The sequence below is a fragment of the Verticillium nonalfalfae genome (genome assembly GCF_003724135.2).
Source record: "Verticillium nonalfalfae strain VnAa140/NRRL 66861 chromosome Unknown scaffold_7, whole genome shotgun sequence".
Lineage (NCBI taxonomy): Eukaryota > Fungi > Ascomycota > Sordariomycetes > Glomerellales > Plectosphaerellaceae > Verticillium > Verticillium nonalfalfae.
Genome location: NW_021167232.1, coordinates 1 through 131,743, shown reverse-complemented (window position 1 = coordinate 131,743; position 131,743 = coordinate 1). Strand labels below are relative to the sequence as shown.

Genomic DNA, 131,743 nt, shown 5'->3' with positions numbered 1-131,743 from the left:
CGAGCAGCAGACGCTCATCCCCCACGGTCGCGCACGGCATGACAGCGTACGACCCGCACGACGAATCCATCTTCGGCCCAGAGACGGTCCTGCCGATCCGCAAGCATCGCGGAGATAACGAGCGCGCAACCGACTGGCGCGGCCGCCGTGCTGTTGACGAGACGTACGCACCGCCGTCGGACTATGAGTCTGAGAGAACGACGACAACGTCTCAGGATCCCGAGGTGTGGACGCCCGAGCCGTCACGCGACTTGTCGACCACGCCCGCGACGTCCGTGGAGGAAGATCCTCGTGTGGATTCAGCTGCGTCGGCGCGGACGAGGCCGGCCAATCCGGTCATCTTCAAGTTATTCGCGAGCAAACGGAAGACGGCGGGAGAGGAGAAGCGACAAGCAAAGAGGACATGTCTGCCCTAGACGTCAGTGTGTGGAAGAAAGGCTATATTCAGTCCCTGGGGCTTTGGCATAGGAAACAATATTTTTGGAAGACGGAGCATAACCCAGGAGTAAATGATTCATCGCGTTGCATAGTACGTGAATGCCAACGGTTGCGCCGAGCCAAACATGAGAGAACAGCGAGATGGGTGATATATCATGTTTTTTCATACTTGGTTTCGCACTCTTTGTTTTAGATGTAAATGCATCACTCCGTGATAGCCTACCACCTCCATTACGTTTTCCATGTTCTCCCATATCATGGTACTTTCTTTGCAAACATCTGTCGTGGCCCAGGACCCATTATGCGTCACACTTGTCTTCCCTAGGCTGAACCTCCGACCGTCGCCGTGACGGTGATTGTCTCCCTCTCAATGATCCTCTCGCGCTCAGTAACAGTGAGCACGAGCGTCTCCGTCACCGTGACAGGCGGCGGCGCCTCGTCCGCGACGGTAGCCACAGCCTCGAGAGTCGCACTCGGCGTCGGGCTCGGGTTGATAACGACACCGCTGGCCATGATCGTTGTGGTGAGAAAAGTGGTGGGCACGAAGATGATGTCGAGGGTCGTAAAAATCGACGAGGACGAGGACAAGGACGGCGTTGGTTCTGGCGAGGGGCTTCCTTCAGGCACAGAAGAAGGCACTGGCTGCTCGGGCGCGGGGACCTCGGCGGATGGCGTGGGAGCAGGACTTGGCTCCTGAGGCGGCGTGAAGAGGATGGTGGTCGTCAGCGTTGTCTTCTCAGTCGTCTCGGGTTCCGGCGGGGGCGGCGGCGAACGGGACGCCGTGACTGTGACGGTAACGAGCTGAGTTGTCTCGGGAGTGGGCTCCGCTGGAGGATCAACAGTAACAAAGACCGTCGACACCACGGTGCCTCTGATGGTAGTCGTCGTTTCTTCGGGGGCTGCGGAGACGGGTGGGGTCTCGGCCTGTCCGGGGTTGGGGACCGTCTCCGTGGCAATGATCTTGGTGACGGTGGGTGTCACGATCTCGGTAACGACGATTCCGTCGCTAACTGCGGGGGGCGAGGCAGAGGGCTGCGGAGGGGCGGCAGAGGGCCCTTGAGAAGGAGCAGACGCAACAGGTGCAGGAGTTTCCTCAGGTGCATCAGATAGTCCGAGAATCTCCCTCGCCTTGGTGGTCTCATAACAGTCCACCATGACACCGGGAGCGTTCTCCAACGGCAGCGGGAAACAGCTCGTCAGGGGGGCTGTACAGGGGCGAATATCAAAGGATCCCTGGGTGTTGCAGAAGCCGATACCGCCCTCGACGCAGGCAGCCTGACCCACTGTGCAGGAGGACTGTCGGGTTAGGGATTCGAACATGCGGTGGAATTTCTTGGCTTCCTCCAGGTTGCTCTTTGCGACATCGGGCGCGACAGTGGAGGTCGAGTCGGGGGGTGGACCATTGTTCGTGGGAACAGAAGCGTCCGGGGTGCCGGTAGGCGAGATGACGGCCGTCGTCGAGGGCTTGACTGGTGTAGTCGAAGGGGAGGACTGGTCAGCAGGCGGCTGAGCCAGTCCCGACGTAGGCAGTGAAGATGACTCGGTCGCGGGCTCGCTCGTAGTCAAGACTGACCCGGTCGTTGTGGAAGGACTGGGGTTGATAATGGGCTCACGGGAGGATTCAACACCTGGAGCCTCCGAGGCTGAAGCTGATGGCGTGAGGGGAGCCGAGGAAGGCTCTGGGGCGGGGATGACCGACAGAGACGTCCCAGGCTCGGCTGCAACGGTCGATGACTGCTGAGGCAGTGCCTCTGTTGAGGTCGATCCGAGTGCGACAGAGGACGCAGTAGGTGTTTCTGAAACCACAATCGCAGAGGATCGCTTCACGGAAGAAGGCCCAATCTCAACCGGAAGCGACTCGGAGGCGGAACCAACGGCAGACGACTTGGATGGGACGGGGGCGGCGTCGGTGATCGTGGACAAGATGGGCGAAGGCGTGGACACGCCATTGTCCGGGGATGAGGATGGCGCAGCAGAAGACGCAGAGGGCGCCGAGGGCGCAGAGGGCGCAGAGGGCGCAGAAGGCACAGAAGGCACAGAAGACACAGACACAGCTGACGACGCGAACGAGACTGTCGATGTGATAGAGTTGACAGGCGGCGGAGCTGAGGTTGGACTGGGCTTCGGATCGAGCAGAGACGCCGGCACCGAGATGCTGCTGAACATGGAGGGTAGGTGGACCTCCTCCGAGTTGGATGGGACAACCGACGAGGCTGCGTCAGGGATGGCCTCGATGGGTGGTGAAGCTGAGCTCGGGCTCGGTGGTGCTTCAAGAGTGCTTGTGATGATGGGCGATGTCGTCTGGAGACTGGGAGTGGGACTTGGCTCGGCCGATGGTGTCGTCTCTTCCGCAGGGAACGACGATGCCGGAGGCTCTCCCAGCGAGGCCGATGAAGGCTTTTTGGGAGAGATGCTTGGGATCGAGGATGAGGATGCTAAGGGTGGGTCGTCTTCTATGGTTGAGAATACCGGGGTCGGCGTGACGCCAGCATCGTCCCTTCGTTCCTTGCCACCACGACTGACGGGACCAGCCTGCGTGGAGGCAGAGAGGAGAGCAAGAAGCAAAAGCTGGATGTTAAGTCGCATCGTGGAGGGTTTTTTCTCGCGACGCGAGGATCGTCGCGGGTGAATGTTGTAGAGATCGACAGTTGCTCCGTGTACTGAGCGCGTTTTCGAGAAGAGAAGGTCGGATTAATAGGGCGTTAATTCAAAGGCGCGTGTTCTTTTTTGCTTTGGCAGCGAGACGAAGCTGGTGAAAGAGAAAGAATTCGCCCAACAGCAGGTGAAGCCAAACCGAACAGCAACGAGACAGGTGGACAGTCAAAGGAAAAGCGAAGGAAGTGTGAGGTTTTTGCTGGCTGATCCAAACAATAATTCGAAAGACAAGGAAAGTGACAGATGGAGAACGAGGAAACACAAGCAGAGAAAGAAAGAGAGCGAGACAGAGAGAGAGAGAAAGGCAGCGAGCGTCGAGGTATGATGTTCGAGAGCCAAAGAGTCCAGACCGTCCAAAGGTATGAGTGAGCATGACCCCCCCTGGGGAAGGGGTCGAGCTATGTATGACTCCATACGCGAGAAGGCCGCGTGAATGGCCCGGAGAGCTCGACGCATTGCTGGGACCCAAGCGGATACGGCGAGGCGAAGCAGGACAGACGACGGCGAGCATTGTCTCTGCGTCGGGAGATTTAAGATGAGACCTGGCGAGGCGACCCTAGCTCCGGTAGCTGATGCCCAATACATGGCAGATGCAGACGGCGATGCCCCATGGCGGGTGGCCCTGCAAGCAGCCGTACCTGCGACAAGTTAAGCGCTGGGTGGGTGTGGTGTTTTGGTGGTTTGGCAGATGATGCCACAGGTAGAGGCGCCTGCCACAGGTAGAGGCGCCTGCCACCACAGGGACAGGCACCTGCCGCCACAGGTAGAGAGGCAAGGTGCCCGGGAAGGCAAGACAGTGGGGCGCCGGGGCCTGTTTCCAGTCTGGGTCGAAGCAAACGCGCGCCAGGGCCGTCATTGGCTATATCTGGCAGTGGCTCGTGCCGGCGAACACCTGACAGCCAATCACTGAGGCGGCGCCAACGGCACCTGTCACAGGCCCCGGCCGACTGAGGCCAGTGGTGTCTTTTGCAGTGCAAGTCGGTATTCAGCGAGCGGCCTACTTGGTAATGATAACAGCGCGCTCCTCACAAGTATCTTGATCGATTCCGTCAAACTCCATCGCTCTTAGACCCGACCCTCCGCCGAGAGCCTCAGGTTTGGAAAGTTGTGAAAGACTGTGGCTAGGATCACCTGAGCTTGCACAAGATTGCCGAACGCCCAATTCAGTGTAAGCAGCCGTCGCAGACATGGTCATGTGAGACGCACAAACCCGTTGAACCCTCCAGAAGAAGATGAAAACTATATCCTCCCCTTCTGCTCGATGCAGAGGTACTTCCCACGACAGCACTTGCCTTCTGCCTTCTGCCACTCCGCTGCCACTCACTCCCTCACCCAACGGCAGGGCAGGCACGCTCAACGTAGCAGGCACGCCCAACCCTCATCGCCCTTCCGAATTCTCCGACCTGCTTTCCCACTTCCCAACATGCCGACATCCAGGCATCCAAGAGACACACCTTCTCATCTCCATCGTCAACCTACCCTCGCTGTCCATTGAATACTTCGTCTGCAACCCAGACCCTCGGGTCATCCACTGCAAGGCACCGGAACTCCCACGTGTCTCGAGCCATTCATCCCAGGCAGTTCGCTCTCGCAATGGTATCTACCTTCCGATATAGACCACATCTCGAAGCCAAGAATGGAGCATATCGAGCATCTTCTGCCTGTCCTTGCCACACTCTCCGGAGGCTTCCAATCTCCGCCTCCGAACCACGTTGCGCAACCACCGGCGCCGATTGGGGCTCCAGGGGGCGTACCAGCATATGCAATGCACGTGCCTGGATCTATAAGGCTTGGCATACAGGACCACCACGCCTCATCCTGCCTCGATACTGCCCACGACGTGACCAAACTATTCGACCTCAGCCTTCCACCATCTCCTCCGCGGTGCTTTTGACTCCCATGCTCGCCGTCTTTCATCCGTCTGCTCACCTGCTGGCCGCCTCTGTCAAGCGGGGTTTTCTCTCCAAGTTCCCCTCCCAGGTCCCAGTATTGACCGACATGAGGCCATAAACGCCAGTCGAGTGCTGCCCGTGCTAACCGGCGAGGCTCGGCGACCTCAAAAACAAGCACCAAGGGCAATAATATGACGCCGAAAAAACACCATTGATGTGGTTGAAATGAGGTCCAAGACGCTGCCCGTTCGCAATGGTGACCAGGGGGTTGGGCAGTCAAGAGGTGGCAACACAGAAATGACCGAGGCAGTCAACTTCCCTTCGCATCGATACCCCTCGGTCTTCGGAGGGGAAGCCAGGTTAAATAGTTCGTCTGTCGCATGCCACCTTGATGGCCTGCCTCTTCACCACTGCTCTCCAGCCTTCAGCCTCTTGCCTGTTCCCCCCTCTGAGCGAAGACCGCCCGTCTCACCATGCGCAGCGCTGCCGTCATTGCTGGGGCCCTGGCCCCGGCTGTCCTCGCCGCCACCACGGCCAAGAACGTCATCTATATTGTGCCCGATGGCTACGGCCAGGCCTCGCAGACCATGGCACGAGACTATGTCTCCCTCATCGAGACTGGCACGACGCCGCGTGCCCCCAGTATCTTTGAGCTGCAGGCCGACCAGATGGTCCGCGGTCTGGTCCGTACCCACGCCAGTAATAACCTCATCACCGACTCTGCTGCTTCCGGTACCGCTTTTGCCTGTGGCTTCAAGTCTTACAACAATGCTGTCGGCATCACTCCTGATTTTCAGCCCGTTGGCTCCATCCTCGAGGCTGCCAAGCTTGCTGGCCTCAAGACTGGTCTCGTCGTGACGAGCACCATCAACCACGCCACCCCTGCCGGTACTTTTCGTCCCATCTCTCGCTCAGGAACCCCTGCTCACCTCCTTTAGTCTACGCCTCGCACGTGCGCGACCGCAACAGCTATGCCGAGATCGCCGCCCAACAGATCGGCCTGACCCACCCCCTCGGCCCCCAGGTCGACATCCTGCTCGGCGGTGGCCGCTGCTACTTCAAGCCCAACACGGCTTCCGGGTCGTGCCGTCGCGATACCAAGGATCTCTTTGGCTACGCCGAGGACCACGGCTACCATGTCATGCAGAGCCGTGACGAGTTCGATGCGCTTGAGAAGGGTCTCGGCGACATCCGGATCCCCTTTGTCGGCCTCTTCAACGACGGTAAGGATTCATTCAAGTTCAGGCGGTCTACACAACGCTGACATACGATAGACCAGCTTAAGTATGAGATGGACCGCAAAATTGACCAGGACGAGCCTTCGCTCCTCGAGATGGTCGAGACGTCTCTCAACGCCCTTCACCGTGCCACCCACTGCAAGGAGAAGGGATACTTCATCATGATCGAGGCCTCGCGTATCGATCACGCCGGCCACGCCAACGATCCCGCGGCCCACGTCCACGAGACCATCATGTACAACGATGTCATGGGCTTTGTCCGTGAGTGGATTGACGAGCACGACGACACGGTTCTCATGTCCGCCGCCGACCACGAGTGCGGCGGGCTGACGCTCAACGGTTTCAACCCTCTGCCCCTGCAGAACGCTAGGCGCTCGCGCGAGGGTGTTGAGCGCCTCTGGAGTGCTCGTCCCTCGGGCGCCGACCGTCGCGAGTACCTTGTGTCCGAGATCCTTCCTGAGTACGGCCTCGCCGACGCTAGCAGCGCCGAGATCACGAGCCTGCTCGCAGCGTCGAACCTAGGCAGCGCACTCGTCTCTCTGCTCAGCTCCCGCGCCGGTGTCAACTGGTCGACGGGCGGCCACACGGCGTCAGATGTGACACTATTTGGATATGCCGCGGGTGACAAGGCTGAGGCGTTCAAAGGCGAGCTGGCCGGCCACTGGGACAACACGGAGCTGCCGCGTATCGCTGAGAGGGTGCTTGGCGTGGACATGGACGAGGTGACCAAGCTCCTGCGCGCCAACGGCACGAGCTGGGTGACGAAGCGCGAGTTTGAGACTAGCTCGAGCGGTCACCACACGCACTAGGTTTTGCACTCTCGGCAGTCAGTTCTGATGTGGACGGCAGGTAATGACTAGGGTCTTGAAGACGACTCAACATCTTAATTCAAGTACATAATTTATCACGTTTCTGAACCCTTCTGTCATGAGCTAACTGCGCTTTACCTGTCTTGACCGCTCATTGGACGCATTAGTGAAAAGGGGCAATTCGAGTGATCAGTCCGACTAATCCTCTTGGCTTTGATACATGCCCTCAAAAGAGGATATGGCAGGGCATACTGGTTTAGTAGAGTGATATTGTCTCCAATCATTTGGCCCAACAAGCGCGTCTTAGCATTGTGAAAATTAGTAGTGTCTTCTGCTGGCCCAGGACTGGAGAGTCCCCACGCTCTGAGGTGCATGGAAGATGCACACGCTCTGAACCATACAGAAGCCGACCATGTCAACTCACAGTGTTTATCAGCGACAACTCTAGCCAAAGTAGACAGTTGAATGTCCAGGTAGTAGCCTCCGCAGAGCAAGCGTTCACGAGTGGTTTCCGATCGAAATCGATACTCTAGATTTCTAAGGCCATCTATCCATATTTGTTAAGCCCCAACCGAAAGAAGTAACCCGCCTGACTCTCAAGTTCAAGGAACATAGATGTACGGCTCCGAGCCGTCCTTCGTCTTGTGCTTCCCCGAGCGCACGCGGCGGTTATGCACAACGTAGACGACGTCCTGGATGATGGCAAAGACCATGCCCACCGACACCATGACGATCATGGTCCGCAGACCGGTGCTGTAGCTGTCGAGACGTCAGGACCAGTTGGCGCGACAGCGCTTCACGCAGGGCGGGACACTTACAATGGCTTGTCGTTGCCCTTGAAATACTGCGTGCCGACCATCAACCCGCTAATGGCAGCCATGACCCACATGCTGCTTCGGTCAGTCATCGTGGCCCTTGTTTCTTGTCTTTCCGAGAAGGGGGAGGGAAAACGTACGCAATGGCAATGCTCCTCTCGCCCGGCTCTCGGCAGTTGAGCTGCACCCACGAGTTGTGGACGGGATGGTAGCCGACGGCGAAGCTGTTGACAGCCGTCCAGAGCCCCCACCTCGACCACTTGCCGACATGGGGGTGCACCGTCCGCGCGACGACGAGGGCGACAAGGTAGCACACGTGAGCCGTGATGACGGACAGGCCGCGCTGGCCGGTGCGGTCGCTGAGGTAGGCGAAAGCAAAGACGACGACGAGGGCGAGCGAGGCGCCGACGGCGGCGAGGGCGTTGGCCTCGATGCGGCCAAAGCCGAGGGCCATGATGATGGAGGGCGTGTAGGTCGTCAGGGGCGACCAGGTCGAGAAGACGGCAAAGGTCGAGACGTAGTGCGGCCAGCGGCGCCAGTGCGAGACGGTGCGCAAGACGAGGCGCCAGGGGATGGCGAGCCCTTGGGCGCCCCCTTTGCGGTGCGCGTCGTCGTGCTCGATGCGCGCGCGCAGGATGCGCTGCTCGTGCGGCGTGAAGCGGATCAGGCCGGGCGACAGCAGCGGGCGCGGCTCGTCGGGGGAGCCTGGCAGCGTGAGGAAGAGGAGGCCGGAGACGCAGATTGTGAAGAGACCTTCGACTGGGTGTCTTGTTAGTGGGAAGCACTGATGTTGAGAAGCGAGCGAGAGGAAAACGTCAAGAGGAAAGGGGCACAGAAAGGAGACTCACGAATAAAGAGCCACTGCCAGCCTTTGAGACCAGCCCTGCCGCCGAGCTGAAGGATGCCCGAGGCGAGCACAGGGCTCAGGGCGTTGCCGCCGAACATGCCAAAGAAGAAGATGGCGACGCGCTTGGCGAGCTCGCGCTTCGGATACCACATGGAGAGGGTGTAGACGGCGCCGGGAATGTAGCCGGCTTCAGAGAATCCGAGGATGAGGCGGGCGACGAGGAAGCCGGTGCGGTTGACGAGGAGGAACTGCATCGTGGCGACGAGGCCAAAGATGAAGACCTGGGCGGAAATCCAGCGGCGAGGGCCCAGCTTCTGGAGGAGCATGTTGGAGGGGATCTCGAGGACGACGATACCCATGAACATGAGTTGGTTTCCGAGGTTGATGGTCTCTTGTGTGACGGCAATATCGACGGCGAAGCCATCGGTCAGAGCACTGGCAAGGTTCATGCGGTCGAGCTGGAAGACGAGGAGGCCCAGGAAGAGCAGGGGCAGGACGGTTGAGTCGACCCTATGCTGTTAGTCGAGTTGGCTGAGGGGCTGGATCGAGAAGTGAGTAGGGCGGCTTACTTTCTCCTGGCCTTGAGCTCCTCCTTGTGGCTCCATTCCTGCACATCAGCCGATTCGATGGAGTTTTGGTCCGTTTGAGGCTCGCTGTCAACCCCCTTCTCTCCGTCCCCCCCAGCAAGTTGTTTGGAAGTTTCCATGATTCCTGTCTGCCTTATCCCTCTTCGTCAGCAGCGAGAGTACTCTTTGGCAGTGCCCAGACTTTCGGTATTCTAGATAGGCGAATCGGGATCTCAAGACTCAAGACTGTGGGCAGACAATAGCACGGTCGTGGACATCAGCCAGCTTCACGATCAGCAGGCATCGGCATCTCAAACAAGATATAAACCTTTGAAAATGTCTCCCCCAAGACTTCAGCTCGATATTCAAAGGCCGAAATGGTCGACGACCTTCAGCATCAAGACTCCCAGCGAATCACCATAGGTGTCAGTTCGTTATCCCAACATCAGAGGCCGTGGCCCAGACGACTGGGATTTGAAAAGCGATGGCGCAATGGCTCTAGTGACGTTCGCCGGCATGTGGTGCGCCATCTGCCGTCTCGCAGTGCCCAATGTCTGGTGCCTTTTGTGCCTTTGGCAACTCTTGGGAGTGTGTTCGTTGTGGTTTCGTGGCCATGTCGCCATTGACGCTAAGATGGCATCCACCGAGGAGAAGCGCGCCAGGAGTCCCAATCCCGCAAGTGAGAGGGCATTGATATCGAACGACCCTTGTTATCGTCAGGGTTCATCGTCTCCACATCAGACCTTTAAATCGCACTGCGCAAGCGGCTGTGCCACGCGGAGAGCGGCACAAAACCGCGACCCCCCTGCCACTCTTTGCCTTGATGCTTCATTGCCCCCATGTGTTCCCCCATACCGTCTCCCTCGACCCCCAAACTTGACAGCCCCTTTCCCCCGGCTCTGGCGCCGAAGACAGCATACACCGAGTCCATTCACGTCGTACGCCCATCTCTTTCGGTGTTTGAGTGACGGGATTTGAACGACAGGACGCACATCCCCCCCCGAGGCTCGCAAGCCGTGACATCGCGGGCGTTATATCTCAATAATACCAGGCAGCTGGCCCATTTTCTCAGGAACCCCCCGCTCAACCAAACGGTCCCCTCCCGAGTTCACTTCGATTCCATCATTTTCTTAGATCAAGACGCCATGGTTGCTATCAAGAGGGTTGCTGTCATTGGGGCTGGGCCCGGCGGTGCCATTGCCGTTGATGCCCTAGCCAAGGAGAAGGCGTTCGACCTGATCCGCGTGTTTGAGCGCCGAGAGGCGGCCGGTGGCTGTTGGTGAGTGGTCTTGCTCTTATCTCTCTCTCTCTTTCTCTCTCTCTCTTGTTTTTTTTCTACTTCTTTTCCTTTTTTTCGGTTCTCATCATGAGATGTCTGAGATGAGACCTCAACACAGTGAGTGAGGCTAACAGGCCAGGCTCGGCGATACAACGCCACCGCCGCTGCTCACGGACCTCGAGGCCCTCGCCAACCGCACGGCTGACCCTCCGGTGGACATCCCGGACCGGCTGCCGGCCCAAACGCCGAAGCTCACTCAGCCCCGCTTCGCCGACTCATCTGTCTACCCTTACCTCGAGACAAATGTCGACGCGATTCCCATGTCCTTCAGCCAGGAGCCCATCCCCTCCGACCGCTCACCACACTCAGTGGCCCTCCATGGCGAGGACACGCCGTTCCGGCACTGGACCGTGATCCGCCGCTACCTGCAGTCGCTCCTCGAGCGTGACGGCTACGAGGACCTCGTCTCCTACAGCACGACGGTCGAGCGCGTCGAAAAGGTCGGCCACGAGTGGAAGCTGACGCTGCGGCGGGACGGCGAGCGCTCCGACTACTGGTGGACCGAGTGGTTCGACGCCGTCGTCGTCGCCAGCGGCCACTACTCGGTGCCGTACGTGCCGGCCATCCCGGGCCTCGATACGTTTGAGAAGCTGCGTCCGGGCTCGGTGCTGCACAGCAAAAACTTCCGCGGCCGGGATCACTACCGCGGCAAGCGCGTCGTCGTCGTCGGCGCCTCCGTGTCGGCGGCCGATATCGCCTACGACGTCGCCTCGGTGGCGCAGACGCCGGTGCACGCCGTCGTCGACGGCCACCGCGCCAACCTCTACTTTGGCGACGAGGCCTTCAACCACCCGCGCATCGCGCGGCGGTCCGACATAGCACGCGTCGACGGCCGCACCGTTCACTTTGCCGACGGCCGCGAGCCCGCGCGCGACGTCGACGCCATCATCTTCGGCACCGGCTACACCTGGACGCTGCCTTTCCTGCCCGGCGTCGAGGTGCGCAACAACCGCGTGCCAGGCCTATACCAGCACGTCGTCTACCAGCAGGACCCGACGCTGCTTTTTGTCGGCGCCGTCGCCGCCGGCCTAACTTTTAAAATCTTCGAGTGGCAGGCTGTTCTCGCGGCGCGCCTGCTCGCCGGCCGCGCCACGCTGCCGCCGCTGGCTGACCAGCAAAAGTGGGAGGCCGACCGTATCGCGGCCTTTGGCGATGGCCCGCGCTTCGCCCTCGTGCACCCGCACTTTGAAGACTATTTCAACGAGCTGCGCCGCCTCGCGGGGCCCGGCGAGAACGGCCTCGGCCGGCAGCTGCCCGTCTTTGACCGAGCGTGGTTCAAGTCCTTCCTCGACGGGCACGAGAGGCGGAAGAACATGTGGCAGCGGCTCAACGCAAAAGCCTGGGATGAGGCTGGTGTTGACGAGCTCAACTTGGGCACGGTGCCGGGAGCCGGTCGTAAGACGATCGAAGCACCGCCGGCGTATGACTGGGACACGATCAGGAAGCTGCCGTTATTGCTGCAGGCGTTGCAGGGACTCAACACAAAGGCCTTCTAGGCGATGATCGTGGGTGTGTTCGATAGAGAATAAAGCGTTCCTTCACCTTTCAGGTATCGACCGTCGCGACGTGTTATCAGCACAATGCAGTGTGCATTCAAGTCTTTTCGTACAAGCTTTTGTTCGAGTCTGCTCAAGACAGAGCGACCTTGGTTAGCCACAGCGCGGAAGAGGAGTTTGGAACCAAAAAGTTGCAACATGTAATTATCCCAAGCCTTCCCAGGCATGCAATGCTGTCATGACTCGTCCCGTCCAGTGTGCCCGTCCCGTTCCTGTGCTAAGGTAGCAACACGTCGAAGGGGGGAAAACGCCCAATAGCACCCAACATACCGATACCTTCAAGTCAACCACCAAATGCATTGTCCTATCCTCATCGCCTGCGCCGGAATTTGCTGTTGAAACCAGCGCCGCCCTTGGAGCCCGTGTTTCTGAGCTTCAGGCGCCGGAAATTGGTGTGCGCAAACTCGTTAACTTTCCTGGCCGTCTTCTTGACAGCTCCTTCCTTCACGTTCGTCTTCTTGACGGTCTTCTTCGAGCTCTTCGCCTTGGCAGCCTCTGCGTCAGACCCCTCGACGTCTGACGGCACAAAATCTGCCTCGTCGCCTGATGCGTATTCGTTTTCCTTGTTGGGGTTCATCTGCGTCTCAGAAACCACGTCGTCGTCCTCCGCGGGCGCGCCATCGACTGGTGCCGTTGGCCTCTTGTGATGCACCGGCTTCATGTTCGACCTTCTTGTCGTCCTCTTCTGTCCCTTCTTCTTGTATACCTTCAATGGCTGCCCGTCACGTCCCAGCTGTTCCTCGGGCTCGCTGTCATACATGCCCTCGTCGTCGAAGCCGCCCAGCGGCAGGTTCATGACCTGACTGTCGGCCACCAGGACGTCGTCTTGTGGCTTTGGCGGAGGCTTCATCTGCATCGGCGCCGGCGCCGCCACCAGCCCCGTCTCGCCTTGCTCCATCTCACGCAGCGCGTCCATATCGTCGTCGTGTGCCTCTTCCTCGACCTTGCGCAGGCTGGCCACGATGGCGCTGAGGCCGCGGCCCAGTGGTTTGCGGGGCAGCCGCAGGGGTGCAGCGGCGGGAAACTCGCCGTTCTCGTCGACAGGTGCGAGGCTGTGCCTCTTGAGGAAGGCAGGAGTGCTGAACTGGAGCTTGGAGACCGACGTTGACGAGGACGGTGTCTTGTCGCCGTTGGCGTTCATATTCTTGAGTTTCAAGGGCGTGACGAAGCCATCCGTTTTTCGCTTTTTTCCGGAAGAATTTGGAGTGGTGGCGGCCTCCAAGTTGGCTGCGCTGCGCTTTCTCGGAGTGGCGAAGAACGACAGAGGAGCATTGACTGTCTGCGATGCCCCATTCGCTCTTGAGGGCGTTCCCAGCTCCCGCTCCGACATCAGATCAAACAGCCCCATGACGCGGCCATCTCGCTGCGGCGTGGGCCCAATCGACCGTGGTGCTACGGGACTGAACAAGTGGCGGGCAATCGAGGGGGTGGTTGTGTTGGCGTCGTTGTAGAGAGGTGGCAGTGATTTTGAGGGCGTGGCATCGAGCGAGGCGTTTCGTGATTTGGAGGGGGTTGCAAGGTGTTTTTGACGTTTTGAAGGCGTCTGTACCGGCACGTCATTTGATTGTCGCTTCTCTGACTTTGGGCGTTCTGAGGGTGGTGGAATCTTCCCAGACAGTATGTCACGGGTCTTGTTGTACTGCTTGTATTTCAGGGCTGCCTCGTTAGCAGGGTCGTTCGGAGATCCACAAATGAGAGAGGATGTATGTACCAATCTCGGCATTCTGTTTTATGTCGTCCCGTCCGGGTTTCTTGCCATCGTGGGTCTTTGCCCAAGTGGTCTCCCAGGTCTTGAGGTCGGCGCGCAACTCTCGCGACTGGGCCTCGTACTTAGCCCTGTCGTGCTCCTCCATCGAAGTTTGATTCGAGTGGGCAGACGTGACGACGGTTGTGGGAAGTTCGAGGGTACGCCAGGTTGTCGGTAGAAGAAGTGGTATGCTCAAACGTCAGGATCAAGGTAAGTTGAGGTCGCAGCAGGTGGTGATATCATGTGCCTTCCCTTTCCCTGTCTGAGTGTATCCCTCGTCTGAGTGGGAAAGTACCAGGGACATGCACTAAACGCGTCGCCATTGGGTTCGCGTTCCCGTCATTCTCGCGTTGGTCCGGGCCCCGCCGCACGTACCACGCTGTTGAGTCGGAATCTCCGCTTTTTGGGCGACACACCACCAGAGGGCAGCCTCCACTCGATAAGGTACCGTTATTTGGGATGTGAGTCTTCCCGACGACATAACCCCGAGGCGTATGAGGATAGATTGCTTCTGACAGCTGAACAAACGCAAGCCCGGTCGCACTACACATAGAAAGAGCTCGACAGGTCGCCTCATAGCTGTAGGGCGAACACGGAGCGACTGGAGAGAAAGCTTCATCCAAACCTTAGCCGCAGTGCAATACATCGCATGAACTTTCAAGCTTTAAAGTAACCACCCAGTAGCAGCACTGAGGTCGAGGAAACAAGCAGTGAAGAGAGAGCAGGAATCCTGAGATAGTTTGTATGATCCTGACATTGTGTACACACCTAGATCCAAGGATCCAAGCCAGGCGCCCCCGTATCCTCGAGAGTCGTCGATGCTCCCATCGTGCTCGAACACCCGAGATCCCCTGGGGAAGCACGTTGCAGTGTTCATCACGGGTTCTTGTACCTGACCCTGAGGCTGAGGGTTGGTTTGGATGCTGGACATGTGGTGGTGGCAAATCATGGCACATTACCCCCTAGAAACCATCACTCCACTAAGCCTAGGCTACCTAGGTACCTTACCTAAGGTACCTAGGTAGGTAGTTAGGTAGGTGACTTAGGGGACCTAGGGGAGCCGCACCGCAGCCTACCGATCCTATATCTCCTCCTCTCCCAACTACCTCTCGCCACACCCATGATATTGGCAAACACATCGACCCAAAAACACTGCAGGCAGCGGCATGTCAGCAATACCGCCTGACACCGATACCAGGCCCTCCCTCCAAGACATTCACTCCGCCGTCCTGCAAACAACGCTCAAGACGTTCGCCTCGACCGAGGACTGTTGCGTCATCTGTCTCTCTGAGCTCTCTGAAGGGTGCGAAGCACTCCCTTGCCACCACGCCGACTTTGATTTCCTGTGCCTCACCACCTGGCTCGAACAGCAGCCGGCATGCTCGACATGTCCCCTCTGCAAGGCCGAGATCACCGAGATTCGCTACGACTTTTCGTCAGACCGAGCGCAATGGAAGACCTACCACGTCCCGTCAAAACAAGCACCACCACCACCATCGCAGCAGCAGCAGCAGCAGCAGCAGCAGTATCACAGATCCCATGATAGGACCCGCAGCGGTCCTGGTCCCCATACATCGCCAGGCCACTTTGCCGAACGCCGCCGCTTCGATCCCCTCGGCCTCCGCCGCCCGCGCCCTTCGCTCTACCGCACTCGTCGCGCGAGGGGCTCGGCCCAGGACGACGACCCCCTGCGGCACCGCCGCTTCGTCTACCGCAACCAGCCCTACTCGCTGCGTGTCGGCTCGAACCGCGTGTCGCGCTACCGCGAACTGACGCCTCACATGTTCGCCACGGACGCGGAGCTCGTGTCGCGCGCGCGCATGTTTCTGCGCCGCGAGCTGCAGGTCTTTCAGTTTCTGGCGCCCACGAGCGACACCTCGACGGCGGCGGCTGCTGCGGATCCCGCCGCCGCCGAGAGCGACCCTGTGCGGCGGCGCAGGGCCAACAACGCCGAGTTCCTGCTCGAGTACATCGTCGCCATTCTCAAGACGGTCGACATACAGGGCAGCATGGGCCAGGCCGAGGAGCTCGTTCAGGAGTTTCTCGGGCGGGAGAACACAAGGCTGCTGTTGCACGAGCTGCGCGCGTGGCTGCGCAGCCCGTACATGGCGCTCGAGAACTGGGACAATGCCGTGCAGTATCCCGAGCTGCGAGCCAAGCGGGGGCGGTCGCGGAGTCGCAGCCCTTCTGTCGAGGGCACATGGCGACCGGGGTCTGAGCAGGTCACGTATCCCTCGACGTGGCGGAGGGGCGACAGTTTTGGAGACAGGCCAGGCACGTCGCGGTCGAGGTTTGCGCAAGAGTAGACATCTGCCCGCTTTTCTGTTGAGATACCCATGAATATGTATAATGATTTACGATGAAATTTGTCACCGAGACCCAGTTCTCATTTCTTCCTGTCGATTTCAGCTTGCAGGCATCCCAAAAAAAAAAGACCAGAAAAAAATTGATACAGCACGCCATCTTGCAAGACGTGGTCCTGTATTGACAAACCAAGTATCCCATCGGCGTCATTTTACTTCCGACCAAGTCGCTACTCCGACACCAGTCGACGACCCCACCCCCAGTTCGATTTGGTGCCGCCTGCTGACGGACAACGGTTCGGCCTCCCCGACCGAGGCACCGGCCGCGTTGTTCCACCGCACTACAGCGAACTCCACCGGGCAAGGCCGAACAAAAGACGCCGACGTGCTGACAAATGTCCGCCACGGCCGCCGACGTTAAAGAATGGCCGGCCCAGCGCAGGAACATCTCCTGTTGCCAGCCTCCATCCACATTCGTCTCGTCCTGTGCTTCACTCGAGAGTCCTATTGAAGATCAACCGAATTGATACGCTACGGCATTCGCAGAGACAACCCCCTACATCATCGACCATGACCAATTTTAACATTAAGATCATCTCGGACAACGTCTGCCCCTGGGTAAGCACCTCGCCACGCCAGCCTTGCCTCCAGCCTTCCCTCCAGCCTTCCCTTCAGCCTTCCCTTCAGCCTTCCCTTCAGCCTTCCCCCAACCTGGCCTCCAGTCACCCTGCAGCCCCAGCTAACAGGCCCTTCAGTGCTACGTCGGCAAGCGCCGCCTCGACAAGGCCATCGCCCTCTACCAGAAGACGGTCCCCGCCGGCAAGGACGACACCTTCACCGTCACCTGGTCCCCCTTCTACCTGGACCCGACGTCGCCCAAGCAGGGCGTGCCGCTGCGCGAGCGCATGGCCCAGCGCTTCGGCCCCGGCCGCTTCGACGCCATGTCGGCGCGCCTCGCCCAGATCGGCGCCGGCGAGGGCATCCACTTTTCCTTCGACAGCCGCGTCGGCAACACGCGCGACTCGCACCGCGTCGTCGCGCTGGCCCAGGCCAAGGGCCCCGAGACGCAGAACCGCGTCGTCGCCGAGATCATGCGCAGCTACTTCGAGGAGGACGGCGACATTACGAGCAAGGACATGCTCGTGCAGGCGGCCGTCAAGGGCGGGCTCGAGGCCGGCGAGGTCAGGGCCTGGCTCGAGAGCGACCAGGGCGGCGCCCAGGTCGACCGCGAGGTCCAGGAGGCGTATGCCCTCGGCGTCAGCGGCGTGCCGCACTTTGTCGTCGACGGGCAGCAGCTCGGCGGCGCGCAGGACGTCGAGGCGTTCGTCGAGGCGTTTGCCAACATGAAGGAGAAGAGGGCGTAGCGCGTCACAGGCCTCGCTTGGCCTTTTTCTCTTCGGTCGTCCCTTTCTCGTGGAGTGTCTTTCGGTCGGTAAACGGGGTATCATTGTAGTTTCATTACATACTAAAATCTCGCGAGCGTTTTGCTTCTCATCAACCACAGCAAGTCGGTGACTTCTTGTTCGTACGTGCCTCACATGTGAAGCAGCCCTCCGAGATCCTTGTCCATGGCCCTCAGCCGCGCCTGGAGCTCCCTCTTCTTCCGCTCGAGCTCCCGCACCTCCTCCTCCTCCGCCCGCAGATCCTCCTCCGTCATGACATGCCCGTCATGCGCGCCGCCATCCTCCTCCTCGTCCTGCTCCTCGTCCTCCTCGTCCTCGTAACCCCACTGGCCCTTGGTGCGCTCCATACTCGCCGTCTGCTCGGCGACCCGGGCCTCGTAGTACGCAGCCGTGTTGGCGTTCCGACCCCACCGCCCCCGCAGCGCCGCGATCCGCGCCTCCGCCCCGGGCAGCGCGTACACGCCGCACAGCTTCTCGGCGCCCCGCAGCAGGACCTCGACGTCGACGTCGTCGCCCGCCCGGCGCCGCGCCAGCTGCGCGTGGAGGTCTCCGCCCAGCACGGCCGCAACGGCCGTGTTGCGCCGCGCCGGGCGACCCGTCGGTCCGCCGCCCGTCGTGACCTCGCCCGACGAGACGGCGAAGACGGTCTTGCGGCGGTCTTGGGGGTGGGATGTTGACGCGGCGGCGGCGGCGGGGTCGGGCTGGGCTGTCGCTAAGGGCGGCGGCGGGGGCACGGAGAAGAGGGCGCGTTCGTGAGGTTCCGTGTCGCGAATGAGGGAGGTGATGTCGGTGTTGTGGAGGAGGGCGTTGGTGAAGATTTTGGGCGGTGGAAAGCTGGTTCGGGCGGTCAGCGTCTGTTTTGGACCTCTGTCATTCAGAGAGAGGGCCTGCGCAGACTTACGGGAGCGATTCGATGCCCTGGCAAGAGAGGGCTATCTGCTCGAGGTGGATGCTGAGAAGGTGTGACATGGTGATGGCATGGGAATCGTGGGAGTGTTTGTCGTCAAGTCGTAAAGAGCAGGAGATAGAATGACCAGCTCAGACAGATGTTCTTGTTGCTCTCCTGGCGAACTGCCCCTGTCGTGCCACAACGAAGCTGCTGCTGTTGCAAGATGATGCGCCTGGGTTGGTCTTGTTGACATGCGAACGAACGACTTGGGACCCCACCAACAGCAGTTGTACAGTTGCGGTGGGAGGGGCAGCTTCTGTATTATGTAATCGGTAGCTTCCCTTTCACTATCAGATACAAAGGGGGATCACCAACACTAGGTACCTCGACCTGGTCTTGGACTCTTCGCTGACTTTCCCTGGAGCCTTCGCCTGCAGATCTGGAGCAGATCCACGGCTTCATGTCACGGTAGAGACTCCGCGTGTTACACCAGGCAACAGGTCAACCAAATCCACAATATCATTAGAGCACTGAAGCCCTTCTACTGCAGCACATCTATCGCCCCCAAAATACTCGCAGAAAGATCATCCAAAAGATGGGAACGGGGAAGATGTGAGAAATAAAAAGAAACCGTGCTCCGATATCCAAACCATCGCTTATGCCCCTCAATGCTGTAATCCGCCAGAAGTCTATCGATGAGGTATCAAAATGGGGGATCGAGAAGATGTCATACTAGAAGTGAAAATCGGGGGAGAAAAAAAAAGACAAAAACACCAGTCTATCCGGCTCCCAATCATCATCAACATTGAAATCGTTCCTTCAGCCGTAGCCCCCCTTTTTTGTGCGTGTGCAATCATGGAAGAAAAAACCCCGTGCACTACTCATCCTCGTCCATCTCCATAATCTCCATCGCATAATATGGCAGCTCGCGCGCCAGCGTCTCTCCGTCCCCAAACAGCATGCCGAAGCCCCTCATCAGACGGCCTCGTCCCTCCTCGCAGCTGTCGGGCTCCTCGAGCTCCTCGATCCTCTCGGGCGGCGGGTCCTGAAACTGCAGGCTTCGCCGGTCGCCCACGCGGCGCCTCAGCCTGCGCGCACTCGCGCCGACAGCATCCCACGGCGTGTCGGGCAAGTCTTCTTTTCCATCGCTATCGCTGCGCTCCGAGTGCGTGCGCTTGCCGATGGAGCTGCCGTGGGAGCGGCGCTTGCGCATCTTGAGAGCACGCTGCGCGAGGACAAATTCTTTGTGTGCCGCATCGTCAGAGGCGTCGAAGAGATCATCCTCTTCCTCACCGTCGTCCGAGCCGCTGCAGTTGAGGTTTTGGAGGTGCTGCATCATGTTGATGTCTAGGTCTGGGTATGGGCGGGGTCGGTGCGGGAGATGGGTGTGGTTCTTGGGGGCTGAGACATCGCTTGTCGAGCTGCCAGCGCCGCGAGAGCGGGACCGCGAGCGGTCTGATTCGGGGTACTCGAAGCTTGTTGGAGGAATGACGCCGACACGATTGTCATCCATGGGGTCAAAATCGGAGAGCTCCTCAACGGTAAAGTTGGCAACAACCGGCGTTGTGCGGTCTGTTGGCGGCTCTGGGGCGAGCGTAATATGAGGGACGGACTGGGGCTCGTGCATGTCTTCGTCCGAGTCAGAGTCGTCCTCATCTTCCTCGTCCTCTTCACTGTCATCATCGTCGTCGTCATCATCATCGTCATCGTCCACCTTGTTTGGGACGTTTAGCACTTTGCGTGCGGCAGGTAGTGGAGCATTGATGTTGTGGTCATCATCAACATCATCTTCTTCCTCCTCCTCGACGTCGTCATCATCGACTTCGTCTTCGTCATCCTCCTCCTCCTCACTCGACGATCGAGGCAGGTCGGTTTCGGTAGACTCCATGTCGGAATCATTATCTTCTTCGTCATCGTCCTCTTCCTCGTCATTCTCTTCCTCAGAGCTGCTCTGAGGAGACAGCTGTGCGAAGCGGTTGGCGGTCCGCACATAGCTGAATTGGTGGCTGTTACCTATAGGGTGGATGTTGGGCGGCAGCCGAGAGGCGACCTTGTGGTGGTTGAGGTGGTGATGGAAGAGGACTGGCGAGACAGAGGTTGGGGTCTGAGGCGGTGAGGCGGGATCCATGCCCCCACTGCCCGCTGCCCCGTTGGCGATCTTGAGGTTTGGCGTCGTGGGCCGCATGTTTCTAGCGCTAGACAAGGTGGGGGAAGATGCCTGCTTGAGAAGAGCCTTGTTGCGCCAGGGGCTCGGCAATTGGTTTTTGTTCTGTGGAGGGGGAAAATGTGCCCAGTGAAAAACGTATGTGCAAGTCGGTGTCGGGGTGGTATCTGACAAGTCGTCCCCGACGGGAATCGTGATCTTCGGACGCCGGCGATCTTATCGGTGGCGCCTCGATAATTTTTGGGCGGGGGAGGCGACCCAGGCGGAAAAGGCGGGCGCGGGTGGTTATTCTCGGTGATGTGGGGTAATGATTTTGTTGGCGGGGGGGTTGTTAAAGGTTACGGGTGGTAGACCAGTTCAGTCCACTGTCCTCGCAACCTGGCAGTCCCGGGTCCCACCAGCGCGATAAACGTCCGGGAAGGATTTGGTGCGCTGCTGATGCGCAATGCTGTGCTGTTTCTGTGTCTTGCGTGTTCGTAGCGTCGGCTGGCTGAGCTGAGACGAAGCTGAGCTAATGCGGAGGGGTAACGCCCGTTCAAGGCGTCAGCACCCAGAGTAGAAACCTCCGGCAGGGAGAAGAGAATATTCGGTAGCGGCTGTTGGTTGTCATGATAAGCTCTGAGGTGAAGGCAGGGAATGTTCGTCCTGGGCGCGGGGTCAGGAGAAGATGTTCGTCTTTCTTTCTTACTGAGGTGTGCGCAAGAGAGAAAGAGAACCTCGACCTCGTCGTCGAAGGTGTCGTTGTTCGACGAGAGAAAAAGGCGAAGAAGGGGAGAGGTGGTCGATCCCTCTTGTATCTTCTCTGAGTTCGGGAACAAGGGAGTGGGAGCCGGCCGCAGAAATAACACTTGTGCAGATGACGACCTTACTGGTGGTTTGGTCCCTAGGAATTGGGGAGGGGGCGCGAGCAAGCAATGCTGCCAACAAGGAACGGCCTGGTCCGGATGTGCAGCAGGCAAGACTCCACCGCGGGTAAGAGTGGTGGTGTTTAAAAAAGGGTAGGGATGAAATGAGTTGCTGCAAGCGACCCAAAGGTGGTGAATGGCGGAGAGGAGAGCAAACGAGGCAGGAAAATGATGAGGGGGAAGTTTGACCGTCTCGTCAAGCCCAATGGAAAATCAGAAGGAGGAAAAGCGAGATGCAGTTAATTTTGAAGCCACGAGTGGAATTTTCTGAGGCTGTGGAACAATCAAGCTATTGCTTGTCGCTTGCTGCGAGTTGCTGCGTGTTGCTGCAAGGTTTCGTGGGTTCGGCGTGGGTAGGTGGTTCCAGACAGAAATGGGGGCCGTACTTCTGTGCTGGCGTTTCAAGCCTGAAGACGGAGATGGCCTAAAGGACCACGATGGTGATGATGTTTCACCACAACTTGTATGTGCCCAGGTCACTTATGAACTGCTCGCTGACGTAGCGTCGGCTTTGACCAGGGATGGGTTGAAAGAGGCACAGGATCCGGGGTCGCCGTCCTGATGAGTTGGGGCCAGGCGAATATATCCTGCCGGGAGGTTCTCCTTTATGCCGGAATTAAAGGGGGGTTGAGTAGGGACTGCGCGTTGTGAATATGACCTTTAATGCGGGAGGGGGGGGTACGAGACAGAGCTCAACGACAAAGAAAAAGAAGGAGAAAAGGAAGAGAAAAAAAAGTCGAGCGGACAACGACAAGAAAAAGAGTCATCGCCAGCACAGCGCCAGCGACTGCGACTGCGACAACGGGCAGCGGCAACAGCAGCGCTCAGCAAGAGCCAACAGAGCAGCGGCATAGGGTAACGATGGCAAGCGAATCGAGTGGCCGTCACAGGCGTGAATGGATGCGATGTGGGCGTCTACGGTCAGTCTCCGAGTCCTGTTTCGCTGGACGTCAGCCCATCAGCAACAAGCCTTTTGCCTTTGGGCAGCAATGCTCCTTTCCCTTGCCTTGACTTGCGCACACCACCACCACTACCCTGGAAGGTAGAATGCCCTGGTAAATTCCATCTTCGTGGTCAAAATCCCGGCCAGACCAGATCGGCCTGTGGTCATTTCAACGCAAATGCGCAACTACTCAGTTGCTCAGAAGATGCGAGCGAGCGGGCTGGTGCCGCCTCTCCCACCTGCATCTGTGCGAATGCGGATGCGCAGCCTCCTTTGGACGTTGCATGTAAAGCGTTCGTGGGTGGGCTGCCCACCTCCCCTCGAGGTATCAATTACTCACGGCGAGCGGTAGATAGCCAAGCAAATTCCCGCGCGACTTCGCACCGCGCAAATGCGTGTATTTCAGTCATCGTCATCCTTATCGTCATTGGGATTCCGTGGAGGACGTGTCGTGGGTAAATGGCCATCATCTTGGATTGGGCGTCGTCTCTTGAGCAAGCGGCGAGCTGCGTGCTTGGAATTGCCTCGGAGGGATGAAATGTGCTGTCAATTGACCTCACACACCCTCATAGTCCGCCTACTCGAAGCCGTACACCGCTGACAGAGAGTACTGGCCGACGATCGTCCTCACGGCCTCTCCTGCTACTGCGCCTGTATGAACAACACGGCAGGACTGGTAAGGCAGAATGCCACGCGACGGCAACGTGAAGGCCCGAGTCTCGACGAACCACAAGCACAGGGCCGTGTGTGTATGCTGCGCGAAAAGAGGACATTGGGGGCCAGCCCAAGTCTCAGGATAAAGACGCAAAAATAGGCGCGGTGCGTTGCAAGGCCGCAGCATGTATGCCCAATGAACGAGGATGGAGATGACCTCCCATCCAGCGATCTGCAAGAGGGAGGAGGCTGGAAGGTGGATTCTGGAGTGCTCGAACGTTCTCTCTCACGGACGCCCGTCTGCGAGCCTCGTTTTGACGTAGCACCTGCCCGGCTACCTACCTATCATGCGTACCTACCTACCTAGGTAGGTACTTGAGGGGTATGCATCAGGTTGCCAAGGCTGTTCCTCATGATATACACACCTTCCACACATGCTGCTCTTCTTGAGGCTCCAGATCTCCTGATATCTTCCAAGCAAACCAGAATCATGGGAAACGCACAAAAACTGCCACTGAATTCGCTGCCATTGCTTGACTCATCTGTCGACTTCCAGGACGCGGCGTAGCGGATCGCCCCCCCTGTTCTTCCTGCACCTCCAGCGCACATTGCGCCATTGCGCATACCCCTAGGCCCCTACCCTACCTTGCCTACCCCCTCCCTCGGCGCCAACGCGGACAGGCAACGGGCGCGATCCATCCGTCTGCAGGTCCCGTTCCCGTTCTTCCCCTCCCTCGCCATATCATCGTCAACCCCTCACATGGACGCTACTTTCTATCGTGGCACGTTCGCACCACTGTCGTAACCGAATTTCACGTGATAATCCCTCAATGTACCATCCCCGTCACATTGTGACGGCAGGAAAGCATGTGTGTTCCATGCGGAAACTCAACACTGCATTACAGCTATTTGCGAGGGTACCAAAAGCCCAGGCTCTGAGAGCTCATGTCTGACCCCTCCCTACGAAATCATGCCCGAGTTCCCATGTCTCCTCCGCTCAACGCCATACCTTTCCCGAACGCCTTGGCCATACTGTACCTCGTAGCGATGAGGAGGTTGACCAGAAATAAAAGAAAACGCAGCAAGTGGTTCAGCTCCTTCCGTTCACACACACCAATCGGCCATGTGATCCCTTTGTCGTGAGCGGTCCAAGTACCGTCCTAGAATGTGAGGCGGCTTCCCTGCGAGCTGTCAAGTGCCGCCCTAGAATGTGAAGCGGCTTCCCTGCGAGCCGGGAACAGGGTTCGTGAAGCGCCGCTACGTCGCTGTCGTCTTCGGCATGGGCTTCGTCGCCTTCGAATTGCGCCTCTGCTGCTTGCGTGGTGGGAGCGGCTCCTACTCGCCCTTGCCCGAAGTAACCTTGGCAGCCTGGATCGCACTCATCTTGGTAATCCAGGCGGGCGCCGGCTGCACCTTGCGAACAGTGCGCAGGTCGTCGGAAGAGTAGCCAGGAACCCGAATGTTGTACTTGCGCTCAAGGACAAGTTGGATGTCGCGGATCTCGAGCACCTTGGAGCCGCGTTCCTTGGCATTGCGGCAGGCGGCGTGCAAGACGTTATCCACAAAGCTGTCTGCTAGGGTCAAGACGTTCTGGGTTTTAGTGTTAGCCACGCTCTTTCCTCGACGCCACGGCGCATCCATGTACTCACCTCCTCCACCTCGGGACTGAGAAGATTGCCCTCCTGGCCCTCGGCTGTCCCGCCACAGACCTGGCGGACGAGCTCGTCAAGTTTCTTCTTGCTGAGGACGCGGTCTCCCTCGGCCTCGTGCGAGAAGGCCGGAATCTTGCCCAGGGCAGGGTGTCCCATGACACCACCGGCGATGCCAGTGCCGCCGGTGTAAGTGGGACGACCGGCGCCAGCGTTGTTGACCATGTTGACCGGCTGCGGCACTTGGGTCGCTTTTTCGGGCAGTTGCTTGGGTATGGGGAGCTTTGATTGCAGCGTTTGCGTCTGCTGCGTAGGTTGACCAGGGTGAGGCTGAGGGTGTCCTTGCTGAGAGTTGCCAATGGCGCCAGAGCCCATAACACCTTGACTAATGGGTCCTGCCGATGACGGTGTGCCTGCGCTAGGTTGGACAGGCGTGGCTGCGACAGGTTGGGAGTTGACTCTCTGGTTCGCGCGAGAAACGGCAGCAGAGTGACTGAGCGCCTGAGTGCTCACTCCGGTCGTTCCCGTCTGAGGTGTCTGGATGCGCGCCGCGGCTTGCGTGGGCGTGCTTGCAGACTGTGGTTGGCCAACAGTGCCAGCTACGGAAGCAACAGCAGTGTTGACAGGAGGCGGTTGAATGTGTTGGTTCTGCTGCGGCGGCGGGGCAGTCGTGGCGGGCTGGGCTTGAGGTGCAGGTTGTGAGTTTGCGGCAAGTGCCTGCTGACCCTGAGGCTGCTGGGGCAGTTGAGATTGTTGTTGTTGTGTCGTCACCCCGTTGGCGACAGGTGAAGCACGGCCTGCGACATTCATCTGCTGCATCTTCGCTGCCTCGACAGCTGCTGAGGCCGCCGCTGGCTGTGCAATCTGCTGTGTGCCTGATACAGGCTGAGGGGCGCTTGCTTGAGGGGCAGCCTGTGCAACATTTGCAGCCCCAGGTGCATTGGGATTGTTCTGCTGCGCAGGACGAGCCGCTGCAGCAGCGTTTTGTGCATTGGGGTTGGCTTTGCTGATCTCCTGCGTCTTCCTGAAGTTTTGAACAAACATCTGGGCCTCTTGGAAGACTTTCTGGCTGTGGTCTTTGCGAATTTGAATCTGCTTCTGTTCCTCTGGACCCAAAGGGTTCCCCTTGTCCTGCCTATCCTTGACAGCAGCATTCAGCTTTCGCAGAGTGTTGCCCATATGCTCCATCTGCATTAGCGAACGCACGTAGCGCTGCTTTATGTCTGCGCTCCACTTCGCGGCCATCTCCGGACCCTTTTCAACAATCTGTGGCGGAGGGTTGAAGGTCATTGACCGAATATGGTTCAAGATGTGCTCTGGAACATTGGGTGGCTGCGACTGCTGTTGCTGCTGCTGCTGCTGAGGCTGCTGCTGCTGAGGAGCCTGCTGTGGAGGTTGCTGCTGCTTAGGAGCCTGCTGTGGAGGTTGCTGCTGCTGAACTTGCTGCTGCTGAACTTGCTGCTGAGGTTGCTGAGCCTGCTGAGGTTGCTGGGGAGGAGCCTGGGGAGGAGCCGAAGCGGCCGCGTTTGCAGCCGGCGCCGGACTGACATTCGTCGGAAGAGAGGCTGCCGGGTTCGCCTTTGGCGCATCGGGGGCATCTGGAGCTACTGCTGCCGTATTTTGCGTGGCTGGCGTCTCTGCGGGAGCAGGTGGTGCGGGCGATGCGCTTGCTGCCGGTTGCGCGCTGCGCTGAGTCTGTTGTCCAGCCTGACCTTGCTGCTGGGCTTGCTGCTTCTGGGCTTGTTGCATCTGTTGAAGCCTGCGGGCCTGGAGCTTTCCCATGAGCATCTTGGTGAAGTCCTGGATCTTCTTCTTTGCGTCCTGGTGGTCCGATGTTTCCTCTCCGTGTGATTCCATCGTGTTCCACAATGACCTCAGACCCCGTTCATATTTGAGCTTCTCTTCATCATTGAGAACTGGTAGGTTGCGCATCATCTCCGGTCGGTACATTGTTGAGCGCTGGTTATTCGCGGCAGCAGGATGTCCAGCGGCGCCTTGCTGCGCGTTGGGCTGGGGCTGGCCCTGCGGCGCAGGCTGGCCCTGGGTGTTCATGGTGATGAAGTAGGTTGGCGAAGTCGCGGAGATGTGAGCCGTATCGAGAGTAAATGCGTTCGTTGATTATATGTGTAAGATCGGGGTTGAGGATATTCTGGGGGCGCTGCCACTGATGACGGAAATTATTGTTTCCGGTGATCGTCGAATGCTTGATTGAAGCTGGGAAATGTTCACGAGAGGTCACGAACGCGACCGTGTGCCATCCTGGTCGATGCATGATGCCACAGTCCCCGCGGCTCTAGTGCCACATCTTAGTCAGGAAGGAGCCCGGTATTTGTCTGCACCGCCACACAAGATGTGACACGCACTGTCCAGAGATCATGTTGACAATACAGAACGACTACTTCAGCAGTGCTTGGTTGAAATGTGCGATCACGAAAGATCTGTCTCGATCGCTTCCATTGTCAATCTTCAAACACCGAAGGTCCATGTTCCTCGACTTGTGTTTGTAGAGTACCTTCATATTGGCCTCATCGCACGTTACGGCTTGAAATTACAGGTAGGGAGGAACCGACTTGAGGACAGGGAGGGAGGTGCTTCCTTAGCATCGCTCTCCCCCGCAAGGCAGCGACAGTAAACTGCATAACTTGCGAGCCTGATCGCACGATCATCTGTGAGTATATTCTAAATGCAATCACATACGCATACATATGCCACTTGAAACGCTTCGTCCTCATCGCATCGTGCCCCAGACACGCCTCTCCACGTCTGCGGATTATGTAAGTAGGCTCTCGAGAGACAGCCAAGACAGCTTGGGCAGGCAGACAGGCAACATCGACAACGTCACCCACGGTCACTACAGCAGGAGCGACTGCCACTGGTTCCGGCCCCAGTAATTTGCTGCGCTAGCTCTCGGTACGTACCCAGTACCTCTCTGCTGGGCACCATCACCGCACACAGCCCTGTACCCCCAATACCGCGCCCCCGTCGCACCTGTCGTGACCTGGCTGGGCTCAATCTTTGAAGCTCGATGTTCCATCGCCTTGCATCACAAGACAAATCAGCATCGACAGCACCAACACCACAACAAACCCCCATCAACGACAGACACCCATCCCCACCGCCCGGCATCTGACTACCTTCAGCACGCCTAGGCGCCTCTATTCGCACTTATCCACGAAGACACGTGCTCCGATATCGTGACACGCAGCCAGCTCCTCCTGCCGGGCGCGCCTTGCAGTCGACTCGCCACGATCATCGAGTCACCAAGCAACCCAGAAGCCATTCACAAAACCAAGAGCCCCCGTCACTATGCCAGGAAAGACCCCCAATAGCAACGGCAACAAGCCTACCCAGAACGGCTACAGGAGTACCAAAGATGTCGACATGAAGGATGCAAAGTCCAAGAACAAGAAGGGCGCCAAGGACGGCGACGAGGAGATGACGGTTGTGGTCCCCCCTTCCAAGGGCACCAAGCAGTCCTCGACTCTGCCACCGCCGGATGCTGATGGTGATGTCGCTATGGGTGACGAAGAGAACGCCGACGACGCCGCCGTCAAGGTTGACCCTGTCGTCCAAGCCGTGGCAGGTATGTGGCGACGTAGCTCTTTGCGAGCTCGGTGCATGTGACGCTGGTGCTGACGACTTGTTTACAACAGACATCAAGAGCAACTTTGCGCTGCTCGACCGTGCCGTTGCACTGTTCGATGCCCGATTCTCCCTCCGAGCGCTGAGGTCAATCTCGACTATCCGTAAACGCCTGACCCCAGACGTCATCGCCCAAGCAATTGTCGAAACCTTTCCCGCGACCGTCACATCTGGTAACGCAGCTAAACAGCTCCTTATTGCCATTGGTCGAGAGAGTCTGCCACTGGGCCAGTCTTCTGCTTCGGAGATGGAGGTCGACAGTGATGTCTCAAAGGCCGCCACCAAGAACGGCTCCAAGAAGGAAGTCAAGGAGATCATTCCCGAGGTGGACCTTTTCCTCGGTATTCTGATCCAGGTCCATCTCTTCGACACGAAGCAGTTCCAGCGTGGTGCCGATTTCTCAAAGTACCTCTCGGATCGGATCCAATCCCTCAACCGCCGCACACTGGATTCGCTGTCTGCCAAGGTCTATTTCTATTATTCGCTTTTCTGCGAGCACCTCAACCCCCAGCCGCCTTCTCCCCAGTCCCCCGTCGTTGCCATCCGCCCAACGCTCCTCGCTGCCCTGCGTACTGCAGTGCTGCGCAAGGACATTGACACACAGGCGTCGGTCATTGTTCTGCTGCTGCGCAACTATCTCTTGACGTCTCACATTTCTCAAGCTGATCTGCTCGTCTCTCACACCCAGTTCCCGGAGAACGCCGTCAACAATCAGGTTGCCCGCTTCCTGTACTATCTTGGGCGCATCCGCGCGGTCCAGCTACGCTACACCGAGGCACACGAGCATCTCACTGCCGCGACGAGGAAGGCGCCATCGAGTGCCTGCGCGGCAGGCTTTTCAGCCACCGCTACGAAGCTTCTTTTGGTTGTGGAGCTGCTGATGGGTGATATCCCTGAGCGGTCAACTTTCCGTCAGCCTACTCTGGAGCTAGCGCTGCACCCGTACTTCCTGCTGGTGCAGGCTGTGCGCGTCGGTAACCTCGAAGACTTTGAGACCATTATCGCAGACCACGCCGATGTCTTCCGACGGGACGGCACTTACACCCTGATCCTTCGTTTGAGGCAAAACGTGATCAAGACGGGCATTCGCATGATGTCTCTGTCTTACTCCCGAATTTCGCTGCGGGACATCTGCATCCGCCTCCACCTCGGAAGCGAGGAGTCGGCTGAATACATTGTCGCCAAAGCCATTCGCGATGGTGTGATCGAGGCTACCCTGGATCGCGAGCACGGATTTATGAAGAGCAAGGAGATTGGAGACGTCTATGCTACGCGAGAGCCGGGCGAGGCTTTCCACGACCGAATCCGTGCCTGTTTGGCTCTGCACGACGAGAGCGTCAAGGTAAGCTGATTGAATCACAGCTTCTAAGATTGATGTACTGACATCCGAAACCTAGGCCATGCGCTTCCCCATGAACCAGCATCGCCTGGAGCTGAAGAATGCCCAAGAGGCTCGCGAGCGTGAGAGGGAGATGGCAAAGGAAATCCAAGAGGGCGACCTTGACGAGGATGACCTTGGCGGCGAGTTTGACGGCATGTGATTGCTCTTACGCTTCTTTTCTGTGTTACCTACGAAATTGCGCTCCTGCTTCGAATGCGCGAGCCACCGATGTTGCGTGAGCCGTTTCTTTAATCCGTCAACGAGGACAGCTTTCCAGTGTCTGGCTCTTTAGGGAATAGATCATTCGGTTGGGAAAGATTCGAGGTGACGCGAGGCAGGAGAACGAGAATGACAGGTGCGACTGCTTCGGACAGGGGATGTGCGTGTGCGTGGTTCGACGGGTTGCCTATGTGCGCTCGTCGTGTACTAGATATGGCGAGGACGAGGGCTGGGTGAGCAAATCGAAGCTGCTATCATTACGTTGTGCTGCAGTGTGGCACTGTGCAACTGTTCAACAGGACCGAAATCCTCCCGAGCCATGTCCCAATTTATTTCTTCCTAGTCATCGTAGTGGTGCTCCATGCTCTAGGACCCTGTGGGCTGGGAGTTTTTGTTTCATGCCGGTGGCCCGATCAAGGCGATTTGGCAGCGGGTGCCTGCATTAGTTTGAGATCATTGTAACTCTTGACCTCGAGATCAACTGTTTGAAAAAAGGGATACGTATTTGAGCAAATATGGACTACGATTCTCACAGGCGAAGGCCCTGGTGTGACGAGGGCTCCGTCTTCATCAAAATTCGGCCCAATACATGTGTGCTTTGGTCCTCAACACTTATCTAGACTGAGTGTGATGAACACTTGATTGCTTTCAGAGTCTTTGAATCATGCCTAGCTTGACTATCGAAGGTCAGCTGCTCCGCGTGTGACAGCTCAGACTCTATCCGACATGGACGGAAGCACCATGATGCACTCGACTCTTCTGTATCGGCATTCTCGCGTAACCAGCTTTCCGCTCTGGCCTCCCGAGGACCTACCAAATGGCATGCATACCCGTATCCCGGGATCGCATCAGATCTCACGCAACTGGCCTCTTTCGTACTTTAAAGGCATCCGCGGCCTCTGCCTCGAAATCTCACTCATGCCCAAACCCCAAGTCTCCGTCCTCTCAAGCTTGAATAACCTCTCGAACCCCAGGCAGACATGACAAGCAAAATGGTGAGCCTCTCGCTCTTGACGCACAGTACCATCATCCACCGGTAGATTAACCTTGCGTTTCGGCACCAGAGACTTGCCAGCCTGCTCCCCCTAACCCTCTACCCCCTCACGACTGCGTCCGAAGCGGTATTTTGGTTCTGCACCGCCCCGCTCCCGCTCGCCCAAGACGCCCCAGGCCAAGCCGCCCTCGTGCACGCCGCGACAGCCTTCACCCGCCTCTACGGCGCAGAACCACTGACGCTGGCGCCGGAGCAGGCGCAGGTTGCGGTCTGCGACGGGCTCCTCTTCGGGCTGTGGAACGGGGCGGCCGAGCCGGGGACGGAGGATCCCGGCGGCCGGGTGCGCGCGACGCAGGCTGATCCGGGCATCGGCACGCAGTGCCTCGGTGCGGCGCATGGTGGCGCGGCTGGCGTGGCGGAGGACATGGTGCTGAGCTACATGTTTGGCGTTGCTGAAGACGGGTGGGAGGACTGGCGGGGCGGGCTGACCGAGGTGAGGAAGTGCGCGTGATCAACGACGTGCGAGCAAGATGAGGACGCAGGGAGAGAAGCATGCAGGTTCTGAGAACAGGGGCACCATAGAATGCTAACGCAACGCATGCTGACAACGCTTCATTACTTCATGTCTATCGCTTCGACTCTAATTACAACTAATGATATCTTGCTCGGCCGCCGCCGCCGGGCCCGGAGGGATACCGCCGCCCGTTGACGATGAAGGGCAACGGTTTCTTCGCACCTGGTGATGGTGCTGTGACGGCGTTCCACATCTCACGAATGGTTGGGCGTTGATTCGGCAGCATGCTGTACTGCAAGCTATACAGGTTTCTACGATTAATGGGCGGGACGAATTGGCCTGTGAGGAGGGAGAAGAGCACACGCGGCGAGAGGTAGTGCTTGCGGATGCGATTGCCCATCTGGAAATACTGGTGGAACATGGCGCCGAAGGTGAGGGGTATGGGCTTGTGCACTGTTAGTAGGTAATTCAACTGGATTGATTTTTACACAAGTGGCTTGTAATGAGACGGACCTTGAGATAGATGACGGACGTTGGGGTTTGGGAAGAGGTCTGGGGATGAGACCTCGCGTCGACAGTATTACGCAGCTCATACCGGATGCCTCCTGGGGTATGATTAGCTTAGAAAAAACAAGCATCCCAGTTTGAAAGACATACCGGGCAGGCGTCCAGGGTCCTTGACCCGTAGCATCAGAGCAAAGAGAGGGAAATGGTTTAGGCAGGATAGGAGAGTGTCGAGGACCGCTTTCAAACTGATGATGACCATGCGAGCCACGGCAAAGTTGAGGTAGAACACGACAACGGTCGGCAGGAGAAAGAAGAGGACGGTAAAAAGGATGGTGCCGACGAGCAGCTGGTCGAGGTCGTAGTCGCAAGAGTCGATACGATTTCGGAGGATGTTGTGTTTCTTGCCCCTGAAGAGATGGAAAAGCGAGATGAGGATGGTCAGCTGCCAGTGAAAAATGCGTGCGGACGCCATGTAGAAACAGTGTATGTGGACAGTCAGAAGCGAAAGGAGGTCGGACACCACAGCGATTGGCATGCTCGCCCCGGCGAAACTGGAGAAGCCAACAAACCACACGACATGTGGAAGCATCTTCTGGGTAATAACAATACACCCTGTGTGTCTGTTAGCCATGCTTCCTTTCGACGTGTGAGCAAGCACTGCATACCTGACCAATACTCGATGACCCAGAGAAAGAGGTCGCCAAGGAACAAAGCCAGCTCACGGTTGAGCTTCAGGCCAGCCGGGTAACCCATGAGCCACGAGATGCTTCTCCGCAAGGCCTCGACGGTGTACGTCTGCAGCAATTGCGCGATCGTACCTGCGACCCACTCTCCGTTGTCGATGATGTAGGAACCCAGGGCGATGCCAATGATGACATCGTTTGCGACCAGCCAAAGGCTATTGTAGAAGCGGATGTAGTCCGGGTGGCTTGTGGTGATGCTCTCCCAGTTGTCCTTGCGCTGCCGAAGTGTCCTGTACTGTATCGGCCAATAACAAAACTGTTGTAACCGGATCTCAACTTGCTGCGCAGTTGCCGATATGTCCTTGAGGGCCGCGTAGTGAGGTCGCGCACGCCACTCAAGGATACGCAGCAGCACCTCGGCGACGGCTCGATGCCCCATCAGCATGTACACGAATCCCCATTGGATGACAGGAAACAGGTACAGCACGACGAGATCCCACACGTAGTTCCTCATCGTCTCCGCGTGCTCTGCCACACGCTCCGACACACTGAGCGCTCGCTTAGGGCGGGTTCCTATGCGTGAAACGTTCTTCTGAAGAAGGCGCTCAAGCTCGTAAGCCCAATTGACCTGACTGATGATCTTGGGCAATGCCTTCTCCTTCAACGATGGCGAGCGCTTGACTATGATGTGTTGCTTCAGCTTCTCGACGAGCTTGCGCTTCTGCTCCTTTTGCCGGTTCTCCAGGCGCTCGTGCTCCAATTCGCTCTCGACTTCTTCGGCACTTGGCGCGTTGTCCCCGAGAGCAAGCGATATCGGTCGCAAAGATATGTACTGCATCTTGCTGGGCAGAGGTCGGTCGTAGAGAATGATCTGGATGCTCGTAGCTTTGGCGCATGTGATCTGCGGCACCCTCCAGCCACTTGCTGTCACGGCTGAGATGAGGAAGGGGTCCAGCACAACATCATCGCCAGCGTTCGTCAGTCCCAGTACATGCATCGAGGCATGTCCGCACCGTTCGTAGATATGGCTGACGGGATGAGGGGAGTTACGGAACAGCGTTCCGACCTTGAAGGCGAACTCGACATGGCCCGGCTGTTCATCACATTGTCAGCGCAGATGCCGAAAGCACAAAGACGGGCGACGGAGGATGCTTACGTCGACGTGGTCCAGCACCGCAACGACAAAGACATCCAGAGGGGAGTTGCGCCAACCCACAACGACGCCCGGCAGCTCTGACCTCTGGATGTCCGTGGGCCAAAATATCCTCATCAAGCCATCGCTTCCTTGCATGACAGTCGCGAGTTCGCGCAGCGCGATCAGAAAGAACCCCGCCTACGTAGTTGTTCTCGAGCCGATACGCCAGAGGCGGGAGATCGTGGGTGCTGCGCGAAACGTTTGGTCAGCACATGCAAGCTTTTAGATCGACAGCGAGTCGCACATGCACAGGACATGTCTCATGGAAGAGGACACATCAGGTCCAGGGGTAGGGGAGGGGAGCAGTTGGTTCGGTCGTACCAGAGTAGCCTCTCTCGTCGCAAGACGTTCCACGGGTATGAAGATGAAGCAGTAAAGGAGGGTCAAGAGAGCGAACCCTTTGGCGGCGCGTTGCTGTTTGCGATGGCGCACACGGTCAGAACATTTGATGCAGGGCAGCCCAGCGCAGAGCAGCGCAAGAGAACCAGGCAAGGTCTTGGGAGGAAGTAGATCTTACAACGACTCCGTGGTCCCAGGCAAAGATGGCAAGCTCATAGAGGCGCGTAACGAGGTCCCATCGAGCGGTGATGTAGCCGGCTACGAAGATGGCAAAGCTGACGACCGAGAGGGGGTGCATAGAATCGCTATGTCCTGGGGCATCGCATGCCGAGCTTGAATGTGGTCGCCAAGATGGAGTTGAAGCTCGGAATTGGTGCGAGTGAAAAGCTCGGGGGAAGAGAGACACCTTTTGGAGGGGGGCAACGAGTTCGATGGCGTTTGGGAGAGGGTTGAACAACGAGCAAGGTGTCGTCAACGGAGGTTGTTGTCGTGGTGGTTTGTCGGAGTCCAAGCAAGCGAGTCCAACGTGGAGGGGAGAGTATCACAGAGGTGAAAGCAAGCTTCGAGTGCGTTCGGCAGCGCCAGGGGTCTCAGGTCGAGGGAGGGGCCACTTGGACTTAACCCAGGTTCCTCGTCGATTCTGCGGTAGCAGTGCGTCCGGTGAAGCCATTTCCCATTTCCCATTTCCCACCTCCGCTGGGGCCCCCCCCCTGTGTGCAAGGCCCAGACCAGGCGGCGGGCAGGTGTTCAGGCGTGTCCAATGGCGTCACCCGGGAACGAAATGGTTCAGATCCACCGTTCTAGTGGATCGCCAGGGATCTGGGCCCGCTAAAAGGCCCGGCACTGGCGCCCCAGGTCGTTGACCTTAGGCTTCTCTCTCTCCAGGGGGCCTCTTGGCTCTTGGGGATAGCTCAAGGCCTGTTAGGGAGAGTCACGTGTGGTGATGGGGGTGGAATGCTGTGCAATGTTGCCATAATGTCCTGTTTGCCTTCTGGCTTGAGTTGCGGCGCCGCGGGACCTCAGAAACCAGCAGTTGAGTGGGCGAATCAATCAAGGGGTGAACATAGTTTCTTTTCATCAATGTATCATTGATCATGCCACGCGATGTTTCTTGCACGCGCACACATGGCCACGCTGCATGAAATCCCGACTTTGTATTTCTAGGAGACCAGATCCTGAAGACATCAACAAGCTGGATGCCCTTGGGGTGCGATGAGAAGTGTGTCAAAAATGCAAACCCTATACTCCTTTTTCCATGCAAGTAAAGCCGACCTACGTGCCGTCCTGCGAACCATGTCAGATGCAAGCTGCCTGCCAAGAATGTTGTGAACCTACACTTGCGACCCAGGTATGCCGCGTCATTCTCCCTGTTGTCTTCCCTCGACTCTTCCACCAGCTTGTCGATGCCGCGCTCCTTGATCGCAACCGTCAAGCACTTTTGGTAGCTCTTGAAGAGATCCGCGCACTCATTGTTGTCGGCGCCAACGCCTCGCAGGTACTCTGGTGTGCTGTGTGAGATGCAATGCGCAGGCCTAGGGGTGAAGGGGACTGGGCCTACTCTCGCTGTACCACTTCAGAAAGCACGTGTCGTATCGTCTGTTCCCTGTAAGCTTCGCATGGCTTCTTGCAGGATCAAGTCTTCTTACTCCTTGACCTCGTTGCACTCGGGCGCAAGAGAGGCAGACATTTTGAGCTGGGTTATCGCAATGGATGGAAAGGTGAGTGAGGGAGGCGAAAGCCAGGTCACACAGGCTTCCTGAGGCTCACTAAAACGTGGTGAAGCTTCGAGGTACGTACCTCTACAACGGCTGGCTCGGGCTTGAGTACAGGTCTGTCAATCTTGCCACAAGTCATGCTGAACCTCCGATACAATTCAGCTAGAGAGATGTACGATTCAGCTTGGGAGATCACATCGGAACCTTTGGCTACAGACCGGACTTTCCATATCAAGAAGCAAGGGATCTGCGTCGAGATCGCACCGCGTTGCACGTCAACATCGTGGAAATCGATGCACCTCACGATAAGTGGAGAATCTGAAGACGTTATCTTATCGCACTTGAAAGTCGACCCTTTGCGCTACGATTTTTTGACCCAGCCCACCTCAACTCCCAAAGCCTGACAAGGACGATCCCATCGCAACCTACGACCGCCATCGTCGCCATGGCTTCTCCTGACTTCAAGGCCTTGCAGGACGAGGTGCAGAAGGCGCTCGTCACGACCGTCAAGTCTGCCAACCGCATCGCCGCCGAGGACCTCGCTTTCCAGCGCACCGTCGACCCCTCCGTCGCCGATGAGCTCGATGAGACGACCGCGCGGCTGCTTGGCCTTTCCCACAAACTCCTCAAGTCGGCTGCCGAGGTCTGTGGACAGGGATCTGTTCCCGAGCTTGAAGATGCCGACGATGTGGACATGCACTGGCGCAAGATTGTCGACGTTCTCGACAACGTGCTCGAGAAAGCAGACCGGTCCATTGACGAGTTTACTGGTGTGCTGAAGAGGAAAGATGCGCCCACAGAGACGGTAGGACAGCTCATTTCTGTCAATGTTGTTATGCATCGTTCGCTGACTTGTGAAAAGACTCCCAACGCGAAGAAGCCCAGAACCGCTCTTGCCTCCAACATGAGGAACGCCAACATGGCCAAACCCCAACTCGAATTCGAACGCGCAGTCGACAACACGTCATGGAAGCCTGTTCTCTCCAAGAAACCTAACGCATCCGTGCCCTTGGAAGAAAGCCTGGCGAAAGACTCGGCAGAATCTGGCTCCAAACACCCATACGAAGCCGAAATCCTGGCAGCGAATTACCCCGAGCGAGTCTACCAGAAGGCCGAACCCATTCTCTACCACCCTATAAAATCCACTACTGCGAAATGGGTCGACACGTACGAGGGTGTTCTCGAGATGTTGGGGGAGCTCAAGAAGGCGAAGGAAATTGCGGTGGATTTGGAACATCACGATACCAGGACATATGCCGGCCTCCTCTCGCTCATGCAGATCAGCACCCGCGATCAAGACTGGATCGTCGACACCCTGAAGCCGTGGCGTCACCAGCTCGAGGTTCTCAACGAGGTCTTTACCAATCCCAAAATCGTCAAGGTAAGTCTGACAGAGCAGAAAACCCACCCATCGTGTATCTAACCAGTCAGGTCTTCCACGGCGCGCATATGGACATGCAGTGGCTACAGAGGGATCTTGGTCTCTACATTAACGGACTCTTCGACACGTTCTTTGCCGCTGAAATTCTTGGCTACCCCCAACGCAGTTTGGCATACCTTCTCAAGCGATTCGTTGACTTCGACGCCGACAAGAAGTACCAAATGGCAGACTGGCGTATTCGGTAAGACTGCTCGAGTGTCTCGCTTGAATCCCCCCTCTTCTAACACACGAACAGACCACTGCCGGAAGAAATGTTCTACTACGCACGCTCCGATACACACTATCTGCTCTACATTTTTGACAGGATCCGCAACGAGCTCCTGGATGCGTCAGATCGCAGCAAGCCCGAAACCGACATTATCCAGCAGGTGCTGCAGAAGTCCAAGGAGCTCTCTCTGAGCCGCTACGAAGGCCTCGACTTTGACCCCGAGACCGGCCACGGCTCCAGGGGCTGGTACGGCGTCCTGCTGAAGAACCCCATGCCCCTCTCCGGCAAGCAGTTCGCGGCATACCGCGCCATCTGGAAGTGGCGAGACGACACGGCGCGCCGCCTCGACGAAAGCACCGGCTACGTGCTCCCGAACGCCGCCATTGCCGAGATCGCCCGCCACATGCCTCCGGACGCCAAGGCGCTGCACAGCCTGATTCACAGCAACTCGATCATTGCCAAGAGGAACGTCGGCGAGATCTGGGCGGCGTTCAAGAAGGGACGCGACGAGGGCGACGACAGCCAGAGCCTGCTTCGATTCTTCCAGAACGACACCAGCTCCTCGACAACGACGAGGCGAGCGACCCAGAAGTTGAGCGAGCGGGCGGCGGACGTCCCTGATGATGTTCAGTCTGGCAAGCTCAGCCGGTCACAGCTGTTCGGCGACGTCCCGATCAGCTCCAAGTGGGAGGCCTCTCTGACGAGCAGGCCTCAGGGGTACGTGCTGCTGCCGTGGCAGAGGATCATGCAGGAAGCGGGACACAAGGCTCTGTCAACATCCGAAGACGTGGAGATGGCCGACAAGCAACCCGAATCTGCAGCGCCAGCTGCTCCGGCGCAGGAGGAGCCCGACCGGGAGTTCACGCTGAGGAGTGGGCTGAAACGCAAGCAGGTCGAAGAGGAGGAGGAGGAGAGTGATTCCAGCTCTGAAGACGAGGACGAGGACGAGGACGACAAGGATTCGTCCGATGTGGAAGAGGCTATCGAAATCGAGGACGAGGAAGCCAAGCTCGAACGCGAAAGGAAGGAACGCAAGACGGCCAAGTTACAGCGCAAAGCAGCCAAACGGGCTGCGAAGAAGGCACAGGCCGAGGCGAGCGAAGACGAGCTGGAGGAGAGCAGCGACGCCAAGACGGGCCGCAAGTCGGCCTCGGCCTCGGAGCCGGACTTTGAGGGCGCCGACAAGGCGGAGAAGAAGCGGAAGAAGCTCGAGAAGGCCGAGCGCAAGGCGGCCAAGGAGGCGAAGAAGCAGGCCAAGGCGGCACGCAAGGCGGAGGAGGAGGCGGCCAAGGCGGCGGCCGGCGCGCCCGAGGCGTTTGACTACAGCAACGCGAGCTCGGTACTACATGCGGGGCGCAACGCTGGCGGAGGCGTGCAGAAGGAGAGGTTCGACCCGTACTCGAAGACGGGCGAGGATGGGCCCAAGGGGGCTCGGAAGGCGCCGCCTCTGCATGGAAACAGGAGTGCGACGTTCAGGAAGTGAGGATTGTCAGCGGTACACCGCCATCGCCTGAAATCATGCCAGAGCCTGGGTTCGCACCGTAGTCGGAGGTTGGATGAAATGAACAGCGGCTTTTATCGGCTCAACAAGATGTCGATTCATGAGGTTTCAATGATGATATGTTTGAGTGAATAGTAATCCACCCCGAGGATCCACAAGTCTTGTCAAAAAAGCTCAAACGACGCCCTTATTTTGATATGATAGTACGGCAGACCACAAGTCGAATTTCGATGAGTTCCTCAACTTCTGATAATTGATGGCCCGAGTTGTTGACAGAAGACTTAGACAGCTAGCGAGCCAATGTATCGAGAAAGGGGTACTTGGCCCCTATTGTATCGATTGGAATATGCGTGTACGTCGGGGTTCGGTCAAATCACGGTTTCTTATGATCACTCCATAGCTATCGAGCAAGGAAGCTTCATGTGGTGGAGTGTATGATACCCAGTCAGGAAGGGCAGCGAATTGCAAGGCTATTTTACAAGGATAAAATTAAAGCGAACATGGTTTGGCAAGTCATGTAGGCTCGAGAAACACTATCAGCCATTCGCTTGACCCATAGTCACAGTGGCAATGCGGGTGTAGTGACGGACATGTTTTCACTTGCTCCAGCACCACTAGCACCACCAAACAAGACCTGAAGCCATTGTACACTAATCTACTGTCACAAAGGTGAAATCTTCTCAACGCAGAGTCTGAGAATATACTAGTTTGTACATTGGGTGTGTCGCTATCAAAAAATATGTACGTAGTGCGGCGCCGGCACTGATGCGAAAGTGCCACCGCTCACCGCAAGAAGATAATGCAGGGACTCCAGCCCTTGTCTTTGAGAAAGGAGCGGAGCATGATGGGATTTTAGGACCGCGTGCAGCAATTGTACTAGAATCGTCAGTGTTCGCGAGCAGAATTCGTCGAGACTGTGAGGCATGCGACAAGAGGCCCAGTCGATGATCAGGGACGTCATGGGTACACACCTGGTACTCGCAGATTCCAATCACATAACAGCGATTCTGGATGAATTGCCAGTTTGTCCGTTGGCCTGGAGGACACCTGCTGGTCAGGCGAGACTCGTCGCATTTTCCATTGGTGGTCTCCGAGAGGCACTTGATCTCGGTCTTGGTCATGGCGCCTCTGCACTGCGCCAGGGCCGGCGTGGCCACGGCGAGGGTGAGGAGGAAGGCAAGAGTCGACTGCAGATGCATGTTGGCTGATTGGATATCTACTCTATCGAAAGGGAGAGCCGGAGATGAGTGTAGAACGACAGGTGTAGATGTCCTGGAGGCAAGGAGAACGGCATCCATAGGGAAGCAGACGCCTCTTTATAGAGGATGTCTACGCGAAAGCGAGCGCGCGCCCTACGATTTTTAACTTTGCCCCAATACTCCTCGTTTGGGGACTTCGATTCAGTAGCACTATAGGTGAGATTGTGAGAATGAGCTGTGAAGTCCGCTCGCTGCCTCATGTAACGAGGGGACCGTCTTACTCGTGAACCTCATTCAGTTCCACCAGTCAACACCTCCGAAAACCTCTCAATAATCAGAGCTACGAAAGCATTGTATGTGCCCCCGTCCGCCGGCACGACTCAGTAGGTGGTCGCAGCGCTGGGCGCAGCGCAATCCATGCCAGGCAATTGGTTGCTGGCAGGGCACGCGAGACGAGTCTCAGATTGCCCAAACTCTCAGCCAAAGCCGCTAGGTGTTCACACATTGTCGGCTCAACAAAGCGAAGCGGAACTCGCAACATCATCCGAAAGCGCCAGAAAGCGACTTACACGGACCATGCCCTGTTGCGCGATCCGAGGTCATCACGTGCCATTCTTTGCGCCTTGTTCGATTCTAATTCGGGTTCCGGTGAGGACTTGCTACCTGCGTATTTGCTAAAGGATACCGTGGCCTCATGCGATGCACTTTCACGTCTCGTCCAGAATCATTAGAAGCAGGTGTATCATTGATGGTCGGAAGGATAAGATCCAATTCTCCGCCGTCTGGCTTCGGTGGCAAGGATCACGGGGCAGGATGGCCCAGAGAACGAAGATGCCCAAAAGCTGACACTTCGCGACATTTCTGGTGGCTGCATCGTTATTGAACAATAACAAAATCAGACTTCAGCAACCAGGTAATACGAAAAATGACAAACACCACGGGTAAGGCAACGTGGGAACGTCCACTGAAGATTCTTGACGCATTGCGGCTTGTAGCCTCCCGTATTGCCATGTGGACCTTTAGTGTTATTCCTCCGTGGCAGATGCAGACGCCCCCCGCGCCGATGTTGTCCCTGGATCGCAAGAGGCGAAGCCGGTCGGTCCGGAATCGGGGAGCAGCTCTCAGTGGAAGGTTGGAACATATCAGAATAAATATACGTGCGCGCCGATATTGACAAAAACATCTCATGACCTTGCCTGTAGCAATTATTACAGAGTTGATTGAATCAGAAGTAACTCATCATGGCGAACCAGGCAGAGATTATCCATCCCAAGAAGCTCCCGAGCGACACGCATCATGTCATCGTCAAGCTTGAGGCGATACATGTTGATGCCCCCGAGATTGATTCGTCGCCCTACACACACGAATCTATAGTGTACGATTACACACCGGCGACAGCGCACGAGCTCATCGCAGCAAGGCTCCACGAGGCAAGCATATTCATCACGACAATGGTGCCTGTCAACGCCCATACTCTCGGAGAGGCCCCTCACCTGTAAGTGCCTTCACTGGGATCACTGAACTAGCCCCTGCCTGTGACAGTTGGATTTGTCTTACGTGGTATAGGAAATGCATTATCACAGAAACAACCGGCACGAACCACATTGACCTTGACGAATGCCGCCGCCGCGGCGTGACTGTCTTCTACTCACCAGATGCCACATTGGAGGCCGTCTCTGAACACGCTCTGGCCATGGTCAGCTACTTCCCACCTACAGCTTCATGCCTCATCTGCCAGACATGGCATGAAAAGGATCAAAGCAGCTAATCGACGCAGTACTTTACCCTCCGCCGTCGCCTGCTTGTCCTCACCAACGCCATGTCGACCTACACGCCAACGACCCCGAATACATGGAAAACCAGCGGCACCATGTCCGGCCTCCTCCGCGACTCCGAGGGTCGCCCGCCACACACCTGCCAAACCGAGACTGTCGGTATCCTCGGCTACGGGCCCATCGGTAGGTTTCCCTTGTAATTGTGGTGTTTCTTGCATTTGGGCCGAATGTGTTGCCTCGAGCGCGATTTCACCCACCATCTTGCCATCATACCAGGGACCGCTGACAACAGTCAGGTCGCCGCATCGAGACTCTCTGCAAAGCCCTCGGCATGCCGACTCTCGTCGCTGCTCGGAAAAACCAAGCTCTGCCTGTCCCGGCGGGCCGGACCCCATTTGCCGACGTCCTCCGCACCGCGACAGTCATATTCGTCGTCGTTCCGCACACACCGGAAACGGTGAATTTCATCGCGACGGAGGAAATTGCAACGATGCGGCCTAACGCCGTTCTCATCAATGTCGGTCGCGGCGGCACGATCGATGAGGCAGCACTCCTGGCGGCTGTGCGTGAGGGGCGGCTGTATGGTGTCGCGACGGACGTTTTTGCCACGGAACCTGCGGGCTCAGGAGCTGACAGCGTGCTGCTCGGAAAAGAGATTCAGGAGGACGGGCTCAACGTTGTGCTAAGTCCGCATCTTGCCTGGTGCGCAGACACGACGAGGCTGAATGTGAGGAGAGTTGTTGGAGAGAACCTCAAGACGTATTTCACAGGGGGAGATAAGAATCTCGTCTTGGAGGGAAGGAACTAGAGCAAAACGATTATACAGGGTTCGGTGCAGCAATAGAACCCAGCAGTCATTAGACACTGACCCAGGCATGTCTGCTTCATCGCGGTTTTCGATGATGTTTTGATGATGTTTTCATGCTACCTAGCCATCACGGGCAGAGTATGGACACATAGCTGGTCGGTATGTGAGGTGCCGTGGACTGCCATGTGATGAGACAAAGCACATTCGACGTGGCTCAGTCTGTAGTTAAAGGTTGAAGATCAAGCAGCGATGTTGACGCCAGTAAGCAGCGGCTAGTTCGATCCAACGATGAGATATCATGAGGAATGATTGGCGATCTAGGTGCGAACAGGCAGGTACTCCTCCGTCAAGCAGCATGGCCGAATGGCATGACATCTCATGCCACCGGCCTGACCTCATCTTACTTGAAAGCGAGGATTAGAGCCTGAGCCCCCGTTGCATGATGAGGACGCGAGAGATTGGGAGACGAGCCTCACGAGTATTGCAGGTATTCAAGGTTGGTTGATGAAGCATTCGTTGTTCCGGCTGGTGATAGCCACCACAAGTTCGAGCATTTCTGCCAGTTGGATGGTGTGGCAGCCATCCTGTCCTCTGCCAGAGACTTGGAATCATTCAAGCCCGGCTTGACGACATCAGGGGGTGTCGCCAGGGTTGCCGAGCATGTCTTAGTGCTGAGTGGGAACTCAGGGGCCAGCAACAGATTTCTGCTTCGTGGCCTTAAAGAGATATATATCCAGACCAGGTGAAGACAGCCATGCTGATTGATGATGGATGGTCTCATCGGGACACAGCCGTGGCAACCACCGACAGGCGTGTTCAAGGAAGTGAGCTAGCATGATAGACTCTATATCGTCGTAGCAGAAACGTGGTTGGGGGATTTGTAAATCGGCCGCTATGTTGTGTGACTGGGATGCAGTAAGTGATGCGTTTCCATAGCCCCTTTCGGTCTTTCATATCTGCTACAACCGAAGGTACCTATCAAGGCAACAAACGCAGAAAACGGGATGATTTGGTGAGCAGACGTCCTTTGGAGCTTTCCTACAAGCAAGCACCACCGACTCTCTGATTGTAGAAAGCACGATGCACTGGGTCCTTGCCTGATTTCACCTTACCTAAAGTACCTTACCTAAGGTAAAGTAAATAGGTGCCTCAGACGCCTTGCTACAAAGAAACACGGAACAAGAATAGGATGAAGACCAACATCACCAAAAGCTTTGGCATTCAACAATAGCATTTTGAGACCTTGCATTCGCGTCTAGCCACCACCTGTGCTGAAATCGAAGATCGTATTCCAGAGGCGCAATTCCCGGTCTTACCCGCCGGGTCGGTGGACCCGAAAGTGGCCGTCATGTCCAATCCCTGGGAGTCAAGGTTGCATCAATCTGCCAGCCAATGGCCTCAGGCATCTGCAGGAACCGTCGCTAATCTTTCCTTTCTTCCATTTTCCTTCTTCCGTTGAAACACCAAGACCCCCTTTCGACAGCTGAACAGGCTTGGCCAGCTGGCTGTTGCGAGCTGGCAGCCCGTGGGGGGTTCACTGTCAACCTCGACCTGACAGCATGAGAGTCACGTCATCAGGCCTTGGGCGGTTTCCGGATCGCGGCCTCGTGTCAGACAAGCTCGAGAAGGCCACAACTATAACTTGTCGTCGAATAGTCTTCGCTCGTCGATCAACCGGTGTGCACACCTAACAGCCTCGAGTTGTCGAGCAACTGGATTGCATCTGCTTCTCTGGCCAAATCACATCGACAAGGGCGACATCGGAGCGCTTCAGGGTGATGAGCGTACCGTCATTCACGGTACGGAACAAGAAACGCGAGCTGCGTCATTTTACAATAAGGTAAGGTGCTCTGACACGGTTGTGTCAGCCAGCCGCAGAGCCTCAGGCACCTCACTTCTTTCCTGATCGAGGTGACAGATCTGTTGGCCTGGCTTGGAAAACTCTGCTTCCCCCCGAGACAAGCTCGGACGAGTCAGGACCCGCACCCAATCTCCTCATGTTCCCGCCAGCTGTTTGCTTTCCCGTTTCGCTCGTCGCTCATCTCCTACGGCCACTCTCAGACCTCGGAGGATCGGCCCAAAGGGAAGCCCCCGAGGTCCCGCGCACTCATTGGCGGAACACACGTGCTGCCCAGCTGGGTGAGCAAGCCAAGCCGACCCAGCCAGGTTGTTGCTCAGTCATTCAGTGAACCAGCCGCGCCCAGCAGCGCGGTGCAGGTAAGGATGCACTGCACTGCGTTGCAGCGTCGGCAGAGATTTCGGCGACCGGCCGGGATCTAACGTAGCGACATGCCAGGGGCAATCCATGAGCTCATCCAGGCGTCGGCTGGCTGACGCCATGTCCGAGGTACTGACGATGAAAGTTTGTTTTCGAACTGACCACCTTCGCCAATGCAACAAAGACTGTCGAAGTCGAAGACGAAGAGACGAGCTCTCAGGAACCAAACCTCTCCTTTCCAAAGAACCTTCGAACGGCGTCTCGTCGTCCCCCTTTTATCCCTCACGGCTTCCAGCTCGAAAATGGCGGTCCCACTCGTCTGGTTCGGCTCTCGCAGGGATGAGGCAGGGGAGGGCCCACCCACGTGTGAGCGTCACTTTTGCATCTGCTCTTCGGATTGGGTTTTGCGCCTCATAGTGGGGGCTGCCTGAGGATCGCTGTGGGGGTCAACATCTGATGCCTTCTTTTTTGACGCAACTTCGAACCGTTAGGGACTGCGCTGGTCTCCTGATGCAATGAAGCCCGGGCAACTAGCAAGGACTCAGTGATGCCATCCGAAGGAAAAGCCTGCGTCTCTGGCAAAGTTGCTATTCAATTATATTTGAGAGAAGCCCAGTGTCGCACGCACAGCCTTGGGTACCAGCTGGTGGGCAAGTGCATTAAATTTCTTATCTGGCAACTTGGGCCATAAGAAAAACTTGCGCGAGTCCAAATCCGCCAACCCACTTGCATGATTCGTGTCAACCAGCCAAGCGTTCCAGTGAACCTCAGGCTCTGAATTCTGTGTACCACCGAACCTCAGGCTTCCAAGGCTTCCCTCTGAGATGACGCCGTCCCGATATTGCCCGAGTCAGCGAGCGAACACCATCTGAGCCAATTCAACGAGCGAAACGGATGGCCCCATATCATGTCTCGTCTGTGGATTCCATCGCCTCGCTCATTGCGGTCCACCCACCGCCCGGCATGGAAAAACGTCTGCCTCAGTCCGCTCAACAGACACTAATCCTTGGGCGAGCAGGGCCCTGATTGATCCGACCGGCCTATGATGTTTCGCCCTGGGCCACCTTCCCGCGGTCCGGCCACCCCCCTGCCCTATCGCTCTACCGAGCTTCGAGCTTTTCCTCCCTCCCCGATCATTTTTCTCTTCTTCTCTTCCACCCTACCTCACCTCCAATCCAGACCTTGAGCTTTATCTCTCCTTCTCTTTCTCCTTCCAATTCAGCAAGCCTCTCCTCTCCATCCCGTCTATTCCACATCACTCCTCCCCATCAGACAAAATGGCCTCCACTCGTGTCCTCGCCTCCCGCCTGGCTTCGTCCATGGCTACCAAGGCCGCTCGCCCTGCCGTCCGCGCCGCCCCCATGGCCGCCTCCAAGCGCACCATCACTGGTGAGTGAAAATCTTTGAGGATGAGAATCTTCGGTCCCAATTGGGACTGCAGACGCTCTGCCGAGCAGCGTTACTGACGGCAGTCTCCTCCAGGCTTCTCCAGCGCCCGCCCCCAGGTCACCCTCAAGGCCAACGCCAGCCGCATGTTCCAGAACGCCCAGGCCAAGCGTGCCTACTCCTCTGAGATTGCTCAGGCCATGGTCGAGGTCTCCAAGAACATCGGCATGGGTTCCGCCGCCATCGGTCTGACTGGTGCCGGTATCGGTATCGGTCTCGTCTTCGCTGCCCTCCTCAACAGCGTTGCCCGCAACCCTGCTCTCCGTGGCCAGCTCTTCTCCTACGCCATTCTGGGTTTCGCCTTCGTCGAGGCCATTGGTCTTTTCGACCTCATGGTTGCCCTCATGGCCAAGTTCGTACGTTTTGTCCGCTAGTCCCCCATGACACCTGAACAGCCGTCTAACCAGGCTCGCAGACCTAAGCGTTTCGCACACCGATATGAGCGAGGTGGTGGCAATGTCGTGAAGTCAGATCGCTTCCGGCAGGCCGCACTGTGCCCGAATCGTCCACCGCCCAGGATCGGACGTCCCACAGCGCTGCTGTTCCCCGCATAGCGACACATAGAGTAATAGACGGGATAGACAACCGGAGGGTACGACACTTTTCTTTAGGAGAGGATGGTGGAGGGTCATCGCTGAGATGACAAGAGGTCTTTCCTGGGCCTTGTTGTATAGATGGATGACTACTGAGGAAAAAACGTGGGAGGGTGAAAGCTTTCTTTCCCGCCTCCCTCAAACCAAACCCCTTTGCCCCGAGCGAGAGTTCGGGGGAAACCTCTTTTGTAAAAATAACAAAAAATTCATCCCCTACGTTTTTGGCTCTCAAAGCTTGCTTGTTTCACTTGAAATGCTTCCCCAGATATTGAATTCATGTCCAATCGGCAAGATATCCACTCTTGAATCGAGTCTGAGAAGCTCAGGCAGAGAGCTCTCAATTGACCTGTGTGATTGGCAATCTGTTCAGACGGGAAGGGGGCGGGAAAAAGAGACGAGGGAGAGGAGGAAGATGCGGAGAGTGTGAGGGCGCTTGTGAGTGGGCGGTCTAACCAGTCTCGCTGGCGCGCATCGTGGCCACAGTCGCTCTCTCCCTGATCATCGTGGGCACGGGACGACTGTGACGGGCACACTCTGGGGTCAGTCAGTCCAGGGAGCAGGGGGGGTAAACAGGGTCAGCACCCAAGTTTGCCCCCCTCCTGTCTACTTCCTTGGAACCGATTGTCGCTGCGTAGCCTCCGCCCCCCGAGCTCCTCCCTCGGCCAACTCGGCGGAGAGAAGGAGAGAGCGCGAGCGGCGTCGATTCAACGTGCTCTGCCAATTCGCGCACTTGCCGCGCCTGTGGCATGCCGGCAGTGGATGGCTGGCTGGCAGCAGAGGAACAGTCAGCCATCCTCTCTCATGCGGTGCGACTGTTGCTCCCTCTTTCGCAATGGTACGAGTTCGTGCCAGTGGCTGCTGTGTCGCACTTGCTCGACCATCCAACGGAAGCCTGCACATATCTCCTTCGTCTTCCTCTGCCTCCCCCCTCGTTTGCTTCATTCCACTGCGTACTCCATCGTCTTTGTGTGTCTTCATCCATCCGGGGAACCCGTCCGCTCCCTTGCCCTTGACCAGGAGGACCCTCGTAGTGACAAGCAGAAAGGGCGAAGGGGGCGCGAGCGTGGAGACGCCCCATTGCGCGCGCCCCCGTTTTCTCTCGCTTTCAACCTCGCTCAGTGGACTCGCGGGCTTATCACCAGGACCTGGGGGATCCATTGCGAACCCACGCGTTGCGGGTCGGGCGGGCGGGATCCACCGGTGGCATCATGACTCTGCCGTTTTTGGTTGCTTGTTCCGTTTTTCCTTCCTGCTACCGTTTTGGCGTGCGATGTCGGGGGTGTGTGTGGTGATTTCGCCGGCTGGCAGTGTCATGGGAGAAAAATCGAGCCTCGTTCGTGAGGGTTTGATGGCATGTCGTTGAAAGGCTTGGTATAGAGGGGGGAAAGGGGAGAGAGATTTAGCCGTGCAGTGTAGGGATGGGAGTTGGAGACTGTTCCCCTCACGCGCATGGCCCCGATTGAACCTGTCTGTCGGGTTGGGGCTGGTGAGCAGGATGCGGGAGACGGCTGTTTATCCGGTGTGGCTTTGCTGTCGGTCAGTCGGTGAGTGTCACGTGCTCTCTTTGCCCAACATCGTTTGCGTGGCCAGAGGGGTATAATTTCATGCCAATGTGCTCTACGACGGGGTTTTTGTTGCGGAAAAATATGCAACGAGTCCGTAAGAGCATCTGTCATCCGGGTGCCAATTCTCACCTTGACCGGTCCCGAAAGGCCGATCTGTGGCAACCCCTCACCATGTACACCATGCGCTCAGCGCAAGTCTCAACGCTGACAGACTGACAGCAAAAGACAAAAGCTGATCTTTCACATCCAAGGGCCACTTTCTACTGCCTCGTACTGGAATCGAACCAGTGATCTCATCATTACTAGTGATGCGCTTTACCACTAAGCCAACGAGGCGCGTTTGCTTGACGTTATGACTAAGCAAGCCTGCAAGCATTATGTCGGGGTGGTGTGTTGGAAGACGGAGGGAATAGGTCCGCAGCGGACGGCGTTAGTATCGTGAGTTTTTTGCGTGGGACGTAGGGTGCTGTTGTGAGAAAGAGGGGTCAGGGGTTTAACGCAGTAGTGGTGGGGTCTGTGTGGTGGGACTTTTGGCTTGGTTTGGCCATATATCTGATATTTGGCGCATGTTCGTTGGCAAACGAAGTGCGTGAGCATAATCAATTGGGTAGTAGAGGATATGTTGGGAATTAGGCGTATCTCGTTGAAGAATATGTTCCCGAGCATGTCGTGGGAATTAAGGTGCATGTGTGCAAAACGTCGAAATCTACCTGACTTACTATACACCTGCGCTGATTGACATACATTATGCAACCTCACTACCCGTGAGTTCGGTACGGTGACCATTTCGAGAGGTATACTTGGTCAGATCACCGGAACTCTGAGAAAGACCGAGATTGGTGCCGGTAGGACTATTGGAGGGAGATGAGGTGCACCAGCCCGCTGCCCCTAGATTCCGACCATCAAGCTTTGCAGATGTATTCCATATGCTACCCACTTCTTGAATTGACTGGCAGCTCATAGTATGTCTCGCTGTGTAATGGCCTCAACTCTCGGGTCATGGCCTTTGCCAGATGCGTAATCCAAAATGGCCAGCATTGTCACTCGTATTTCATAATGGGTGCAAAGGGTATGAAGGACTAGTGAGTTACTGACATAGGGCAACAGGTCCAAGTCACAATGACATCTCCGACCAAATATCTTGGTTAAACGATCACAAGACAATTTATGGTCCAAAGCGGTGTTGACCGAAACCTAGTGCAAGAGTCTATCCCAAAGGAGAATGAGAAGCATAAAAGAATCCCGAAAGTAGTATTGCTGTACTCATAGAAGAGTGGACTCATGAAGCGAGCCAAGAAAAGCCGAACACCAAAGGAGCCACTGGACTGACAAACAGCAAGTATACCAAAACAATTGTTCAATATTGTAACAGAGGCATGCATGGCACACCGCACTGGGGTATCTCATAAATCATGCAGGAACCTCCTCCGACTATACACTGCGCTCGTCACGCATATTCCTCCTCTTCAGGAGAGCCCTGCTTCACAGCGTAGCCCTCGACAAATCCATGCGGGTCACAGACCCTCTCCAGACTGATGCCATTTGCTGCGATCCAGCCCCGAACAGCCTCCTTGTCGAGCCTCACCCTGGGCACATCAGGCACGGGCTCCGGCTCTCCAGCATCACCGACGTCCTCCATAGCCCCGTCTCCATCGTCACCCGCAGCAGGGCGGGAAACCTCGGGCTTCTTTCCCGGCCCAACGCCAGCATCCTGCAGCAAGCCCATCTCCCTGAGGGTGATGAGGCAGTCGTCGAGCGCGATCCACGTCCCCCTGCTGCAGTCGCCCACGTCCACCAGCGTCTCCTCGCTGCTGTCAAACACACCAGCGATGCCGCCGATGCCCAGGAGCCATCGCGCAATCTCGCCGCCCCAGAACCGACGATAGCCTTTCCTCCCGAGGTCGGAGATGGGCTTCTCCGGCCCACCGAGGACGCCCTCGCGGCGGCTGATCTCATAGGAGACGCCCATCAGCAGAGCGCCGAGGCCCTTGCGCTGCCATGGTGGGAAGACGAGGATGCAAGCGAGGTTGTTGTTATCCCACGACATCTTCTCCTTGGAGAAGAAGCCGACAATGTGCGGCCTCACGGGCTTCTCGTCGGACGTGTCGACGGCGGGCTGCGATGGATCGCCAGGCGGGCCCGTTGGCGGCCGAGCAGGTGGGGTGTAGACGAGCAGAAAGTAGGTAAACCCCGTGACGTCGAAGAAGACCGACTTGTTATCCAGGAAGAGCTTCGCGAACAGGGAGAGATTCTGACAGAACAGCTGCAGCACTGTTAGCCACGTCTTCATCCAAACCAGGGGACCAAGAAAAGATGGCGGAAACTCACGCCGTCTACCTCCCCGTCTACCTCCCACACACTCCACTCACCCTGATCCCGCACAACCTCTTCGACGTGCCGTATGCCGGCGTTCGCCTTCTTCCCCGGCCCTCGCTTGACCTCCGGCACAGCCCGCAGCACCGTCCGGCGTCCCCGAGGGTGGACGTAGATCTTCCGCCCGGGCGGCGGCCCCGCGCTGCGCTCGCACACGTGCACGTGGCCCAGCCACGACACCAGCTCCTTGGAGTACTTGAAGCAGCACGGGCACACGTACAGCCGGTCGAGCATGGGCGCGTCGCCGCCGCGCCGGGCGTGCGCCTTGGCACCAGCCTCGCCCGCGTTATGCTGGCCATGTCCGTCCTTGCCGCCGTTTGAATGCTGCGCGTGGCTGGGCTTGCTGCTGGCGTGGCCGGAGGAGATGTCGCCGAGGAGCTCCTTGCCGTAGTAGGAAGGATACCACGTGCGGAAGCAGATGTCGCCGAGGACGACCTTGTCGATGTTGCGGTCTGTCCTCGGCGTCGGCATGGCCGTCTTCTTCTGGGCTTCTTGCTTCGTGGGGTGCTGGGGCAGAGCAGACGGCGTTCGTGGAGAGGTATGCGTGATGGCTGGAACGGGGATCGGCGTGTTGGTCGGTCTCGTCGGGTACTGATAGGGAGCGGGATCGCGCACCCGCGCCAGCTGCTGTTTGCTGTCCGGCACGCTGGGTTGGGGCTGGAGTGAGGGCGGCAGGCTCGTGGGTGGGCTGGGTCGCATCAGGGTTCTCGTCCATGGCTGTGACTGTGGTTGAGGTGCCTGGTAGGTGATTTGCGGCGCAACAAGGCCATTCGCTGGTCTGACATTCTCCTTTGCTTCCTTGACGGCGAGGGGTGGCTGATGGTTGATGGCCACCATGCTGGCACCCCTTTGCCTTGTAACGCGCGGTGCTTGTGTCGTTTGCTGCTGCGTTGGCCCAGGCTGGGTGCTCGGTGCGGAGGGTGGGACAGCTCGTGTAACCGTTTCGACCCCAGGGTTGATGGGAACAGGCACAGGAGTGTCTGTCGTGGTTTTCGGCTTTGGAGGTCTTCCTCGTCCTCGCTTCGTCTGCACAGGCGATTCAGCATCCGAGGGAGCTGGGATTGTGGCCGGTCGCGGCGGCGATGCGTGTGGTGGCGGCACTGGAGGGAGTATCGGAGTCTGACGCGTTGCGCGACGCGTCGTAGCTTCGGTGGTGGGGGGTGGGGGAGCTGTGATGGCAGGCGGGTCGATGGCTTCGGAGTCGTCGTGAGGTCGTTTGCGCTTGTGTGACTTGATCGGCATCGTGAAAAGGGTTCAATCGTGCAGCAGGACGGTTCTCCAAGAAGAAAAAGCAAAGCGGCGCCGGTGTGTGGCTCGCGGCGCGAAATCCTCGTACCGAGGCCCTGGGTGGTGAAGCTCCAGTGAAGAGATGTCGATTCGCTATGACTACCTATCGCGCGCGAGTGTAATCAATCAGCGCCGCGAGATGGGCGCAAGAAAGTTTTTCAGAGCGAAGTCGCATTGACACTAATTTTCAGATTCACTAAAAATGAGGAACGATGATCGCGGGTGACCCCATGCCTTCGCGTACCCGATTGAAGTGTTGATGGGTTCGACCATGTCTTGCTTGCCGTGCATTCCCCGTACATTCCCCAGTGTTATCGATCAAATCGCTTAGTGTACTATTTTCGGCTTGAAGACTCCATTCGCATCGTACTACTACATATACCTTTTTGGATACTGACTTCCTCCTCCTCTCACCATCGTCGTCGAACAGCCTGCAATTCTTCCTCTACTCTCCCTCGGTGTCCCAGCGAGACCTTCATCATGAAGTTCAGCAACCTTCGTCATGAAGTTCAGCGAGATGGCTGATCTTAACCACTTGGTCAGTGTTCAGTCTGCGGCAGCATGTCAACCTCACTGAGGCCCCTGTAATCATAGGCATGACTTAACAGCATTCATGATTACTACCCATTGCCTCACTACCTAATTCAGCGACCTGGGATCTGCCGCGTCAGCATTTGCGAAGGACCTCTGCACGAGATCCTGATTTTTCAGACCATAGCCTGCTTTGCTCACCACTGCCGTCTTGTCGATGCAGGAGCATACCCCTTTCGAATGTACCTAGCACGTCTTTCGGTCACTGTCACTTCCATCACCAAGAGCCAATACTGGGTTAAAAAACCCTTCATACAATCAATGCACGACGACCGCTCATTTTTCTCTTCACCACACCGTTCAGCTATCTACGTGAATTGGCTTACGGTTTCCCCTCGGGAGACCAGTCGTACCAGCCCATGTCAACCTCGTCGATGATGCCCCACTGGTCGACAAACTGCTTCATCTTGTCATTCATGCCCTCGACCGACAGGATCTCATATACCGTCCTCCAGGCACTGTTGACAGCGCCGATGATCCACGCGTGGCCCGAGCTGAGCGCCTCGCCGCCAAAGTGCATGTGACCATTGGCGGCAGGCGTCATGAGCCAGGGCATGAGACTGCTGAACTCGCCGGGCCCAAAGATGGCAAACGCGCCGTTCGAGTACGCCGAACCGTACCAGTCGTAGACGTGAAAGTCGACGAACTCAGACTCGAGGAACTCGTACGTCACGCCGTTCAGCTCGGCCAGGTCCCGCAGCGTCACCTCGACCAGCGTCTTGATGCTCTCGGGCTGGTACGGCTCCTGGTTGGTCGGATTGTGCGGGTTGAGGTAGGATCCGAGGCGCGAGGCGTCCTGGCCCCAGGTGTAGCTGGCGATCATGGTGCCGGGCGCCCCGGGTACGTCGATGCCGTACGAGGGGTATACACAGCGCCGGATGGGGAGGTCGGTGAAGGACTGTCCGCCTTGGAAAGGGCCAGTCGCCAGCTTCTCCCACCTGAGTTTCGTCAGCTACGGAGTCGTTCCTCTTGGTTCCGCACGCGAGCGCATCTTACCAGCGAGTCTTGAACTTGAGGCCAATCTTGGCAGCAGGATCATAACTACATCCATCGCGTCAGTAAAACTCGAACACATTCTCCAGGGTAGGGGAACGGCACAAACTTCAGGCTGCGAATAGCAGTGTTCTGGTAGTAACTCAGTCCCAGCTCCGTCATGTTGATGATCTGAAGAGCACCCAGCGGAGCCGTGGAAATGACATGAGCATAGTCATACTCGTCAGCGCCGTTGACGACCATCTTGAGCGTGCCGTCAGGCTTCTTCTTGACGTCCGTCACCCTATGGTTGAGGACGGGCTTGTTTTTGACAATGAGATTCATGGCCTTGGTAATCATATCCATGCCGCCGTTGATGAGAGTCCACTTGTTGATGTCGGCGCTTGTGAAGATCCACTCCTCCAGGACGGCCTGGGCCATGGAGTAGGTGTCGTAGTGGCCGGTTGCGTCGTTCATCGTCTCCATCCAGTCAACTTCGCTGTTGGTGAACCCCTTGGCGAGAAGGAAATCCCTGACACTCATCGAGTCGTAACTCATTAGTTTGTTGAATCCCGTCGTAAAGTCGTCCGAGAGGGCGTTGACCATGGTTTGGACCTGGTCGGACCAGACCTCAGACGCCGAAAGAGCATCAAACGTGGCGTTGAACAAGGGGACATCGTATCTCTCTGCCGACGCAGAGTTCGGCTCCTGGATGAGGGCCGTGACGCCGTTGAAACGACGAAACGTGTTGTTCGTCTGAAAGACGTAACTCTTCTGGACGACTTGATCCCGCTCGGAAACGCGAGCGTTCAGATATGGGATCAAACTCCAGGATTCGTTTCCAATGACGCGATCCATGTATGGCATGGGTGGAAAGCGCATCGCACCGACGTCCTGAAAGCCGTATTAGTGACATCTCGGGATTCAACGGTAGCGATTCGGGCTCACATAGTAGTCATAGTACGCCGGGTCTTCTGGCGTGGACTTGTCCCAAGCCGCTTGGTCAAAGCGGTGGGTGAATATTCGACCTCCGACACGACCGGACGCTTCGTGGATGTCGTAGTCGATGTCCAGAGAGTCCAGGATCATGGCGGCGTACAAGCCAGCAACGCCACCGCCAATGATACCGACCTTGAAGGGCCCGTCCTTGGGCGACGGGCATCGACTGTGGTTGCTGTAGCCGGAGTCGCCCACGAGCTTCCGGAAGAAGGCCGCACGAGGGTTCCCGGCGGCCAGCTTCCCGTCATTGCATATGTCCTTGGGCGACTTGGTCGCCGTCTTGGACTCGTGGGCAGGCAGGGCAAGAGCATTGCCAAGCAGCAAAGCTGTAAAGAGTGAACGAATGGTAAAGAGTGACATGGCTGCGAACAGCTGTAAAGAATGAATAGAGGTCAGTTGGTGTTAGTCGGACCAGGGTTGATCGGCGAAACAAAGCTCCCGAGGAGCTGCCATCATCAACTTTATAGACAACCTCGCACGCGTCGATTTTCAAAGCTCATAGACAACACATGGGATGTTGGAAGTCGGCGTATCATTTTTTTTGTCTCACTTTCCACGAGCCAGAGAAGCGTATCCTGGGGAAATGTCTTGTGTCCACGAGACGGAGCTCGCTCCAGGCCCTTCAGCCCCTCAGGTCCATCCCTGGCAGCATTCCTCCACTTCACAACTAACACGTATTAAGTCCGCCCCTGAAGCCTTGTTCGCGTTAGAGTCCGAGCTAGATACTGACCGGGTAAGGCTGAATTGACCACGGTTCGAACCTCATGGGACAGGCAAGTCCCGTGGGAATTTCCTCGCAGACCAATTCCCTTTCGCATTCTCCAGACCCAAACATGTCGAACGCCATCGAATTGGAATTTGTGAATACCATCTCCCTAACATTTTGAGCTCTCCCCTCCCCAGGCGATCTCAGATGGATGTGACACGTCTGTTGCAGGCCAACCAGCCCCGAGGACTTCGCAAGTCACGCAGACGCTTTGAACCCGCCACTGGCTCAGTGCAGCCACTGCATTCTCGACGCAACGCGCTGCGTGCCTTGTGCAACCGCTGTTCAACGTCTTCGTCCATTGCAGAATAACATTGGGCTTCACAGCAAAGCGCGGCGTACGAACCGCAAGCAAGATTTTGTCTCGCGCATCTAATGTCTTGTAGTGGCCTGATTTTACCAAGACCATCAGCCTCGAGATATGATTAGCGCGCCAAGTTGCCTTCGATACTGTCGTATCTTTTTACTCTGGCCCATGTTACAAGGTTGGGAGTGTACCTGGGAGGAGGTCAACGAGGCTGCACCAAACAAGGACTACAGCGAGAAGGAGCCAGACTTACAAATGGTGGAATCGTGAGAGTCTAGCACAGGGTAACCTTGAAGCTCACTAACGCTTATTCTTGGGGTATTGGAAGATGAAGGAAAACAACTCGATTAAAATGGTTGAAATTGCGTGCTCATGAAAGGAGTACGACCGAGGCCTCTAGAACATGAAACCACATTGCCGGAACTGAAATACGTGCTAAACTTCAAAGCGCAACTTGTTTTGCGAAGACCCAAGTCGAAGGTTGAAAGCCTCACAGTTCACAGATCAAACTCGGCGCTTCTTGCAGCAGAACGGGCCTTGCGCCTTGATCACCCTCTCTAGCGTATCATCGCCCTCCTTCCAGTTCTTGACCAACGTCATGAGGCCTCGCCGCGCAAGGCCCATGTCCCGATTTCGATAGACGGAGTCAATTTTCCTCACGTCAGTCCGGTCGTTGGTGAGCCATCTCCGCTCCTCACCCATGAATCTGCTGTAGGTCATGTCCTCGCCGTAGACAGACCGGACGTTTGCCTCCATGTGCTGCTGTAGTGCTTGATCGAGGGCTTTCTGCTCCTTGGTCGGCGCAGTGTAGGATGAAGCGTCGCGCATCTTACTGTCGCGCGATGGGACGAACCCCAGTTTCTTGATGTTTGGGTCCGGGAGGATGGAGATGGCAATGTAGGCAAGGAGAGAGCTTTGTAACGCTGCTGTGGTTATCTGGCCAAGACCCAGGGGAGTGATGGGGCAGTGACCGAGGTTGAGGGAAGCCAGGGATGGGGTTGAGGTCAGAAGGTCAGTAATAGCTCGGATGGCGCCTTCATCAATGTAATTGTACGCCTGGCCTAGATCATGTGTCGCGTATGCTTGGCCGATGTCGAGGCAGCGGATGCCGGGGTGAGATGTTAGGGCTTCGCAAATTGTTTGAGCGCCCCGGGTGGTAAGGCCGATGGACTGTAAGAGCAGGCGTGAGACCTGGGGAGCGACTGCAAAGGCACTGGCAAGGGCTGCAGCGCCGTCGTCTCCGATGGGGTTGCTCGACAAGTATATCGATGTCAGGCGACAGTTGGGCGAGGCCAGGAACTTGGCGAGCGCCCGAGCCGCAGCCTCGGCGAAGCCAGTACCATTCATATATAAGTTCTCCAGAGGGAGCACCCGGTCTTTGTAGGCCGCCAGGTCAGTGAAAAGTTCGACGAAGCCAGCATCACCGATCTCAGTTTGGTCGAGATCCAACGTGCGTAGATTTCTTGTCTCGGTGATCAGCCGATAGACATCGTGGGCAGCAGCTCTGCCGAGAGGGTTGCGTTTGAGCCAAACGTTCGTGATAGCGTCAGACTTGATCATGGCGTCGACGAGAGTCTTGAAACTCGGGGCATCAATGCAGTTCCCCGCCAGGTACCAGGTGTCCATACGGCTAGGAAGTGCATTGATGAATGAGGCTATATGATGTGCACCTACTGGGCCGATGATGTTATTGCCAAGGAGGAAGTGCCTGACGTGCTCATTGGCCCGCAGGCTGTTCATGAGGTCGCCGATATGATCAGGACCCACGACCTGTTTGCAAAGATCCATGCGACCATCCTCATACACAACGCCTCTCTGGAACTCGGCGCCCTGGACGTGATAGTAAGGCTCGCCGTTGCCATCGTCTAGCGCATGTCCAGTGGTTGAGGCGCCGAGCTCGTGTGTCCCGCCCTGTTCAAGATGGTGGAAGAATGGGGCCAGGTCATCAGCCTCGGCAACTTGCACCGGCATGGGGAGTGCCTGAGGTCCCTCGAGGGAGATGGGATGGCTGTCTTTATTCCAAGGGCCCTGTGCCAGGATGCGAGAGGCCCAGACCGGTGCAGGAACGCCCGGGTCAGCCTGGCCAGTCAGACCATGACGAGTGCGACCGTTCCTTACGGTTGCGACTATCATGTCGTATCTTCGCTGGAGCACTGCCCAGGCATGCAACTTTACGCGGTCAGCATCATAGCGGATGATGGGCGAGAGAGAGCCAGCGTGGCAGGGGAAGAGAAGATCCGCGATGGAGCCTGCCAGCATGGCGCGGTTGGATTTTCGCCGTGGTAGGTCGTGGAGAACGTCATCGATCCGGACTTTCATCAGAGGGAGTTCGAGTATCTCATCAGGGGTATATGCGTAGGCGTGATCGAAAGCAGGCGAGGTAGCGTGGAGCAGGTTAAGATACTTGCGGCAGAGCGACGCCAGTATAAGGGCCTCGTTGAACTCTACTGCATCGACCCGATCATCGTTGTGTATACGTTTGGAGGTGCCCCGGGATGCAGGGAATGTCTGATATTGGCTGAGTATCGATCGAGGTGCCGGTTGGGGCAGCTGGATATGTGTTGCAGCAGCCATGGTAGAGAATTGACACCGAGGCTCTGGCGGGAATGAAGGCAGGAGCTTGTATTATCGCAGGATGCACCAAGGATACAGCCATTCAGTCAACGGTTGTGATGATGTTCTTTTATATAATCCAGTCTCGATGTTGCAGGGCTGAAAGATGGACGAAGAGAGGATGGCTAGCGCAGATGCAGTCTGTGCGACTCGAGTGGCTGTGATCTTCCACCACCTTCCCTGATCGAAGATGAGGCGCGCCTGCCTAAGGTGTGGGCACTAGAAGCACCAACCGCAAACCACAATGGAACAACCCCATGCAACTTGCGCCTGAGTCACATCAAGATTGACATTCATGTCAACCAAAGGGCGCAGGGTGCCAACAGGCCAAAATGTCGAGAGGAACCTGGCAGGTGGTCAGACCTACATGCGAGGGCGGGAGCCAAATGAAGCTTGACCGCCCCAACGTGTTCGGTGTGGTTGTTCATGGTGCGTGGGGCTGTTTCGCTGAAGGCTCGGTAACAGTACCCTCCACGACGACAAGCTTCCTTCGCGTTTGCGGGCTTCTATAAGGCGGATCTCGTTAGCTTGGCCATTTCTGCGAAATGTTGCGCTTCGTCATATCAATAATACCTCGGAGGCTAGCTTCTATGCTGCTCGCTACACGAAGATGATGGTCTTACAAGTCAAACCTCAAGTCCCCACCTGCTCCCTGCTCCCTGTAAGGTAGGTAGGTAGGCAATTCAGATACTAGGTGATGAGAGCGGTGCGACACTGAGATATTGAGCGCCGACAATTTTCGCATCTACATGTACTGCGTCATCAGAAACAAAACTCCGCCAAAGTCCGCAGAGGCTCCGTCCGCTCTAGCACCAACAAGGCAACATGGTTGTGAACAATGAGAACGATTATCAAGCAATAGCCTGACATGATTACTATACTCTACCAAAACTTTCTGCTCGAGTATTGGTCCGCTACCCAAGTGGGTGAAACCGCATGCTCTCTTGTTCATACTAACCTAATCCCGCATGACTTTCAGCGCAATTGAATATGTGAGGAATTGAGTTTCGCGGCCCTCTTACGCTTTTCAGATGCTGTGCAAAATGCCTGGCGTCATCGAGATTCTACCTCATTCGCCCACCTCCAATCTACCAAGTCTGAGGTACTTGGACGAGGTATGATGGCGTAAAAGCCGACCCGCCTTCCTAGCTTCTCGTTGTATCGAAAGGTATCAATGGGCCACCGATCAGGCCTGCGGACATTACATGGTAGCGTAGCTGGAGACTTGGCGTCGAGGTCCGCAGCAGACATGATACTAATTATTCAGCATCCCAACGGCGGAGTGTATAAGTAGAACTGTAGAGTCTCACCACCGCCCGTATGCCACACAAGTCTTCTCTCAGAAAACATAACTTCCGGAATACTCATCGAAAACACCCCAATCGAACCCATCACACGATGACTTCCGCTTTCCTCGTAGTTGGTGCCACGGGCAACACAGGTAAAGCCGTTGTTGCTACCCTGTCGGAACTCGTCAAGGCCAGTCCCACCTTCTCGAACCACAAGATTCTGGCCATCACAAGATCCGCAAGCGGCGCCGCAGCACAGAAACTCGCTGGTCTGCCTGGCGTCGAAGTTATCGAGTATAGCTGGGTGGACATCACGGCGGACTGGCTTCGGCAGCACAATGTCGCGAGGGCCTTCATCGCAGCCCACAATGAGCCGACTCAGTTCGCCGAGGAGTCTACCTTCCACCTAGCCGCACTGAAAGGAGGCGTCGAGTACGTCGTGCGCATCTCGACGACGGCGGCGAACGTGCGTCCCGATTCCGAGGCCTACTACCCGAGGGCCCACTGGGCCATCGAGGCCCTGCTCAGCTCGCCCGAGTTCAAGCGCCTACAATGGACGTCACTTCAGCCAAATGTGTTCACGTCCTTCTACCTGCAGACAGCGGCAACTCTCGTCAACGAGTTCCGCAAGACCGGACAGCAAAGCCCTTTGAGGCTGATCGCGGCGGAAGACGCACCCGTCGGCATCGTTCATGCGGACGACGTCGGAGAGTTCGCCGCGCGGCTGCTCGTCGAGGAAGATGTGGCGGCGCACAACGGGGCCAAGTACGTCTTGAACGGTCCAGAGGACATCACTGGGCGGCAAATCGTGGCGCTCGTGGAGCAGGAGATCGGTACCAAGGTCGAAGAAGTCCACTACAAGGACATGTCGTTTATCGACTACCTCGTGGAACATAGCCCTGGGCCCAAAGCTCTTACTGAGTCGATAAAGCATGCTGGCGTCAAAGCTTGGGAAGGTGAATGTACGGCATCGACAACCAGTGAGGAGGTCCTCCATCTGGCAGCACCGAAGACGGCGCCTGCGGCCTTTTTCAAGACCTTGTTGCAGAACTAGTATCGTCTAAATAAAAGGGTGTTCTCACTGTCGTGTTTCGGATGGTCGTGTGGTCCTGTGTAGCATTGTGATGCTGCTATGTTCATACTGACCATCAACATCGTCCGGGAGACCATTCCCGATAGGTGAGAATGCTGGCTGTCATGAGTAAAATGACAGCCAGAGCTATTCTGCCCGTGGATTTCCCTCGGGCCAGCTGGCACAGCATTCAAGGCAGATGCTGCGCCGAGACTGCCAGGAGCATGACGGCGAGCATGCAGAGCATGACGGCGAGCATGCAGAGCATGTCGGCGAGCATGCAGAGCATGTAGAAGTCAACACGAATGGGCAAGCAACAGACGAGAGAATGGGCGGGGGAGGTAGGAAGGCACGACGTCACGAGGGGCTTGGGTTCCTGCCTGGTGGACGCTGATCCAGGGTCCATCATGAGTCGTGTCTCCGCCAATCACACCATCTGATGTCACGACTCTGTCTCCACATCTTCGTGTGCCAAAGATGTAGACCCCTCATCGAACTCACTGCCCCCGCCATCGCCTACAGCCTGTGACACGAAACCGTCGACGTGCATTTCGGCGCTCCTCCGCCACTCCTTGCCCAGCATCACTTGCCCAGCATCAACATCGTGTGATCGCCCACATGGTATAGCCCACACCAACATTGGTTGCACTCAGCTCAAGAGGTTCTACCGTGCGTGGCAGGTCTGCAGCTTGCGACGTCACTACCGTGTTTGCCTCGACCACGAAGAGGACCACCATCGTCACCCCACGTCGCGTAACCACACCACTCCCACGTCGCCCTGCTGGACGCCTTCACCTACATATTAACCCACGGCAATTCCGCCACGTCGCAGGCGTTTTGCTTGACTTCTTACCCTCAAGATTCAGACTGTATTTTCTGTCGACGCAGGTCAGAGTAAACAATCCATATCTCAATATTGCCATTGCTCTGTGAAGACGATACTTCTTCTCCATAATCATCATGACGCCTGATGTGATTCGGCCCGTCGCTGCCGGGGGAGGACTGCCAGTAGTAACCAAAATGCAGGACCCCAAGGAGAAGTTCTACCGCCATTTCCAGGTCGAAGTGACTTGTAAGCGATCCTTTCTGGAGCTTTGTATTTGTTCGTCTCAAATGATAACACAGTAAAGCCCTCCAAGACCAAATAGATCGCCTGTCTACCATTGCTGCTGTTGGTGGCGAAAGGAAGGATGCCGCCGATTCCATACTGGCTGCCATCTCTAGGTTGTCCAGTGAGGTTGCCGATGCCTCGGACTTCGTCCCCTCCTACGACCAACGGAACTATGCCCAAGCCATCAAGACCCTAACAGACAAGCTCAATGTGACAACCGCCAAGCTCGCACCCCGATCCAGGTTTCAATTCAAGTCCCGTATCCAGCCTTCAAGCGCCAAATCAGATCCTCGCGTACTCTCCAACAGCAACGACACTGCCACCTCACAAGCTGCCAGGACACCCGCCGCGAGCACCGCCTCCGAGGCGCAAGACACGATTGCACCGCTGGCCCCAACGACGGTCCGGAATTACAATGATGAGATGGCACAGCCGTCGACTTCTCACATCCGCAAACCTAGTTTCTCTACCGCTCGCGACATCGCCATCTACGGCCAAACCGACCTGCACATCCTGCTGCCCGCCACCGCCAGCCATGCCACCTCATCCGGCCGCCTGACCGACATTTCCGGTTGCGTTGTGGACATGTCGCGTGCCACGGGCAGCGCCGCACCATTCGCAAACCTGGCACTCAAAAACATTGAACGGAGTCTCGTGCTAGCCGGTAACGTCGATGGGCCGGTGCATATCACGGGAATCCGCAACAGCATTCTCGTCGTGTCAGCACGGCAAGTACGAATTCACGAATGCCACAACGTGGACGTTTATTTCTACTGCGGGAGCAGACCCATCATTGAGGATTGCTCACACATGCGATTTGCCCCGCTCCCTAGGTCCTTTGTACGTGAAGACCTGACATGGCGGCAGGACCGTGCTGACTGGTCTAGGAATCACCCGGTGATGACTCGAAGAATCAGTGGGACCAAGTCGATGACTTCAAATGGTTGAAGGCTGAAGCCAGTCCGAATTGGAGTGTGCTTCCCGTGGACGAGAGGTTGGAGGAGAGGATTTGGTCGGACGTGGTACCAGGAGAACCAGGCAAGGGACTGAAGGATATTCTCCAGGCAGTCAAGATCGCCAGGGGTTGAGGGATTGTCGGGTACGGCCAAATGGCATGCATACAAACTGCCCGGGGAGCGTCATGCATTGTGTGCTTACATGATCTGCATATATATCCATGATTGAATAGCCTCTCACGTCGTCTTCTGAAGTCAGTATCCTCCAGTGTGGCACCGGTCGGTAGGGAACCCCGGATTCCTTGAACCCCCGACCTGCCATCCCTGCCAACCACCCGTAGGGGGCTAGGCAGCACATGACCCACACAAGGTACAATGAGCACGGCCATGGACGACATGGTAACTTACAGCACAAGAAAAGAACTATTGAATACCCAGGAGTCTGTTTGTGACCAACAGCCTCGTTCCGCGGCAACACCTTCCAATAGAGAGGCACCTAAACATGCGTCCAACAGGATTTCACGACGCTTGAATACAGCATGGCGCAAGCTAGAGCTATGACACTGTTAGCAACAACTGGATGTACTCGGGGATTGTCCCAGGGCTGCTCACTATACATTCATATACATATCTTTTACCGGGATATGCGTGCTGATGCGTGAGCATAGCCAGTAGCAGGAACCGGAGTCTTTCGCACACGCAATGACCCGTGTCGCGTAGTCCGCAGCAATAACCGGTACGCTATTGGCATCCTGTCCCGAAAGATTCCGCCATGAGGCTCGACTACAAAGATCATGGAATCTGGGCACAGCGCACCAATTTCGATCCACTGGTGTTGAACTCCTACAAGGGGCATCATATACGTGATATCCACGACTTGATCATGTTGAAGATGTCGGCGACTGGCTCCCATTGGAACTTGATGTCAACACAGAAACCGATCGGCGGACCGGTGGCTTCCTTTTACGCACTGTCATACTACGTCCAGACTCTGTTCGAGGTGTTTTAAGCGGACCAGCGGACAGGCTTCCAGACCCTGCCGGGCCGTCGCGTGGGCAGGGAGGAGCTCCATGCGATGTTACTCCATATTGGGCAAGGATCGGCGGCCTTAAAACCTCCGGCTAGACCATCGTCGTGGCCATGGTTGGGGGGACCAGAACGACTCTTTTGGTTTGGCTAGAGATTAGCTCGCTTATCCCTCGGCGCCTCGAGTGGATGACTCTTTCCACATTAGTAGACAGGCCGGTATGTCTTCAGCTCAACCATGAAGAAGCACCCCTGAACCGTGTCCTGCACGTAAGGTAGAGGGAGTGCCAAGAGGTTGATCACGGAAGCCCACGAGCATCACCGGCCATGGGGAGGGGCCGGCAAATGATGGGATTTGAGGATTTCGACGAGGGGAAATCCAGAAATGCCATGTTCGGCTCCTGGATTTCGTGCCAAACATTTGTTTGACTGACCTGCATGTGGGTGAGCTTCCCATCACCTCCACCGCCCCCTCCCTCACCCTCCAACCCTAACTCACATCACCGTCTTCGCCGAAGGCCTCAGCAGGGGGTGGTGAGGGGGGCTAGGGGGCGATGACTGAAGAGCACGCCATGGGGTTGCAGTATTCTGAACGACACGATGCTCCGAGATCTGGGCGAGCGACATCGAATCTTCGCTCCATCTCTGCAAGGGCAGCTGTACAAGATGGGCATCTTGGCTCATCCCGATACGCGCCAGAGACGCGTGAACTGGGGATCGGAGCCTGCTGATAGGTCTGTGGACGGTTGCGCGCGGTGGCGCGTGTAGGTCGTGCGGATCATACATTCGGACGAGTCCATCCGGGGGACCAGGCCACCCAGACGCGCCGGGCTCCGGGATCCCAGCCACAGCTGGTGTGGCGTGGCGGAAAGGCTGGGCAAAACCCGAAGAGCCGTCGTCGCGGTGCAGGATCTACACAACGTCAAGCTTGGTGCAGAAACAGTCGCTTGGAAGTGTCCTTAGTGTACCGGGCCTTGAGGTTGTACCAGCATCGCGTCGGCGGTGTGCCCAGCCTTGCTTCCTTTGCATTTGACGTGCGGGCCGGAATCTTCTAATTCTTTCCACCAGGCTGATGGTGATGACGTTTCTACCTTTAAAAACTTGGCTGTGGAATTGGAACATGCCCGCAGCCAAAATGACGATTGTCAAGCCCCGCTCCAGTTGTAGGTGTACCTGGCAGAGCGTTGGGAAACAGGAAATGATCAACTAGGGGTCCAAATAGCTTAGTTGATCCTGTACCAACGCCTTGTTGTCCCCAAAGGGTGACTATACACCCACAGATACACTTACTCTCGGATAAAGGGATGTTCCGTCGTAGCAGATGGCATCCGATCATACGCAGTGAGTTCGAGCGGAAGAAATCCAGTTCCACTCGTTCGCTCTGAGCCAGCAAGGTGTGGAAGGACGACGGCCGAAACAGTGCTGGGCGAACGTCGATGTTGGCCAAAAGCCAGATTTCGAGGCACAGAAAGAGAGCCAGGGTTGGGTGACTAAAGGTGGGCCGGTATGGGTCTGGGCCTTTGACGTCTCCTTCGGAAGCTGGTAAGCGAATCAGAGGCCCAGGAATACTAGCACCCCCTCGGGCTTAGCTTATGCAAGGCTGTCGTGTCTTGACATTTAGCGCACCATCATTTTCGGGGTCCTTGGGGGCTTGAGGGCCTGGGGGCTTGATTGCAACAAGGCCTCGGTGTATCGGGCCCCCGTTGTAGGCTGGTAAGAAATCGATAAGAAATCGAAGATGATGGGTAGGTAATTGCGACCAGAGTACGATGCGCACTGCCTGCAGAGTCGTCTACTTGTATCACAGTTCGCTTGTCTCAATATTTCGTGAGCATCGTGGGCCTGTCTATCGCCGGACATCTATGTGGTATGACGTCAAGCTCACGACATACAGCCCACACCTAGTGGACTTCCACCCCACAGGCGACCCTGAAGGGATCCGCCTCCCCGACCAAGTACCAGACATGGCGTGGCGTTATCGACATGACCCCGATTTTCATCAGGCCACACCATCCCTCTCTCGATCTGTAGGAAAGACACCACCGGTCGCGATCGAATCGCCAGGGCCCCATCGCCCGTTGCCTCTTCTCCCCTCCCATTGAGTAACACGACCGCATACGTTTGTGCTGCACGGGGCTCCAGGCTTCTGGCCACGCCGCCGTGACCCAGTGCCGCCGTACCTATGGGTGCACAAACCAAGATAGGCAGGCCAAGCAACAGGCACCTTCAGGAACTCGTCCCGATGAGTCTGGTGATCCGTCTCCCAGCATTCTCACGACCCACAGCCCATTTTCGCCTCCCGCTTCCTGGTCAAAAAAAGCTCTCTGCTCAACCCAATTTTCCCCAGCAACTGCGAATTTGCCTTCTTTGCCATCTAATGCTGGCCGTTTGACGCGCAGTGCTAGCTGCGTCAGAGGCTCTCGATACCACGAGCCTAGAGATACGGGCAACAAGCAACAGCGAGCATCGCGATTGAGAGCGTGTCACACAACTCGCCTTACTGCAACAGGCACACTCGACGAGCCGTCGAAGCGACACTAGAGCTTCGCTTCTTGGCCCGCGGCAACTCGCCATTCCGACCGGCGTGCGACGACCAAAGCTCATTGCCCCCTCCATCTCGAACGAACAAAATTGGTCCATCGGCGAACAGATCGATCCATCATCTCGAAATCATCGCCCAAAGCTTTGCAGCTCATCTAGTGGTGGAGGAAAACAAAGAGGCCACTCGTTCTGGCCTTGGCGGCCACAGTGCAATCAATCCTCTGCCGCCGTTTCCGTGGCTGCCAATGCGCACTGGCACCTCGATCGATCCCCTCAGGCCGACCAACTACGCCAGGACGCGACCCGAAATTCAGCACCTTGTCGCAAAAAAGACAGGCCGCCACAGCTACGTCCAGCTTGATCGTCCCGAAAAAACGGTGCTTGCGACTCCTTCTGTACGTTGTTACTTTATCCTGGATTGTGCTCAGGTGTGAAGCTGGGGGAGGGGTGTCTGGCCAGAACCGGCGGACGTCATATCCCTCCACCTCCGCCCACTGCATCGAGATCATGACACAGGCCAATCAGCGCATGCACTTGCCCTCACTCCCACCCTGAGCCTGTACTACCTTACCATGGGTGTGCGGCTTGTGGCCCTGCGTCTCGCCCACCCCCCCTTCTGCCATTCCATGATCCAGCAACTAATACTGCAGACCCTCCAGTTCGATCGCTTCACCCACCGTTCCCCCAACTACCCAACAACCCACGATCCTCAGCCCGACGACAACGACTCTCGACGCCTTGAACTCAGCACACGACGTTCGCGCCATCTCGACTTCACCACACAACCCACGATAAACAACAAACACATTCACACCTATTAATTCGTCCCCGCATATTGGCTTCTTGGGGACGCACCATATCCATGGCCGACCCAACGGCTAAACCAAGCGATGCCCAGTCGTTGCCCGACAACGCCGCTGGGCAGCCCATGCCACGCAGAACATCCCCCGACAAGTCCGTCACTTTGCAGCATCATCGCCTCGTCCGCGATGCGAGTCTACGAAACGCCGCCAGCATGAGATCAGCTCAATCAAGCCAAATACCTACAATATCGATCCACAAAGATGTCGACACGTCGCCAACAAGAGGTTCATCTGGGGAAAGCCAAGATACAACCCAAAGCGATGCCATGAGGTGGTTTGATCGTTCTAACGAGAACCCGACCGCTGCATACACCCAAGGCATGGATGGTATGACGGAATGTCCCGATTACGTGTCGAAGCCGTAACTGACTTGAATTATAGTTGACCCTCCTTTTTATCAAAAAGAGAGCGACTCATCCATCGAAGACGGCGGCAACAAGGCAACATACCCGTTCCATCTCAAGCCTGGCGCTTCCCATTCTCTGAGGCCGCCCGTAGCACGCAGCAGCAGCACCGGCGACTACCGCAGTGTCATTGATGATCTGACTGTCGAGATTCAAAAACTGAAGGATGAGTTGAAGAAGTACAAGCAGTCTGGCCCAGACCTCTTGAAGCGCGACAAATTGTTCGAGATCAAGGTTCACGGTCTGCCGAAGCGGAAGAAGAGGGAACTCGAGGCAACACTTCGCGACTTCGCCTCTGGACTCAGTGAATCTGCCAGCGCCGAGACCTCTTCCGCTCGCAAGAAGTCGTCCCGGAATCACGATAAGATGTACTCAGCATCGGGCTCCATGTCCAAACACGCCTCATCTTCTTCCGGCTCAAATTGGAAGCATGCCGATTCGGCTTATGCCTCCGCGTCAACGGGGCCGAACACATCAGGTACCTCTCTTACGCGCCCCTCAATGAGCTCGCGAGCCAGATCTTCGGAACAGAAGGTCGAAAGCTATCTGAAAGACATCCCGGAAGGCCTCTATCCGCGACACATGGTCATGACGGACAAGGAAAAGAAGAAGCTCGTCGTGCGACGACTCGAGCACCTTTTCACTGGGAAGATTACGGGACAAGCGTTCCGCGAGAAAGGGGCGGTTCTCGCCGCCAAATCGTCCGAAGTCACCACTGGTCAAGGCTCAATGGTTCACCAACCACCCAGCCTGGCACATCCGGAGGCTTCCAGAGAAGCGCGCATCGCGGAGGAACCAAGCAAGAAAAGCCGATCCAGGGACAACGACTCGACAGAAAATTCCAACGGCGACCAGAACGAGGCGACAGGAAACACGGCTGTTGCCCGGACTAGTAACAGCGTTTCGCCACCAGACGCAACACCAGCCGAACAACGTGCAACCCGGCCGCTGGATCTTGATCCTCACCGCAAACAGGTCCCCTCCGAAAATATGGACTACATCCGTCATCTCGGTCTCGTTCCGCCTGAATTACTTCCAGTCCACGAGGTGCAAGATGTGGCATCCGATGCCGACGGCTGGGTGTACCTTAACCTACTTTGCAGTCTGGCCCAGCTTCACATCGTCAATGTGACCCCGGACTTCATTCGGACGGCTGTGACGGAGAAGAGCACCAAATTCCAACTTTCTCACGACGGCCGCAAAATCCGATGGAGAGGTGGAAGTGACGGCACGCGATTCAGTAGCGACAGCTCAGGTGATGGCTCTCGACAGAGTCCATCGTTTGAGGATACTGATGGCTCCAACGAGGAAGAGCCGCGAAAGAAGTTGAAGAAGGTTCAAGTGGCAGGAGAGGTAGATCCATCTTCGGCGCATTCGAGCGGCAAACACAACCCAACACTCCTCGGCAAAACTTCTGTCTCGCCCGATAACTTCCACTACAAGCCCATGTTTGTCCACCAGTCGACATCTGGAGGTCAATCATCCATGGACGACACTAGCTCATCCGTCGGTCCGGTTGAAGACAGCAACTTGGACGACTCCCGGTGGGGAAACAGCGGGTCGGGAACGTCACTTCGCAAGAAGCGTCGCCGCGATGGTGCTATCATCTATTACAATGGAGCGCCATTCTGCACCGACTTGTCCGGTGACCCTGGAGACACTTCACCCACTTCCCACATGGCCTCGTCCGGGCAACAAAAGTCGAGTTCCGGACCCGAATTTGTCCGTCCTGATCCTCCTCAGCGCACGACGTCGGGGTCTGCCCTCCGTTTTCGGCCTCTGAGCGACAACATCAGGGCTGTTACTGTTGCGATACGAGCTGAGCCAGAGGCAACAGTACCGTATCTCACCACCGATGACTCTGACGACAGTGAAATGGAAGGGAGTTTTCTATGGTCCGACTCGCAGCAATTCCTCACAGTTCAGCAGCTCGAGCCTTCTGGCCTTGGCGGCGTCGTCCCCGAGGATCATTTCATGGTCGTTTGCGGCACCAAGAGGCCCAAGGCCAACACGATGCCTGTTCAACGGGAAATGAGCGATACCTTCGCCAAGTATGTCGTGAATAGGATCTCTTCTCAGGTATCGGCCAATCCTTTGCAGAAAGCCGCACCGGCGCTTGGCAAGCCACCCCTGGTTGAGATCGACTATGTCTCCGGCCGCATCAAGCGCTTCGCGCCTATGCCGCTACCGCCTCCGAGCTGTTTCTTCCCACCCTTCAGCACAAATACCGAAAGCAGTTTCGACGACTCTAGTTCTTCCGGTATGGATGATGACCTGGAATCCAGCAGGATCGCCGACGTCACACCAATGCACCATCAGGTATCGATCAACACGTACCCTGAGAATGAAGACATGACGAGCGGGGATGAAGAGGGTGGCGAGCCCGACAACGGCGACGAGCCCAGGCCAACTCATCCTGGTCCAGACGGACCAGGGCTTATGCTTCACCAAGCACCGGTTCGGCGCTCGAGCAGCAGCGCCATCGCTGCTGCCGGCACGGCCCGCGGCCGCAGCAAGAGCACTGACCTCCCCGATCCTGCCGACAGCTCCAACGCTACGGTCGACGCCGAGAGCGGCTACAAGAGTAGCAGCGAGTGCAGTTAATGTTGTTACAGACCTATTCTCCCGATCTTGTCCAACATGAGTCCAGGCTGGGGGAGATCAATGACCCAGCCTTTGCTCTCTTCCTCTTTGTCTGGCTATGTTGGGGCACGATGGATCACATTTGCATCTTTCGGGCGTTGATTCGGTTTTGATTTTATACATTGTTTCACATGTTTTCTGGGAACGAAGCGAAGAGATATCCACCTTGATTTTCATCTGGTCAACTGGCTGGTTTGCGAAGCGTCTTGTCAAACCTACTCAACTCACACCGCCGCCCCCTTCTCTTCTTGTCTTACATGGTGGGCGGGAAGTCGTGTTCACGGTTCGAAGGATGGATGGGTTGAGGGTTGCAGAAAAAGGATGGACCAGATCAAGGTCTTGGGCTTATCTAGAGGCTGCCAACTTGGCGTTTTGACTTTTGGCTTGTACACCCCGAGAGCGAAGCGGTTGAAAGGGGAAAGATGAATTTTTGATAGCGTAGCTTGTTGGGGATGAACAGAGAATGTTATGTCCCTGGTGCCTGACTTTATCGCTCCTGAGATGTATGTGGTGCTCGTGCCATGTGGCGGAAGGGTTCAATCTGCGCGCCATAAATGCGACGCGATGCATTCGTGCACGACGCCATGAAGCTTGTAAACATCACACTAAAAAGACGGTAATCAATGTTCTGGATTGCACGTGATCCTCGTACTGGAGTCAATACTCGAGTTCATCATCCATACATCGTTTCTTTCTATCGTTATCAGGAGCTAGTTCTATGAGCTCCTCTGTAGACATCATCACCCAACCTACCATGCACTCGCCAACCCACGGCGCCTTTTTTTTAGGTAAACTCCCACCGACCACACCCGCTTACTACCATAACGCCGTGCTTCTCGCAGCTCCTCAAAATTTCTCATTGATGATTCAGTTAGACTCAGCATGAGGCCTCTTCTTGCTGTCAGACTCGGACTTGGACTGGACGAGCAGGCTCTGGCCGGTCATCTCGTCAGGGACAGGCAGACCCATGGCCTGCAAGACCGTGGGCGCGACATCGCCGAGGACAGGCTCCCTGACCTTGCCGTCCTTGAGCTCGACACGATCGGTGAGGCTCCAGCCGTTGGGGGCGTTGGCCATGATGAACGGGACCTTGTTGGTTGTGTGGCTCGTCTTGGGCTTGCCGTCCTCAAACTTCATCTCCTCAGCGTTGCCGTGGTCAGAGGTGATGAAGAGAATGTAGCCGTGCGCCTTGCAGGCCTCGTAAATGGTCTTGATACCGTCGTCCGTGGCTTTGCAGGCAATGATGGCCTTCTCGTAGTTGCCTGTGTGGCCAACCATATCAGGGGGCGCAAAGTTGTTCATGACGAACGGGTATTTTTCCGTCTTTTCCCGAGTGTCTTTGTCAACCTGGTCTTCGCCCGCGATGCGGTCGGCGACACGCTTAGCGACACCGGCGGCAGACATCTCAGGAGCCTCATCGTAGGTGGCGACAGACTTGACAGAGGGAACCAGGTCCCGCTCGTCCCGGACCTCAAGATCGAAGACCTTCTCAACACCGCCGTTGAAGAAGAAGGTGACGTGGGCGTACTTCTCAGTCTCCGCCACGTGCACCTGCTTGACCTTCTGCTTGCCGATCCACTCAGCCAGAACATTGCCCATGTGCTGAGGCTCAAAGGCAACGGTGAAAGGGTAGTCCGTCTTGTAGCGAGTCATGGTGACGAGAGGCTTGATGTTAGGATAGGGGAAATCGGGGAGGACGGATCGATCCACATTGCCCAGAACTTGAGTGATCTGGCGGACGCGATCAGAACGGTAGTTGAAGAAGAAGACAGTGTCATCATCTGTGGCAAAATTAGTGAGAGCGGTACGAGAAAGATTGTCAAGTTTAGCTGACCCTTGATGCGAGATTCCTGGCCACCGACAATGATGGGTGTCAGGAACTCATCCTTGTCCTTGGAGCCGCCCTTTGCATAGCGATCCTTGATGGCTTGGACGGGGTCGGTGCTCTCCTCGCCCTCGCCGAGAATCATACCCTTCAGCGCAATCTCAATACGCTCCCAACGCTTATCACGGTCCATGGCGTAGTAGCGACCAACAACGGTTGCGATTTCACCAATGCCAATTTCCTGCAACTGGCCGACGAGTTCTTCCATGTAGGCAGCACCGGACTTGGGGTCGGTATCACGGCCATCACCAAAGAAGTGAATGAAGACCTTGGGAACTTCGTACTGCTTGGCAGCCTTGAGAATGGCGTAAAGGTGGTCCTGCTTGGCGTGCTGAAAGAAGTTAGGGTCTGCTGAAAAGGATCAAACTCCACGAGGCTTCGCTTACCACGCCGCCGTGGGAGACAAGGCCGCAGAGATGAAGACGGCCGTTGCCGTTCTTGGCACTCTCCATCAGATCCTTCAGGACTGCGTTGCTCGCAAATGTACCATCATCGATGTTCGCATCGATACGAACGACGTCCTGCCAAACGACGCGGCCGGCGCCGATGTTGAGGTGGCCGACTTCGGAGTTGCCCATCAGACCCTTGGGGAGGCCAACGGCATTGGACGAGGCCTCGAGCTCGACAAAGTGTTCCTTGTCCTGCGAGAAGGCATCCATAGTAGGGGTCTCGGCGGCAGCGATAGCATCGCCATCTTTGGGCGAACGGTCTGAAGGAATACCCCAGCCATCAATCACGACTATAGCGAGCGAAGAATCCAGAGGGTCAGCCAGGCCAGCTCGAGCGAAATGAGCATGTAAGCAGCGGTCAAGATGTAATCGGGCCTGCGGAGAGCGGGCGGCAAGGACATGGTTCTGTGTTCCCCTTGGAGGGTGGGATGACCAAGCGAGGGTGATTTGTAGTTGGAGCTTGTGTCATTCGCGGAATTTGGATTGCCCTCGTCGCCTTCACCACCCTCACCAAATGCACCGCGGGGCTTCGACGGGGGAGACGGAGGGTTTGGAGGAAGAGGCTTGGACGTACTCAGACAAGCGGGCTGGACCTGGGTTTCGGCCATTGTGAAGTCGGAATCACTTCTCGGGGGCTAGAGAAGGTCTGTTCGAGAGAATTGGTAGAGGAACAGAAACGTAGGATGTGCGTGATTTTTGGGGGGGAAATGGTGTTGAGCTCAACGATTGAGAATCAAGTAGAGACAAGATAGAGAGGCGTTTTATCGACTGATAATGGATGGTGGGGGGGCCTCGATGTCATAGCTCCCCCCTCCTTGTCGTTTCGAGCTTCGTCTCGAGCTTCGTCGCACTGTCTGTCCGCAGGCGCTGGCCTGGTGATCTACAGTGCATGCACCCCCTGCACGGTGACCCTTGCTAGGCCAACGCGCCCCTCTGTTGACTTGAATCTGCTGTCCGACACCTCCCGTCAGCGAGGCAGGTGTGTTCCACCCACCTTGCCCATCGGCCCTTCCCGCCTTTTTGACGACCTCCAATCGCTGCTGCCACCCCGTGCGCTACTCCGTCTTCCCATCCAACGGTTGCGAAAACCAGCCTCAGTCAAAGGATTCCTACCGATCTTTCGAGCTGCTGAGGGACTGGCCACTGTTGGCATTGCGACCGCCCCCGCCATCTCTCGATCATCACCGCCGACATGGCTTCAACACCACACCCGCTCGCGCTCCCGCCAACCCTGTCTCCAGATGCTCTCGATACGCTCACCGAGCTCACGACAATCCTCACACGCCTTCGCGCCGCGGTCCACGCTTCCAACCCTTCCGCCAATGCAGGCGGCATCACGGGCGCCACGCCCTTGCCCACGGGGGCAACGCCCAACCCACTCGGCGCCAGTCCCGGCGGCACCAATGCAATGACGCTGCGAGAGCTCTCGACGCAGACCGATGCCCTGAAACACAAGCTGCAGCGCGCAAGGACACAGCTCAAGTCCCTGCCGGACATGGAGCGAGATATTGAGGAGCAGGAGGACGAGGTTCGCCAGGTCGAGGAAAGGATCCGGGTGCAACGCGAGATGCTCGAGAGGTTACGGGAGCGTGGCGTGCAATTCGGCAAGGACGGCGAGAAGATGGAAACAGACTAAAGAGCGCAAGGCCGAAATCGACGTGCGAGCCGCGATAGAGGCTAATAGGTAACATGATACCCAGTTTAAAGTGTCGATGGCGGAAAGACTATGACCCAAAATGATTGCATTGGCAGTACATTCTCAAAACAGAAACTAACAAAACAAGCTCAACCAAAGCGTGAACGGCAGCCCTTCGATGCCGTCTCTTCGTCATCTTTTCTGCACACGATGAAATTCTACTCAGTCACTCCCACTTCATCTGCTGGCTCCCACCTCTCAATCAGAGCATCATTGGGCAAGGCATAGGAAGGGCCAGCTCCATTCCGCCGGGCCAGTAACTCGCCAACTCTGGCCTTCAACCTCTCCTTCGAGATAAGTTCCACAGGTGTCTTGCCATCAACATCACGCAGAGACATATCCGCCCCAGCTTCCAGAAGCACCCTGGCAGACTGGTAATGATTCAATGAACAAGCGAGATGCAGCGGCGTCTTTCCATCTAATCGCTGAGCATTGACATCCGACTTGTGCTCGAGAAGTGTCTTGAGGAGAGCAGGTACGTGCGAGTATCCTGATGTTGGCTGCGAAGAGTGGAAAATAGTGTGGATTGGCATCTCGCCCTGCAGCGTACGAGCTGAAACGTCGGCTCCGTGCTTGATCAACAGAGCCATCAAACCAACATTCGATATTTGCGCGTTGATATGGTGGAGCGGCTGCCAACCCTGCTTGTCAGCTTTGGTGCATGACGCATGTTGTTCGAGTAGTACTTGGAAAGTAGACCATTTTGCATTGCGTTGGATGGCACGCATGAGCGGTGTCCTACCATCATTATCTGTGACGTCGATATCCATTCTAGCGGCAAGAACCCTCACAATGCTTTCAACATGAGATGAGCTTTCGGAAGTGAAGATGAGGTGACATGCTGTGAGGCCATCGTAGTCGTGAGCCTGGAACCGAGCGCCGTATTGCTTTAGTATAGGCACATGGATAGCAGCATGTTCAGAGAGAACAGCATGCATTAATGGCGTTCTCCCTTGGTTGTCGACAGCTTCGATGTGTAGTCCTTTATCAAGAAGAAATCGCAGCATCTGCTCGTCTGACCATCTGCAAGCATAATGCAGTACTGTCTGCCCCCGGCTATCCGTTGCATGTAGTAGGGCTGAGTCCTTGAGGGCATCATAAATATGCAGTATTGCCCGGATCTTTTGCTGCGGTGTTCCCCCGTGAGTAGAATAACTCGGCGAGCAAAGGATATGAAGAACAGTTCTAGCTTCGTAATCCCGGGTACTCGTCGAGGCACCGTGTAGAAGAAGTTCCTCCACAGCTGCTGGAGAACCACAGCCGGCAAAGAACAGAAGTGGACTCCTGCCTTGATCATCTCGGTATTCCATGTCGCAGTGTTGAAGGTACTCGCGAACCATGCCTCGCTGCTCTTTCTCATGGCTCGGCGCAGCCCTATACAGGAGTTGGTTCGAGAATATGGGCATGTCGCCAGCCCTGTTCGCTAAATCTGGCCTTGCCCCGTATCGAAATAACAAAGCAACTTCTTCAGCACTTGTTGCTGTGTCTAGTGCTTTTCTGACATGATATCCATCGATCCGGTCATGGCAAGAATCGAGGAGAATCTGCCTCAGGTCGTAACCCATGCAGGTCTCAAGTGGCGTTTGCCCACCGTGATTCAAGGCGAGAGGATCCGCGCCATACTTCAAAAGCACCTTCATCGTGGCGACATCCGACACGGCATGCAATGGTGTTTCTTGTTCATCGGCCAAAGATGCCGTACCTGCACCTCCTGTACACTTTTCGTGTTCGAGTAGGAGCTCCAGAACATCATCAAGCCCCTTAGTGGTTGCTGCGTATACGGGAGTGCGACCTGTCCAGTCATCAAACTTTACCGGGGCTGTACTAGCTCCCTTTTCTAGCAGTAGCGGGACGAGGCCGAGCATGTGAGGTTGGCATTCGTGTATGAGCCAAGGCAATGGGGCTTCTGGACCAAAGGTGTCGTTTGGGTCCGCTCCGACCTCGAGAAGCGCCTTGGCTAAGTGTTCATCTTGAGCCATCAAAGCTGCAAGAAGGAGTGGCAGCGGCTGTTCAAATCCTTGTCGGTTCGGATTTCTGCTTACAGGAATCAGAATACTTGCATCATCCTCAATCGCCTTCAGAACTTGTTGTTCATGGCCCAAGATTACCCTCAGACTAATTTGATCCAAATGCGACAGCATTATAGGGAGGTGGTGATCGAAAGCGTACAGTCCGAACCAAGCCTGGCATAGGCCATGTGACGGCTCGGAGAGGCGATCATAAAGGCTTTCAAGTTCTCCAGGAAGACCGCCGGACTTTCGAACATGCATCGCCCAATGGAGGGACGCATATATTATGAACGAGTGTGAAGTGTCGATTGACGGCTTAAGTGTGTATGCTGCCTGGTCGATGAGGTCTTCAATCGGAAATCCTTCCGCTCTCAGCAGTACAGGCTGACCGTCATCAGTCAGCAGGTCTGTTTGGCTCAAAGCCCAAATGCATATCTTGGCCGTTGTCGTATGAGCCTGCTCCAGACTAATGGAACCTTGCCAAGATGATAGTTTAAGGGATTGTGAAGGCAGCTGCCTCGTGAAGAATTCCCGCCCGGTCTCGTGTAACAGATATATGCTGCCTTCTTGGATAATGATGAACAGTCCACACCACTGTCTCAAAGCGTCTTCAAACTGCGAATCGTCGAGAAGATCTTCGACCAAGGTATTGAACGAGACCGTTGACGACGATAGCTGCATGGCCACGTTCATCTCTCTGACCTTTAAGGGTCGTTGAGAAGCGATGATCAAACTCATAGCAGTACGCATCAGGTCTTGGTTGGCAGTTGTACTCAAGATTTGATTGTATGCTTCGTTGAAATCTTGAGGAAGCTCAGATAGAAGTTTGTCGATGTTCTGGCTAGTTGGTAGAAATCCGCGAGAAGCGCGGCCGCGCCTCGGCTCGAGGGCATCAAAGATGAGACGTATCCATAGATACGTTGGGTTCCTGACCTGTAACATTCGTTCCTTGAGGCGTTGTTTCATGCGGTCAGGCCACCGAAGCTTTCTGATGCGTTGCTCGACCACCTTCTCAACCTCGGCCGTGATTAGGGCCGTCGCTTTCTCGTCTTCTCCACGGGTTACAAAAATCCCGTCTTCGTCGCCGTCTTCGAACCCATTGATAATATAGTCGTACGGGCGTGTCGTTACAAAGAGTGATAGGCTACCGTCCCTGCAGTGATGATCTAGAATGAAGTCGCCAATTTGATCATCTTTGCATTGGTCCAAAGCATCAAGAATCATCGCCATGCGACCAGAAACCGGATCCCCGGCCACTGCTTCAAGGATCTGCCACAGAACTGCAGAATTGTGGACAAGTGTTTTTCCTCGGCGCTCGTATTCGTTAAAAGCGTGGTGGATCAAGAATTCTTGTTGTGTGAAGACTTGGTGAAGCATGGAGCACAGCGCTTCTGTCGTGCTGTGCTGATCAAAGAAAAAATAACACATGGTCGTAAACCCATGTCCAGGAAGTACTGAATCGATCAAATGTCTGGAGATGACAGACTTTCCGCAACCTGGTAGTCCAGTGGCAAGATGAAGCCCCGACTTGTGGTCCAAGCAAGCTTGGAAAGAGTCGCTTTCAAGGAGCCATCTGCCAGTATCGTCGACCAAACTCACGATGCGGTTCTTGGTCTTCTCTGGCCCAGCATCGTAGGAGACCTGTTCGGCGAACAGTCGCATCAGCTCGATCTTCTCCACCGACTTGTCGGAAACAAGCTTGATGGCCATATTGTGAAGCTCTTTCAATGTAGCCTCTACTCGCTCAGAAGATGCGAGCTGCTTCTTGGCTGTCTCGCCGTTCTGAGCAGACACTACCAGAATCTCCTTGCTGGTCGCAAGGTTTTCCTTTGACAAAACCTCCAGAGCAGAGAGTTGTAGATGCCACTGCTTCTGTACCTCGATAGCTTCCTCTCTCAAGAGTTCGAGGGAATGGTTGGTTTTTGTCGAGAGAATATGCTGGCTCAGTTCTTTGACGTCGGCCTCGCGCAACTCGACCGCGCGGGTCAAAGCATCCCAGTCAGTCAGGCAAAGCGCGTCGGCGGCAAACAACTTCAGGCGATTTCGATAAAAGCGAAGGACGCTTTGTATCTGGAAGTCAAGAATGGCTTTGTAAAGTTCAATGACGCGCCTTCGAAGCTCTGCTACCTGAACTGTTATCTCGGAATGTGTGTCTTTGTCCGAGAGCCTGTCGTTGGTGGCACTTTGGTGAGCGCCTTTGTTGATTCCCAACAAGTGCGTTTCCTGCGCGACATAATACTGCATGAGAGATGTAACCTTTTCGTAGCCATTTTCGTGTGCTTCGGTCGTCGAAATTGGGTTCGTGAGTAGAGGTAGCGCCAAAGAAACAACAGCCCAGGCTACAGAAGCTTCAGGAGATAAAGCCACAGCTTGGCCAACCCATCCCTGGGCCCATTGGATGAAAGACAACCCTTTCTTGACCTGCTCCCCAACATTGACCTCAATTTTTCCAATGTGGAACTTAATCTCTTCAGAATCTTTCTTTTCCAAGCCGAGTTTCGTAATCCTGTTCATCTGTTTGCGCCGGCTGCTCTGATCCAAAGTAATGGTATTGTCTACCTTTTCCATATCAATACTGTGTGCGTTCGTGGCTCCAAAATCTTTGCCTGCAACCAAAGGGGAAGCGATTAGCAGTGGCGCATACATAGCTGGTAGCGGCTTGAACAGATACCAGATTGGTCAAGATGTACGGCTTGAAGCTTGCTTGAGAGTATCTTTTCGTATTTTTCCACTCTGCTTTTGCTTTCATCATTTTCATCGCGAAGCACATCGTAAGCGACATCCCACAGAGAAGAAGGAGCCGACGATCCGCCAGTATCTGAATCATGTAGAGTATCAGGGCTTTCAGGCAAGTCATCTTCCAGCTCGACCGCTGAGGAGCTCTCGCTATGCGCGGCGTTTGCTACGGTGACGGCGTTTGGCAGCTTTTGGTCTACGGAGGTACTATGGTGGCGATGTTGGTTGCGTCTCGAAAATAAGTTGGAAAGTAAAGAACGACGTTGAGGCGGCGTTGTTGAAGCATTGACCCCCTCTGGGTGCCTACTGTTGGCATCTATTCGGCGGCGCATCTTGTCCACGATTCTGTAGCTTAGAGAACAGAAGATCGTAAGGGAAGGACGTTTTGGAACAGCATGATCATAGAAATGACATGGTACTATTAATACACAGTATGGACGAATGTCCAACAACCAACAGACGCGAAACGTCTTCTTGCCGCTGAAGAGGGGCAGACATGCATGTGTCCAAGGCCTGTCATACGTGGTGTGCAGGGTCCTGCAGCTGGGCGCGCTTACGAACCGCTGCCAAGCAATCTTCATGATCCTACCGCATTGGGAGCTGGAGACAGAGAAAAGGTCGGTTGTTCATGTTCACAATCTTTCCAACGTACCAGGTAAGTCGCCATGAATACTCGAGGTCCCAATAGTCGAAGGTATTGATTGAGAGAAGGAGGTCTTCTCTACGAAAGTACAGATTGAACTGGCCCTTGAAGTTACCATGAGAGCAACTTTCTCGTGGCGGACGTAATGCATCTGTAACATACATTGCAGAGAAACTGGTGTCTTCTGGGGGGTTCAATGTGATATTAGTCGTTCATCTCATTAAACTGCCAGACCTGGCTCCTGAACCACGGTTGTCCAAAAATGAGACTAGTAGACAGCGCTGCGGTGGCCTTGGCTTCGACCCCGCTCGTTCACCGACGGCTCGTCACTGACCGAAAAGCATTGACCCCAAATCGTCATGTCGAACAGCTGTCACCGAGGTGTAAGCCCCGCCATCCTACCAGCGACGTTTTGAGCATTTCCAAAATCACGTCTCTTGAAATGCGAATGAGCACACCCCAATAGCTTTTCCAGCAACGCCGTCAAGATGGCGACGAACCAGTACGTTCACGGTTGCTTTATGTATGATACTGACTAACTTTCTTTCCTTCGCCAGAAAAGATGCAACACCAAGCAATCCGAGAGGCATCCCTACTGCGCCATTCGTCGACAAGGTTGAGGACTATGTCTCGACCCGCGCTGATGTCGAACCGACTCTGCGCAACTTCCAGGAGATGATTTCGTGAGTTGCGCCGGAACCTGCGAGCTTCCAGCTCTCCCGTCACGGCATTCCAGCATGCTAGCGATGGGCATGAGCGACTCGCTATCGAAAGCTCAGTATGGTAACAATATTACTCTGTCAGGAAGTACCAGTTCATGGAATTGAACCTTCAGAAGCGCATGGGTGGATTGAACGACAAGATTCCCGATATACAGAAAACACTTGATTCGGTCCGTTTCCTCAAGTTGAAAAAGGTACATTGAGGCTACAGTTTCTCCAGAAACCTTAGATATGCTATGCGGACGCTGATGAGGCCTAGGACGATCCCGAGCCTGTCGAGACCACATTCGAGCTGAACGACACACTATACGCGAAAGCAAAGATCCCGCCGACTGAGGAGGTTTACATTTGGCTGGGCGTAGGAAAACCAGAAGCTCCAGCAGTAGAGCGAATGCATTGCTGATTTGAAGCGTAGGCTAACGTTATGCTTGCGTACGAAATTGACGAGGCAGAGTCTTTACTGGAGTCCAAGCTCTCGACCGCAAAGTTGAGCTTGTCAAACTGCGAGGAAGATCTCGACTTTCTGAGGGAACAGATTACGGTGCGTAGTCTTCACATCTTCCGGTATCCGCCGTCGCTGATTCTTTTCACAGACAATGGAGGTTGCGATCGCGCGAGTATACAACTGGGAGGTCGTTCAAAAAAGAAAAGACAAGGGTAGCGAAGAAAAGGTTTCCGAGAAGGACAAGGATCAAGAAGATGGGGAGCCTGGCAGTTGAGATTATTGTAGTGGCTTCGTATCTCTGAAGCATCCCGCGACACGAGCTGGCGCAGACGAAGAATGGGCCAGGCTGCTTCACACCAAACTTTGGGTGAACAAGATGCTCATGACGGCACCTTCGTTACAGGGGAAGGCTCCTCTCCAAGTTAAGACCACAGTGGGGTTGCCTGGGTTGAAGAGGCCTCAAGGGCTTCACGACTACCGTCGCCTCAAATCCGAAGCTCAGGAGCATATCAAGAGCAACCTGGCCATACTCAGGTGCTTGACAATGCCTGCGTTGGGGTCGATGTCCCGTTCTTCCGACCAGATCAAGAAAACCAATGAATAACAATAATGACACTTGAACCGCTGGACTTCACCGTTGGGTTGTCTTATGAGTACGACGTGCATGTAATATCCGTCGCGACATTTCCACTCACCCTCTCAACTGATCCGCTATTCCAACTGAATAGGAGGCTGTGATAGGTTACGTAAGAAATGTGGCGGGGATTTTCGCCCATCATCGTCACTGGTCGGGTGGAGGAGTGGCGGGGCGGGGCATCCTCCTTAATTCGACCGTGACCGCCGTCTACCGGGCGTTGCTCTGTTTTACTCCTCTACAGCAGCTCCAAGATTATCACGATTTCTCGGAAGCTATACGTACGCTTTTAGCCCTATTATTACAAGCGAAAGTTCCCAGCTTTTGTCAAGATGGCAGCCCTGACACCTGTTGCCCCAGAGCTCGCTGCTCCCGAGCTCGATAAGAACTACGACAAGTTTGATTACCCCACGAAAGCTGCCGTAGCTCAAGATGGACACCCGGGACACTGCACCGAGGCACAGAAGGCACAGATTCACCAGCTGCGCATGATGCTCGAGGCGGAGGGCATCACGCAACGCTTGGATACCTTGACGCTGGTAAATATGCCTAAAAAATACGCATAAGATATACTGAGCGATGATATTAACAGCGGAATTTAGCTGCGCTTCCTGAGAGCTCGCAAGTTTGACGTCAACGCTGCGAAAGCCATGTCAGTAGTTCTTCGTCGTTTACTTTCAGGGCCTAATGATAAGCTAGGTTCGTCGAGTTCGATAAGTGGCGCAAGGAGGTTCATCTGGATGCTCTTGTGCCGACTTGGGATTACAAGGAGAAGGAGCAGATGCTCAAGTACTATCCTCAGTACTACCACAAGACCGACATTGTAAGCTTTTCTTTGATCGTCCTCTTCTGTGAAGCCCATGCTGACAGTACGTGCTTCACCAGGACGGCCGACCTGTGTACATCGAGCAGCTTGGTAGCATCAACCTGACCGAAATGCGCAAGATCACCACCGATGAGCGCATGTTGGACAACCTCGCTGTCGAGTATGAGAAGTGTGCCGACCCCCGATTCCCAGCCGCATCCGTTGTCAAGGGCTCGCTTGTCGAGACGTGCTGCACCATCATGGACCTCAAGGGCATCAGCCTTGGTAACGCGTCTCAAGTCTATGGCTACGTCAAGCAGGCTTCAGTCATTTCGCAGAACTACTACCCTGAGCGTCTTGGAAAGCTCTACATGATCAACGCCCCCTGGGGTTTCTCTGCCGTCTGGGGCATGGTCAAGGGCTGGCTCGACCCTGTCACTGTCAAGAAGATTGACATTCTCGGATCGAGCTACTCTAAGGAGCTCCTCAAGCAAATTCCTGCCGAGAATCTTCCAGTCGAATTTGGTGGCAAGTGCAAGTGTGAGAACGGCTGCCACAACAGCAACGCCGGTCCCTGGCAGGAACCCCAGTGGAAGAACCGGGCTTGGTGGGACAAGCCAGAGGCTAAGCAGCAGGCTCTCGCGGCTCTCAAGGGCACCTCGAAGGATCCCCATGTCCTTGTCAACGAGGGCGGCGAGACAGTCATTGCTCCCACCGGTGCCGCCGGCGCAACCCCTGCCGGTACCGCTGACGCGGGCGCTCCTGCTAAGGCCACGGCTTAAGATCGTTCAGTCACTTGTGTCGTTTGGTAGCGTCGGTGTTGAAGGGGGTGGCTGTGGTGATAGCGGTATGATTGTGGTGCTTCGAAACAATGAAGTAAGAGATGGAAAAAGCAGTTAAGGTGGAATGACTTTTGAGTTCAACACTGACAAAGGATAGAAGATCGGGGAGCTCATCCCCTTTCGCCCTGTATGGCTTCTGATGTTATACGCTTGATGGACACTCGTTCGAAATATAGTAGCTACAGAGTAGACACATCAATCGAGTTCCCAGGCATTAAAAGCCCATTACTTCGTCTCAACTTAAGATGAAGATCCCATATCTTTTGTATGCTCTAAGCCTCAAACTGATGTCTGAAGTAAACACGTAAGCTGCACCTCGCTGAACTACTATGTACTGACCGCCGAGGCGGTTGGTCAAAGTACTCGAGGGGGGTATTGTAGTCAACGGACCTGTACTGAAGACCAATATGGCGAGCTTACTAGATTGACCAATACACAGTATCAACAACATCTAGTACAGTTTTCCGATTTCGAGGACGGGATGATGGTTATTGTATCATGTATATAATACTTCATCCGATCTGCATCCATAAATTCATTAATCGTGTCTTTAAAACAGCTCAACTCAACAGCCGAAGCCAACCCGAACTATGCAGCCCGAACAGGCTCGGAGGCAGGTTGCCATGGTCATCTCCCCGTAACAACATACTCGCCTGCCACTCTAGCCCTCTCCATTCTTGCCACGGTACTCGGCATCTCTCTTTTCACCTTTCCCAGCCCTTCAATGGCGCTTCGATGCGCGCTTTCAACTCCATCCTGTCTCTCGAGCACTCCAACATCGAGCCCTGCGCTTTCCAGATCGGCCTGACGTTTCCGCTCCGCCAATTCTTCTTCATCCCGCGTTCGCGCCTCTTTTAATCGTCTTGTCTGCTCTCCCGCCACATCTGACGGTACGGTTTTCTTCAGCGCCGCAATTTCATTCAGCAGTTCCTCTTCCTGGCGTGCCAGATCCTCGACTTTTTGGCGCAGACGCGCATCCCATGGTTCGTATTCGACTTGCGGCTCTAGTTGTTCTTGTGCGTCGGCGTCGGGAGCGAGAAAGACTCTTGGCTCAGCGGGGAGCCCGTTCAGGGAGAGATTCGGCGCGGCGTGAGTGAAGGTCTTTGTGATATACTACAGAAGTCAGAACAGAACGCAGGTATCGAAAGTATATTTTGGGAACTCACCTCATTGACATGCTTCTCTATCTGTATCCTCAGCTCGTCCTCATCACCGGCGTTGCCTTCCATGGGTGGGAACGCATCGTTGAGGTGATCTTGCGCTGCGCGCCTCACGTTGGAAAGGAGGTAGGCGAGGTCTTCCGGGCCTTGAAGCTCTATCCGCCTCTGCTCTGTGGATTCTGAGTCCATGGGGGTATGTGTGTATGGCCTCGGTATCGTGACAATGCGATGCCGGGCTACCTTCTTCGGCTTGTTGTTTTGTGTTTACCAGCGCGCGCAAGTAGAGCGGATCGCGACTTCCCCAGACCCACCATTTCAGGTCCCTCATCTTATCTTATCTGTCTGTAGTTATCAAGAATGCGCGCTAACCGAAAGCAAAAGTACCGACATCGGATTTCCCCAAGTGGAACTCACTCTACGTCAGTGTCAGTCCGCATTGCACCTTCAGAAGACGTCAGACAATAGACAGCTGCCATGACGCAACTAACTCAACCACAACGATATTCGATCTCGAAAAGACGCATCGGGTGCCCATCGCACTGTAGAGTGGAAGCTTCATTTTCCTCCCTTGACAGCCTCATGGAACAGGATTGTCGTTCACAGGTCAGCCGGGCGTATGCCCGCTCAAACCGATGAGCACGCCCCATCCACTAAGGACGCCTTGCACTATAGATGTGCGGGGGCGGACCTGCATACGGCCGGACCCGCGGTCGAATCAGACACTGTACGGTGAGACCCTGGCCTAGGTGCCTAAGAAAGCAACTCTGGGGGGCTGGACGTCCAGAATCGCATGCGCCTGTGAAAGACCTCTGAACCTCTGCGCTAAGTAGTGGCTCTGCAATGGTCACTTGAACGCCCCACTTTGTGGCCGACAGTACCGGAATAACAGTGGTCTGCCATTTCAATTTCAAGTATCGTAGTGGCCGAATGCTTGATGGGAAAGCATACTTGGCGGTGAGTCCTAAGGCTATCCATAGTTGTGGTTGGAAGTGTTCGAGAGCCTCGAACAGACCTTGCACAATCTGAGAATGGGTTGGTCAAAAGCGCTACCTCTCTCTCTTTCTCGGCGAGGGCTGAAATACCACCCAGACGAAGATCGAGAGCAGTGGTTTGCTTTTCGGACAATCTGAGTGAGCGCCTTGCATGACCACTCTTCTCCTCATCAGCCGAGCACATGTCAAGAGCTCAGGGGGCTTCCCCCGTTAGCCGGGTCGCCGTCCTGGGCCTCCAACAGGCCTGTAATCTTCCAGGCGATCGCAACCAAGATCTGTTGCCAGGATTGTTCAATGGTCAAGGCCGCGTCCCCGACCTCTCGCTATTCAGTTGTCATAGCCTGCTTGTCATAACCTGCACTACCTCATGATCATCCGGCAGTACGAGAGGTCCGGCACAGACACCAAGGAGTCTATACGAGCCTGCAACAACCAGCAAAAGAACCTCCACGGCCCACCGTGGCCCTGGGCCTCGAACGCTAAAGACAAGGAAACGTATCATCCACAGTGATCCTCCCAACAGAACGGCCCGACTCCATCTTTGGCAACAAGTCATAGGAGTGTATGTTTCAACGGGGATCTACAAGCAATCACGCATTCATGTAGTGCATCTGTTTTGGCATATATTTAGCGTTGTGTTGGAGGACCGCATGGTGCTGTTCCTCAAGGTCAAAGGGTGTCAACGTGAGTGGGATGACATGACAGATGCCGCGGGTTCCAGGGGGCGCAGGTGGAACCCTGAGAGGACACCCTGATGCGGAGAGAGTGGAGCCGAGCTGACAGCTAAGCTGCCCCGTAAGTGGCCTCATCCACTGGCTTTGTTGGGCGTGGGCGCCGCTGGGGCCGCCTGGTCCAAGTCCAGTCACTGTTGGGCGTCAGAGGATGGCTCGGTGGCTACCACGATCAGGGTCCAACTATGTTTCATCGCATCTCTGTGAGTTGTTTCTCCATGCAAGCTGGCGTCGCATGTTGGCTGCAAGTAATCATTTTCGTTGGGCCGCTGAATCCGTGAGTTGTCTGTTGGTGGCCTTCCAACGTTGCATCCAGAGTCCTCCCCGTCAGGGGGCTTGAGCAGGTTGTCAGCTGGCGCATGGATCCACAGGCGATCATCTTGTCTCGGAACCACTTCACGACCCTTTGGGTGGTGACGATGAGTAGTGTGTTTGACTACCTACGGTACTGCAGCCCGAACCGATCGTATGTAATAGAAGTAGAAAACACCAAAAACGCCCTTTCCAGAGGACCAGGTGCATTGCATAGAATAAAACAATAAAACCGAAGACCAACGCCCCTAGTGCCCTCCCATCCTTACTAGTAACTCCATGTTTGAATCCTCAGCCCGAACACCCAAAGCAAGGACATTGTCGATGGCCAAAAGTAGATACGCCGCGGGCATGAATCATGGTTGTTGGCCAAGGATCATTGCGGGAGCATGCTCTTGGACTCCTCATCTGTGAGTACAATATCGTGGACAGGGTCTCGTCGATTCTCAATCGGCTCGTAATCGCAGTCGAAATAGGGTGGGAGGAAGATCTCTGTGGTGGGTTGTCAGTAAGCTGTCGCGCATTCACCAAGGGTCCTTCATACCTGGGTTCCAAAGATATCCTTGACTTGAAGACAGGTAAGAGAGCTATGAGGAGTGTCAGCAGGGGAAAGTTCCAGTCGACTTGTGCATCACTGCATGACTTACCAGGCGGGGAGGGCCATCAGGGTCGCCGATGTTGATAACAGTGCACTCTTGCTTGGAGATGGCGGTGCCTAGAGCCGTGTTAGCGATCTGGCACCCGAAGCGTCAAAGCTGTCAAAGGCTCGAACGCCTGGGATGGGCCGAGTGGGAGCGTACTGAGAAGGCTGGGGCGACGGCCGTGGAATATATTCTGCTTCTGGACTGTCGGTGAGGGGTTCGTCTTAGGCGAGCTGGAGTACGAGGAGGATGAGCTGGCTGCGGCCTTGGAGGCCTGGCTGCCCCGATAGGCAGCACCCGACGTGGGCGTCATGGGAATGGCAATCGAGGCCGACATGGTGAGGTGGCAGCAAAGGCCGGCAGGGTAGTTTATGGAGGGAAGATAAGCAACCGGAACGTTGACGCCAAGACTCCCCAGACAGACAGTCGCAGGAGACGATAGGAGGTGAGGGACAACGACGAGGGGTAACAACGGGAGGAGTGCTTCTTAGTCGCAGGACACTTTGAAGGTTGCAAGAGAAGAGGAATCACGAAGTGGGAACAGTCGGGGCGACAAGACGAAAGTGTGGTAGTCGTACAGTGCGGTCACGGACAGGTTGGGTTGGAAGGCAGCATGGGAAGGCAGGAAGGCAGGAAGGCTCTCAGGCGGCAGGTGGACGCCGGACCGGCAGGTAGCACTGGACGAAGCTCTAACTGGACATGCCTGACCGATGTGAATCACGCCCACGCCGTATCAGTCCAGGTGGACAGGTGGGATGATGTCGGAGTGGGGGAAGCATGTTAGAGCTGCAGCCCACCGAGTGGTTAGCTGAGATAACAGTGGATACTGTCCCGCTTTAGACGACTAATGGCCAATCGGAAAGTGAGGCTACCTGCCATGTTGGGGTCGGAGCCTGTCGTCAATCACGCAGCACCAAACTCACCGAGGTGAGCAAATCACGTGACTCAACTGATGGCTCCGGCGAGACATGCACTACCTCTGATTAAGCCTGCAGGCTTGGGAGGCGGCTGCGTCTCCCGTTGACGCCTACAGGAGCAGTCAAGCCAGACAACACCGAAGGTCGTCGAAGCATCAACCTCGCCGCCATCTATCATTCACCCCCCCTCGTTCCCGCGCCACGACCCGACGAATTTTATCTCGTAGCCCATCAATCGAAACAAGCTCATCTCTTCACGACAAACAACACAACCGTCAAGATGGGCGATGTCCTTGTGGAGAACCCAGCAAACCACATCCCTCCCCACAAGAGGACCGCGCCTTCAACGATTCCAAGCATCGACAACTTCGAGGGCTTGACGGCAGAGGGCGGAGACGACTATGCCGCGTTAAAGAAGCTCCAGAGGCAACTGGAGTATATCCAGCTGCAAGAAGAGTACATCAAGGATGAGCAGAGGTTCGTCGTTACCTTGAGAAGGGCAACCTAGCTCTCACCGACTGTGACTAACGAAGCAACCCAGGAGTTTGAAGAGGGAGCTTGTGCGAGCCCAGGAGGAGATCAAGCGCATCCAGAGTGTACCGCTGGTCATTGGCCAGTTTATGGAGGCTATCGACCAGAAGTAGGCAACAGGCCCAGTCCAAACGTCAAAAACGTTAAGCTTACCTTTCTAGTACCGGCATCGTCCAATCCTCCACAGGCAGCAACTACGTCGTGCGCATACTCTCGACCCTCGATCGCGAGAAGCTCAAGCCCTCCTCCTCCGTTGCTCTGCACCGTCACTCCAATGCTCTTGTCGACATCCTGCCCCCCGAGGCCGACTCCTCCATTGCCATGCTTGGATCAGATGAGAAGCCCGACGTGACGTACGCCGATGTTGGTGGTCTCGACATGCAGAAACAGGAGATTCGTGAGGCTGTTGAACTTCCTCTGACGCACTTCGACCTCTACAAGCAGATTGGTATCGACCCCCCTCGTGGTGTCCTGCTGTACGGGCCTCCCGGTACCGGCAAGACAATGCTGGTCAAGGCCGTCGCCAACTCGACAACCGCCAACTTCATCCGTGTCGTCGGCTCCGAGTTTGTGCAGAAGTACCTCGGTGAAGGTCCGCGCATGGTCCGCGACGTCTTCCGCATGGCGCGCGAGAACGCTCCGGCAATCATCTTCATCGACGAGATCGACGCCATCGCGACAAAGCGTTTCGACGCCCAGACCGGTGCCGACCGCGAAGTCCAGCGTATTCTTCTCGAGCTCCTCAACCAGATGGACGGTTTCGACCAGACCGCCAACGTCAAGGTCATCATGGCCACGAACCGCGCCGACACGCTCGACCCCGCCCTGTTGCGTCCCGGTCGTCTCGATCGCAAGATTGAGTTCCCTTCGTTGCGCGACCGTCGCGAGCGCCGTCTCATCTTCTCCACAATTGCCTCCAAGATGAGCCTCGCGCCCGAGGTTGATCTCGACTCCCTCATTGTCCGCAACGACCCCCTCAGCGGCGCCGTCATCGCCGCCATCATGCAGGAGGCCGGCCTGCGCGCCGTCCGTAAGAACAGGTATAACATCATCCAAAGCGATCTCGAGGACGCCTACTCCAGCCAGGTCAAGGGCACAGCGGACGACAACAAGTTTGATTTCTACAAATAAGCCAGCCATCGCGACTGGACTACGGAGGACGGAGGACGCGGTTGTGTTTGGTTGATGGGCGCGGCCGAGACAACTGGCCATGTAATACGACAGACTCAAGCGCAGGCTTGGGCTCGAGGCGTACACGGGTGGGACGGCGTGGGGGCTCGATAGATCGCGGACCGGGCAGGCGTCGAGGATGCTTGCCATGGCTGTACAATACACCGTTTTCCCACAACCTATACCGACGAAACACGATGTCATTCTGGTTTCGTGTCAAGGCATCATGTGCTTCTCAGGCCACAGCGGTCACCTTCTCACTGCGCCATGTTTGCATGACATTGGCATATGATGGAAACGCAGTCGTGAATTCTAAGTGTATCCCGCCTTCCGCATTCAGCTACCAGATGTACATCAAAGGAATAAAAAGGCTTGACAAGAAATCGACCATTGCCCGTCGCGGGGCGCCCTATCATCCATCTATCCGTGTTTTCGTTTTCCCTCTCCAACCGTCTATGTCCGTAGCCGTCATAAGTAGTGCAGGCCCCCCCAAAGGCGTCAATGCTATGGTAGACGCTGAGCCGAAACGCTCAAAAACACCTTCCCTAAAGAAAAGGGTCTATAAGAAAAAAGACAAACAAGATGTATGAAACCAAGGCAAGGGACAAGAAAATCGCCGCCGTCGCTGATGCAGTCCCGCCACAAGCTCATACGCAGCATTGAATAAGAGATTCGACGAGCCTCCAGGGGGTATCGTTTGTGTGTTTTCGGTAAGCCGAGGGGTATATCCTCCGCTATCACTTGTTCCTCGTTCCTCGTCGTTCGCGCTATCAATCTCTCTCTTTCGCTCGCCAGTCAACTCGCTCCGACCCCCGAGTACTACCCGATAGATAAAGAGATTAAGGCGTAGCCGTATTAGCATTACCCATTATCTATTCGGTGGGGTCCTTCGTTCGAACAGATACGGTTGGCCTAAGGTTTTGATTTGAGCAACCGCGTGGTGCTCCAAGATGCCAGACGCGTACTGTGGCGTGAATTTCGACCATGTTTTGTACAGCTTGCTGGACCAAACGCATGTGGTCCAGTTGATGAGTGATCAAGCGCTCAACTTAACGCCAAGCTCAAGCAGAAGCCGCACAAATTTCTCGTGTAATTGGATAAAGAAGTCAGGCATGCCGACAAGCTCTGCCACACCACGCGATTTGAGCGACACGGCGCCGCCGCCGCCGCCCATACGGCGAGTAAAGCCGCTTCCTCCGGTCAAGAAACTGCTGCCACTGGCGCGGTCAGGGCCGCCGTAGCCATCGCCACGATCTTGAGAGGCTTTTGAGGAAAACCCGCCGCCATTGCCGTAGAAGCCGCCGCCTCCCATGACAGGGCTAGCTTCGGATGCCTTCTCAGCCTCGGCCTCGGCAAGCTTCTGAATCCAAGCTGCCATCTCGCGGAAAGCGGCCGCAATGAAGCCAAAAATCTTCATAATAAGACGCTCTCGGTGAGTGCTGAGAGCAAGAAATGCATAAACGCGCTTGTGGCCACGAGCATGGACATCCGGGATGCGGAATATGTATGCGATCGTGTAGCCAGCCAAAGGGTCGCCGAAGAAGATGGGGCCTCCTGATGCGGCCGCGCCGGCACTGTGGGTCGTCACGAAAGGCTGTGAGGTGGGATTGGGAGACTGCGGCGTGGGAACAGAGGTCACAGCTGAGCTGTTGGCGCTGCTTCCCGCTTGCGGAGTGCGAGGCAGAGTCTCAAAGGAGAGGGCCCGAAGGCAAGAGGCGCGGACGATTGAGAAGGAATTGGCAATGAGAGGCTCATGGGTTGAGGTGTAGTGAACGTAGTGGGTATGGCTCGGAAGACTGCGACTCGTCGAGGACATGCTTGATCGCGTGGTTGTTGAGCCTGTCGCCCTGCGTGTGTGCCGCCGAGGTTGGCCCTCGCCGTCAGTGTCACTGGCCGAAGATGTTTGTGAGGGCGGTGGAGATGTGCCTGTATCTTCCGACGTATACACCTTGGCCCAAGGGATACGCGAGCGCAACGTTGGCCCCCGTTCAGATTTGGGGTCCTTCTCTTCCTTGAGGCCTTGCCTCTGTGGCAGCGTCATGGCGCAATTCTCGCATGGGCCAGCGCGTTTCGTCACATTATCGTCGTATGTTCTCCGGAAATTGCTCGATTCGCGACGTGGTGCCGGCTGCTCGGACACTCTACGCGGGCTTTCAGGCGGGGTCTCGATGGCTGACGTGGACGGGCGAGAGGTGGTATTGGCGGCAGGTGACGAGGCGTTGCGTAGTAGCGCTGCTCGGGATATTTGGGCTTCTTGTTCTGACATGGAGAGAGAAGAATTCCGGTGACCATGCATGTTCATCTTGCGCATCGCTTCTGCGATGGCTGCCGTGGCTTGTCCAACAGAGCTCGGCACGGAGGTAGGGGCGCTCGTGGGTGGTCGGTCTTGGAGTTCGGCCTCGTCAAAGCATGTTGAGCAAGGGGCTGGCAGGCCTTCGGTGACCATCAACGGGGTGGGCCCGTGAAGGTCGCAATAATGAGCTAGACATAGCTGAAGGCCAGAAGTTAGCACTGGCGGAGTAGTGGGTGGCTGCCTCTCGTCTCGGTGTTGCGTTTGGTGTTGGGGGTGTTGGTGGTGCGGGCGCATAGTGTCTGCTTCGGAAGTACCTGGCAGAGCCAAGGTGTGTTCGAAGGATGGGACTCGCATGGCGAAAGAGAATGATGCGTCTAGAGCATCGAGAGGGCGCGCGGGAGATCAGGGAAGATATGGAGAGGAGCAGAGGCAAGAGCCGACTCAGAGAGCCATGACGGATGATACCCGCAAACAGGGCCCCAAAGAGACGACAGGGGCATCTGGAACAACGTCTGGATTTTTTTAACCCTCGCTCGTCTCGATGCTCCTACCCGACTTCTTTGCACACTCCTTCTCTTAATGCTCCGACGGGATGACGGGACGGGGGGTGTTTGGAGAAGGGGAAGGGAGGTGCCAGTGCTGGGTTCTGACAGGGAAGAGGATAGGAGAGGGCCGGGAGGTTGCATGTACCACGGGCGCAGTGACATGTTGCCAGCAGTACACGGTGGTATCCCCGGACGAGGTTCCCTTGCGGATGAGTCGGGCAGACCCCAGACGTTTGAGTGTGGACCGGTCGCCCATCAGGGAGGGAAATGATAACGTGGTCGGCGGCCATGTCGTCAGGCGCTGGCCTGTCTGGCTGGCCGTCTGTCTTGGGCTGTCTGGGCTGGATGCCTGCCTGTTCACTGGGCCCTGGGTGGCCATCCGTTCAAGACACTGGTCGGGATGGCCACATGGGAACAGCGGTGTAGGCGGTGAGGCGGCGCCTCATTGGAGGGGGTGTAGAGAAGCCCAATCAATAAGGGACGGGTGTGTTCGAGATTGGCGGGGGACTCGGGATGTTTCTAGCGAGGCGAATGACAGGTGCGCAGATTGTCATTGCGACAGGAGGTTGGCAGGAAGGCAGGCAGGCAAGCAGGCAGGGAGACGGTAGGTGCAGAAGCAGACGCACAACGCACATGCGGAACGCCGACGGCGAAAGGGCCCTCGAGGCCATGATGGAGGGGGCGCGGACTCACTATCGATGTCATGACGTATGGAAGCCGCGGGAATGCTGTCTTATCGGGAATCTAGAACTGGCCCAGGGTGTTGTTGGTTGGCGTCGGGCAGGCAATCGGACAGGGCGAGGCAATCAAGTAATCAAATGGACGGAGGGGTGGGCGCGTTGCGGCTTGATGATCACCCACAAAAAGAAGCAAATATAGAGGAGGGGCAACCAGTGAGCGAGACGGCGCGTCCTGCGAGCTGTGCTTGTGTGTTTTGTGTGACGGATGGGTGGGTGCTGGGTGTAGGATGTAAGTTTTTGGAAGGTCTGGTCTCTCTCTCGTGTTTCGCCGAGGCGGCGGTGCGGCAGGGCGGGGTGTGAGACGAAGGACGACGGTCGACGGTCGACGGTCAACGGTCAACGAGGGGGCCCAGGGTCAAGCATATGTGAGGCAGATCGTCGGAGGGTCATTACCCAGAGAAGGAGGAGGAGAAGGAGGAGTGACAAAAAGGAAACAAGATGAGGAGGGGAAGCGAAGGTAGAGGATGGAGAGAGGGTCAAATGAGGGGCAGGGGACAAGAGCAATTGCGGCAAGTCGAGTGCTGTTTGTTCCTTCCTGGTGGGAGCAGGCGCGGGCGGGCAATAGAGGGAAAGTAATCCCAGGTCACGGCTCGTAAGCAGCAAAGAACGGAAGGAGGGAATGGGAAGCTAAGGTTCAGGCACATGTGGTTGTGGATGCGAATGTGGATGCGGATGCGGACCAGCAGGTGCAGTACAAGCAGGTGATGATGATGATGTGGAGGGGGCGCCCGGCAGCGGCAGTGGCACTAACAGTCACACTGACACTGACAGCGACAGCAACAGCGACGTGTACCCGTAGGGTGAGGCAAGACATATACAGTGTGTACCTGCCTGGTCCTATCCCGGCCGATTCCACTTGGTTCCGCGACTAGGGGGGCCGGGTCTCTCCTGCCCCCCGGAAAGGGACGCAACGAAAACGAGACCGTGGGGGAATTGGATGGCAAGAACAGCCCGCGAACGGAGCCAGACACCCAACCAAGGAAATCACGACACCTTGTGATGAGCTTGTGATGAGCTTTTTAGGCATCTGAGATTCATCGGAGCCTTCGCACTTCGGTTCCCTGTTGAATTGAGCCCACGAGCCCGACAACCCGAACCCCCCTGCCCAGACTCGAACTAGCAACGGTGCCGCGCTGTCTTCTTTCGCAAGCGTTCCGATGTCCTTGCACCGTCTCCACCAGAAACCTCGCCCTACGCAGTACATCGCCCTACGCATGCTTTGCGAGTCGTGCCCAGGCACCCAAACAGCCCCAACATCCCAGCAGCCCCCCAACACCCGTCTCAATACCGGACAGGTACAAGAGATGGCGCCAATAACCATGGCTGGATTCTTGCATGCTAGTGTCCGAGCCAGCATGGAACGAGAAAGCCGCTCGTAGGAGACTGGTTTGCATCGCGTAATAATCCGCTGAGCGACAGCTGGAGGGGCGCTGCTAGGGTCGCTGCTAGGCTCACAGATCGATGGTGCCGGACAGCCCGTGAAGGGTCCGGCGACGGCGGGCTCAGTCCGCTCGGTCAAACATGTCAGGGTCCAGGGCGTCTGTCTGTTTTGTTGTTCCAGTCGCTGACACCCTGTTCACGATCTTCCTCTTTCAGGCTCCACCTTGATACTATTGCGCAGGAGAAAATGCTCAGTGACACACGATGGCTTCATCGCCTTCTAGGCTTCAGCATCGAGGGCATGCGCGTCGGTCGCTGAACGATTGACTCGTTAGGACCCAACTACCCGGGCTTCCTCCCTGTGGCCAGGCCTGTCTATGGGCCTTTTACTCTGTCAGTTGTCAGGCAGGACAAGAACACGGAGCCTAGGTGAGCATAGATGATGACCCGAGATCCCAACCAAAAAACCTCCCCTGATCGTCGCGGGGTTTCCCTATCCCTGCCCGCTGACTGGTGCCGCCAAGCAGGTCGCTGAAGCTCGCTCGTTCGTCGGCCCACCCATTCCAGAATGCTTCTAACCTTCCATTTCGCGGTCCCCACGCCGAGGGAGCCACATCCTCTCCTCTTCCTGCACACGCACGCCCTGCGCCCGGGCTCTGGCCCGAGCTGGGTACAGGGGGCTAGAACCCCAGTCGAAGCCCAGCACGCCATCAATTTGTGCTTGCGCCGCTTTAGTCTTTGGGACCGCTTAGCAGCGTCTCCCGCAATGGCTCCTCGAATCTACGGCTTAGTTACACACTCCTGCTCCACTACTGGACCAGATGCCGTTGGCTTGGCAAATGATGCCGCAGGTCAGCCCCCGTTTTGAACTCGATGGATGCGACAACCTCGCCCACTGAGCTGACCCGATGGGTGACTGGAAAAGAAGTGTACCACTTTGCGCGTTTCCTAGAGAAGGCTGATAGACTTGATATGTGCTCCTCACTCGGGCATGAGGAAAGGAAAGTACTTCACTTTGTGCGTATGCTAACGACGCCCATGTCACATAAGTCAGGCTACTAAATTGGCCCTGCGTTTCTGCCAGGTCGCATGAAACCTCTGGATTCCTACCAACACCGCCTGCCACGCTTTTAGATTAGGCAGCCTGGACTTTCGGCATGTGCAACTATCCAGACCGAGTTGCACTTTTCACTGTTCCTTGGGTAGACGAAGGACAGATGTGAGGTGTTGGTGCGTCCACCGGCACTGCTGATAACGCTGATCCGGACCTGTTCGATCGCCGCCTGGTATTGGCCACTGGCTTTCGGCCGAGTGGCCATGAGCTAGTCGGTTGAGCCGTCAGTCTCTCGCATCCACGGATCTTGAAGACGAATATGTCCCGTGCTCATGGAATCGGCAGGGTCAAACTTGTCGAAAATTGGGTGAAGTATGAATGGGTTTCCGTAACATCAACTATATCTGAAAAGCTCCTGCTTACGAAGCTGACCCTCCTCTGGACCTGCTACGCCGAATGCGTGAGTGCGACAAGGGCAATTCCTCTGTGCACCCGTGCTGACGGGGGTTGCAGTGTGCGAAGTAAAGTCCCAGTGGTTGGCGGAGCAAGAAGTGGCTTCTCAAGAGAGCGTCCCACGCAAACAAGCTCCTCATCCAACACTTTCGTCAATGCCAGAGGGTGGAGAATTGACTGGAAGAAGATCTTGGATCATGGTTCTAGTATGATGCGTAGGCCGTGCAAAATCATGATACTGCTCTGGCTTACATGTCAAATCTGGTTCTCTCACAAATCATCGTGCTGCTCACCCCGCGAAATGACGAGATGGCAGTCACCGATGCCACGAGAGACAGCGTGGCCGTTCGAGAGAGTACATATGTTGGTGTAGCGGTAGCCTCCCAGCCGTTTGGAACGCCAGGACGCCGAAGTGCATGAAAACAACACCATCTCCTATCGCCGGGACCTCGTTCAGCGGCAAGCACGCTAGGCTGCGTGTGGGCATGGAATCGTCCCCGTGGGACCCCTGGTCTCTCGGTACCCATCATCCACCGCATCAGGTCAGACCCAAATCGTCTCTTTCATCTCCTGCCAATTTACCATCCACGACTCGAACGAATGCGACACGAAGATCGTCGGGTAGTCAGTATTGGCTGCTAGGTACCTCGTCCGCTAGGGCCAAGGATACGGGGTCTTTTGCTGCAGCAAGCTGCCTTCACCGCCAGACGAGGAATGCCTTCTTCTGGCCTGTTCGGGTGGAAACCACCCGGCGTGTCATGGAACAAGGTAGTTGACTCCATCATTGCCATCATCGCATCGTCACGCACCGACGGATGTTCGACTTGACTAGCTGCGGCAGTCCCCTCAACCGAGACTTGTTTTTGGCTCTGTCAACCTGCTCAATGACACTAGGGGAGCGTCCCCGGTCTTGGTCTTGGGGAGACCTGAGACACAAATGGAAGCCATGAGTCGGCATTTGCGAGATGAGACGAGTGATGAGCTGTTCAGTCATGAATGATTTCCACCCCTTTGCCGCCGCCGACTCCAGAGAATCCGCTGTCGACGGCAGGGTGATACAGAGCTGACGGCATGCCACGGATAGCTCTATCGCTGATGCAACCGCGTCACCAAGTCAGTTAGTACCCGACCTGATGTCGGGCATATTCGGTACCAGCGAGACAATGGCGTCCGCCAGGGTCAACCACCTAGGTACCAGGACACCACGGTGATCACGCACTTGACATTCCGACGACACTAGTTGCAACAGCAGACCGGTGGCCCGAAGCGAGGACCGGTCTACAACCAGGTGCACATGGCACCGTTGCAGCCACTGACCAGAGACGCATCCGCTGGGCCGATATTCCAGCGCCATCGCTGTCCGACCAGGCCTGCCACAAATCAGCCAGCCCATGCGCCCATCCTCTAGGCTTCAAGTTCGAGACGGCCTGTCGTCTCATCTCGCTCCGCGGTCACCGCAAACTCACACCCTCCACATTTCGCCTCTTCCCAGCAGTGCGCGCCGCCATGTAGTGACGCTGCAGTGTGACCTTGGGCTCGGCTTTTGTCAATCATCTTCACGTGTATAGGCTTGCCTTTCGCCTTTCACATGCCCTCCCGTGTTAAGGAGTAGAATGGGCCGAGTATCACCTGTCACTCTGCTCAAGCACGCCGTGCTAATCGGTCCGTGGCGGGCGAAATAGACCGAAATCACTCCCAACGCCCTGTCCATCACGACGTGTTCCCCTGCAGTAGTCGCTGGCTACCGCTGGCCTGAAGCATGGTTGAGAGCGTGCCCCGATACGAGAGAGAGCAGCATGGGCCCGGCACCTGAGAGACCAGCCAGGCGTCGCAGCGGCGGACAAAATTTCATCACAGGAAGACCAAAGAAAAACGGTTGAGACTGAAAACCTGCGCGGCCTCAAAACTTTCCCATTCGAGCCTCCGGCCATTCTCTCGCCGTGCCCAGACGCGACCATGTGCTGCGCGAAGTGTGTGTATGTGCGTGTGCGCTGCGAAGCATGCCACACATGCAAGCCCGACAGCCGTTCGTCCCATGTCCCCTTGTTTCGTGCCCTGGAGCGGGCGAGAGCCAACCTCGCGACCACTAGCTAGGCAGAACGCGATTCTTCTCCGCATCATCGACACACCCCTGCCAGGGCCAGGACCGACATGCACTGCACCTCACATGCATCGAGAGAGGGAAAAAAAGTTTCGCTTGCACTGTTGCTGCTGCAAGGCATCCGAGCCTCGTCACCCGGTATCGGCTGCAACGCAAGACCCCTGAGACGTCATAACAGCAGAGCATCAGCGTCTTTTCTGTCACCGTCCCTCCCCCCCCTGACGCCATCTCGACTTTAGCCGCACAGCCCAGTTGCCCACCGGGCGGCCGGTGGCCGGACGCACGCCGTGTGTGCTTCGTCCCTCGTCCGGTTCTCCCCATTCTTTCATTTTTCCCCCTCCCACCGGACAATCTGATGCCGTCCGTCTCACCCTGGCACGCGGACGAGGACCCTGTACATGGACTGAAGACTGTAGCTCTCGCTTCACGTGTGCATGGCCAAGTGCGCCATCACCAGGGATCCCAGCCGGTCATCAGACGGGCCGAAGAACGTGAAAGGGGGACGGGATGGCTGGATGGCTGGATGTTGCTCCAACTGGACTGAGCTGCCTGTCGCCGCCTCGCCAAACAACCGTGATGCCATGACCATGAAGACAGACGCCACCCCCGGCTCAAATCACTTCTCGCCTATTCGGCTCTGCATCAACCACTACCGGCGATCGACACGTGCAAAGTCACCCGCGTCGACGCCCAGGTACCTCCGTGGTATCAACTTGTCATTGCAGGGAGCGTGGTTAAACCATGTGTTATTCCTTCCGCTGTGATCTGTATGCAAGTCCGGTTCCCGTGCCAAGTTCAAACGTTCAGACCACTACCACCACCCCATGGGACAGGGCAAAAAAGCTCAGCTCACCCTTGCCCGAAGGGGGGGAGGATGCCCTTCCTATCAAAACCACCGCCGCCCCTATGCTGGACATTGTTATGTCATGATGCTTCACACCCCTGAAAGATTATACAGCCCGCCCCCTTCCGCCCTGTGCCTCCTCCTCCCATCAGCCTACCGTCCGCTCGTGGGGAGGGGGGAAAGATAGTCCGTACAGCTCAGGTAGTGTAGTAATACAGCGTTCCCGTGTAAGCCCGCCTGTCCAAACGCCGTGGTGAAATGCAAAAAGCAAAAAGCAAAAAGAAAGAGTGCAAAAACAGAAGAAGAGTTACAGAAATTGTGAACAGAGAGGGGGGGTGGGATGCGAGGATGCGCCCCCTCATCTTTGAACCCCATAGGACCGAGCAGCTTCGCCAAAGCCCGGCCGTCCTCATGCGTGAGCCGCCCTCCGTGCCTCCATGCGTGCCCTCCAGCCCTTCCGCGCAGCAGGCGCTTGAGAAAGGGCATCAGCGTCGACGGCGAGACCAGCCGTCGTCGTCGTCGTCGCCGCGGGCTCCTCAGGCCGATCCATATCCAACCCTTGTCGCCCGTCTTTCCCGCGCGCCCGCGCCTCACGTCAATCGACAAACGGATCGCCCATCTCCAGCCTCTTAGCCGCCGGCTCGCCGTCGCCCGCCGTCGACGCCGTGCCGTCGGTCGAGTCTCTCGACGTTGTGCTGGCGCCGGCACCCCCCTCGGCCGCCGCGAGCGCCGGCGCGTACCGCTCGAGCCACATGCGCCGCAGCACGCTGTAGAGGAAGAGGAACTGCGGCGGCGCCTGGACCATGCTGGGCCGCTGCTCGCGGAGGGCCTCGACCGTCGCGTGGATGAGGTCTGGCCCCGCGGCCGGGTAGGCTTCGAGGAGGCCGGCGTCGAGCTCGCGCATGAGGTGCTCGAGCGTGATGAAGGTGCCCGTGCGACCCACGCCGGCGCTGCAGTGGATGATGCGCGGAGGCGGGCCGGCGGAAGTCGCTGCTGGGGCTGCGAGCGTCGAGTCTGCGTCCGAGAGGCTCACAGTGCTGCTGCCGGTGTTGTAGTCGCGCGAGAGGCGCATGAGGGTCAGGAAGCTGCCGAGATCCTCGAGGGCGGGGGCGCCAAAGTCCGGCCAGCGCGTGTAGAGAAAGTGCCAGATGACCTGCTCCGTGGGCTCGGGCGCCGGCGAGGCCGTCTGCGTCACTTCAATGTCGGCGTCGTCGGCGTCGGCGTCGGTACCGGGGGCGGCAGAGGGCGGCGGGGGCGCGACGCGCAGGATGAGCTTGCGCAGCTCAATGGCGCCGTCCTCGAGCGTCTCCATCGAGTCGAAGCGCAGCTCGGCGCCCCAGCCGTCCTCCCAGCCGTCGTCCTCGTTGAGAATCCAGGGCTCGTCCTCGGCGGACATGGGGAAATACGGGTAGCACTTGATGGTGCCGTTCTCGAACATGGTCGTCAGCTGGACAATGACGACGGGCGAGTCGAACTGCTCGGCGATCATGCGCCAGACAGAGTCGACCGAGTTCTCGACGGGCCCCTGCATGGCAATGTAGCGCAGCGGGGCCGGGGCCGGGGCCGGGGCAGGCGACGCCAGGCTTCTGCGTGGGGAGGGCAGGACGACGGCCGAGGCGTTGACGTAGTCGAGCGTGCCCTCGGGGACGCGCAGGCGGACGCGGTTGCGGTTGTAGGGCTTGATGTTGCAGTAGCGGTCCATGACGCCGCGGCGCATGTCGACCTGCTTATGGACGGCATATCGGTAGGTCGAGTCGGGATTCGTGGCGGCCTCCTGGGCCATGGCATTGTGCAGGCGGTTGCGTTCGGTCCAAGTGAGGTCCTGGAATTTCGAGTGGATCCCTGAGGGTTCATGCATGTCAGCTTTGCCGTGGAGAAGCAATTTTGTTTCCTATTTCGCTTTGGAAGGGGAGCAGTACCTTCTTGTGACAAGTCGAGGAACGAGGGCATCTTCAGCTTGTTCCTCTCGGGCGAGTCGGCCAGCAGTCCGTCGCGGTGCCGCAGGGAGACAGGTGACGCAGGCATGGCGTCAGCGAGGCCATCACGGGTCGAAGCCAAGGTCGGAGGGGGCGAGGACGAGGCTGGCGGCGGCGGCGGCGGCGGCGCTGGGGATCGGGCGCGCTTGGCTGAGGAGCGAAGGTGTCGCAGGGCGCTCTTGCGAAAGCTGCCCTGCTTGCCGGGTGTCGTCGCCGAGACGGCGAGGGGGATGGTGTTGCTCGTCGGGGAGGGTTCGGCGGCGTCGGGGACGGTGAGGGTCTTGGGATCGGTGGCTATGGTGGGCGCCTTGGGCTTGCGGCGGAACTTGGGAATCTCCATGGTCGCGGCGCGCGGGATGCTGGAGGGGCGCTGTGGGATGGAGGCAGAGGCTGCCGGGTCGCCGCCCCGGTTGAGGAGTAGTCCAGGTAAGCGTCGGATGGGTGCGGCTGCTGGGGTGGCCGGAACGTGGGTCGTGGGAGGCTACGATGTCGTCGTCGTCGGCGGCGGCGGCAAGGCTGAGCGGGAGGTGGTCGTTCGAGTGGCGTGAGACACAAAAGGATGGACTCGGTCGGGACGTGCAGACAGAACGAGAACGGGTGGACGCGAGATCGAGAAACAGACAATGTAAATCAATGTCGATCGCAAGGCTCTCGGGGGCCGCAATGAACAGTGCCGAGTTTCGAAAGGCTGGCGAGGCGTGTCACAGGATCTCCAAGGGGCACGTGCTGTGACGTGAGAGATGCTTCGGCGAGGTTGGCCACGCGGCGAGCGTGTGAAGGTTGATCCCAGAGGAAGAGGGGAAAGAAAACAGGGATGGGAAAGGAGATGGATTGTCAGAGAGGCTCGTTCTCGTTCTCGTTCTCTCAATGGGAGGCTGCGTTGCGAAGGGGTCGATCCAAGCTGATCTCGCCACTTTCAGGTCGTTGGCTCCCTCGCGCTCCCCGAGGACTCTCTCTCTCTCTCTCTCTCTCTGTCCCTCTCTGTGGCCAGGTTGAAGTCCAGGTCCAGGGGTAGAAAACTTGTTGCAGGGAAATAGGGACATGGGGGGCGGAGAGGCGGAGAGGCGGAGGAGGATGATTGGAAATAACACAGCTCCAGCGTTCGGAGATGGCACATGGATCGGGCCAGCAAACCCAGATTAGGCGCGATGTCATCTTGGCATGCCAATGTCCGTGTCCACGGGGGCAGGGCCAGGGTGGCCTGCGATCCCACAGGGGCGGTCCACTAGACGAGGCCCCTGAAGAGCCGGGCCACCACCGTCCCGAGCGCCTGGAACGCTGCGCTGGCCCCTGGAGGTGAGGTGCGCTGTGTGCTGGGGCCATCGCTGAGGCCTGCACTGCTTGCCACTGTGGCCCCCTGGGTGCGGTGAGCGCTGGGGCATCAGGAGGCGTTGCGTGCAGCGTGCAGCGTGCAGCGTGCCTAGGCACCTACCTTAGGTACCTACCACCTACTGTACCTGTACCTTGCCTTGTACCTGAATGCAGGCGCTTCGGATCGTGAGACCACGATGATCGACGCCTCTCAGCTCGCTGCATGTCAGCCCTCTATTTTTATCTGACAGCATGGTTTGGCCCGACAGCATGGCAAAAAAAAAAAAACATGCCCAGGGTCGTATGCAGACGCTTCCGTGCATTCGTCACAGAACCTACTGTGGCCTCTATCGATCGTCTGCGTTGCACTCGCCTCAGTTGCACTCGCCAGAGGTACACTTTTCCCCTTTTCACCCACATTCGCCCCATCCACGCGTCCAAGTAGTACTTGTACTCGTTTCCCCTCTGGCCACCTTGATCCCTGCTGGGTCCCAACATCCAGTGGACGTACATGCCACACACTCACACGGGCTGGACGCAAAAGTCGAGATGCTTGATTGGACAGCGCCCCCCAGAATATGGTTCAAGAATGACTCCATCGCGTGGAACAGCCCTCCTACCCTCTCCTCGTCGTCCTTTGCCTGTCTGTCTCCTGACAAGGGCATACCCAAAGGCACACGCAGTACCGTGCCGTGCGCCAAAGCCTAACAGCGTCTATCGTACATGGAATTGGAATACATGGTACACACGGGTCACGCCCATAGGAAAAAAAAAAAAACCCCCCGTAGCCAGAACCTTACGCCGCCGAGTACACGGCCGTCACCATGCGCCCGCACTCCACCCTTTGCTCGAGGCTGGCCTTGCGTCCCTTGCCGTCCTCGCCGAGCCTGACCGTCTTGCGCGGCGTCAGCTGGAACCGGTGGAAATCGCCCGTGGCCCCGCCGTCGAGCGGCTGGATGTACGTCGGCGCGTTGACGTTCGACCGCTTGCCCGTGCCCAGCTGGTAGTGCTCGTTGCCGCCCCAGAAGACAACGTCGGCGCCCCAGTTGGTGTCGTTCTCCGACCCCCGCGCCGTCGTGCCCGTGTACGTCACGTTGGCCATGGTCGCCGCCGCGTGCGTGCTGCCCACCGTGATGTCCGCCAGCCGGATCGGCACCACCTGGTGGTTGGCTTCGTCGTACTCGCTGAGCCCCGACAGGTTCTTGATCTTGACCGGGTTCGACGACACGTGCGTCCACTTGCCCGTGCCCAGCGTGCCGAGGATGCCGCTGCCGCAGGCCCACGTGTCGGCTGTCGTGCGTGCCGTCTTGCGGTCGCCCGTGAACGCCGGCGGCGTGGCGTCGACGGTGAAGAACGAGTTGAGTCCGCCGGCGGCAATCGACGTCACCCTCGGGACGAGGCCCGTGTTCGCGTAGAGACGCGGCACGGGGATGAGAGAGGGCACGTCGATGCTCTTGAACCCGGACTCGGACTGGAGACCCAGCTGGCCGAATGTGTTGTCGCCAAACGTAAATACCTTGCCGTCCTTGTCGAGCGCGACCGAGTGGTTGTCGCCCGTGGCAATCTTGACAACCTCGAAGCCCTTGAGGCCGAAAATCTCGTGCGGCTGGTCAAAGGCGCCTTCAGGACGTGTCGCCCAGCTGAGACCGGGCACTCCCATCTGTCCGACGGACGGGAATCCAGACAAGCTCGACGCGAAGGAGAAGACCCTGCCCTTGGAGGTCAGGAGCAGACCGTGCTGCAGACCGCTGCTGATGTCAACGACCTTCTCGCCGCGGGCGAGGCCGCTCGGTGTCAGGGTTCGAATGGTGCTGGGCTCGAGGACGCTTGCGCCCGAGCTCCAAAAAGGAAACCAGGAGGACGAGGAGGACGACGACTGCTGCGCCCGGGCTTGCGCCTTCTCAGCGGTATCTTGGTCGCCGAGCGAGGCCGGTACGGCATAGACTGCGCCATTGGAGGCCAGAGCGAGGATTCGATCGTCCGAGACGGCGATCTTGGTGAGGTTCTTGCCCTTGAGCGTCTCCGCGGGGCTGGGGTCGACTTGGGAAAAGCCGAGGCCCCATTGCACGAGGTTGCCCTCCTCGGTGACGGCGACGCCAAAGTTTTGCGTCAGCTTGACGTCCCGCAGAAGCTTCCCGTCAAAGTAAGAAATCCTCCTGGGGAGCTTGACGTAGGTCTCCTTCGACTGCTGGTCGACGACCTTGCCCGCGTTGGAGCCCCACGCATACACGCCAGGGTTCTCCCAGCTTTGGCGAACCTGCGCGTGCTGCGAGCTGATGATGTCCCGGTTGTGCTCCTTGGAGGTAGCCTGCTGCCGCTCCTTCTCAAACTTGATCTGCGCCTTGGGGATGACAGGCTTGACTGCTTCGGCGTCGGTGCCGGGGAACAGGACGGGATAGTAGTAGGCGGCACCAGCGCCGGCGCCCAGAGCAAAGATGGCCAGGAATCCAGCCAGTCTCTTCCCGCCGCCTCCGTCCTGGGAATCGGGGCGAGAGCGGTTGCTGGCGTGACGAGCCCATGTTTGCGGTTTCCGTGTGACTGGTCTCCCTGTTGCTCGCAGAGCTGGGAGGGTGCTTCTGTAGGCCCTCATGCTGTTCGACGACGATTGGCAATGTGGCAGCCGAATGAAGAGTCGATTTCTCGATGATGGACCTCCTCACAATGGATGCCAGTTTTCTGGTGTTTGTATGTGTGAGTGTGTGAGTGTGTGTGTGTGTGTGTGTGTGTGTGTGTGTAACGGCAAGGACGATAGAGCTGGGTGAAGGCATACATACCCCCTCTTGGCTAAAATGTCGTGAGGTCATCCGAGAAAGCTGCTCTCTCTTTCGCCAGCCTAAGAAAGACCGACGCGTGCCTCCAATCCCGCGCGACTAGAATCCCTGCAAGGCCCCAAGCTGCTTCCCCACAGCGGGATGCTCCATTTTTCGAGCTGTCAGTCCAATGGGGAACCGTCGGGTCTCTCAGGGGACCACCCACTGATTCAACGCCCCAAGCGCCCCACCAACAGTGGACGATCCGACACGACAAGAACACCTGGTCCGATAGAACGACGACGGGCGAAGCAGGTGATGACCGACCCGGACCGCATCGCCTTGCACTTCGTCTAGTTTGCGCCGCAGAACCTGCCAACATGTACGACGACTCTTGGTACAGCTTTGTGCCCGAGGTCGCCAAGACTGCTGCCTCGACCGTCAAGAATGCCGGCCACCGGCGCAAGGAGTCCCTCCTCCAGCAGCCCAACGTTTGTCTCCCCCCCCCCCTCCCGCTCACCACGACACTGCCCGTTCTGAACAGTCCTCCCAGGGAACGATACAGCCCTCGGAAGCTCCAGAGCCGCTGAGCCGGCTCCTCGAAGACCCCGAAGACGACGATGACCCGCCAGAGCCGGTGCTGGCTCGCCGTGCCAAATCCTACTCCGACTTTTACCACGTCGTTCGCGCCCAGCTCGCCAAGGATGCGCACAAGAAGAGGGAGGACCGCAAGAGGAGGAAAGACAAGAGCCTCGAGGCACTGATGATCGCAGCCAATGTCGACAACATCCCCGTTCCGCGACGGCCTGTTCTCGATCAGTACAATGACGAGCTGCTGCAGGCCAGCCAGCATGAGTACCTGTATGGGGCCAACCCCGTCCGCCCCTCCCATAGAAGCCCGGCTAATCATTCTGAAAGCATCTACAAAGACCAGCTGGATCTGACCGAGCGCCACCTCGAGGCCCTCATTGTCGACACCAACGCGTCCCTCGACCTCCTGACGACGCTCTCCAATTCATTCCAGGCGGTCGAGACCCAGACCACCTCGTTCCAGTCGCAGTGCGAGGACCTCATCGATGAGCAGAAGCGTCTCCAAGAGCTCGCAGACGAGGTCGGCACCGATCTGTACTTCTACACGTACCTGGACAATGTCACGCGGAGGCTCAACGCGCCTGGCGCCGGTCGCTTGGTCGAGGACGTGGTGTTCGGCGAGGTCCTGGACAATCTCAACGCATGCATCGACTTTATGACCAAACACGTAGGTCACACAGGATCCCCCACGCACCAGCATGCTGACATGACAAACAAAATAGCCTACATATCGCGACGCCGACTCCTACCTCGCACGATACGAATCCCAGCTGACGAAAGCACTCCATCTGCTCGAGGTCGGTCTCAGCAACCGGCTCAAGAACATCTCCGACGAAATCGCCAAACCCATCGCGGCGTCCAAGTCCGAGGCCACCCGCCATGCTCTTGCGTACGGCCGCTTTGCCGAAATGATCGCCGACACCTATTCTCTGCTGCCCAACATCCACAAGGTCATGCGCAACGTCTTTGATGAGTACGGGCAGCCAATCTCCGGCACGGCGCACGACATTTACGTCAACACGGCGAACAACCTGTTCTCGACATACCTGGCAGTTCGCAACGACGATTTGAAGCCAATGACGGACAAAGACGTGGCCGAATTCGCGAGGGAGCGAAAGGACCTCTCGGTGGAGACGGGATGCCGAAACTACCTTAAGCAGACGTTTGAGAGGGCGTACAACGAGAACAGCCTCGTACACCGAATCTTTGGCTTGGACCTGCAGTGGAGCTCTGATCCCGCGTCCGCGTACCAGGCTCTCAAGTCCGCCTCGAAGGGTGCCGTGAACCCGGCCAACATAGCGATCCTCTCCGCCCACCTATGCGCCGCGCTCAAGACGGAAGAGCTGCGCACGGTGTGCAACATTGTGGCCTGGCTGATGAACGAGTATCTCGTCCTGGACTACGACGAGGAGGAGTCGCCGTTCTCCCAACAGTGCAGGGAGCTGAGCGCCAGGGTCCTGACGGAACATCTCTGGGTCTTCACCGACGACATGTTCAATGCCGAGACGACCAAGACCATCACAAAGATGGCGCTCGACGACGAGGGACTGAAGATCAAGCCCGTCGTGGACGGCGTGTCGGCGTCCAACGCCTACGCCCCCGTCACCAAAGCCATGGGGCTTCTGGCCATGTATGACCAGACGATGCCCAAGGAGCGCAGTGTACGTATCATGTTGGTTGCATCGCTCGAGGAGACGCTAACATGTCGCAGCAAAAGAACAACCGCGTCGTGTTCAATATTGTCCGTGAATCCGTCAAGGTGCTGCAGCGGGCCGAGGCGCGCATCAGGTACATCAAGAACGGGACCGACGCCGACCTCTTCATGATCAAGAATCTCCTCATCATCAAGAACGAATTGCTCTCGCTCGAGATTGGCGACATTCGCGGCGACGGCGCCGCGCTCCAGCACTTTGGCCAGATCTGGAACACGCTCAGCCCGCAGAACTGGGTCAGCTTCTTCGGCAGCATCATTGGCGGCGTTGGGTCTGTGGGCTCTTCCTTCTGGTCGTCGGCCAAGGCGGCGCCGCCCGCGGTCACGGCTGGGTCGCTGACGGTGGAGGACATGAACGAGCAGCTCGACGAGCTTCTGAGGCAGTCGATCGTGGCATTCACGCAACGGTGGGGTGGCCTCACCATGGACGCCAAGGCGAGGAAGGCTGGCGTCAAGCCCATTGGCAAGGTCGAGAAGGAGCTCGAGGAGGTTCTGCAGACGGCGTTCAGCAACCAGCCAGAGGTCATTGGGAAGCTCAAGGAGGCCATCGCGATGCATGCCGAGGCCCAGGAGCAGGCGGCGGGCGAGAAGAAGGGGGTCCGGCGGTATTGAAGCTGTTCATTTAGGATGATCCCACAATCCCACGATTCCCCCTTGTCCGAGGACCGCAGCTCCCATAGAGCACATGTCAATACACTGATCTGCCGTCGATGAAGTGGGAGCGAGACATGTTGTCGAGAAAGCTCTCTGGGCTCCCTGGGCTCCCTGCGCCCAGAAGGCTAGCGCCAGCACGCAATAGTCTTCGTGGATCGCAAACCCCACCATGGGCCAACACCGAAGGTAACCACAGTTGTGGTGCTCCAAAAGATAAGGGACCCTCCCCCGATCCCGGCCACTTGATTCACATCTTCCACCAACACCCATAACCCGACAAAAAAAAAAGACCAATCGTGACACGTCGACGTCAATTGAGCTCCTCCCTCTGCTTCCCGATCCTTCTGCAGCTTTCCGACCAGCGGACAATCGCCCGGGACTTTTCCCCGGCCCCCGTGCGTCTCGCTTTCGACGACCTCTGACCGCCCGCCCAAGCAACGTCGGGGAGGGGTTCGCCAGCTCCGAGCACTCGCCTTGATCGAATCGACCCAGACCACGAACGAAGCGACAATGGCGACGGCCGCGAACGACGTCGAGCTGCACCAGGCGCCCGAGCCACAGGGCGGTGCTCTGCAGACGGCCAAGGATCTCTTCTCCGGCGCCGCCGGCGGCATCACCCAGGTGCTCGTCGGCCAGCCCTTCGACATAGTCAAGGTCCGCCTGCAGACGTCGACGGTGCACACGTCGGCCCTCGAGGCGGCGACGGCCATCTACCGGAACGAGGGCGCGCTCGCCTTCTACAAGGGCACGCTGACGCCGCTCATCGGCATCGGCGCCTGCGTGTCGATCCAGTTCGGCGCCTTCCACCAGGCGCGCCGCTACCTCGAGGCGCGCAACGCCGGCCACCCGCTGTCGTACGCCCAGTACTACGCCGCCGGCGCCTTCGCCGGCCTCGCCAACGCGCCCCTCTCCGGCCCCATCGAGCACGTCCGCATCCGCCTGCAGACCCAGCCCCACGGCGCCGGCCGCCTCTACGCGGGGCCCCTCGCCTGCGTCCGCGCCCTGGCCGCCCACGGCGGCGTCCTGCGCGGCCTCTACCGCGGCCAGGCCGTCACCCTGCTGCGCGAGGCCCAGGCCTACGGCATGTGGTTCCTCGCCTTCGAGTACATGATGAACGCCGACGCCGCCCGCCACGCCATCGCCCGCAAGGACGTGCCCAGCTGGAAGGTCGCCCTGTACGGCGGCCTCGCCGGCGAGGCCCTCTGGCTCGGCAGCTACCCCTTTGACGTCGTCAAGAGCAAGATGCAGACCGACGGCTTCGGCGCCGCGCAACAGTACAAGACCATGCGCGACTGCTTCGCCCAGACGTACCGCGCCGAGGGCCTGCGCGGGTTCTGGAAGGGCATCGCCCCCACGCTGCTGAGGGCCATGCCTGTGAGCGCCGCGACGTTTGCGACGGTCGAGCTGACGATGCGGCTGATCAACTAGGCCGGTGTCGCCACGACCCTGAAGGCGGAGGGAAGGAGCCAGCGATGGCAGGGCAGAGATAAGGTGGAAGAAGAAGAATCATCACACGGGCGTTTAACATGTTCTTTTAGAGAAAGACGGACGCAGTCACGTCCAGAGGGCTGTCACACAGTAGAGACAGATGGCGAGCGTACATATTCAACATTGATGGCAGATTTTATTTCTTTTTGACCAACAAGCGGACACTGTTACTCGTTTGTCTCCAGCCGCCGCTGCAAGATGTGTCTCGCGTTCGCAGGCGTCAGCGAGTCAATCTCGAGCGCCTCCAGCATCTTCTTCGCCTCGGTATTGTCTGTGAAGATGCGGTCAGTCGCCACCTTGAGCGACACGCCGCCGGCAGACTGCGCCTCGACCGGCAGGTTGAGCAGTCGCAGCGCGTCGTGCAGGCTGCCCAGCGGGCCCACGCCGTTCGGGATGTACCGGTCGACGAGCGACAGGATGGCGTTGAGGTCCCGCAGGAACTGCGCCGCGCCGAGCGCTGTGAACGTCTGCCGCATGAGCACCTCACCCCAGAGGAAGTCCTGCAGTTTATCGAGGGCTGCGCGCCAAGTGCGTCGGAACGCGGCTGTGCTGAGAGCTTTGACGAGGAAGTCGAGGTTTTGACGAAGAATCTGAGGCTGTCAGCAAGAGCCAAGCACATAGTAGTAGTAGCCTCTGGCACGTACACGAAGGGGTTCGTCGAGCTCGGCTGTGATGGCAAGCTGGAAGGGATCCACTGGCAAAAGGTCAGTCTTCGCTCTTGGTGCTCGTGGCAGGTGACCTACCCTCGGCGCCACTATCGCTGATTGTCGTCCATTGCACCTTCGTCGAGTATGCTTTGAGGGCATCATTGTGAGACTTGGACAACGCCCCGACGAGGAAGTCCTGCGCTGCCTTTCTCCTCAACGCATAGGCGGCTATCGTTTCATCGAACAAGATGCCGTCTCCGTTGTCCGATCCGACGGCAGTTGAGGTTCGGTCCTTGACCTCCTCATAGCTCATCTCGCCAGCAATCTCAGGAGACTCGTTGCCGGGTTTCGCCCGCGTCTGGAGTTCGTCCCACAACGTGACGAAAAAGTCCTCGTTGCTCCAGTCCTTCAGCGTGTTGACAACATGGTCGGAGCTGCCGTACACCTTGCACAAGGTCTCGAGAGCTCCCGTTCCCTCCAGCGCCGCCAGCTGCTCCTTGGTCACGCCATGCAGCGTCCTGCCCACGGTGGATGTGATGGATTGATAGGCTTCAAGAGACCCCCTGAGCCGATCGTGAAAGTCGTCGAGGATGTCGAGCTGTATGCCGATGAGGAAGCGCATCTTGTGCTTGAAGTTCCTGGCCCGCTCGTACTGCGCGGTAATGGATCGCAACAGATCAGTGACGCGGGTCGCGCCGTAGGTCGGTTTCGTCTTTCCGCTGCCTGTGTAGTCGTAGTCGATATTTCGGGCATCTGGCGCAGCCATGATGGCCTGGAATCGCTCCAATGCAAATTCCTTCTCTGCCACGAACCAGGGCTCGAAATACTTGTCAAGGACCTCGGTGGTCAAACCAGCCCATCCGTCCTCCGAGTTGCCTCCGTCATAGCTGAACCTGGCGCGAATGTTGTCATCAAACGTCATGAGTTGGCCTATCAGGCTGCTCAGGAAGGTAGGCACGTTGACAGCGTCGGCCACAACAGTGTGAACCTTTTCCCGAAGAACAGGTAGCATTGTCGTGACAAAGGCGCACACCGGGTCGATGTAGACTGTGTTGTTTGCCGCCGGTGTGTCCTTCAGCTTGGCGGCAAGCATGTGGCCCAGGTTGTCCCGGAAGAAATCCTCCCACTTCTCAATCGTCGCCAGGAACCACGGGAAGCAGTGCGTTCCCAGAGCCTCAGGCTTGCTTGTCGGCTTGTCACTCATAAAGTGGTATCGGAACTCGGAGATGAACATCTTGCACATGACGTCAAAGGGCAGCAACGTCACAGTTTCCGTGCTGTACACGACCTCGGGGATCTGGAGGTCGATCAACTTTTCAAAGCACTGCAGCCACTCGTCATCCATCTCAGCACTGGGATCCACGCCCATCGGCCAGGACCTCTGCGTCAGGATGGCATCCAGCTCAGCCGACATGGTCTTCTTCATCTCGTCCCACAGTGTCTCGGTGACCGTCTCGACGTAATTGACAAGGTGCACTGCCGCGTCGTCTGCGATGCCAGACAGCTCGGCCAGGCGTACCGACAGCTGCTTGAGCTGCGCATACGGCTCGAGCGCCGCCTTTGGGCTTTCTGGCAGATGCGACCGAGCCTCCTTGCGAAGGGAATCGACCTCTTGCAGGAGGACGAGGTATTTTTGCGCAAGCTCGACGGTGCGCAGCTTCTTCATGGGCTCCTGCAGGCGGGCGATCGCCTGGTTGGGTGCATCCGATGCGGCGGCGACCTTGACGCGGATGTCGATGCTGTGCTGAAGCTCCTGAAAGTCTTGAATGCGTGTCTCGAGGGATGTCTGGCGGTCGCGGGACGTGAAGCGAGCTTCATCGAGCTGCTTGACAGCGTTGTCGAGCTGCGCCTGAAGCTGGCTGCGCTGGGTTTCGACATTGGCCAGCAGGGTTTCGAGGCTCTCTAAGTCGGTAGTGGATTGGAGCTTGTCGTCGAGGTAGTCTTCAACACGAATGTCGAGCCCTTGCGCCCCCTTCGGGGTTTGTTGCTCTATTGACGCGGCCATGCTTGCTGGGCCTCGGGTGAGTGCGTCGGCATGTGTATGTGCGTGGGTGTGTGTGCTGTGCTGTAGCTAAAGCTTGACGTGGAGGGATGACGATGGTGGTTTGACTGCCAGGTGGGGAAAGGCGGGTCTCCCATTGATCCGCAGCCGGGCGTGGCCTCTCGAACCAGGCCTGGGGACGACGAATATCAACACACATGGCAAGCAACAAAGTTGTCGTCTTTCATCAATTACTTCACAACGATCCTCGAAGGTGTAGACACGGGAACCGAAGGATACTGATTAAGTATTGTCGACTGCTCCACTGTGTATCCAAGGACGTGCATCTCCCCACGTAAGTCTTGCGATTGATCCCAGCTTGGTATCCGGGTGATGCCTCGTTCTTTGAATGCTGTATTCGCGATGCGCCAGCCGGCATGCTCCTTCATGTCGGCGCCGAACAATTGCAGCAGCACCCCCCACTACCCGGTCTGCCGATGCCCTCCACCATTGCCTAGATGTTGTGTACCATCGTGCTGATGACGCCAAGGCAGAGGATCACAGGGACGACGTATTGTCGGAAGATGTGTGCTCTCGAGTGGCTGGTCGTGCTTTGATTGTTCTGCATGGATTCGTGCAAAGCAAGCCCGGTGGCTGCGCCGAAGGAGTCAAACGTCTGTGGAGTCGAGGGTCCTGACCACATTATGAAGGGAGGAGATCCGATATTCATTGACGGTGTTGCAGCTTGGGTGCGTAATGAGTGTGTGCCAAGTCAGGTAGAGGCTGTGGTCGAGGAAGACGTGTTGACAAAATATCTGGTTCGCAGACGACGGTTGGCGTCGTCAAAGACAGCGAGGTGAGAGAATCCGATTTTGCTCATTATTTTCCTTGCCACAGGGCAGGCACCACTTCCCGAGTTTGCCTACTCATTGTATGGATTCTCCGCAAGCTGATGTCTGTTATGTACCTGAGTAGGTATGTAGGTGTGTAAGTCGCGACTGGTTATCAATAAGAATGACAGGCCGCCAGGGGAGATCAGGACCAACCCGTGTAAGTAACCTGCCACAAGGTCGCCTTACATTGATTACCTCATCATCCGGGCTCGTCAGTATTGAAACAGGTAAGGTTATGATAACATCATGAGCACAAAGTCTTTGAATGTCATTACTGTTGTAATAGTCGATGAAGCAAAAGATTCACAAAATCAAAAGGAATGCGGGTTCCAAAAGGAAGTGACGTCAGGAGAAAGGATGCTGAAACGGGTGTTCCCTGCCATGAGATGGATACTGCTTGGCTGAGATTTACCAGTCTGCCAGGCTATGAACAACTGATCCATTCAGCTGATATAAGTGTTTACTTCAGACAGATCTGACTTATCTTGAGTCGGCTGGGAAGGTTGGCAGGGTTCACCAGTCCTCCTCAGCCCGAGGAACGCATCGTACGCTTCACACACAACACGGCAAAAGTCTGGCTCAAAGGGCATTGCAGATCTCCAACTGCCATAAAAGAATTGAATTTGTAAAAGCCTTAGACTTGGGCGCAAACAATTCAGCCGTAGGACGATGGGTTAAAAAGTAAAAAGATTCCGAACCGGGGAATCGAACCCCGCGCCTGTCGGTACTCTCGAATGAAAGCGACAAATGTTAACCGATACACCAGTTCGGATGATTGTTGAAGGCAGGGGTCTTAACATGACTCATATTCTACTGCCCTATTCCCCGCAACCTGCCAGGCCAGCGTCCATAGTGCTACAGGTCAACCTCTAAGTGTGTCGTTTCTTCCGGCCGAGGAAAGCTCCTCTTTAAAGGCTGCTGCTGCGAATCTAAGGCGACGAATCATCTTGCATATTCTCATCAGGTATATAGACCAGTGTGCAGCCAGTTTCATCATGGCCTACAATCTCCCAAGCCTTACAAGCTCATGCTTCAGTACCGTAAAGGGTGACCAGGCTTCCCCCAGCAGTGATGGACCCTTCAAGTGAGGACTCGATGATATGTCGACAATGCACAAGTTCAATCTCGACGAAAGCATATTTCGGGCATATCGTGAAGATCATGTAACGGCAGCACAGACTTCCGGACCCTATGCCAATGCATAGTAACATGACATGTACAAGGACTCGCCTATTTTAATGGCATTTGATCGGGTCATCGATGTCCTTGAATCTTCGAGCCACTCAATCACGCGCATCACAACGGCTGTCGGCTAAATTACCAGTCGTGTACAACAATGCGCTACTCCTGAAGCCGCCAAGGGATGCTTTTGCAGTGTTGCGTACTTTCTGGGCATATCGGCACTTGAAAACTGTCGAATATCTTCCTCGAACCATCGGCCATGGCTGTGTTCCGAATCGCTTCGGCAGACCAGTGATGCGGAGTAACTCTTGAGAATCACCAAGTTCCCATTGTTATAGAGGTCGACTTTGTCGATGGCAAGCACTAACCTCCCAAGGCCCCTTTTGACGCCTGTATTGAGTAGAATACCACACTGGCGTGTTGAATGAGGACAGGATAAGCACGGAACTGAGAGCGAGCCTCGACTCTACCGAGATTGCATACTTGTAGGGCAGCTTGATGCAAAGGTAGTCTTGTTTCACTGATTTGTTGGTAAATTCGAACCGGGGGTGGGGGGGGGAAGGTGAATGTCGCCAATGGGCACAGCAGGCAGATGGACGACGGGTGTTCCTCCAATCTCGACCATCCTGCGCGCCTGCAGCCAAGTGCTAGGCAGCAGCTGAAAGTCCAATGGCTGCCGACGACTGCTTGGTTGCCAGAGCTGTACGTAGGGTAGGTAGACACGAAGGGAAGGTGGCAGCATCCTGCTTGTTGTCGTGACGACTGAAGCGAGTGGCGATGATGCTCGATTCGACGAAGCCCCGAACCCCCCGGCCGGGATGGGTTGGTCATCGATGCCAGGCGTCCGGGCGTTTGAGGGGAGAAAGCAAGGAATTCTGGGAATTAAGCTTAACAGGCCATGGATGATGGTTCCTCTGATGTTCTCGGCCAGGGCTAGTGGGCGCCCAGGGGTGCTGTTGATGGAGGGGCAGGAAAGCATTTTCGCTATACCTGGGCCTACATACGTTGGGTAAGTACCTTTGGTAAGCACCTACCTGAGGTAAGGTACCTGTGTAGGTAGGAACCTAGGTAGGGTCCAACGGTAGGCGCGGATGTGGAGACCAGCGGAATTGGGAGCATGCAGGCACGCGGGCCTGCCGGTCACTAACGCAACCACTTTGCGGCAGCCTTGTGCCCCAAGCCTGTTGCCCCGAGCCTGGTGCCCCAAGGTGCCCTCAGCCTAACCCCAACCGCGCAGCGAGACCCCTGCCAAATCGAGAGCACTCAGGTACCAGTGGATCTCCCGTAGTGAAACGCGCTGGCCATCCCACGTCACAGCCCGGATGGCGCCCCACCTTTACCCCCCGTCTCCAGGCCAACCACAGCCGGAGCAAAGTAAATACAGGAGGTTGGCCTAGCTACCATCACGCACCACGTATGTCGATCCGCCGATACCTCATAGACGTGCCACCCTCTTCTCCAGCCATCTTGATTCTTGCCCACTAGCATACATCATCCTACTCAACACTGCCATCCCGCGCAAGCCGTGCTCGAGCTCGCCTTGTCAGAAAGCCCACGCAAAACTAAGTCACACCCTCCCACCCCCTCGACCCTCACTTCACCATTCCAAACCCTCTCTTCCTTCCTCCATACCAGAGCCGAACAAAGAAAGATCCCATCATTCCAGAGCCCCAAGGACCGGTGCATTCTTTTGGTCTGACAAGTCTATTCTTTCGCCCGCACATCTAGGTCGATCCGAGCCGTTCCGAATTCCTCGCGGCCCCGTTCTTCCACACCAAACCTTTCCAGTCCACGAAAGACGACACGAGATACCCGCATTCCAGATCGCTTCGTCCCCACGAATCGTGCTTCGTGCTCCATCGGCAAACCCTCCCCCATCGTCGAGCTCATCTCGCCGTCGAGTTGAGTGTCCTGCCAGCACTGCGCGCAACCCAGACCCGACCGTTGCTCCGCAGAACGGAGAACGGGGAGAGGGCTCAGCGATCAGGGAAAGAAGGGGGGTCCTCCTCGAGCCGCGCGTTCACGTAAACCGCCGCCATGGCCAAATTCCAAGTGGGATGGTACCGTACGTTGTGTCCTACTTCTGCCACGCGAGAGCCAGGCATTCCTCACCTCTGCGAACCGGCTGACTGACGCATTCTTCCCAGGGTTCATACCGTTTCTCGGTTACCACCACGTGTTGATGATCTTGATAGCCATCGCCATCATCATGCTTTGTACGTACAACCCCGCCTCGATGACCAAACGTCACCAGCTAACGGTGATTCCAGCGCTTCTTCTCGCGGGCTGCTCATCCTCCTCGCCGCTCATCCCTGACATCTTCCTCCTGACCATTTACTACGAGAACTACGAGGCCCGCCCCGACACGGCGCAGGTCGACTACAACGTTCATACCGCCATCAGCAACATTGCTGGTGACGCGCGCCTCGCCACCCGTGTCGGCTACTTTGGCATCTGCATCTCGCCCGATGGTGGCAGTTGGCTGTGTAGTAACAATGCGACGTCTCTCGCCAACGAGGTCTCGGTTGACCAAGATCCGCTGAACCTCATCTGGCTCGCTAGCGAGTTCAAGGACATGGTGGTGTTCCCCTACCTGATGTAAGCGATCCGCTCTTGTTCTCTCCCCAGTCCTCCATCTAATACCCTCTGCAGCATCATCGCCATCATCTTCGCCTTCATCTGTTTCCTCCTTCTCGCCACCTTCCCCGGCTGGCACGAAGAGGAGGACTCGGAGGGTTCCGACCGCGAAGTCAAGCCCTTCCCGTCCCGTCCCGTCTCGCAAATCTCTCTGGCCATCATCTTCATCGCCTCCATCTTTGTACTCGTCTCCGTCCTGTGGCAGCACACCGCGTCAGTCGCCGCCTCGATTATAGCGCAAGACTTTGGCAACGGAGCCGTCCGGTCAGCCGTCGGCACGAGCGCCATGGTGCTCGGCTGGTTCAGCTTTGCACAACTCATCATCGTCACCATCGGCCTGCTCGTCATGATCCTCTCGATCCGCGTGCTGAGCCAGATGGTGGACTAAGCTGGGTGCTCCGCCGCGCCAGGCAGACACGGAAAATGATGTACATGGGCAACCGAGGAATGGGTTCAAAAGGCCAGCATCGGGACAGGCGTTTTTTGGGAACTTGGGCTTGCTTTTGTCTTTTTTTTTTATTTGGAAAGCATGGGAAAACGTGCATAATCATCACCAACCCCACCCCCCTTGCGCGACTTTGATAGAGAGGCTTCGGCCGTGGAACGACACGCATGTATGGGGTCACTTCAGCGCCCCTTTCACTATCGGTATCTTGCGGCCGCGATGATCATCATGCGCAGCCTCGACGGATTCGGGGACATTTGGGAATTGGGGGGAGGCTTGGGAATTGAAACGACTGTAGGAGTATATGTGATCTGATTCACGAAAGTGTGGAACGAGATGAGAATAAGAATGAAATCTGCATTTTCCCCCAAAACCGCTACCCTCACCAACTTGGTGCAACGTGAGGGTTTCATGATTTTGCCCCACGAGAGCATGGATGTGATACAACCTTCCTTCTCACTGGCGGAATAGGCGCCGTGGCCCCCCAGCGACGCGGCCTCAATTCAGTGCACAGCCTCGACAAGACGACCTCTCATCGTGGTTCTCGTGGTTCTCGTGGCAATCTTACTCCTCTCGAGCCTTGCAATGTCCGAAATTCGAAAGCATGAAATGAGCCCTTCCTGTGACTGCTTCGCGACGCAATAATGATGGACAATGAGAAGCACGACTGCCGCAGCCTGCAAGTTCTGGCCTGGGAAGAGGGTGAGGCTCGACTCAGCTCCAACGAGTAGTTCTTCCAACGGCTGACATGTACCAGGCTGCCCATGGCAGAAACAATTGCTGAGCCCCTCCACGTTGTCTGCTGCAGCGGAGGACGGCGAGGCACAACGAGCACTCCCGCGCTCTCCCCTGGTGGTGATGTGCGCACTGAGCAGCTCTCCTCTCCCTTTCTGACGGCCTGGGAACTGCTGCTGATGCATACACAGCCAAGCCAATGCCGATAAGACCCGTTCCTGCCACCTGTGCAGGCGTGCCTTTACGAAAGCGTTTCTGATTCCCGAGCTTTGGTGGTCTGATTACAGCAAGCGGTCGAACGGATACTTTGGCTGCGATACCACGGGCGATGACAAGGGAAACATCGCCACAGTCAGTACGTGCTTCGCTTCAGAAGGAAGCAGGGGGGTTTGCTGACAATAGCAGCAACATGGTCGCGGTATCTCGTCAAGCAACTCGCCGGCAAGGAGAAGATTCACCATTCATGGTACAAGATCAATGTCGTCGTCAGGTGGTCGGCCAACCAGAACCAGACCGTCGTCCTCGTCTTTGATGCGCCGAAAGAGCTCGAACAAAGATTACCGAGACCGCTCCTTGATCCAGTCACGAAAGAACTCCTCCGGGACCCCTTTCTGATCCACCTCTGCCTCGCCGAGGAGGTCGTCCGCGTCCAGAACGACGCCGTCTGGTCGCTCCGGACCTACGTGCGCGACCTGGAAAAGGAGCGCACAAAGGAGACCCCGTCGCCGGACTACCAGAGGCTGCACGACCTCGCGCGCCACGCCATTCACATTTGCGAGACGCTCGACCTCGGCGCCGTGTCCATGGAGAGCACCCTGGCCCACCACGCCGTCTTGGCCGACGAGGCGCCGGCCGCCGCCGCCGCGGACCGTCGCGCCAGGTTCACGCACAGGCACGTCCACCAGCGGCTCGAGTTCTTCAAGCACATGTTCGAGAGCCTCCGCTGCCGCTCCTCCTCTAACAAGGAGAGGCTCGCCAATGAGATGCAGCTCGCGTTCCACACGGTCGCGCAGCACGATTCGCGCACCGGCGTCGAGATTGCCCGGGCCGCGCAGTCGGACAGTGCCGCGATGAAGACCATCTCGTTCCTGACGCTGGCTTTCCTTCCCGCCACGTTCATCTCTGCTGTTTTCAGCATGTCGTTTTTCAATGTCGATGACGATACTGGAGAGTGGAGCGTTTCGAATAGGATTTGGATATACTGGGCTTTTGCTATCCCGGTTACTCTTCTCACGACAGGGCTGTGGTATCGGTGGCAGCGGAAATTGTATCAGCCCATGATCAAGGTGTCACATGACAAGACGACGTGATTGAGATATGGAGGCAAATATGAAAGCTGAATTATAACTACGAGAAAAGACGATGGTGGTGGCGGGCAATGACCTCGCACCATGCTGTCTACTGAGCTTCTCTCATCGCAAATGCCGACAAGAGACATGGTGATGCCCCAGCCGAAAGCCAGTAACCGCGATATATGTGGAGGACCACTGGCTGGGCTCTTCGTAAGTTCCCTCAGGAACGCTCGCAAGCCGCGAGAAGCATCTTCCAAATAGTGGAAGTCCCTCTGCTTTGAGCTAGTTCGACCAGGCTACCCGGATACTTGTGACTTAGAGTGGCATTTGCGCCTTGTTCGATCAGAAGTCTTACCATATCTTCTGCACCTCCAAACGTGGCAACCCACAGTGACGTTTTGCCCATGTAAGCTCTGGCATCGATTTGAGCCCCCCGATCAAGCAGGAGTCTCGCCATGACTTGATCGCCTGAATCCGTGGCGTACAATAATGGCGTCCATCGCAAATTGGTGCTGCGATTAACACCCGTCCCCTTTTTGACCAGAAGCATGGCGACCGATCGCGAACAACTGACCGCTACGACTTCGACCAACGGCGATGTACGATACACAATCTGGGAGACCTGCAGACTGATGACCTCTACTCAACACCACACCTAGGCTCGGCATGCCAGACATAACTAAGCACCGCAACCAAGTAGCAAGTCAGAGGCGGAAACATTGAATTCAACAGAGGCTATGCACCCCGTCCCAACACCAAACGCCACCCATGCATCGTTACTCCCCCACGACCCTACATTATTTGACCCTACTCCTTGGGCCTCCGGAAGGGATGGGCCTCCGTGTTCAACACCCAGTCATCAAGACTGATGACATCGGTATCCGCGAACAGCAGGTAGAAGTACTTGAGTGTCTCAGCAAGCCAAAAACTCTCCATCTCGTCGGTCTTGGTCGGCTGCGTCGATGTCACATCCTCGATGGCGCTGTTGCCGATGGACGTGGCCGTGGCCTTGACAACGGCCTCGAACATACGCCAGCCCTTTTCCTGCCAGATAGGATCGCCGGTAATGCGATACATGTACCAGACAGACTCGATGGCCTCGGGGCTGCGGCTGTCAGTAATAAACTCGCGTCGGGTAGCAATGAGTCAAACGTACCGTAGGATGTAGTGGCGGTGGTTGATGGCTGAGAAGCCGGGCGGAATGCGCTCCGTCTCGATGCGGTTCTTGACGAACTCCTCATGGTTCATAGGCTTGGGGTCTGGCAGCTCCGGGATTGTCGCTGGTGCTGCCGGGGGCGTGAGGGCCGTAGTGTCGTCGATGGGTATTTGCCCAATGACGCCACCCGCAACATTCTGCGTGTTGTCTGTAGGGGGAACTTGCTTGGGTTCCAGCGTGTCTATTGTGCCTGGGTTGCTCGGGTCCTCCACGGGGGGAGGTGCCCTCTTGGCGTGGATATGTTCTTCATGGGCATCTCCAGCTGGCGCCACAGGCACTTCCTCTACAGGAATATTGACCACGGGCGCCTCGACCACAGGTGCCTCAACCTCAGGAACTTTGATGTCATCAAAGTCGGGGAGCTTCACCTCGTCGTCAAAATTCGGCTGGATCATCACTTCATCATCGACAGGCATAGGCCTGCGAGGCGTGTCGTCGTTGAACATCTCCTTGGTCGCCCCGGCCTCAATTCCAGGAGCAGGTGCCATCGGGGGCTCGTCTAGGACGGCCGCAGCGGCTTCGGCCTTTCTGCGCTCCTCCTGCTGAGCCCGCAGCTGACCCTGTTCGTCGTCCTCGGCAGGCTTTGCGGCCTGCTTGATTTTCTTCTGCGCCTGCTTTTCCTCCCATTCCTTGACGCTGTTGTCACGGTACTCTGCCGATGGGTCGAGATACTGCCACCAAAGGGTCTCGTTGTATGGGCAGCTCTCCATCGAGGCGCAGGGAACGACATTTGACCCTTCGGGCATGATGCCGGACGGCATCGACTCGTAAGCCCAGACGCAACCGTCTGTCAGCTTCTTGGCGATCTCAAGATCCTCAGGACGGTCGTACATCTGAGCGCCGAGCCCGAACATACCGCCGAGGAAACATGTCAGATGCGTGACCTCGTACTCGTACCGGGCGTCATTGGCAATGTCACCCGACGTCACGATTTTGGCCGAGAAGAGCACGTCTCTATCCTCGGGAGCCATGGCGCGGTAGAGCAGTTGTTTTCTGACAGCCTCGACTGTGCCGATGTGCAGGTCCTTGTACTCGGGGGCCAGGCCGCCAAGCAAAAGGTCCTCTTTCGGGAAGTACTCGTACGCCGAATCCTGGCTGCCACCCATACTGTACTGTTCGTAACCGTAACCACTGGGCACAATACCCTGTTCAATACAGTCCCAGCTGGCGAACTTGCCGTCAGCGGCGATAGGCGCCTGCGATCGCTCGTCTCCGGTGGTCGAGCCGGGGTAGGATGGCAAGTCGTCGGGCGTCAGGAAGTTCTTTCCCTTCTGGTTGGGATCGAGTTCTGCCTGGACATCGCCAGCGGTATCCACTCGGAGGGCACGGCGAGCTACAGCTGGGTCCTCAGGGGCGTTGGGCGTTCCGCCAGCAGGCTTCGACCATTTGGAAGCCGGAACGTCGCCCACTGCAAGTTCTTCATCGGCAGCTGTTTGGCTCCCCGCGGCAGATTCTTTCTCAGCAGGCGGGGCGTCATCCGCAGGCTTGATCGCGGCCGGGGCGACGACCTTGGGCAGAGCGGACCCATCATCATCCTCTGGCTCCGCCGCAGGGTCAGTGGCAGTGACGCCGTCCTGTCCCGGAACGTAGCCTTGGGGTTGATGCAGCTTGGCAGCCTCCTCCTTGGCTCTCATTTCGGCCTTCTCCTCGGCAAGTGCATTGCGCGCGGCCGTAGCCGTCTTGTTGCAGCCCGATATGTCCAGGTTTTCGGGGAAGATGCCAGGGATGGATGTGCCACGCTCTTGGAGGTCCCTCAGAGCATTGGTCACGCGCGCAATGGCATCATAATACTTATTGTTCCCCGTCAGCTGCGCCAGACGCGTGAACTCCATCGACATGGACGCAATCTCAGCAATGCTGCCTGAGCCAGCGCGATGAGGCTGCGAGGCAAAGTCAGGCATCCAATTGTAGTACAGGATTGGCATGCGGTTGGGCGTGTCGAAGACGCCCATGAGGATCTCGGCGAGCTCTGTCGCCTTGTTGAGCAAGACAGGGTAGTCGCCATCGTGACCGCCGCTCACGTCGTACGCGGCCAGCAGACCACCGAGGTAGCGAATAATGGTCTCGAACACGGGTATGTCACGGCGCTTGTCGCTGTAGGTAAAGTCAATATCGGCAACGGCCTCGGCGGCTTCTTTGAACTCGTCCTTCAGACCCATGATCCACAGCGTGTCGAGGGCGTCAACCAAGGTGGCAGCCCATCCGCAGAAGGGGTCGCGGAAGCGCTCGCTCACGGGCGACAGCTCGTCGTGAGTCCAGGCAAATTTGCGGTATCCATCCCAGGAGCGCTTGGCTTCGGCCTTGACGAGCGCGAGGCGTTTCTGGCGCGTTTCCTTGACGGCAGCCGCCTCGGTCTCGGGCGTGAAGACATGCTGGATCTTGGGGAACGGCTTGGGCTTGCCGGTGGGCAGAGGGATAATGGACTCGGTAGGCACGGGGAAGTGCTCGGTTTGCTTGTGCCAATGGATCTGTGTCTTGGCGGCATCGGTGGCATCGGTGACCTGAGGCTGACGGCTGGGAGGCTTCTGGATGCGAATGTCTTCAGGGTGGAGAACCTGGTCAGACTTCTCGGGCTTGCCAGTGTCGGGTTCAGGAAGAGCAGGGCCGGTCTTGGTCGTGTCCCTGAAGGGATCATCGCGAGGAGGGTCATCAGCAGGCGGCGAAGCGAGACCAACAGGCTTGGGGTCGGGCTCGGGGACAGCAGCAACATCACCGGCGCTGGGGGTCAAGAGAGGGTTCGTGTCGGCATCAGGAATAACAGCAGGTTTCGAGTCGGCCTTCTGATCAGCGGCGGCGGCGGGCGGGATGGGGTTTTGCTCGTGCTCGTCCTCGAAGGGGTGCTCAACTGGGTGGCTGTGGCCGGCGGGGATGTTGGTCTTGGGAGACGTGGGCGCTCGCGCGGGGTCCCAGTCGGAGTTCTGGAAGACACGGTAGAGGAGGAAGACGATGGCGACGGCGACGAGGAGCACGACGCGACTTCGCCGGCGGACCATGGTGACGGAGATCTGGCGTGGCGGGGAGACGAACAGGCGAGGGAGAGCAGAGGCGAGGAGGGATCGTCACTGTGGGCGGACGGAGTCGAGAGCTCCGCTGGTCTCTGGGGTGCCAGAGACGGAGGTCGTGATGAGCGGCAGAATGACAAGGCGAGATCTACTGCGCAGTCATGCTGAGCTTGCAATGGACTCTTCAAACAATGAGAAGGATTGCGCGCAAGGAGAGTGAGATGCAAGAAGCGAAGAGCAGGAGGAAGATGCCAGATGCAAAAAGCCAAAAGCCAAAAAGCCAGAGCATCGGGCGCGGGAAAGGGCGACCGACGAGCGGGAAGGAATGGGGACGGCTTGATCGACCCTGCCCAGATGCGAAGTGGTCGATCAGACCCTGAGCCTGTGGCCTCCATCCTTGCCTGGACCGTGCTGGACCTTGACCCGGCCCCTAAAAAAGTCCAAGGGGAGAAGGTGGGGGAGCCGTTGGTTACCGCAGTCGTTATTCCCAGGGGTTGAGACACCTGAGGAACAGCGACAATGGCCTGGCGAGCTTGGCCCAGTCCACCGTCACCGACGTGCCAAGATTGACTTTTCCTTCCGATCCGGCACACGAGGTCATGCCAAGCGCCTGGTCGAGTCGCATGTATTTCTGTTTCTGCCCGTGTCTCTTCTCGTCTGTGGCTCCATGTTCCGTTTTACCCAATTGTCTGTGACGCTTTGCCTCCTACTGCTGCTATTGGATATGGAGGCCAATTTAGAAAGTTCAATTTGTGTTGCACTGCGTCAAAGGCAGTCCATTGACCACCCTACCTAGACAGGTAAGGCGATCTTAAGGTTGGTAAGGTAGCTAAAGCGAGGTAAGGTTACCTCAGGCGTACACGGTTGAGCGATGCGACCGACCTACCTACAAATGCCTAGGCTCCGAGAGAGGCCACTAGCCTCCCGATGTAGTTTAGTCTGTGAATTTTATCTGTTATTACCTACTAGGTAGGTAGCCACCTCAGCAGATGCCCCTGCTTGCCTGCCTCAGCTTCTCCGCCACGCTAGCTGGCCTGGGCCGCCAGTGCTTCCTGCCCCATTTCATCTGCATATACCACGCCACGCCACGCCTACCTACCTAGGTAAGTGAAGTAGCCAGCTACTAGGCACTAAGGGACTGAACATGTACCTTCCTAGGCATGTGCCTCGCCGGTGCATCTCGTGACCAATCTGCCTCTTGTCCACCCTGAGGAATACACAACACTCCAGGCACAGCCGCAAGAAGATGGATCGCATTCTCGCAAAGGGTCATGGAATCATCAACAGCCCGCCCCCCTCCCGAATGAGAACAACACGCCTGCCGGACGCTTCTCTCCTGAGAGACCACCATTCTTCTTCTCTTCCTCCATATCCCGCCGAGACACCATACCTGGGCGAGACAAAACAAGAAGCGGAACCCGGAAATCCCAACGCCCAAAGCTCCCTCCCCGCCGCCCTGACCCCGACCCGCTAACCGAGCTACATGTAGACCATCCCAGCTCTCCGACATGGGCTCCCCCCTTTCTGGCTCCTCCCCCTTTTTTTCGTCTTTGCGGGGTAAGTGGACGCTGACTGAACTGGAGCGTACTGGAGGCCACACGGCCCGCCAGCTACGCCCTGCGCGGCCCTACGACAGCGGGCTGTCACCATCGATCCGGCACTTCTCGTGTGACAACGCGGCACGTCCCCTTGCTCAGATGCAACGACAATAAAAACTTAAACGTCGCTTGCCAATACAATGGTGTGAACCTTCATCGAGAATCGTCAGACATCACCATATATTCATGCGAATGCATCATGAGGCAGAGGATCGGGATCGATCATGTCATATATCCTACAGTTGGACACCATATCAACCACGGTGGGATGACCTCTATCATGTACATCCATCCTTGACAAGCAGACAGCCCATATCCCAGCAACCATTGGTAACAACTCATCGCCTCTAAACGCCGCGCTGAATCCCTCAGTCGCACCCAAATCCTGGCACCAGACCCGCTCGCAGCCCAGCACCATCTCAAAACTCCTTGCCCCGAATCTTCGCGTACAGCTCCGTGTCGAAAAAGTTGTATCCTGGATCCAGCTCGCAGAAGGGATGCTGCGAGAGCAGCACATCTGCCGTAGGCCTCTCGTGGGGGTTCCTGGCCACATTGTCAGCACATGGTTCGAGGTGACCAAAAAAGGCAAAACTCACACAGTAAAGCAGTCCAGCATGAACGCAATGGCCAGCGGGCTGATCGTCTCCCTGACCTCGTCCGGGATGGGCGGCGTCTCGCCGTTGGCGATCTTGTAAATGGCGCCTACGGCTTCCTCCTTGCTCCATGGCCTGCGACCGGCAAACATTTCGAGCACTACACAGCCCAGACTCCAAATGTCTACCTTGGCCGAGTATCCCGTTCCCTCGGAACGGATCACCTCAGGCGCCATCCAGAAAACTGACCCCTGCATGTTGTTGCTCTTGTCGTTACCGTAGATGTTGTCCGTCTTCTTAGAAATGCCAAAATCCGAAATCTTGCACGTGCCATCAAGGTCGAGAAGGATGTTGTCTGCCTTCAGATCGCGGTGCAGAATGCCCTCACGGTGCAGGTACGCCAGGCCGTTGAGGATCTGCCCTGTCAGCGAGGACACGACCGACTCGCCGAAACTGCCGTGCTTCCGCAGACACGATCCGATGCTGCCACCGGAAATGTACTCGAGGAAGATGCTGATGGATGTTTCCTTGCGCTCGCAGCCCAGGTACTGCACAATGTTGTCGTGATCCAGGTGCTGCATCGTCTCGATCTCCTGGTCTAGCGCGGCCACGAGCTCCTTCATCTTGTTCTTGTCGCCGCCCGCCGCCTTGGGATTGACCTCGACCTCCTTGACAGCGAGGAACTCACCCGTCGTGGCGTTCATGCCGAGGTACACACGTCCATAGGTGCCCTTGCCGATGAGCTGACCCTTGAACCACCGGAACGTCGTCTGCCGCTTCGGCAGCGTGTCCTGCGGAATCTGCGGCATGGCCACGCTGCCCCGCTGGTCCGGCCGGATCTGCACAATGTTGGCGTTGAACATTTTGGTGCTCTTGCGACGCATCAGCGCCGAGCTGTCGAGCCCGCCGCCCGTGCTCGCCTGCGACGTGGTTGTGTAGCGCTTGTTCGCCTCGTGCGCGCCGCGCGCGACCTCACGGATCGACTTCATTCGTCCGAGGCCGCCCGAGCGCCGCATGCTCCTCTGCGCAACGCTTGAGACGGTCGACGCCGGCCTCTCGAGCGCCTTGAGCGTCGATTCGTCCGAACCCAGCGTGTCGTTTTCGTTGTAGATGGACGAAACGCGTGAAGACGGCAGTGCCGCCGGTATGTTGGGCGGCGCCTGCGTGTTTTGCGAACCAGCTCGCGCCCTCTGGTTCTGGTGCTGGTTCTGGTTCGGGTTGTGACCCAGGTTACGTCCCACCTCGCTACCGGGCGACGGTAGAGACGCGTCTTCGCTACTACTGCCGGCGGCGCCTGCAGCGCCCTCCTCGAGAACGGGGAGATCGAGATCCAGGTTCGGGAAGAAGTCGTCGAGGTTGTTGATGAGCGCCTCGGCCGTCGGACGGTTCGCCCACACGTCCTTCTCAACGAATGACTTGCGCCTGCTGAGCTTACCGTCCTCTGAACCCCAGCTGTCGCTCGCTGGCGTGTTGGGCGTGCGTTTCGAACTGCGCCCGCTTCGTGCGCTCGGCAGCTCGTCCTCCTCGTCTCCGTGACGGCCCGCACCTGCGCTGCCCAGAGACTTGGGTGACGTAAAGGCCACGGATAGACCCTTCTTGGCCCTCGTGTTCACCGTCAGGGTCGGCCTCCTCGACATGGCGTCATCTGAACCGTCACCCCCGTCAAACACACGCGTCGCCGCCGCAGCCGCCTGCTTCTTGGCAATCGGAATCGCAAAGAGCCCATCGTCCGAATCGTCCCCGGAATCGTCATCCGCCGCTGCGGCGGGCGGTGCCTTGGGCGCGGGCGCCCACGTGTTGACGTCCGTGTCTTCAAAGTCAAAGTCTGGTCCATGCGACTTGCGTCGGTGCACCGAAGAGGCATCGGGCACAGGCGTCGAGCTCGGGCTGACGTGGTCGAGGGACGGCAGGCGTCCTTGGGCGGCTGATGCTGCGTGAGGCGCTTTAGCTCCAAGTCCATACTCAGTCTGGAGGTTGTTCAGAGGCGTCCCGCCGGGCGAATAGTCCGGCACGACGAAGGGCATGTTGCCGCGACTCCAGGTCAGGGAGCCCGGTGAGGCCGACGACGCGCGCGGACTGCTTCGACCCGACCCGGATTGGCCAAAGTTGACCGAGGACATGGCTCCCTTACCTCGCTCTGCAGATTTGTTGCTGCTGCTGCCGTCGGCGCGGTTCGGCGACGCGAGCGACCGGCCGTTGGCGCCGATGGCGCCGAGGCCGCGTCCCATGGACGCCAGCGCCGCGCCGATGCCGCCCATGGCGGGGCTCGGTGGCTTCTTCTTCCCCTTTTCGGACATTTCGTGCGCGCCGGGCCCCTCCTCGACTAGCGTCGACGGCCTGCGGGCGTGGTGGTAGGCGTCGGACCCCGTCGACGTGCGCAGCTGGTGGCCCGTTTTCTTGCTCAGCGAGTTGGCCTTGATGAGGGTCGCCGAGGGGTCGCTCGGCGGGGCGGGCGGCTTGCGGGCGGGGAAGAGCTGGTCAGGCTTCTTCTCCTCGAACGGCGAGTTGCGCGGCTGGTCAAAGTCAACACTACGACCGGCAATGCCGTAGTAGCCGCCGGCGGTGCCCGTGTCGGGCGACGGGTTGTCCTTCATGGCAGCCACCTGGCGGCGCTTGGCGAGATACTCCCTCTGTTTGCGCTCCATCTCGGCACGGTACTCGCTGGCCTCCTGCGCGAGAGCTTTGCCGTCGGGCCGCTCACCGCTGACCGTGTTCTGGCGCGAGGTTGGTGGCGACGACGACGAGCGCGTGCGCGGGCCGTTCAGGCGGTCGTACGTCCCCGATGACGACGTCGTGTCCATGGGCGTGCCGGGCGCGAGCGACGCCGGGACGCCGTTGGGATCGATGGGCCCCTGAGCAATGTAGCCCGAGGGCCGGACAAAGAGCTTGAGGGTGCCGACGGCGTCGGCCTTGTGCTGTTTCTGGGTAAGCAGTCGCTGGTCGTCGAGCGGCTCGTCGTGGTTCAAGACACCGAGCTCGGTCGTGTACAGCTGCGTCGTCTGGGCGTCCATGAGGCCGAGGCCGGCACAGATGATCTGGCGCAGCTCCGTCGGCGTCTCGCCGTCGGTGATGTCGCACATGCGGTAGTTCCAGCCATCCATGGTGGCGAGGACAAAGATTCTCTGCCGCGGCGACTGGGCCTGGGTGTCGTACGTCGTCGTGTCGGGCAGGCCGAAGCTCGAGGGCGGGTGCAGGCTGAGGTCGGGCGACCCGTCGCTGGCGTTGCCGCTCTTGGAGCCAAACGAATTGACCTTGAAAAGGTAGTTGGGCGACGTGGGCGACTCAAAGTCGTCGTGGGCGCTCGCGAGCGTGCCGTCGTCGCGCTGCTGCTGCTTCTTCTTGCGCGACAGGAAGCTGAACTTGCTCTTGGGGTCCTTGGCCGAAGGGGGCTCGGAGCCCGAGTCCTGCGGCGAGGGACGGCTGCCACCGCCGTTGGGGCCATCCCGCGGGCTCGTGGAGATCATCTCGTTGAGGTTGCCACTCCGCAGCAGCTGGCTCGCGCCTGGCGGCACGCCTGAGCCATAAATGGCGAGGTTCGACGAGACCGAGTCGGTGCTGTTGCGGGAGCGGTGGCCGAATTTCGTGGTCCGCGGCGAGGCCGAGAGGGCGCCTGTCGACTGGGCGAAGAGAGGCTGGGGCTGCGGGTGCGGGTTGGGGCTCTCGAGGGGGCTGTCGGTGCGGCGCTCGGCGTCGGTGGAGCTGGGGCTGTGGCGGCGGAGGCTGTCGCTGTCGGCGCTCTTGAGGAGGGCCCTGTGGTTCGAGTCGGAGGACATGGTGCCGTTGTTAAGCGTGGGCATGGTGGTGGCCCTATGGTTGGAGAAGCGGCGGGACGCGAAGCCGGGGCCGGGCATCTTGATGGGCGAGTCGGCCGGGTCGGTGCCGGCGCTGGGCAGATTGTTGCTTCCATAATTCAGAGACTCTTTGCGGGCGTGGGACGAAGACGAGACGCGCGTGCCGCTGTCGACGGGCTTGCCAGTGACGATACTCCGGACGAGCTTGCGCATGCGCTTGCCCTCGTCGCGCTCGCGCGTCTGGTCCCAGCCGGTGCCGCTCTTGGTGCACTGGACGGCGAGACCCGGATAGACCTGCTGGTGCATGATACCAAAGTTGCCGCGGCCGCCGTGGCCGCCACCAACCTCGAGGAATTTGACGCCGTGCATCTTGAGGCTCTTGAACGTCTCCTGCCAGTCCTTGGAGAAACCGTTCGCGTCCAGCCAGAAGAGAACCTTGTCCATGGGCCACTGCTGGGCGAGGTCGAAGGGCACGCTCGACGACGCCGTCGGGTTCGACGTCGTCGACATGCCGCGGGCAAACTTGTTGGCGGCGTCGTCCGAGGGTGTCGTCGTTGTGTTGGTCATGGTCAGGAGCGACGAGTCGGCCGTCGTGGGCCACGAGCTCTGCGACGTGGCCGAGTAGGTCGCCGTGTCGTCGAAGCCGCCGAGCCCCGGGATGCCGACGCCCTCGCCGTACGTCTCGCCGTAGGGGATGTACGTTGCCGACATTTCGTTGTTCACGGGGGGCGGCGGCGGCAGCAGCGACATGGTGGCGCCGGCGGCGGCCATCTGGGCGTGGAACTTTGGGTTGTAGGCCTGGTGCTGCTGTTGGCCGGATGCCGGGGGCGGCGGTGGCATGCTGAAGCCGCCGCGGGCGTCGTACATGCGACCAAAGTTGCCGCTGTGCCATGACGTCTGGCCCGGTCCCGGTGGCGGGCCGGGCGGCGGGGGCAGCATCATATTGGTGCCGCCGGTTGTGGTGGTGGCGGGGGCCGAGGGGAAGCGCGGTGGCGGCGGTGGGATGGACATCATGTTGCCCGTCTGGCCGGGCATCGGCGGCAACATGAGCGGCGGCGGCGGCGGCACGGCGAAAGACCGTGAGGGGTCATGGCGCTGGGCGCCGTTGGGATACATGGTGAAGAATTAGTCGTGTTCAATATCGTTATATATGGATAGAAGTCGGCGGAGGTGTTCGGTTTGGGGCCCGCTGTGTGACGGCAGGAAGTGCGAGGCGGTGTCGTGGAAAGGTCAGCGTATACACGCTTCTGCAAAATCAAAAGGACCTTGCTCGATATTGTATGGAACAGTTGTTGGTGACCGGCAGCGCGGACCTGGTCATGGAGATGGACAGACCGGGCAGGGGGTTCAACCCGTCGGCATTGTGGGTGTGTGGTGTCTCTGCGCCGGCACCTGTATGTCGACGATGCGTGTTGGTTTGTGATGGGAGGTATCCGGTGGAAAGACTGGTCGATACAAGGTCGGCAGGGAATACGAGAGGGTTCAGTTTGAGGTTCGTCGGAGCTCGAGTCGAGGTTGCCCGGGGTGGCTGGTCTCGGTAGGAGAGCTGGCTCGGTAGGGGAGCTGGCTGGGCCCGGTAGCAGATGGCGAAGAATGGGCCGTGGTCGGCTCGACGCAGCAGGCGGGCAGCGAACGAGCAGCAGGCAAGGAGGCAAGCAAGGCGTCCAGCGCGCGCAGAGTCGAATGATGGGGAATGCCGGCGATGGGAGGCGATGGACCGTCAGAAGGAGGGTGGGTGTATGGAATCAATAGAGAGCAAAGAATGCTGATGGTGCCGCTGACAGCAGAGAGCGTCTCGGGCTCATGCTTTGCCGGTTGAGTGAGAGGCAGCAGAGTCGCCAGTCGGGCAGCAGCCTTGGTCTTGCTTGGTGTCTCTCCACTTTGCCAATGGCCCAGACCAGAGAGCGACGGGTGCGTTCTGTCGAGGAGTCCAGGTGCGCTCGGCGGAGGTG

The 131,743-nt window shown here is 57.2% G+C and overlaps 42 protein-coding genes and 2 non-coding genes across 44 annotated transcripts in view; 21 read left to right on the top strand and 23 right to left on the bottom strand.

The window, feature by feature from the left end:
- DIM-2 (DNA methyltransferase Dim-2) overlaps nt 1-416 on the top strand; it is a gene marked incomplete at both ends in the record, with an annotated part of 4,288 nt that extends 3,872 nt beyond the window's left edge. Inside the window, one exon of the mRNA XM_028642182.1 lies at nt 1-416. This exon is cut by the window's left edge and continues 3,801 nt beyond it. Coding sequence (XP_028498554.1) covers nt 1-416 — 416 coding nt within the window.
- Nucleotides 417-759: 343 nt separating this feature from the next.
- Nucleotides 760-3,024, bottom strand: D7B24_008086 (uncharacterized protein; the record flags this gene model as incomplete). Its single annotated transcript, XM_028642181.1, has 1 exon — nt 760-3,024. One exon carries the CDS (start codon nt 3,022-3,024, stop codon nt 760-762), a length of 2,265 nt encoding a protein of 754 aa, XP_028498553.1.
- A 2,434-nt stretch (nt 3,025-5,458) lies between these two features.
- D7B24_008085 (uncharacterized protein) lies at nt 5,459-7,032 on the top strand (the record flags this gene model as incomplete). The annotated part of the gene is made up of 3 exons (XM_028642180.1): nt 5,459-5,873; nt 5,924-6,208; nt 6,260-7,032. The coding sequence occupies 3 exons, from the start codon at nt 5,459-5,461 to the stop codon at nt 7,030-7,032; spliced, it is 1,473 nt and encodes a 490-aa protein (XP_028498552.1).
- Nucleotides 7,033-7,634: 602 nt separating this feature from the next.
- D7B24_008084 (uncharacterized protein) lies at nt 7,635-9,400 on the bottom strand (the record flags this gene model as incomplete). Its single annotated transcript, XM_028642179.1, has 5 exons — nt 7,635-7,791; nt 7,851-7,922; nt 7,988-8,606; nt 8,696-9,204; nt 9,264-9,400. The coding sequence occupies 5 exons, from the start codon at nt 9,398-9,400 to the stop codon at nt 7,635-7,637; spliced, it is 1,494 nt and encodes a 497-aa protein (XP_028498551.1).
- Nucleotides 9,401-9,637: 237 nt separating this feature from the next.
- Nucleotides 9,638-12,095, top strand: D7B24_008083 (uncharacterized protein; the record flags this gene model as incomplete). Its single annotated transcript, XM_028642178.1, has 4 exons — nt 9,638-9,689; nt 9,763-9,939; nt 10,395-10,539; nt 10,679-12,095. The coding sequence occupies 4 exons, from the start codon at nt 9,638-9,640 to the stop codon at nt 12,093-12,095; spliced, it is 1,791 nt and encodes a 596-aa protein (XP_028498550.1).
- A 370-nt stretch (nt 12,096-12,465) lies between these two features.
- Nucleotides 12,466-14,008, bottom strand: SLD2 (DNA replication regulator sld2; the record flags this gene model as incomplete). Its single annotated transcript, XM_028642177.1, has 2 exons — nt 12,466-13,811; nt 13,867-14,008. The coding sequence occupies 2 exons, from the start codon at nt 14,006-14,008 to the stop codon at nt 12,466-12,468; spliced, it is 1,488 nt and encodes a 495-aa protein (XP_028498549.1).
- A 1,060-nt stretch (nt 14,009-15,068) lies between these two features.
- Nucleotides 15,069-16,208, top strand: D7B24_008081 (uncharacterized protein; the record flags this gene model as incomplete). The annotated part of the gene is made up of 1 exon (XM_028642176.1): nt 15,069-16,208. The coding sequence occupies one exon, from the start codon at nt 15,069-15,071 to the stop codon at nt 16,206-16,208; it is 1,140 nt and encodes a 379-aa protein (XP_028498548.1).
- Nucleotides 16,209-16,775: 567 nt separating this feature from the next.
- Nucleotides 16,776-17,569, top strand: D7B24_008080 (uncharacterized protein; the record flags this gene model as incomplete). Its single annotated transcript, XM_028642175.1, has 2 exons — nt 16,776-16,823; nt 16,961-17,569. The coding sequence occupies 2 exons, from the start codon at nt 16,776-16,778 to the stop codon at nt 17,567-17,569; spliced, it is 657 nt and encodes a 218-aa protein (XP_028498547.1).
- A 170-nt stretch (nt 17,570-17,739) lies between these two features.
- Nucleotides 17,740-18,577, bottom strand: D7B24_008079 (uncharacterized protein; the record flags this gene model as incomplete). The annotated part of the gene is made up of 2 exons (XM_028642174.1): nt 17,740-18,442; nt 18,510-18,577. 2 exons carry the CDS (start codon nt 18,575-18,577, stop codon nt 17,740-17,742), a joined length of 771 nt encoding a protein of 256 aa, XP_028498546.1.
- A 797-nt stretch (nt 18,578-19,374) lies between these two features.
- Nucleotides 19,375-20,682, bottom strand: D7B24_008078 (uncharacterized protein; the record flags this gene model as incomplete). Its single annotated transcript, XM_028642173.1, has 1 exon — nt 19,375-20,682. The coding sequence occupies one exon, from the start codon at nt 20,680-20,682 to the stop codon at nt 19,375-19,377; it is 1,308 nt and encodes a 435-aa protein (XP_028498545.1).
- Nucleotides 20,683-24,498: 3,816 nt separating this feature from the next.
- On the bottom strand, nt 24,499-26,864 carry TAF12 (Transcription initiation factor TFIID subunit 12; the record flags this gene model as incomplete). The annotated part of the gene is made up of 2 exons (XM_028642172.1): nt 24,499-24,753; nt 24,813-26,864. The coding sequence occupies 2 exons, from the start codon at nt 26,862-26,864 to the stop codon at nt 24,499-24,501; spliced, it is 2,307 nt and encodes a 768-aa protein (XP_028498544.1).
- Nucleotides 26,865-28,118: 1,254 nt separating this feature from the next.
- Nucleotides 28,119-29,995, top strand: RPN3 (26S proteasome non-ATPase regulatory subunit; the record flags this gene model as incomplete). Its single annotated transcript, XM_028642171.1, has 3 exons — nt 28,119-28,395; nt 28,466-29,796; nt 29,852-29,995. 3 exons carry the CDS (start codon nt 28,119-28,121, stop codon nt 29,993-29,995), a joined length of 1,752 nt encoding a protein of 583 aa, XP_028498543.1.
- A 1,051-nt stretch (nt 29,996-31,046) lies between these two features.
- Nucleotides 31,047-31,559, top strand: D7B24_008075 (uncharacterized protein; the record flags this gene model as incomplete). The annotated part of the gene is made up of 2 exons (XM_028642170.1): nt 31,047-31,049; nt 31,119-31,559. The coding sequence occupies 2 exons, from the start codon at nt 31,047-31,049 to the stop codon at nt 31,557-31,559; spliced, it is 444 nt and encodes a 147-aa protein (XP_028498542.1).
- A 139-nt stretch (nt 31,560-31,698) lies between these two features.
- Nucleotides 31,699-35,973, bottom strand: GPI1 (phosphatidylinositol N-acetylglucosaminyltransferase subunit gpi1; the record flags this gene model as incomplete). The annotated part of the gene is made up of 10 exons (XM_028642169.1): nt 31,699-32,007; nt 32,076-32,167; nt 32,220-32,681; nt 32,735-33,845; nt 33,909-34,085; nt 34,269-34,361; nt 34,465-34,544; nt 35,622-35,786; nt 35,845-35,882; nt 35,933-35,973. 10 exons carry the CDS (start codon nt 35,971-35,973, stop codon nt 31,699-31,701), a joined length of 2,568 nt encoding a protein of 855 aa, XP_028498541.1.
- Nucleotides 35,974-36,446: 473 nt separating this feature from the next.
- RRP6 (exosome nuclease subunit) lies at nt 36,447-39,133 on the top strand (the record flags this gene model as incomplete). Its single annotated transcript, XM_028642168.1, has 4 exons — nt 36,447-36,806; nt 36,864-37,382; nt 37,433-37,623; nt 37,678-39,133. The coding sequence occupies 4 exons, from the start codon at nt 36,447-36,449 to the stop codon at nt 39,131-39,133; spliced, it is 2,526 nt and encodes an 841-aa protein (XP_028498540.1).
- A 748-nt stretch (nt 39,134-39,881) lies between these two features.
- On the bottom strand, nt 39,882-40,350 carry D7B24_008072 (uncharacterized protein; the record flags this gene model as incomplete). Its single annotated transcript, XM_028642167.1, has 2 exons — nt 39,882-40,065; nt 40,199-40,350. 2 exons carry the CDS (start codon nt 40,348-40,350, stop codon nt 39,882-39,884), a joined length of 336 nt encoding a protein of 111 aa, XP_028498539.1.
- Nucleotides 40,351-41,591: 1,241 nt separating this feature from the next.
- D7B24_008071 (uncharacterized protein) lies at nt 41,592-42,933 on the top strand (the record flags this gene model as incomplete). The annotated part of the gene is made up of 4 exons (XM_028642166.1): nt 41,592-41,845; nt 41,917-42,046; nt 42,128-42,308; nt 42,422-42,933. The coding sequence occupies 4 exons, from the start codon at nt 41,592-41,594 to the stop codon at nt 42,931-42,933; spliced, it is 1,077 nt and encodes a 358-aa protein (XP_028498538.1).
- A 3,495-nt stretch (nt 42,934-46,428) lies between these two features.
- On the top strand, nt 46,429-47,018 carry ATP5G2 (ATP synthase F(0) complex subunit C2, mitochondrial; the record flags this gene model as incomplete). The annotated part of the gene is made up of 3 exons (XM_028642165.1): nt 46,429-46,540; nt 46,634-46,953; nt 47,013-47,018. The coding sequence occupies 3 exons, from the start codon at nt 46,429-46,431 to the stop codon at nt 47,016-47,018; spliced, it is 438 nt and encodes a 145-aa protein (XP_028498537.1).
- A 2,001-nt stretch (nt 47,019-49,019) lies between these two features.
- On the bottom strand, nt 49,020-49,091 carry D7B24_008069. The gene has a single exon. It is a non-coding gene; the product is annotated as a tRNA-Thr (tRNA).
- A 1,111-nt stretch (nt 49,092-50,202) lies between these two features.
- D7B24_008068 (uncharacterized protein) lies at nt 50,203-52,370 on the bottom strand (the record flags this gene model as incomplete). The annotated part of the gene is made up of 2 exons (XM_028642164.1): nt 50,203-51,018; nt 51,084-52,370. 2 exons carry the CDS (start codon nt 52,368-52,370, stop codon nt 50,203-50,205), a joined length of 2,103 nt encoding a protein of 700 aa, XP_028498536.1.
- A 958-nt stretch (nt 52,371-53,328) lies between these two features.
- Nucleotides 53,329-55,337, bottom strand: D7B24_008067 (uncharacterized protein; the record flags this gene model as incomplete). The annotated part of the gene is made up of 4 exons (XM_028642163.1): nt 53,329-53,944; nt 54,003-54,047; nt 54,109-54,872; nt 54,927-55,337. The coding sequence occupies 4 exons, from the start codon at nt 55,335-55,337 to the stop codon at nt 53,329-53,331; spliced, it is 1,836 nt and encodes a 611-aa protein (XP_028498535.1).
- Nucleotides 55,338-56,554: 1,217 nt separating this feature from the next.
- Nucleotides 56,555-58,624, bottom strand: NLRC3 (NLR, CARD domain-containing protein 3; the record flags this gene model as incomplete). The annotated part of the gene is made up of 1 exon (XM_028642162.1): nt 56,555-58,624. One exon carries the CDS (start codon nt 58,622-58,624, stop codon nt 56,555-56,557), a length of 2,070 nt encoding a protein of 689 aa, XP_028498534.1.
- Nucleotides 58,625-60,061: 1,437 nt separating this feature from the next.
- D7B24_008065 (uncharacterized protein) lies at nt 60,062-61,006 on the top strand (the record flags this gene model as incomplete). Its single annotated transcript, XM_028642161.1, has 1 exon — nt 60,062-61,006. The coding sequence occupies one exon, from the start codon at nt 60,062-60,064 to the stop codon at nt 61,004-61,006; it is 945 nt and encodes a 314-aa protein (XP_028498533.1).
- A 978-nt stretch (nt 61,007-61,984) lies between these two features.
- On the top strand, nt 61,985-63,223 carry D7B24_008064 (uncharacterized protein; the record flags this gene model as incomplete). The annotated part of the gene is made up of 3 exons (XM_028642160.1): nt 61,985-62,096; nt 62,155-62,975; nt 63,023-63,223. 3 exons carry the CDS (start codon nt 61,985-61,987, stop codon nt 63,221-63,223), a joined length of 1,134 nt encoding a protein of 377 aa, XP_028498532.1.
- Nucleotides 63,224-67,520: 4,297 nt separating this feature from the next.
- Nucleotides 67,521-70,529, top strand: D7B24_008063 (uncharacterized protein; the record flags this gene model as incomplete). Its single annotated transcript, XM_028642159.1, has 2 exons — nt 67,521-67,848; nt 67,903-70,529. 2 exons carry the CDS (start codon nt 67,521-67,523, stop codon nt 70,527-70,529), a joined length of 2,955 nt encoding a protein of 984 aa, XP_028498531.1.
- A 906-nt stretch (nt 70,530-71,435) lies between these two features.
- On the bottom strand, nt 71,436-73,510 carry D7B24_008062 (uncharacterized protein; the record flags this gene model as incomplete). Its single annotated transcript, XM_028642158.1, has 4 exons — nt 71,436-72,349; nt 72,403-72,784; nt 72,840-73,192; nt 73,477-73,510. 4 exons carry the CDS (start codon nt 73,508-73,510, stop codon nt 71,436-71,438), a joined length of 1,683 nt encoding a protein of 560 aa, XP_028498530.1.
- A 584-nt stretch (nt 73,511-74,094) lies between these two features.
- D7B24_008061 (uncharacterized protein) lies at nt 74,095-74,538 on the top strand (the record flags this gene model as incomplete). The annotated part of the gene is made up of 1 exon (XM_028642157.1): nt 74,095-74,538. One exon carries the CDS (start codon nt 74,095-74,097, stop codon nt 74,536-74,538), a length of 444 nt encoding a protein of 147 aa, XP_028498529.1.
- A 3,532-nt stretch (nt 74,539-78,070) lies between these two features.
- Nucleotides 78,071-79,175, bottom strand: D7B24_008060 (uncharacterized protein; the record flags this gene model as incomplete). Its single annotated transcript, XM_028642156.1, has 3 exons — nt 78,071-78,103; nt 78,207-78,734; nt 78,840-79,175. The coding sequence occupies 3 exons, from the start codon at nt 79,173-79,175 to the stop codon at nt 78,071-78,073; spliced, it is 897 nt and encodes a 298-aa protein (XP_028498528.1).
- A 1,299-nt stretch (nt 79,176-80,474) lies between these two features.
- Nucleotides 80,475-81,427, top strand: D7B24_008059 (uncharacterized protein; the record flags this gene model as incomplete). Its single annotated transcript, XM_028642155.1, has 6 exons — nt 80,475-80,488; nt 80,544-80,669; nt 80,791-80,902; nt 80,968-81,066; nt 81,124-81,249; nt 81,302-81,427. The coding sequence occupies 6 exons, from the start codon at nt 80,475-80,477 to the stop codon at nt 81,425-81,427; spliced, it is 603 nt and encodes a 200-aa protein (XP_028498527.1).
- A 692-nt stretch (nt 81,428-82,119) lies between these two features.
- SEC14 (S14 cytosolic factor) lies at nt 82,120-83,374 on the top strand (the record flags this gene model as incomplete). Its single annotated transcript, XM_028642154.1, has 4 exons — nt 82,120-82,326; nt 82,390-82,439; nt 82,487-82,610; nt 82,673-83,374. The coding sequence occupies 4 exons, from the start codon at nt 82,120-82,122 to the stop codon at nt 83,372-83,374; spliced, it is 1,083 nt and encodes a 360-aa protein (XP_028498526.1).
- A 687-nt stretch (nt 83,375-84,061) lies between these two features.
- D7B24_008057 (uncharacterized protein) lies at nt 84,062-84,783 on the bottom strand (the record flags this gene model as incomplete). Its single annotated transcript, XM_028642153.1, has 2 exons — nt 84,062-84,547; nt 84,601-84,783. The coding sequence occupies 2 exons, from the start codon at nt 84,781-84,783 to the stop codon at nt 84,062-84,064; spliced, it is 669 nt and encodes a 222-aa protein (XP_028498525.1).
- A 2,222-nt stretch (nt 84,784-87,005) lies between these two features.
- D7B24_008056 (uncharacterized protein) lies at nt 87,006-87,607 on the bottom strand (the record flags this gene model as incomplete). Its single annotated transcript, XM_028642152.1, has 4 exons — nt 87,006-87,121; nt 87,174-87,216; nt 87,277-87,344; nt 87,430-87,607. The coding sequence occupies 4 exons, from the start codon at nt 87,605-87,607 to the stop codon at nt 87,006-87,008; spliced, it is 405 nt and encodes a 134-aa protein (XP_028498524.1).
- Nucleotides 87,608-88,467: 860 nt separating this feature from the next.
- RPT3 (26S proteasome regulatory subunit 6B) lies at nt 88,468-89,849 on the top strand (the record flags this gene model as incomplete). The annotated part of the gene is made up of 3 exons (XM_028642151.1): nt 88,468-88,664; nt 88,729-88,827; nt 88,880-89,849. 3 exons carry the CDS (start codon nt 88,468-88,470, stop codon nt 89,847-89,849), a joined length of 1,266 nt encoding a protein of 421 aa, XP_028498523.1.
- Nucleotides 89,850-90,924: 1,075 nt separating this feature from the next.
- D7B24_008054 (uncharacterized protein) lies at nt 90,925-92,334 on the bottom strand (the record flags this gene model as incomplete). The annotated part of the gene is made up of 1 exon (XM_028642150.1): nt 90,925-92,334. One exon carries the CDS (start codon nt 92,332-92,334, stop codon nt 90,925-90,927), a length of 1,410 nt encoding a protein of 469 aa, XP_028498522.1.
- A 7,559-nt stretch (nt 92,335-99,893) lies between these two features.
- D7B24_008053 (uncharacterized protein) lies at nt 99,894-101,614 on the bottom strand (the record flags this gene model as incomplete). Its single annotated transcript, XM_028642149.1, has 2 exons — nt 99,894-101,140; nt 101,218-101,614. The coding sequence occupies 2 exons, from the start codon at nt 101,612-101,614 to the stop codon at nt 99,894-99,896; spliced, it is 1,644 nt and encodes a 547-aa protein (XP_028498521.1).
- A 1,767-nt stretch (nt 101,615-103,381) lies between these two features.
- On the bottom strand, nt 103,382-105,175 carry D7B24_008052 (uncharacterized protein; the record flags this gene model as incomplete). The annotated part of the gene is made up of 1 exon (XM_028642148.1): nt 103,382-105,175. One exon carries the CDS (start codon nt 105,173-105,175, stop codon nt 103,382-103,384), a length of 1,794 nt encoding a protein of 597 aa, XP_028498520.1.
- A 540-nt stretch (nt 105,176-105,715) lies between these two features.
- COG3 (Golgi transport complex subunit 3) lies at nt 105,716-108,249 on the top strand (the record flags this gene model as incomplete). Its single annotated transcript, XM_028642147.1, has 5 exons — nt 105,716-105,826; nt 105,880-106,196; nt 106,230-106,593; nt 106,649-107,587; nt 107,638-108,249. The coding sequence occupies 5 exons, from the start codon at nt 105,716-105,718 to the stop codon at nt 108,247-108,249; spliced, it is 2,343 nt and encodes a 780-aa protein (XP_028498519.1).
- Nucleotides 108,250-108,801: 552 nt separating this feature from the next.
- On the top strand, nt 108,802-109,719 carry D7B24_008050 (uncharacterized protein; the record flags this gene model as incomplete). The annotated part of the gene is made up of 1 exon (XM_028642146.1): nt 108,802-109,719. The coding sequence occupies one exon, from the start codon at nt 108,802-108,804 to the stop codon at nt 109,717-109,719; it is 918 nt and encodes a 305-aa protein (XP_028498518.1).
- A 227-nt stretch (nt 109,720-109,946) lies between these two features.
- D7B24_008049 (uncharacterized protein) lies at nt 109,947-112,431 on the bottom strand (the record flags this gene model as incomplete). The annotated part of the gene is made up of 3 exons (XM_028642145.1): nt 109,947-110,369; nt 110,424-110,473; nt 110,523-112,431. 3 exons carry the CDS (start codon nt 112,429-112,431, stop codon nt 109,947-109,949), a joined length of 2,382 nt encoding a protein of 793 aa, XP_028498517.1.
- Nucleotides 112,432-113,990: 1,559 nt separating this feature from the next.
- On the bottom strand, nt 113,991-114,072 carry D7B24_008048. The gene has a single exon. It is a non-coding gene; the product is annotated as a tRNA-Glu (tRNA).
- A 2,447-nt stretch (nt 114,073-116,519) lies between these two features.
- Nucleotides 116,520-117,507, top strand: D7B24_008047 (uncharacterized protein; the record flags this gene model as incomplete). Its single annotated transcript, XM_028642144.1, has 4 exons — nt 116,520-116,547; nt 116,630-116,698; nt 116,753-117,080; nt 117,135-117,507. The coding sequence occupies 4 exons, from the start codon at nt 116,520-116,522 to the stop codon at nt 117,505-117,507; spliced, it is 798 nt and encodes a 265-aa protein (XP_028498516.1).
- A 701-nt stretch (nt 117,508-118,208) lies between these two features.
- D7B24_008046 (uncharacterized protein) lies at nt 118,209-119,609 on the top strand (the record flags this gene model as incomplete). The annotated part of the gene is made up of 4 exons (XM_028642143.1): nt 118,209-118,266; nt 118,322-118,424; nt 118,491-118,654; nt 118,705-119,609. The coding sequence occupies 4 exons, from the start codon at nt 118,209-118,211 to the stop codon at nt 119,607-119,609; spliced, it is 1,230 nt and encodes a 409-aa protein (XP_028498515.1).
- A 789-nt stretch (nt 119,610-120,398) lies between these two features.
- On the bottom strand, nt 120,399-123,800 carry D7B24_008045 (uncharacterized protein; the record flags this gene model as incomplete). The annotated part of the gene is made up of 2 exons (XM_028642142.1): nt 120,399-120,696; nt 120,748-123,800. The coding sequence occupies 2 exons, from the start codon at nt 123,798-123,800 to the stop codon at nt 120,399-120,401; spliced, it is 3,351 nt and encodes a 1,116-aa protein (XP_028498514.1).
- A 2,026-nt stretch (nt 123,801-125,826) lies between these two features.
- On the bottom strand, nt 125,827-130,907 carry D7B24_008044 (uncharacterized protein; the record flags this gene model as incomplete). Its single annotated transcript, XM_028642141.1, has 2 exons — nt 125,827-125,950; nt 126,004-130,907. The coding sequence occupies 2 exons, from the start codon at nt 130,905-130,907 to the stop codon at nt 125,827-125,829; spliced, it is 5,028 nt and encodes a 1,675-aa protein (XP_028498513.1).
- Between the last annotated feature and the right edge of the window lie 836 nt (nt 130,908-131,743).